The sequence below is a fragment of the Lepus europaeus genome, chromosome Y (assembly GCF_033115175.1).
Source record: "Lepus europaeus isolate LE1 chromosome Y, mLepTim1.pri, whole genome shotgun sequence".
Lineage (NCBI taxonomy): Eukaryota > Metazoa > Chordata > Mammalia > Lagomorpha > Leporidae > Lepus > Lepus europaeus.
This window is the reverse complement of record NC_084851.1, coordinates 8,595,922-8,740,100: the sequence shown is the minus strand read 5'-3', so window position 1 is coordinate 8,740,100 and position 144,179 is coordinate 8,595,922.

The following is a 144,179-nucleotide window of genomic DNA, read 5'->3' as shown; positions in this document are numbered from 1 at the left end:
TGTATAATCACTGAAGAAGCAGATACTCTACTATGACACAGATGTGTATTTCAATGACAGATGCCACCAGAGCGGGGAAAAAAGTGCTCCCACAAATGCCTAAAAATAAACATAGAAATACAAAATATGTCTGCAGATAAAGCAATATGACCCTAAGATTCATTGTTAGAATGTGAAGATGAAGGAAATGATGAAATACATGAAAAGAAATAAAAAAGAATGATTATAAGATTATTCAAAATCATAGAAAAGCAAATATATGACTTAAAGACATCCATGCATGACATGGTGAAAATTTTTCTGGGAGACAAAGATATTAAAGAGAAATCAAATTGAAATTTCAGAAATGAATAATTCAATAGATGCAATAAAAATACATAGATATCATTAACAGCAGACTTGTTGAGACAGAACAAAGAATAAGGAATATCTGAGCTAGAAGACAAATATTTGAAAGTATCTCAGACCAAGAGAAAAAAGAAGAAAAAATAGAAATACTGAAAATAGAGTTCACAATTTAGGTGATACTATCAATTGACCTAACATATGTGCCTTAGGAGTTCCTGAAGATGTGGAAAGAGAATAGATTTCTAAGGTCTATTTAATTAATTAATAACAGAAATCTTTCTTAATTTGCACAAAGCTAGGGACACACAAATATGGAAAGCACATAGAAATCTGAATAGACAAAATCAGAAAAGATTTTAACCATGACACATCATAGTGAAATGTTTAAAAGTAAAATCTTAGGGCCAGCACTGGGGATCACTTGGTTAATCCTCTGCCTGCAGTGCCAGCATCCCATATGGGTGCTGGGTTCTAGTCCCAATTGCTCCTCTTCCAGTCCAGCTCTCTGCTGTGGCCCAGGATGGCAGTGGAGCATGGCCCAGGCCCAAGTGCTTGGGACTCTGCACCCACATGGGAGACCAGGTGGAAGCACCTGGCTCCTGGCTTTGGTTTGGCGCACCACTGGTCATGGCAGCCATTTGGGGGGTGAACCAACAGGAGGAAGACCTTTCTCTCTGTCTCTCTCTCTCTCAGAGTCTTACTCTATTTGTCAAACAAATTAAGAAAAAAGAAAAAGAAAAAGAAGTGAAACCTAAAGATTCTAAAATATGTGTGAGAAAAATGCCACATTACCTTCAATTTATCCAATTCCACTGAGGCTAATTTCTCATCAAAAACTCTACAACCTATGACTGAATGGAAAGACATAGCCTAAGTCCTAAAAGAAAAAAAAATAAAAACTTTCAGCCTAGCATAGTATACTCAGAAAACCTCTAATTTATAAATGAAGATGAAATAGATGTCCCAAAGCAAACTGAAATTGAAAGAATCTGCCACCACTCCTCCAGGATTACAAATGATATTTACAGGTGTGCTACACACAGAAACAGAGAAAGATAATCATCATTATGAAAGAACCTGAACTCAGAATTGTCCTAGAAAAAGTAAAAAGTAATCCCAAAGCAAACAATACGAAAATTTATGGAAAATGCCAGGTCCAGTCATTATGTATAAATGAAAGCCTAAATTCAAATGGTCAAAATATCCCAATTAAAAGATACAGACTTGATGAATGGACAAAAAAACAAAACTCATCTATTTTCTGCATAAAAATCAAACTTCATCAACAAAGATACAAACAAAATGAAAGAACAAGGATGGAAAGTATATTCCATTCTAATGGGAAGGAAAAACAAGCAAGAGTGATCATTCTAATATCAGACAAAATAGACATTCTATTCAAAGAGACAAATGAGAACATTATGTAATGGTACCAGCATTCCATATGCGTGCCAGTTCAAGTCCCTCCGGCTCCACTTCTGATCCAGCTCCCTGCTAATGTACCTGGGAAGGCAGCAGAAGATGGCCCAAGTGCTTGGGTCCTTGCACCCATATGGGAGACCCAGATGAAGCTCCTGGCTTCAGCCTGGCCCAGACCCAGTTGTAGTGGCCATCTAGGGGAGTGAATCAGAGAATGAAAACTCTCTCTCTCTCTCTCTGTCTCTGTCACTCTGTCTTTAAAATAGTGATTAAAAAAGGAATTTAATTAACACATGGCCCTCAATTTTTCCTTGGTCAGGGCCCTGCTGCTCACATTACCACAGTTGGGTCACTGGAGAACACAGACGAGTTTGGCTCAGGGCTCTGGGGTTGACAGAGTCAGGATCTAGAGGCTGCACAGGTGGGTGTCTTCATGCTGCCCTGCAGTGTCCTGGGGCAGGAGAGCCAGCAGGACAGAGCAAACCTCCAGGCTCAGAGCCTGATGCCTTGCTGTCAGCAGCATCAATCCTGCAGTGATGGCCGTCACAAGTCTCGCCTCTTCATTCTGCTGTCCTGGGGTTGGCGGCTCCTGTTGCAGGGGACAGTCCAGCCACAGCAGCCAGGCCTCCCTAAGATGCCCAGCTCCATGATGGCAGAGCTGGGGCTGTCACCTCCACTGACTCACTTCCAGGCAGGGGAAACACTCCAGGAATCATTATGGGTGGGTAGATGGATGAGGGGATGTGCTGGTGAGTGTGTGGTTGATGGATGGATGGATGGATGAGTGGAAGGTCAGGTGGATGGGTGGGTAGGTGGCTGGAATGGAAGGTAGGTGGGTGGATGGGGGGTAGATGAGGGGATGGGTTGGTGGGTGAATTCATTGATAGGTGGATAGATGAGTGAAAGGTTGGATGAATGGGTGGGTATATAAGTGGGTGGGTGGATGGGTGGATAGGTGGGTAGCTGGGTGGAATGGCAGGTAGGTGGGTGGATTAGGGATAGATGAGGGGATGGGTTGGTGTGTGGATGTATTGGTAGGTGGATGGGTGAGTGGGTGAGAGCATGGACAGATGGATGAGGGAGTGCGTGGGTGGATGTGTGAAATGTGCTGCTTGCCAATGTGCAGGCTATTCCTTGAACCACAGCTCTGCCTGCAGAGCCTGTCTCCTCTCTGCTGCACCCTGTAGGGTTTCCATCTTGACTTAGATAACACCCTCCGGATCCACAAATGAAAGCAGTCTGGCTCACTGGAGGCTGCCAGAGCCTGGGCCCTGGCCTGAGCACTCCTCATGACATCATTGGCACAGTTCTTGGGGCGGGCAGCGGGGTGGTCTCTGTGGTGTGAAGGAACTGAGTCATGGGAGAGAGGCATCAGGGCTCCATCTGCAGGAGCGGCTTCCCACCTGGCATCAGCCTAGGCCTGGGAGATCTGAGCAAGTGCCCAGCGAGCCTACACTGTGCTCAGAGCAGGCTACCCAGAGTGCTCACCAGAACCACAGGTTAGCCTCCTCGGATGGGGCAGAGGGAAATCTGTCCAGCTTGTCACAGCTGCTGGGTGACAACATCATGAAACACGGCCTGGGAATCCGTACCACTTGGGTGGCCCAAACACCTCCCAAGAAAAACTAAATCTTACGCAGTCCAGGTTTGTAATCACTCCTTGCAGACTGTGGAAGCAAACAGAAATTTGCTCCAGAAGAACTGGATTTTCACCCAGACTTTGGGATAGAGCAAAATACAACTCTAAGGGAAATGAACATCTTGGAGTTAAAAATCAGAGTGTACCAGAGACAGAGCACTGTGAAGGAGAGACAGAAAATGCAACCCCTAATAGAAACAGGCAGGATGTGAGATTCCAGAATTATCAAGTAAGTACTAGGAGGTACATGTTTACAGACATAAATGACCATGGTGAATGCATGATGAAACAGCCAACCAGCACTTCTAGAAAAGAAAAATGTAACATGGATTTTCCCCCAACTTTTCATTTTAAATAATCATAGACTCATAGGAAGGTGCAAAGGTGGTGGAGAGAGGGCCTGTGCACCTGCAATCTGGTTCCATCTAACAGTTAGAGGTACCTAACTAAAAACAATCACCCTCCTTGTAGCTGCTACTGCTGCAGCCATAGGAGAATGGGAGGAGAGCCCACAATTTGATTGGTAGAGAACCAGGCCACTGCCAGATGCAAAGCACTAATGTGGACATCGATGGATGGAGAAGCAACGGGGTTGCGGCGCAGATGAGAAAGACCCTGAGGTCCCCAGGTGCTCAGAAGCTGAGTCCACAGTTTGGTGCTGCTGACATCCCTGTGTGGTTCCCCTTTCTTCACTTGTTCACTGACAGCACCAACTTTTCCCTCCCCAAAGCCAGGCCTGCTCACTGCCCTTCACTGCCCCTCCTGCCCAGAGCCCAGTCTGAGCCAAGCCCTCTGGCCTCTGCATCCTCAGGTCCTGGGATCACTATGGAGGTCCCCTTTGAAGGAGCAGCATGGCCCCCATGTGCCCCTCAGACTCGCTGCCACTGAGCGTGTTTCCAAGGCAGAAGACAGTGATTTCCACCCCTGCCCCAATGCTTCTGTAAAGGAGCTCTGACAACACTTCTTTTGAGAGAGGGAGTTTGTGTTCTCTCCAGTTTCACAGAAATGCCCTAGGTGCCATGAGAGCACTGTGCCCAGCACTATGAGAACGGGGGGCTGCCGTGTGGTGAGGGTGCACAGAGGCGCCCTGAGAACACATGAGGCTGCACCGATGCCCCACTGAGCCTGTCACTCAGGCCTCCCAGGATTCACTCCCATCTGGTGAAACACCACGAGGCAGAACCATGCAGCTGAGCCTCTCCTGACCCACAGCAACTATAGCTGAGAAAATGGTGATCACTCATCCAAGCCACCAAACCTTGCAGGTGACTGACGATGCGCTAATGGACAACTGGGACTCCTGGAAGAGCTGTTGCCCACTCTGCACATGTCCTCAGTCTTACTGCCTGCCTGACATCCTCTTCCCTTTGGTTCATTTTCCCTCTTTAGGTAAGTATCTCTTCTTTACTGAACTCAGCCACTTGCCTCTGAAGCCCAGTTGAAGTTGCTCCTCCGCCATGCAGCCCCCTTGAAGTGCTAGCTGTTGACCTCATGCCCAACCTCATGTCTCACTGCACTCACCATCCCCCCCACCCTATGCATCTGGCACACAGCAGCGGAAGTCATTTTAATGATCATTGTGAAACTCCTCTTGGGGGCTGTGTCTTTTCTCACCATCCCCAGAGCCCAGTACTGAATGGGTTCAGTAATTCAGGGCTTCCACTGGTGCTGAGGAGGCTGGGGCACTGTGCACAACCCTGCACAAGGGTCCCCAGTGTCCTTGGCAGGGCCAGTGCCTGAGGAACATGGAGAAAGCAGGCAGGATGCAGAGAAGGCCCTCCAGGTGACTGGAGGGAAGAAACAAAGGTTGTATGTCCCCAGGAAGAAGGCTAGAAAATACTCAGATGCTCCAAGAGAGACAAGATCTAAAGAAAAACTGTGCTATAGCAACAGCTTACCTAAATTTGCCCACACATCAGAACAACAGAGAGCACCTGTTAAAATACACTTTCCCAGGTCTCACTGCAGGCCTGGGAGGGAGCACACAACTCTGGATTTTGAGGAAGTATCCCAGCTGATTTTTATGATAGGGAAAGTTTGGGAACAATTGCCTCATGTAAAAAAGAAAATATATGGAATGTGGAATGTGTGATGCCAAGCATGCATTCATCCATCTACCCACCTGCCATCCATCTGCCCATCCATCCAGCAATCCATCCACCTATCTACTCATCTATTCATGGATCTGTCCATCCATCCATCCATCAATCTACCCATCCATCCGTCAATCTACCCATCCATTCATCAAGCATTTAATGTGCAGCAACTACATGTCAGGCTCTGTGTTTAGTGGAGGAGAAGGAAGAGCAAGGAAAATGTTTAGCCTTTCAGAGTCTAAAGTCCAGCAGACAAGGCTGTAATGACTCAGTAACCGATCATTAATTAGTAAGTGCCAGAAAGCTGTCAAGGTCAAGGTTACCACAAGTGTATACTTGGCATACAGCACCTGGATCCCTCTCCTCCCTCACAAGACCTAAATGCAGCCAGCCAAGCACTTCCACTGGGGAGTTCTACATCTGGAGAAGTGACAAAGGAGCAGGGACTATGAAAGGTAAGCACTCACTGTCAGTCTAGCGACCAGGGCTCCCCGCAGTGGTCATCATGTGCATTCATTATCAGTTGCTACAGAGCAAATTGCTGCAGACCTTTGTGACTCTCCAGTGTCTGTGGGTCATGAATGCAGGCATGGATTTGCTGCATCCTCTGGCTCAGGATTTCTCACAAGGCTGCAGCCAGGAGGCAGTAAGGGCTGCAGTCCCAGCTGAAGGCTCCGATAGGGAGAGATCAGCTCCCAAGCTGACTCATGTGCTTCTCAGTAGGATCTGGTGCCCCCTGGGGTCTTGGCACAGGGTTTGTGTTTCTTGCTAGATCTTGGCTGGAGCCTCTTTCTGTTCTTTGCCATAGGAAGCTGACAACATGGCAGTTGCCTTCCATCAGAATAAATAAGCAAGAGGGTACAAGAGGTGAGGGAGATGGAAGCCAAAGACTCATTGTTAGGAAGCACCAGAATTATCATTATTCTGTGAAGTACTATAGTTGTTACAAGTGGGCCACCAGGCCAAGTACACACTCAGGAAGAGGAGACCCTACTAGGTGTGAGCACCAGGAGCTGGGAATCCATGGGAGCCACCTCATAATTGGTCGAATGAGTCCCTGACAGGTCCTGGCCATGGGTTTGGGCTGTTGCTAGCATCTCCCACCCTTGATCCCAGTGCACTCTCCGAGATCCTCTCTTTAGACTTCCAGGGGATTCCATGTGTGGCATAGTGTCTTTCCTTCTGAGTCCTCCCTTGGATTCCATCACTGGGGACCAAGAATGTTGGCTGAGCAGAGGCTCTTCAGGCACAGCTGGGGATTCAGGGTCCCATCAGGCAAAAGGAGTGCAGGAGGTTGCAGTCAATTCAACCCATCATGGGTGCCAAGAGCCATACCGACAGCAGGTGCTCAGTAGATATGCACCTAACTGACAGGTCAATGTTGCTGGCCTAGGGGGCAGAGCTGGCTTCAGCTTTAGGACAGGCATCCAGAATCCATCCATTTGATCAAGCAGTATTTGTTGAGCACCTACTAGGTGTTCTAGATGTTCTAGAATGGTTTTAGATGTTGGAGACGAAGCCCTCACTGTAGTTAATGGTGATAAAGATTTATAAAGAATAAAGAAATATATAATTTCATGATACATACTGAATATTGGAAAGAAAAATAAAGCAGAAAGGGGAGGGGGTGGGTCCCTGGATAGGCATGGGAGGGGTTCAGGCAGAGAAAGCCTCCCTGTGGGGCTGACTTAGCCTCCATCTTGGAGACCATCAAATGGAAGAAGATGAGTCCTGAGTCTCTGCGGCTGAGGGTTGTGCAACTGGAACTGTATTGAGGAGAGGGGGTGATAGGTAGAGCACAGTGTGGCCCAAGAACAAGGCTAAGCCCACCTCTCAGGAGAGCCCACAAGGTAAAGGTATGTGATGGTCAGTTGAGGAGCTGTCCTCTGGTGGTAACAGGAACAAGATGATGATGGTGTTGATGTTGAATATGATGGTAATGATTGTGGTGATGGTGATGATGATGGTAATGGCAATGATGGTGCTTGTAGTGATAATGGTGATGATAGTAGTGATAATGTCGATGGTGGTGGTGATGATGGTGGTGATGGTGTTGATGAGGATGATGATAGTGATGATAATGATGGTGATGGTGATGATGATTGTGATAATGATGGTAGTGGTGATGATGGTGATGAAGGTGTTTATGATGGTAGTGGTGGTGATGATGATGGTGATGATGGTGATCATGATGATGATGGTGATGATGATGGTAGTGGTGATGATGGTGGTGATGAAGCTGTTGATGATGATAGTGGTGGTGATGATGATGATGGTGGTGATGAAGATGATGATGGTAGTGGTGGTGATGATGATGGTGATTATGGTGGTGATCATGATGATGACAGTGATGATGATAGTGGTGGTGATGATAATGATGAACTCTATCAATTATTGCAATGTGTTACACATGTTGCAAAGCCTCATTCAATGCTCACAGTAACCTTGTGGTTTAGATGCTACATCTAGAAAGAGGAGCAACTTGCTCAGCATCTTCCAATAGGAGGCAGGGAGAGATCCTAACCTGGCCTTGTCAGCACTGAGTCTCAGCCCCAGAAACACAGGGGCAGGGTAGGGGAACAGATTCCTGGCCTGAGCACTGGGAGGCTTCTGCAGCGGAGGACTCCAGGCCAGCCCTGCTTGGCAGCACCAGCTTTTGGGCCTGTGAGGAGGAGCAGCTGGCCTCACAGCCATGGTAGATGAATATACAGCTTCACTGGGTATGAGAAAGGCAGGGATGTGACCATGGGCAACAAGAGATCAAGGCTAAAGCAAGCATCCCAGGAGCTCTGCCATCAACTGGCAGTGATTGATGTGGCATGGTCGTCTTGGTCCATCTGGCTTTGTCTGTAGCTCTAACAGCTCTTTCATATTGGTGGTAATGAAACAAGTTGAAAATTCAAAACAATGAGAAAGGAATATCACCAAGCAAACTGACAATTAATGACAACAAACAAGGCCTTTTGCTTCTAACCATAGCAGTAATGGAAACTCAATTTACACACACACCTGACCTTCTACAACTGAAAAAAACCAGGCAATAATCACAGGAAATCATGGCTTTACTGGGAAACAGGAGCACGGTGCAGTGATCTCTAAGAGGAAGGAGAGAAGTAAGGGGGCCTTGGGGTGCCAGCTTAGTTCCAGATGAGAGTTTTCAGGTCACAGGACAGAAGGGAGCTCAGGCAGAAAGCAGGGCTCCCCTCTAGCTGCAGGCAGAGCTGAGAACACACAGACATGGGGGAATCTAGCAGGAGCAGGACAGAGCAGCAGGGTGTCAGAGGCTGAAGGTCAGTCAGAGTGGGTGCTGCAGAGCTGTGCTCTCAGGCAGAGGCTGGGTGTGGATCAGCCCAGGCATGGGAGGGAGCTCCTCAAGCTTTAGGGAGGAGCTGCTGGGAAGGGTTCCCAACTTGTCAATGGGCTTAACCAAAGGTTGCTCTGTTCCCACCTGACAAAGCAGAAAAGCCTCAAAACTACCAAACCGTGGGGCTGGTGTTGTGGTGCAGTGGTTGAAGCTGCTGCCCACAACTCCAGCATCTCATAGGGGCTCCAGGTCCTGTCCCTTTTGCTCCACTTGCATTCCAGCTCACTGCTAATGGCCTGGGAAGGCTGGGAAAGATGGCCCAACTATTTGGGCCACTGCCACCCACATGGAAAACCTGGATGAAGCCACTGGTTCCTGGCTTTGGTCTGGCCCATCCTTGGCCATTGCAGGCATCTAGGGAGTGACTGATGGATGGAAGATTTCTGTCTCTAGCTCTTTCTGTGCAACTCTTTCAAATAAATAAATACAAATCTTTACTAAAAAAAATAAATCAAAATCTGCCCTGGGAGCATGACTGCAACTCACACAAAGTTCAACCTATGGAAAATGAAAGAAACCCATTACCCAACATGAGATGCACAATAATCTTTTTAATTATCAGCCATGCACAGAAACAAGAAAATGTGACCCAGAACGGATGGACTGGAACAGAACTGGACAGGATGCAGGTGCTGAAGTGAGTGGCAGGACACTAGTGCAGCCAGCGAGCAAGCCCTATGTGTGCTGGGGAAGGCATGGGAAGAACAGGCACTCGGGTGGAGCTCCTCTGTCAGGGATGACAGGGGCCAAATCAGACATCAAGACATGAAAAGTGCAATGCTTGGGATGTGGATGGGTCTAGCAGCCATTCAGGGGAGCAGAGCAGAATACAAACATTACAGAGCTCTCTGAACAGCAGAGAAGGTACAGAAACTCCAAAATGCAATCCAGTGGGGAGTGGGAAGGAGAGAAGGAGGAGGAAGAAAGACAGCTAAAATTTATTCAAGGAAGTATTGTTCAAACGTTTCTGAAAATGATAAAAACTAATAATGCACAGGCAAGAAACTTGATCAGTGCAAGCACAGAGAAGATTATAAAACTAGGCTATGACCTTCAAGTCTCATCCCTGTTCCTGGTTCCAACTTTCTGCTAATGTGCACGCAGGGAGGCAGCAAGTGATGGCTCAGAAAGCTGGATCACTGCCATGCATGAGAGAGACCTGGATGAAGGTCGTCGCTTCCAGCTTCTCCTTGTCTCAGTCCCAGCTACATGGGCATTTGAGCAGTGAACCAGTGGATGTGAGTCTCTGTCTCTCTGCTTTAAAAAAAAGTAGCCAGAGAGAAAGCAGAGGTTATGAAAATGAGAGGAATAACAGAAGACTTTTCACTGGAAACATTGAAAGCCAGAAGGAAGTGGAATCATATTTTTAAGGAACTGAAAGGAAAAAACTGTCAACCCAGAATTCTGCACAACAGGGAAATGACTTTCAAAGGTGAAAGTGAGTGAACAACAGGGGTTGGTGAAGACCAGGAGATGGCAGAGCCTCAAACACTGCTGGTGAGGCTGTACCACAGGGCAGCTGCTGTGCACAGGAGACTGGCAGTCTCTCAGAGCTTCTGCTGGACCCGGCAACCCCATGGCCAGGTGGAAGACAGCCCAAGGTAAATGAAGAAACATTTCCTTGAGAAACTTGCACATGAATTGTGTCCAGAACAGCTGAAGCATCGAAACCCTAATCCCCTGCAGCTGGGGAATGGACAGCACATCCAGTCATATGGTGGAATATGACTCAGCCCTCAGAAAGACCGAGTCACAGTCAGCTGCAACATGGCGGATGACAACAGCAAGGCAGTAGGGCCACACAGCATGTGAGTCCAATGACAGGAAGTGACAAGAATAGGCAGGACCATAGACAGAGGGCAGAACTGGGCTGCCCAGGCTTGGGGAGTGAGTCAAGGAGGCCTGAGTGGCTGAAGAGCAGGCATGGCTGTGAGGTTTTCTTGTGCAGGTCACAAAAGTGTTCTAAACTAGATAGTGGTGGTGGTTGAACTGTACACAACTTCAAAGGATGAATTTTATAATTTAAAGTTGTATCACAATGAGACTGTTACATTTAAAAACTAAGGTGAGATGAAGACTTTAAAAAAGATTTATTTGGAGGGGAGAGAGGGGACAAGGGAGCAGAAGAAAGAGAGAGAGAGAGAGAGAATATCTTCCATCTCCTGGTTTACTTCCCTAATATCCACAACAACCAGGGCTTGGCCAGGTTGAAACTGGGAGCCTGGAACAGCACCTAGGGCTCTCACATGGGTGGCAGGGGTCCAGGTACCTGGCCCATCTTCTGCTGCCTTCCCAGGCCATTAGCAGAAAGCTGGGTTGGAATGGAGCAGCAGGGACTTGAATCAGTGCTCTGATTTGGGATGATGACATCGCAAGGAGCAGCTCAACCCGCTGCACCACAACACAGGACACAAAATAAAGAATTTTACAGACAGCCACATGGAAGCTGGCAGTCTTCATCACAGACAGTAGCTCAGGAAACATGAAAGGAACTGATTTATCCAGGAGAAAAAATCACAGTCAATCGGAACATATGGATTCCTCCAATGGAACGAGAAACATATAGGTTAATACAATTTTCTTTAAAATCTCTTTAAGGCTATCTCTTTAAGGCTATCATCAGCTATTTATAGCAAAAATAATTGAATGTGAGGTTTATAATGTAAGTAGAAATATAGTGCGTGGCAGCCTACTGGATAAAAGAGCACAGAGTTCTTGTTTAGACTTCTTAAACCCCCAGAGTAGCTGTAGTGTCCCACATGGGACCCCAATGGCAGAGTGGTCACCTACAGGTGTAGGATGTAAACCCTAAAGCAAAAGCTAAAAATTGTGATATATAACAGGGCAGCAAAGGATAGGAAAGACAGTCATAGAAAACATTCAACTGGTCCAGAAAAAAAAAAAAAAACAGGAAGAAGAAGAGACAAAATGAACAAAGACCAGCACGGACAAGGAGAAAGCACCAGGAAGTTGCTGGATTTAAATCAAATTGTATTAGCAGTCATGTTGCATTTGCACAGTGTTAATTCCCCAGTAAAAAAGGCACGCAGGAGAGAAAAGCAAGACCCAGATATGTGCTGTGTGCAATAAATTCACTTTGTGGTTTTTGTTATTGTTGTCTTTAAAGATTTAATTTATTTATTTTAAAGGCAGGAGAGAGAGAGAGAGAGACAGACAGACAGACAGAGACAGACAGAGACAGACAGAGAGAATTGATCTTCCATTCACTGTTTCACTTCCCAAATGGCTGAAATGGGCCAGGCTGATGCCTTGAGCCAGGAACTCCATCAGGGTCTCCTACATTGATGCAGGGGTTCCAAGCACCTGGGCCATTCTCGACTGCTTTCCCAGGCACATTGGCAGGATGCTGGATCAGAGGTACAGCAGGGGCTGGTGTTGTGGCACAGTGGGTTAAAGCCCTGGCCTGAAGCGCTGGCATCCCATATGTGTGCCGGGTTCTAGTCCCGGCTGCTCTTCTTCCGATGCAGCTCTCTGCTATAGCCTGGGAAAGCAGTAGAAGATGGTCCAAGTCCTTGGGCCTCTGCACCCATGTGGGAGATCTGGAAGGAGCCACTGTGCCACAGTGCCAGCCCCTGCTGGGAGATCTGAAAGGAGCTCCTGGCTTTTGGCTTCGGACCGGTGCAGTTCCAGCCATTGCAGCCATCTGAGGCGTGGACCAGTGGATGGAAGACTTCTTTCTCTGTCTCTACCTCTCTCTGTAACTCTGACTTTCAAATCAATAAAATAACTTAAAAAAAAAAGAGGTATAGCAGCTGGAACTCAAACCTGGGCTCTGATATGGATGAAGGCATCAGAGGTGGCAGCTTAACAACTGTACCACAATGCTGACCCTTAACCTGCTTGGAATCTAGACACAAATTGGTTTCAAGGAAAGGGATGGGATTCTTCATCATGTGCTACCTGAACAAAGCTGGGGTGTCGCAACACCTCAGGGGGACAGGTCCTTGGAGCATTCACAGACTGCCCCCAGGACTGTTGGTCTGTGGGCCCCAGCACGAGGCTGAGGAGCTGGAAGGGGGTGGGTCCCAGGAGGGTTTGGGGTACAGCCAATACATGCCTGGGGGTGGTGCTGTGGGCTGGAGATGAGACTCTGGAGGAGGGCCACTGGGCATGGGTGGCCCCTGGGGGACTGGACAGCAAAGGGGAAATGTGAGCCAGAGGCCTTGCGAGAGACAGAGCCGTGCATGAAGCTGGGGGATGAGGAGGGGGTGAAGAGAGTCAGGCTGGGGAGGGGGCAGCACGCTGGTGCTAGGAACCTGCACTAGGCATCTGCTGGGTGACAGCCCTGAGCGGCTGACTCTGGGACAATTCAGAGAAGAGGGCTCACAGCACAGCCTCCAGGACGCTGGACCAGGTCTGTGCAGTCCCCACCTGCAGCGGGAGCCTCTGAAAAGCAGCGTTTCCCACACCCCATCCCCAATAGCCTTGTGAGGCTTGCATGGAGTATCTCCATCTCTGCACAACCCTCTCCATGGCTTCTGAGAAGCTGTGGGGATCCAGGGGAGAAACGACCCATGGGCAGGTATGGGGAGGAGACTCAGACAGGCAGAGCTGCAGCACCTGTGGGCCCGCCAGTGCTGGGGTCCCTGACTCAGCCTCTGCCCTGTGCGGCTGACACAGGGGCACCCCCTGACAGTTGCCAGAGCCCTGGGTACTCAGTGCCACAGGGAGAACATTAAAATCAGCAGGCGCCAGTGCTGTGGCGCAGTGGGTTAAATCCCTGGCCTGAAGTACTGGCATCCCATATAGGTGCTAGTTCTAGTCCCAGCTGCTCCTCTTCCAGTCCAGCTCTCTACTATGGTCTGGGAAAGCAGTGAAAGATCGCCCAAGTGCCTGGGCCCCTGCACCCATGCGGGAGACCCAGAGAAAGCTCCTGGCTCCTGGCTTCGGATCGGTGCAGCTCTGGCCATTGAAGCCAGCTGAGGAGTGAACCAGCGGATGGAAGACCTCTCTCTCTCTCTCTCTCTCTCTCTCTCTCTCTCTCTCTCTCTCTCTCTTCCTCTCTCTCTCTCAAATAAATAAAATAAATCTTAAAAAAAAAATACACGGCAGGAAAAGGATCTCCAGGAGAGCCTGCCTAGGAAAGGCCTCCTTCTTCCCCAGTGAGGCAGTAGGGCTATCGTGCCCATTGCACAGATGAGGAAAACGGAGGCTGTTAGTGGTTGGTGGGATCTGAACCCCCACCCAGCCTGTGCCTTCAGAACATCTGGTGCCAGGAGGCACTCCAAGCATCACTGGAACAGTCAACGTGACCGGTCAAACTTCAAACTTCAGCATGTGGAGTTTCAACATCAATTCTCACAGCACTGGGTCATAACCAACAGAAGCAAACTGGAACCCGGGAGTCCGTGGAAGGAACGGATGCAGGGAAAGGGAGGGTCTCCTTGCAGGGTGGGGGGTGGTATCTGCCCGTTGGCGACTTTCAAAGGGCAGGTGGGACTAGAACAGCATGGCTTGGCACAGACAGCCCCTGGTTTCTGCTGCTTCCTGCCTGGATATTTCCTAAAACGATGATGCGACAGCACACCCATGTAACCACCCTGCAGGAGCCAGCCCACAGGTCGTCCTGAAGCAGGCGCTGTGTTGCGGGCGACCCCTCGGCCTGACTGCAGGCACAGGACCCACGGTGGGCGGGGCCGAACCCTGAGCAGGCAGCCGGGGGCGGGGCCAAGCCAGGAGAGGGAGGGTTGGTGGGCGGGGCCGGGCCTCGGCTCCCCAGTGCCCGGCGCCCTGGAGGCACCTGCAACTTGCCGGTGCTCTGAGCTCACAGTGGGTTCGCTGGGACGGACGCCCGTCAAGGAGAGCCTGCACTTCATTCAGGCAAACGTCATCAAAACTCAAACTTCATGGGTGGGAGTCTGGCATGGAAAGACGGGCCGGTAATCCCAGAGACCTCGCCCACGAGGGTGACCCAGGGGGGAAGCCACCGCCCCAAGTGAGCAAAGTGAACCCGAGCAGGGACCAGACAACCAGCAATCGTGTGCATCCGTTCCATGGTGTCCCCACCCCAAGCGGCCATCCTGGAACCCCGAATGCAGGGACCGTGTGGAGGGATCGGGCGGCCTGCGACCGCAGTGCTGGGGGCGCACAGCTCTGCGGAAGACACAGCGGCTGTTGCAGAACACAGAGGGGCTCTGTAGCCGGTACGGGAGCCCAGGCTCTCAGGGGTGATGCTGCGGGTGCTGGGTGGAGCTCGCGTGTGCTCTGAGGACCAGGGAGCTACAAGGCACTGGCACGAACTGCAATGTGGGTGCCTGTCGCAGTGTGGCCTGTTCTTGTTCCTGGAAACACGCCGAGACCTGGCTCCCCTTCCTCAGGCAGGTGGGGATGCAGCCCTGGCGCAGCTCCCCCATTCCCGAGGCATCCCCAAGGTCAGTAGCCTTAGATACCTCGGGGAAGGCCTGGAAGGGCTCCACAGACCGCGGCTGGAGCCTCTTCTGCTAGACCACCAGCAAGACCGAGCTCACCACCCGTGTTGGGAGAGGATGCCACTGCTGTGACCCACACTTGGTTCCAAGGCAGGACTGACCTGTGCCCTGGCCCCAGGTTCTCAGGCCTCTGAGTCCTTGTCTCTTCAGTCCAGACCTTGCGGTGACGGCGCCCCCTTGTGTCCAGATAGAGAAGTGCAGCTCATCACCCCACCCTCTCTCCAGAATTCCTCCTCATTCCACCACCCCGTTTATTTCATCTTCGTTTTATTCTTGCATTCGCTCACTCGTTCTTTCAGGCACTCGCTGCATATGGGGTACTGACATGACCCTTGGAAGCCTAAGGTCTGGTTGCTCCCAAGCTTTAGCTGCCAGGACCGCTCAGTCCAGTGGAGGAACAACGTAGGTCCTGTGCTTCCTGGAGGGAAGGCATCACAGATTATGAAGGAAGGCTTCCAGGAGGAGGAGACCGTTTTGGGCTCCTTTCAGCTTTCTGATGCTGCCAGCCTGCAGTTCTCCAAAGCTCTGCCTGTCTGACCTGTGGCTGGGGCACCACCATCCTCTTCCTCATAACCGAGACATGACCGTGGTGATGGCATCGGCCCATTGTTGGGAGCGGAGTCCTGATGGCCCAGTTACCTCTGAGGGTCCACCCCAAGCACCATCACGACAAACTAGTCTTGGAGGGACGTTCTATCTCCCCTCTGTGGGATGCTGCAGCTCTCAGGGGCTGGGATGTCCCCTAACTGTGAAGTCCCACTGCTCAGCCCTTGGGGATGCTCGGTGGACATGTGCTGCCTGCAGGAGACAGCCTCCCATGTCAGCTCCTCTGTGGGTCCAAAAGGCACCGCGACTCTCATTCCCCACACTCATCGACCTTTGGCTGGAATCTGCCTGTGCCACTCCCAGGGACACACTGGGGGCAGTGGTGGACCTCTTCCCGGAGCCATGATGGGCCAGACATGGCTCCTCCCACGGCTCCTCAGGGAGGTCCACCCAGTGGCCAGTGCGGCCTCAGAGGGCTGAGACCCTGCAGTGCCCCAGGTGCCCCAGACCCAATGCCCAGGCCCTGGCCTCCCTCCTGCTCCCCCCACAACCCCAAGCACACCCCTCCTCCTTTCTGTTCTTCCCCTGGAACCTCCAGCTGGTTCTGCTCCATCAGGAATCCTCAGCTGACCACCACCTCCTGGGCCCCCTTGCCCTGCCCCATCCCCCTATCTAGGGTTTTGAACAGGCCCTCCCTGTCCCCCTCCCTAGGGTTCTGAGCAGGCCCCGCCCCATACCCCTCCCTAGGGTTCTGAGCAGGCCCTGCCTTATACCCCTCCCTAGGGTTCTGAGCAGGCCCTGCACCCCATCCCCCTCCTTAGGGTTCTGAGCAGGCCCTGCACCCTGGCCCATTGCTGTGCTTGCTGCTGCACAGACTAGATGTCCTGCAGACACACGCGGCCCCCACATCCAGACACCACCTGGTCCACGCCAGTGTCCCATGAGTCCTGGGGCCTGAACACCCCGAGCACAGGAGCTCAGCAAACACTCGACCTTCCCTACCCATCCCTCACCCTTCTCCCTGCTGCCACTCTCACAGCCAGGGACTCTGCCAGGGCTGGGGTCCTGCGATGCAGTCATCTTTCCACCCACACTTCTGTTCAGGCCTCATCTCCTCAGCAGTATGGGCACCACCGTTACCATGATGACCACTGTGTGATGGCCATGATGAGCCTATCCATCAGCACTGCAAGGATATGAGTCCCCCAGCATCCAGAGGTCTTGCTCATGTCCAGGTTAGAGGTGGGGGACAGAAGCAGGGCCAGAGCAGTGCCTTGTCCAGGCTCCCTCAGCTCCAAAACCCAGCCTCGGAGTGCAAAGGCAGCATCAACAGGCATGATGAGCACACATCTGGGACTCGGTGGGTCTGGTTGGGATCTGGGAATCTGCATTTCTGACATGTTTCTGGGTGAGGCAGCTGCTGCTAGCCCTGTACCACAAGCAACAAGAATTGTGCCACACACCTGTGGGCAGCCCAGACATCTGTCTGCAGTTCCTGGTGGCCCCTGCTCTGCCACAGCCTCGGAGTTGGCAGTCCAGAGCCTCATGGGGAGAGCCACCTGGCCCAGCAGTGTTGTGGGTCAGGTTGGGCTGGGTGGTCAACTCAGCAAGCTCCCTCGAAGCCAGCTCCCATTGCCCTGTGTGAATCTGACTCCACCCTTGCCAAGTTGATTATCTGACCTTGAAGACTCCACGTGAGGTCTCAGCTCACGAAGCCAATGCAAGTGATAAATATAGGGCCCGGGGCCCATTTGCCCATGGTCTCCTGTTGCTGTTTTAATAACCATGGACAAGTCTTGGGAGCCAATTATGAAACTAGGACAGTCTTTTTTAAATTTTTTTTCTGAAACAACTTAGTTTCCAACTCTGAAAACTTGGGGGCCGGTCTGGGAGGGTTCTGCCATAGCTCCACCAGCATGAGCCCTGCTTGGAACCTGCAGCTCTTCTCCTAAATATGGGCCCAGTCACTTCCTGCTCCCACCCCTGCCATCCCTCACCCTCCACCGGTGTCCTCACTGCACCTGTCATCCTCGGACTCGAACCAGGCTGTGGCATCTGGAGTCCTCGGCCTTCACCCCTGCTCCCCATGTGTGCTCAGCCTCTGGGGAGTCCACTGGCTGGGCCTAGGGATCCTGGGGGAACCTGGGGGCTGCTGGGGCCAGAGTTCTGGAAGCTCATAGGCCAGGCAGCAGCAAGCCAGGCCTCACGGGGACACGCTTGGGGCCCAGGGCCTAGAGGTCAGTTGTCTGACTTCTCTGCCTTCCTGGCAATTTCTTGAGTTGGGGCTCAACCTGGCCGAGGCACAATGTGTCCGCTTAAAATCAGATGACATGGAGCTGTCACAGGCTCCAGCCCAGGCCAGTGGCAGGCACAGGGTGGGCAGAAGGGGCCTCAGAATGTGTACACTGATCATCTGCCCTCTCCCCTCCCATGCGGGGTGAAGCAGGACTTCCTCTGAGGCCAGCCTGGGCCAGCCCGGCCAGCTCTTCCCCTTGCTCCGTTGGCTCCCCACTGCATGTCCTGCAGGGTGGCCTTAGCACAGCACTGCCTGCCCCTGATTCAGATCCTCAGAGGTTGGCCTTCAACCCCCGCCTCCCAACACAAGTGCAAATCCTGGGTCTGGGCTGCCCGGCCTGTGACCCTGGCCCAGACACCTCCTGCCCAGGCCTCAGCTTCCTCACCTGCAGAGTGCAGGGTGCAGGTGTGACGGTGATGGTGGTGGGTTAAATGCAGTGTGGCCGTGCGACGTCTGCTGGTGGGCATGTGTCATTGGGGATGTCTTAGATATTCCCCTAGGGGTGGCACTTCCTGTGTGTCTATCAAATCCCTCTTACGCAAATGAAAAGGGCAGGAAATCTTGGCCAGGTCTGGCCATTGTCCACCACTGCGTCACCTATGAGGGTGTGACAGCTAGAGTGACTCACAGCAGCAAAGGGGCCATGTGGCCATGGCAGGGTCAGCCTGTGAACCAGGCATCCAGTGAAGATGCTGAGTGTGAAGACAGGTGGCCCAGGACACCACTTGGCATCACAGCTGAGTTACACATGGCCATAACTACAATGAGATCTTCAAGGTCTCTTCACATCTGCATTCCTTCCACTCTACAGGTGAGGAAGCCGACACCCGAGGAGGGGAGGACACTGGTCGGGAGTGATGGGTGGGGCAGCCTGAGGCAGAGGCTGGATCTGCACCCAAGTCCCCTACTCCCTGCACCCACTCCCCATGCCAGCCAATCAGCACAGACCCAGGAGCACCAGGCCTTCCCGGAGGACCACGCACTTTCGGCTGGTCCTACCAAGGCAACCGCACGTGGGACTTTAGATTCAACAAGTCTGCAGCAGGATGATTTTCAAGTGCAGCCTGCTAACAGCATTAGGAGTGGCCCACGTGGCCCTCGGCAGGGCAAGCTCCCCACCACATGCTCTCAGATTTTAAGAGAAGAAAAATGGGGGAGAGGGCAGAAAAACCCACCAGGAACAGAGCATGGCGACCTCTGCTCCCACCCCCACCACCTCCCTCTCCCTCTCTCTGAAGCAGTTTCACTGTCACCCCCCTTCTCTCCTTCCCAGGGTCCTCATCTCTGCCTTTCAACTGTTAAAACTCACTGGGCTGTGGCTCAGCAGGTCAAAGCCCACCCCTGCATCACAGATACAGTTCCAGTCCTGGCTGCTCCACTTCGACCCAGCTCCCCTGAAAAAGCAGTGGAAGTTGGTCCAGGTCTTGAGCCCCTGCACCCATGTCAGAGACCCAGATAAAGCTCTGGCTGTTGGCTTTGACCTGACCCAGGCCCAGATGTTGTGGCCATTTGGGTAATGAACCAACAGATGGAAAATCTCTCTCTCTCTCTCTCTCTCTCTCTCTCTCTCTCTCTCTCTCTCTCTCTCACTCTGACTTTCAAATAAATATAATAACTCTTAAACAAAAACATCCTAATCAATGGATCAAAAAATCATTATGGGTGATGAGGTTTGCTGGTGGGAGGATGGAAGAAGCCGCTGGACAGAGGCAGGGTCAGGTTCCCTAGGCTCCAGGTAAGGGACAGACAGGGCTGCTGCTTGAGCCCCACTGCTTATCCCCTGGAAAAGGTCTAATTTCCCCTGTGTGGAGGACCCTGCACCTCAGAGGGACCTGCTCCCAAGGCCTCCAGCTCAGAGCAGCAGAAGCATGGCCTGCACTCTGTCCCTGTGACTCCCTCTGCAGAGTTCATCGGGGGCTTTCTGACCTCTGGGGGAGACCAGCACGTGGGTGGCAGTGAGAGGGCAGGGAAGAGTGACCAGGCTCTGGGGGGCCACAGCTCGGGCCACACTGGACCATCCTATCCAGACTCCTAGCTCAGGCAGGGCCAGTCCTGGCTGGGGGACTGCTGCACCATCATGCTTCCCCCAGAAGGATCAGGAAAAGGGGGAACATGGGGTCTTCAGGGACACTGCCTCGAGCAACTGTGTGACCTCAAGTGACTCTGAGTGAAGTCCATCTCTCTGGACCTCCTTCCTCACCTGTAGAATGGGTCCATGCTTTGGCCCAGCTTATCCCAGGCATGCATGCAACCTGTGAGCCATGGAGGTGCTGTGTGCTGTGTGAGGGTTGCTCTCTGAATGGTTCCTGTAGGGCAAGCTGCTGGCCAAGGGCTCAGTCCCTGAAATGTGAGGCTTTGCAAGAAGAGATAAGAAGGGGGGAGGGGGCAGGTTTATTCTCCCAACAGGAGTCCCCAGTCCCTCACAACTAACATGGAGAATACACCAGTATGCTCCCCAGCGCGGGAAGCATCTGCCCCCATTTAACCAGGGGTGGGGAGGGGAAGTAAGGTCAGCTAGCCTAGCACTCCTTAGCTCCAGAGCCACAGAGCCTGGGTGCAGCAGGCCCCCAGCCTTCAGGGTCCAAGACAGGACTGGAAGCTCCAAGTAAACTCCATGCAGTGGCCCTGGGGCCCAGCTACTCAGGAGCAGAGGCCTCATTTGCAAAACCAAAGAGCTTCCTGAGGGGAGTGAACTGAAGAAAAGGAGAAGTCCCAGCTCAATTTGAGGACTATTTTGGGCTGAACTCAGATGAAAAGACAAAAAGGCAGGCACTGGGAACCTGGGAGAGACAAAACAGGGAGGGGGAGAGACAAAACGGGGAGGCAGATGTCCTGAGCACCCAGTGCCCCCCGAGAGACATGATTGTTCACGGAATAATTAGACGCTGTCCCACAGGTACCTGGGGCTAAAAATGAAGGAAGCAGAAAGTGAAAGCCGCCAAAGGTCTCAGGCTGCTCTCGATAACTTTTTCCTTTGCAGGTTTGAAGACCCAGGGAATTAATTTGCAAAAGAACAATGAAGCGGCTGGTGCAGCACAGCTACTCTGGGTTCTAGTCCTGATTGGGGTGCAGGATTCTGTCCTGGTTGCTCCTCTTCCAGTCCAGCTCTCTGCTGTGGCCCAGGAAGGCAGTGGAGGATGGCCCAAGAGCTTGGGCCCTGCACCCACATGGGAGACCAGGAGGAAGCACCTGACTGCTGGCTTCGGATCAGTGCACCGTGCCAGCCATTTGGGGGGTGAACCAACAGAAGGAAGACCTTTCTCTCTGTCTCTCTCACTGTCTAACTCTGCCTGTCAAAAAAAAAAAAAAAAAAAGAACAATGAAGCAACAGGAGAGGATCCACACAGCCTGAGAAGGAACACCCCAAATGAACACCAGCATAGCTCTCCTGATGGGGTCCTGAGCTCTTTGGGGGTGGGGCCAACTAGGAAATGTTCTCAGCTGTGAGGGCCCTAGGGTCCCTGGGGTCTTTCTCCTGCTACAGCCCTGTGTGTCAGCAGATGAGTATGGCCCTGTTCCAATAAAACTTTATTGACTCCAACAGGCACTGGGCTGGATTTGGCCTGAGAGCCACAGGTGATCACATCCACGTGGGTCATCACAGAAGTCCCCATCAGATCTGCCCATTTGCTCACAGCCCCACTGTTGGACAATGCTGTCCAAAGCTGACCGGACAGCAGCCACAATGCAAAGGTCGACAATCTTCATTGTTGACCTGTGGAGCAGGCGTGCATGTGGTTCCCACTCAGCTGTCTTTGCACCACCCCTGTGAGGGAGGGGCGGGTTTACAGCCAGAGAGCCCAGGTCCAGAGCCCCAACATCCTCGCTCCAATTACACTGCCTCAAGTGAGTGGCTTCAAGCTCCCTTGGGCTCTGCCACAGCCTCACAGGACCCAGTGCGCACTCCCCGGGCATCTCCCATCCCTCGGGCCTCACCTGGGATGGCCGAGAGCTGCTGCTGTCCCTCTGCCCTCCATTGCTGGTTCAGAACCACGCTCCCTTCCAGACTCGGCCCAAGGGTCATCCTCTCTGCACAGCCCTCCATGACCATCCGTCCCCCAACACCAGGTGGGCAAGCCTCTTCCCCTCCCTGGGCCTCTGTTACACAGGGTGCAGGGTGTTGGGTGCAGGGAGGTGGGCTGACAGGCTCCCAACCATAACACCTGAGTAGGGATCTGCCTATCAGATTAGCCTTGTTGCCCAGGAACAACCAGAAGGAGTGAGAGACACAGGAAACCAAGCTGGAGGCCAGTGTCTGGCACAGGGGGTGACTCATGCACACCTGCAATTCAGCCCTGGCTTGGCCTCTACTCCCTGCCTCCTGCTAGTGTACATCCGGGGGACCGCAGGGACCAGCTCAACCACTTGGTCCCAGCCATTCACTTGGGACAACCAGATTGAGTTTTGGCTCCTAGCTTTGGCCTGGCCCAAGCCTGGCTGATGCAGCCATCTGGGGAGTGGACCAGTGGATGGGAGATCTCTCTGTCTCTGGGGCCTGACAACCTCTGCCTCCAGCCCATTGGCCCCAGGACCGAGCCTGTCCTCGGTCCCTGAGTGAGGGGAACAACTGCTCACTTGAACCCAGATTCCTCAGCTCTTGCAGCAGTACCATTTGCCAGCACCACGGTGGGTGCAGTGCTGTAGCAGCCAGGCTGGGTGGAGTGACACCAACGGCCCTCCCCCTAAACCAGCTCCCCCTGACCTCACCCCTGACCCCAGAACCAGCTCCCCCTGACCTCACCCATGATCCCAGAAACAGCTCCCCTTGACCTCACCCCTGACCCCAGAACCAGCTCCCCCTGACCTCACCCCTGACCACAGAACCAGCTCCCCCTGACCTCACCCCTGACCCGCCCTGCACCTCTAGCCTACAAACCTGCCATTCATGGCTAAGGCTGGTCTGCTGCCCCAGGGGTACCCTTCAAACCTTCTGTTGCTCTTCCATCCTGTCCCTCACTGAAACCTAGACTTGGCTCAGCTCCCTTGGCACAGCAAGAAGCTCTGCTCCTTGTCCTGATGCAGGGGCTGGGTGGCAACCGCCCGTTTCCCACGTCCCCCATTTCACAGCCTCACACCCATCTCCTCCTTCAACCCAATACTTTTCTTTAAAACAACTCAGATTTTTCATTCACATAAAGCAGCTCTTTAAGGAAACCTTATGGAAGCATCAGGAATGGGAATCCACGGACCACACTCCCCCACCCCAGGTCAGAATGCGGCAGCATAAATAAAATAAAAATGTAATTAAAATGTAAGTAAAACAAAAAACAAGGCTGCCTGCTGGAGGCTCTGGGCCCCCACTGCCCCAGCCCCTGTCTCTCTGTGAAAAGCCAGCAGCAAGTGCCGGGGCCTCACTGAAGACCCCAGAGCTCCAAACCACCCAGGCTTTCTCAGCGGGGATCTTGGGTGCTGAAAGACCCCTGAGGTGGACGGCCTCTCAGGGGTGCCTGGTGTCTTGCCTGCATCCCCAGAGCTCAGACTCTGAGAGATGTGCGGGCTGCCATGGGAGATCCCGACTGAGAGAGGGAGCTGGACCTGAGGGTGTGGACCGGGTCCATGCAGCTCCTTTGTGCTATGGTGTCAGGAAGTCTTTTCTTCTCCAGAAAGTCAGTGTCCTCATTTTGATGAGTGGCGGGTGGCTTGTGCCATGTTGGAGACATGACACCCAGGTCCTGTGCTTGTCACCAGTGGTAAATCTAGTCTCCCACAAAATGGACCCCCCTGGCTTGTTTACAGCACTCCTGGCCCCTCTGCCCTGAGATCCTGAAGCTGTCTCCCAGCATGAATGGCCGCAGCTGGCTCCTGGCAGGAAGCATGTACACTTCCCAATCTCATGGGCCCAGGGCCGACCCTGAGGCTTTGCTGTGTTTCCCAGCTGCATGCACAGAGCTGGGGAGGATGCTCTGGGGATGGGCCATGGCCATCAGTGCCCACCTGGAATATCTGGAACCCTGTCAGACACAGGCCACAGTCTGGAGCACAGGGTGCAGGTGTGAACAGAAGAGGAAGAGCCGGGTTCCCCAGACACAGTGATAACCTCAAATCCTCTCCCCCTTGGCCCAAATCTGTGCCCTTTTCTGTCCCAGCTCTCAGATACCTGGAGCAGGCAAAGGAAAAAAAAATCCATTTTTTTCTTTAATTTATTTGAAAGACAGAATTACAGAGAGACAGAGACAGATACAGAGACAGAAACAGAGATTTTCCATCCACTGATGCACTCCCTAAAGGGCTGCAACAGCCAGTGCTGAACCAGGCTGAAACCAGGAGCCAGGAGCTTCTTCCAGGTCTCCCACATGGGTGCAGCAGCCCAAGGACTCAGGCCATCTTCCACTGCTTTCCCAGGCCAACAGCAGGGAGCTGGATGGGAAGTGGAACAGCCATGACTTGAACCAGCACCCATATAGGATCCTGGTGTTGTAGGCAGCAACTTAACCCATTACATCACAACGGCGGATCCAGTTCCATTTTCCTATGAACGTTTGCAGGTATACCCTTGAGTGTACAGGTTACAAGAGGCATAAAAATCATTTCCTGTGCTCAGGTGAGACAAGGTCAGATTTAGCCCTGGACGTCGAGGCAATCAGCACTTAAGACTGGAAGCTCCCACCATGGCCCCACCCCCACTGATCTTTCAACACCAACCCTCACTGTCTTCAATGCCCTGTGGGCAGCCACACCTCGGCTTAGGCTTAGCAGAATTCCCCAGAGATTTAAGAACCCCAGAGCAGGCCTGCCCCAAACACCAGTCTTGGGGTCTCTGGGGACCGGCCCAGGTCTCAGGGGCTTCCAGGGCTTCAACTGATGTCAGCACAGCAAAGGGTGGGAAACACAGCCCTCCTGGGACAGGAACTTGAAGTCCCCACAACTCTGCCATGATGACCATGAAGAGACAGCAGGAAGACTAGAGAAAGGAACAGGGTTGCAGGCGGCTCTTCCCAGTCAGGGTCCCCAGGGGCTGTGTGCCCGGCCCCGTCAGAGGACCAGGAACCTCTAGAGTCCACCTGGGAGGCATCAGGACCAGGTGGCTGGTGCCCTGCAGGTGCTGCAGGCACTGCTTCCTGTGTACCTGCCCCTTGGCAGGGGGCTCAGTGAGACAGGTGCTAGTCCTTGGTTTCAGTGCTGGCAAGGGGCAAACAGGTGCAAGCCAGAGGGACGGACCTCATGCCACAGTCACCAGGGCAAGTCCAGCTCCTCCCTCGGCAAAGCAGCCTGGGCCAGCTCCATCCCCCTGGTGAGGAGCCTCAAGATGCACCTGCTCAGGGAGCCAAACAGGCTTCTCTTCCTGACATGCAGGGTGGCCAGGGGCTCCAGGGATGCAGAGCCTCAGGTCTCAGCCCAGCCCCAGAAGGTGGGGCCAGGGATATCACCTGCCACTTGCCTTGGAGGCCCCGTGGATCCCACCATGCACAGCAGCCTCCACCTCCCACTCTGCAGGCTGCCACGGTGGGAAGAGGATGGTTCCCCAAGCTGAGGTCCAGTCCCAGGTCCCCATCAGTGTTGGCAGCCCAGGGTCCTTGAGCAGGGCCAGGGCGAGTCCACAGCCCCATCTCTTCTCTGTGACCAGCACTGCTGGGGGCCATGTGACCTCATGTTGCTGGCCCAGGAGACAAGGAAGATACTCCCTACATGGTCATTCACATGAAGCCTGCAAAGTGGATGTGAGCAGGGACTCACTTCCTGGAACACAGCTGCCAGCTATGGCAGACACCGCCTCTGAACCCTTTCTGTTCACACCACATATTGGGAACTTTCTTTACACTGGCCCACTCATCTGCTCCACCCCCAGAGCATGTGGTCTCATGCCCATTGCATGGAGGAAGAGCCTGAGGTCTCATCCAATGTCACTCCGATGGAGCCGGCAGCGCCAGGACTTGGACGACCCAGGCATCTGATTGCAAAGACGCTATCCTGACCCTACATGGTGCTGGTCTCTGAGAACTGAGCTGCACAAACAGGCAGGGGCTATGGGAATGGATGCAACACACATGGGTCCTCTCCCAGGCAGAGGCTGATGACTTCGTGTACACTCATGTGCATGGACACGCAGAGGCAGGGCTCAGAGCACCCAGTGACCATGTGCAGGGCCACACAGCTGGGTGGGGAGGGGGTTGAAGGAGTGGGTACCACCCCCGCACACAGGGCCTCTGTGCAGGCTGCAGGGCTTGGCTGGGAGGTGCTCAGGAACCTGGAGGCCTCCTGCACCCAGGGACACACACGTCCTCCGGCCCCTAATTTGCCGTGTGGCTCTGTCTCCAGGGCTTGGCTCCCTTGTCTGTGAAGGAGGCCCTGTGTCTGCCTGGCCCAGCCACTGCTGTCACCAAGTGACATGGCAGGGGGCAGGGGCAGCAGCAGAGGGCACCTGTCCATAGCCCCTCCTTCTCATATCAGGACAGCTGTGACCCCGGGCCCCCGTGAGGACACTGGTGAACATGTGTGTGCACAGGGACCTGAGGACCTCTGACACGGAGCAGACCAGCGCCTACAGCCCCATCTGAGCTGCAGGGGACCTCCAGGGCAGAGGCCCTTGCTACACCAGTGCAATATTCGTTCTGTCCACATGAGGGCAGCACACACTCACACAAAGTTCAGCTCTGACCACAGATTCCTGGGGGTGGGGCAGCTCCCTGAGCCTGCAAGTGAACCCATGCCCATCTGACCCACCTGCTGACCCGTTGCACCTGTGCACCTGACCCACCTGATCCCCCTCGCCCATTGATCCACTGCCCACCTGCCCACCTGTCACACCTTCCCACATGACCCACCTGCCTATTCATTGCATCTGTGCACCTGACCCACCTGCCCACCTGCCTACCTGTCAGCCTGATCCCCTGTGCCCATTGATCCAGTGTGCCCACATGTTCCACCTGACCCACCTGCCACACTACCAACCTGCCCACATGACCTACCTACCTAACCATTACACCTGTGTACCTGACCCACCTGCCCACCTGTCAGCCTGATCCCCTGTGCCCATTGATCCACTGTGCCCACCTGTCCCACCTGACCCACCTGCCACAATACCCACCTGCCCACCTATCCCACCTGTCTCCTGCCTCCTTGTGACACCTGACCCACCTGCCCACCTGCCTGTGCCCATGTTCCTCCTCCTACCCCCTACCCACAGCCCGTCAGAGGCTCTGTAACACTGATGCTGAGTCCAGGGTCAAAGCCACAGGCTGGGTGCCTCCCCTCACTCTGAATTCAGCAGGTGTTTGCTGCCCACCTGCCCCCCACCTCAGCGGTCACACAACAAGTGAAGGTTGCTGTACACACGGAGCTCACGGTCCAACATGCAACACACAATATACATCATGTCATGAAGCAACATGCCCAAGCCTGCAGAGGGGCTGAGGGAAGGCTCAGTGCACCCCCCAGAGGCCATGTCCATCTCAGGGCTGCCCCTTGTCCCTCTGCCCAGCCTTCCTCATGGTCCAGGCATCTCCAGGTATTTCCAAATAACTGCAAACCTCACTGCACCTCTGCTCTAAATCACTACTCAGACCAGTGTTCATTTGTGCTCCTGCATTTTCAAAATTAATTTATTCAAGAAGCAGTGAGATAAAGAGACACAGAGAGAGAGAGAGAGAGACAGACAGGGTTCCCATACTCTGGTTCATTCCCCAGATGCACCCAACAGCCAGGGCTGGGCCAGGATGAAGCTGGGCACCAGCTCTCCCACATTAGTGGCAGGGACCCAGCACCTGAGCTGTCACTGCTGCCTCCCGGGGTGCACAGGAGCAGGGAGCTGGGATTGGGAGCAGCTCCTGGGCCTGCATTCAGGCTCTCTGATGTGGGCTGTGGGCAGCCCAGGCATCACCGTAACTGTGGCTGGATGCCTGCCTCTCAGAGCCGGGTGCTAAGGAGACCAGTGGACAGCTTTGACAGATGCACCCAGCCCCAGTCATGACAGAAGCCACTCAGGTCACCTCCAGAGAGCTCCATGACCTTGCTGGGTGCTTTTCCTCAGAGATTTACACAGGATGGCTCCCAGTAGGCCCGGGGGCTCCACAGTCAGCCTGTATGCACCCCAGGTTGCCCCACTGCTTTCTGACTGCGAGTCTTTGGGCAAAGCCACATGACCTCACCCGAGCCCCCATCTGCTCCCCTGAAGTCGGCCATGTAGCTCACTTCTGAGCAATGCTCCCAACCCAGGCCAGCCAGAGCTGCCTTGGAACTCAGAAACATGACCCTTTCTCATGTGCCCATGACCTGCAGGACGGGAGTGCTCAGGGCCAGGAGAGCAGGGCTCAGGGCAGACCTGGTGCCATCTATTCTCAGCCTTCTCCTGGGCTCACTGGGAATCCCAAGCATTGCTGGGTGTGAGAGGAGGCGGGGCATGGCCAACTCTGCCCTCACATTTGGGAAGGCTGGGGTCAGAGAGAATCTTCCAGATTTCAGTTTGTCAGAATGAACCCCTTTAAAGAAGAGGAACTAAGGCAAAGGGCAGAATCAAACCCCTGTAAGCCCAGCTTGGCCCTGTGATGCCTCAGACCCAGCACCACCACCTCCCCATGCCTCCCTCCACACAGCCTCTCATCACCACACCCATGGCCATCTCTGCTTTCTGGTCTGAATTGGAGGAGCTCAGCCGTGATGTACATGTATTCCATTGTGCAGAAATAAAACCATGAAGTTTAGGGCCCATGGGCTTCCACCACTCACCCCTGTGCCCTGAGCAGACATTAGTAATGGATGGCTGAATGTTTTCCCCCTGACAAGGCTCACGGTTGCCCGATGCAACCCACAGAGAAGTCAGTCAAGCAGGTGCTACTCAACCATCAGTGCTGGCAGGAGAAACCGAACCCGCTTTGCCATTTTTCCCCAGACCGGAAATTTGAACAGACCCCACTGGGTGGCATGAGCTGCTTTGTTTCCCACCTATGGCATCATCTCTTTGGGGGCAGGGTCATGCTGCATGGTGGTCGGAGCATGGGCTGGGACTTCCATCATGCTCTGCCACCCAGGGCTGGGTGACCCTGGGTGAAGGCCCCACATCCCCTGAGCTCGTGTGTCCCACCTGTAATGTAGGGAGCCCCATGCCCCTGCCCCAGGAATGCTGCTGAGGCCACAAGCCCATGCAGGTGGTCCCTGCCCAGGGCCCAGCATGGAGCAGGTGCTCAGAACGCAGCAACTTGCACTGGCACTGTGAGCACCACTGCCCTGAAGGTGGAGGATGGGTGTGAGCTGAGGCCACGGAACCTGACACAGAATTAGAGGCCAGCAGCCAGCACCTGAGACAGGTGCAGGCCCAAGGGTGTGTCACCTCACACAGCAGCTATTCCAGGTGCTGACCACTGCAAAGGTGCTGCTTTCTCAGACAGGGCTAGATCAAGATATACCTGGGGAAGCTTTGAGCCTGGGAGAAGAGGATGAGGGTCTGGCCACACCAACCTGCTGGAGCAGGCCAGGTGTGTCTGGGAAGCCACACCTGTGTGCAGGCATTGGGGGACAGGGAGCCAGGCAGGTGGGCCTGGGTGTTGGGACAAGGGGCCCAGCCAGCAATTGGGGGAGCATAGCATCCTAGGAGCAAGCAATGGGCAGACCCTTGGCAAGCAGGTGACATGCAGTCAGCACCCCCCCACACACACAAACACAAACACACCTGGGCAGGTGCAGAGGAGGTGCTGGTCTGGGGCCAGGGACAGCAGAGAACAAAGGAAAACTGAGGGCACAGCACAGGTCTGGGTCTTCAGAATGGGGCTCATGTCAGTTTAGCAGCCAAGGGCAAACGCAAGGTCAGAGCCAGGGCACCCATGCACCAGAACTACAGTCAGCAGAGGATGGGGCAGGGGGGAGTGAGCCCACCCCAGGCGAGCCTCATGACACTGGAGCTGTGCTGCCCGCACGTCACTGGCCACCCCTCGTCAGTGGCTGTCACAGCGTGTTTGTGTCAGCAGCGTGCATCCGTGCCCAGGAAGTCGGCAAGGCTGGTTGTTGTGGGGGCAGCCGATCTAGTGATGCGCAGTGTCCTCGGCTGACACTGGGCCCTTGCTGCCTGGCCAAGAGAGTGGAAAGTGAGCCTGGAAGAAAAGAACGAGGAGGAGGAGGAGGAGGGCACAGGAAGGCAGGAATCTGTTCACCCTGACAGCTCTGGGACCCTGGCCCTGAGCATCTCTGTCACTCAGCTGCTCTGGACCTCAGCATGCTCACCTGTTGGTTACATCTGCCCTGATGTGTGGGTGCAAAACAAGGTTCCTTAGTGAGCAGGCTCTGTGCAGAGCCCAGGAAACAGGGCAAGGGTGACACACTGTGTTCCCTTGGACGTCAGCTCCACTCAGTAGCAAAATGCCTGCCCACTGTGTTGAGAAGGATTCTGAAGCAGAGGCTATGCTGAGCCAGAAAGAGTTCTGTGATGGCCTGCCACAGGTGCAAGGTGGAGGCCGCCACACCTATGTTGTGCATGTTTGACATTTCTGTCTGAAATGGCTCTTTGTTAAGATTCTTTTATTTGAAAGTCAGAGAGACAGAGCAGAGAAGGGAGAGACAGAAAGATCTTTGATATGCTGGTTCACTCCCCAAATGGCTGTAACACCCAGGCCTGGGCCAGGCCAAAGCCAGGAGCCAGGAGCTTCATGAGGCCCAAGCACCTAGGCCATGTTCTGCTGTTTTCCTAGGAGCATTAGCAGGGAGCTGGATCGGAAGTGGAGCAGTTGGGACTTGCACTGGTGCCCACATGGGAGGCTGGCACTGCAGACTGTTCCACAGCACTGGCCTCTGTATGGCTTCCAGACAGAATTACTGTCCTGTTTTCTTCTGAGCTGAAGCCAGAACCACTCTCAGAAGAGTGATGGCCAGAGGGCCAGGCTGTGGAGGAGGGGTAGGCCCTTCCCCTTGGTGAAAGTCTGGCCAACCTGGTACTGGGTCTGGGGTCAGAGATGGGGGTCCCAGGGCTCACACTCATGGCTTCCAGGGTGCCCCCTGCCATGTGGCTCTGAGTCTTGGCTTCTCCACCTGGTGACACCCATCTCCCACTAGTTCTGGGGTCCCTAAGTCACTTGCTTTCTGGGAGACCAAGGGCTAAACTGAGGGCACTGGACCCATGTTGTCTGGACCATCGGCCACTTCAGGCCTCTTGTGTGCCCACTCCCATCCCCGCCTGGAACCACACAGCTCTGCAGGGGCTGGGAAGGAGGAAACACACGGCACCTCCATCCCCACAATTTTTCCAGAACCTCAGAGCACCACACATGGGCGCACACGTCCCTCAGGGCAACCAGTTCCCGCCCAGCGTCTTGGAGCCCATCTGAAGGGCACCAATGTTTCTGGGCTGCAGACACTGCAGGGTGGGGGTTGTGAGGGAAGGTGGCTGGGGTACAGGCAGCAAACCCAGGCCCTGCAGGGCCTCAGTTTCCCCCTATGTGGGTCCTGGAAACTGTGGAACTAAGGTAGTGTAAAATGCATGAGTGTGTTCTGCAAACATCAGAGCATGAAACGTCCCCTTGCCCACATCCTCCCAGAATCACGATGCACAGCCAGATCAGGGGTGGGGAGCAGGTGGCCACCCCACCCCCATCCCGGCCTCAGTGCACCTGTGCTGCAGTGACCCGCCAATCGCACCGCATTCCTTCAGGCCCCAGGGTCTTTGCACAAGCAGCACCTTCTGCCTGGTAAACTCCCATAGGTGCATCAGGACCCTTCCTCCAGGAAGCCTGCCCGCCCAACTCTGTCACTGGGCTTCCATGGGCCTCTGTGTTAGAAAAACTCAACCAGAATGGGTGCAGTCATGAAAGCGACTTTGTGAGTGTGTCTGCCCACCCGGCGCACAGTAGGTGCTTTGCTGGCACTGAGCTTGGGCCTCTGCCTTCCCCTCTTTGCCCTGGCGCTGGTTGTGTCTCAGACATTCCCAGAGCAAGCCAGGCTGCCCCCGGCTGCCCCCATGATTCTGTGTCTCTGTGTGTCGGGGGTGTGGCCGCAGAGAGGCAGTGGTCACCAGGTGCCAACCAGGAGCCCTGAGGGCTGCCTGTCACCCTGGAGATAAGGCCCCTGGGCCAGCCAGGCCCAGCTGATCAGTGAATGAATAAACACTGCCCATTTTCCTGCCTTTGTTCTGAGCCTCCCTGCGGCTTCCCACAGCCCAAGCTGTGGGGAAGGTGGAATTTGTCTGATAGCATGGAGCCACTGCCTGGCAGCACTGAGCCTATGGCCAAACAAGCTGTACTTTGTTCCTGTGGGAAATCCCAGCCTCTTGGCGATAGCCCTCTCCCCTGCTGCCCAGCCTGCAGTTCATCCAGGCAGAAAAAGCCTCTGTCCACTGGTGACAACTCACAGTCCCCATGTCCACCCCCGAGTCTGCCAGGAGACCCCACAATTTGGTGGCCGGATCCTGGCCATCCCTTGGTCCTCTGCCCTGGAGGACCAGGTGGGTACCACCTGGCAGGAGGTCTCCCCCACCAAGGGAGCGGTGTGCACAGAGCCTAGCAGGTGAGCTCTGGAGGCCCATAAGCAGCCTCACCCACCCCTGCACAGTAGCCAAGGGCTCCCCAGACCCTGGCCCTGCCAGGCCCTGCTTGGCCTGGCACTGTCTTGGTAGGGTGGGCTCCTGATGGCATAAAGAACAAACAGGCAGCCTTGGCCTTCCATTGGCCTGCAGGCAAAGGCTGAGCCCAGCTGCCTCCTGCCTCCTGAGGAGCCTCAGTTTATCTAGCACTGCTTGTGAGCTGCTCCGTGTCACCACATCCTGAGGCCCCCCCTGCTGAAGGGGGTCCTCGCACCAAGTGTGCACACCAGGGGTCCTTGGTGGAATGTGTGACACAGATTCCAGATAAACTACTTTAAAACCACCTGAGGCCCAGGTAAAACCTACTCTGGGCCACATCTGACCACTTGCTTGTGACCATCCCCTGTGCTGTCAGAGGTAACAATACCACCATTCCTCAGAGGAAGATGCTGGATATTTGGGGTCAAGTCTTTAAAGATCATGGCTCATCCTACCAGCTGCCTGCAGCAGAGCCTGCGACCAGGATGTGAGGGCACAAGATCCCAGAGAAATCTGCAGGGGTGGGAGGGGACCAGGGATGGGGTGGCCGATGACAGGTGTGATGTCCAGTCAGTGGCCTCCTCAGCCAACTGGAGCTCCACTCCCCGGCCACGTACCCTGGAACAGCAGGGGTCAGAGAAAAGGTCATTCATCCCAGGGAGGCACAGCCGACAGGGCAGACCCGGGGAAGTGATGGGGAGGCAGAGAGTATCCCATAGGGGACGCTGGCCCTCACAAGTGATGGGCAACACGTGGTCCACTGGGTGAGGTGCCCGCGGAGCTGCAGCCCTGCATAGGTGTCTGACGAGTCCCCAGTGAGTTATGTGGACACACATGCTGTGCCCACCCCCACCCCAGGGTGCAGCTTGGCCACACAGAGCCCCTCCAGGTCCCCAGGGGTGTCTGGCATGGAGCTGCAATCAGAGATGCTGACCGGGAAGGCCCCGGCAGTGACCCTGCTGACCATGTCCTCCCTCAAGGCCGATGCTGATGCTGCAGGGTCAGAGGGGCCCCTAGCGAAGATGCCTGTTTACTTGAGTGCTTCCCAAACCCTCCTCACCAGGGCACCCCATCATCTGCAGGCCTCTGAACCTTGGGGAAAATGGCCTCCCGCGGGGCACCCAACAGGCCAGGTGCCTTCAGAACCTACAGGGGGAAGGGCTCCTGGGCAGTGGGAGTGGCCCTTCCCAGGTAGGATGGCCACAGAAGAGGACAGCACCAATTGAGATATTCACTTCCCATGCTGGCCTCTGGCTTGCCCACGTGACTTGCTCTGGCCAATGAGATGTGAGAGGAAATGGCCATGTGACTAGCTCTGGCCAATGACACGTGAGAGGAAAGAGCCTATGGCCCTCTGGGTAGAAGCTTCAAGAGCCACCGCGTGGCCACTAAGTCCTCTGCTTTCCTTTCATCATGAGGCAGCAGCGCCTCAGACAGGAGCTACTCCACTGAGCTGGGCCCAGAGCGAAGGGGGCGCGGACTCAGGAACTGCTGAAACCCAGTGGCCGAGGGATGTGAACGTGCAGGTTGTGGCCACCTGGGCCACTTGGGGCCATGACGCAGCCTCTGCCAAGGGACACAGCCTTGGACGCAGCAGGCCTGAGTGTGTTGGCCACTGGTGTCCTCTGCCCGTCACCTCCGGACCATGTGTCTCACTGAAACACACAAACACGTTCAAGGAGCCTTTGTTTCACCCTCATGGTGACCTTCAGAGATGGGGTTTACCTGCTCAGGCTGCCACAGCTTATCAGAAGCTCAGACGCACAACAGGATGCCTTTCCTGGAGGAGATGCCTAACCTTTAAAAGCTGCCTCTCAGAACTCGGCTGTGCAGAAGCAAATGCTTGGGGAATGAGAGGTGGAAGTCAGTGAGTGCTATTTTCAGTCCCTGACCACTCACACAAGGCCACACAGGGCATGGCTCAGTGGAAATGTCTGGGCAGTCACTTGCATGGGACCGTGTGAAGCCTGTTCTGGGCATGGAGGGGCAGCAGAAAGGAAGGTGTGTCCTGCCCCCAGAAGCCCTGTCTGTCCACTGACTTCCACCCCCTCAACCACCCTGTCCCCATGCCTGCACCTCCACCAGTAAAGCTGTGTCCCTGCACCTCTGGGCCTCCCCCAGGTGCAAGGGTGGGGCCTCACCAAGTGGCCATCATGGCTGGTGTCAAGTTGGAGGATTGAAAGGGTGGCGCTCAAGGGCTGGAAGTACACCAGATGTCCACTCCAGGCCCAGGCCAGAGAGCATCTGTGACAAGAATAAACCAAGCACTGCAGACCTGTTTAGGGCTCGGGAGGAACACAGCGGGAATTTCACTAGCAAAGACTGTAAGTCAAATACTGAAACTGCTTCCTCCTTCAGCAAAGAGCTTCTGTGGTTGAGGGTTGAAGATTTAACCAGGCAGCAGTGGGCAGTGAGCCTCCCCGTGCCACCTTCTGAGGCCCAGCTGCCATCCCACCCTCACAGGACTCCCCTCCACATGGTGGCCAAAGACATGGAGCCATCAGGTCAGCAGACACTTGAAAAGTGATTTTTCCAAGCCAGCTCTCTGCTGTGGCCTGGGCAAGCAGTGAAAGATGGTCCAAGCACTTGGGCCCCTGCACCTGCGTAGGAGACCTAGAGGAAGCTCTTGGCTCCTGGCTTGGGATTGGCCAAGCTCCAGCCATTGCAGCCATTTGGGGAGTGAACCAGCAGATGGAAGACCTCTGTCTCTCCCTCTCTCTATCTATAACTTTGCCTCTTAAATAAATAAATAAATAAATAAATCTTTAAAAAGGAAGGCAAGTGATTTATTTTCTTGCCAGCAGGGAGCAAGACCTATGGGGTCATGAGCAAATAAAAAAGAGGCAACAGGGGAAGTGGATTGGGGTGTGGGTAGCAAAGACAAAGCCCTCCAGCTTCTCTGTGCTCTGAGGAAGAAGAAGAGGCATCAAGGTGCTGCTGACAGACAGGCAGTGAAGGTGTCTCCACGGCCCACATTCAGTGGACTCCCAGAGGGGCACAGCTTCCAAAGGACTCAGGATGAGGCATCCAAGCCAGAGGGAGGAAGCCTTCAAACAAGCCCTGGATTGATGGAGTGTCCATCATATACAAAGAGCTCCCACAAATTAATAAGATACCAATAGATACCTGGGCAAGACTTGTTTTTTAAAGATTATTTATTTGAAAGTCAGAGTTACACAGAGAGAGGAGAGGCAGAGAGAGGGAGAGAGGTCTTCCAACCAATGGTTCATTCGCCAGATGGCTGCAATGGCTGGAGCTGTGCCAATCCAAAGCCAGGAGCCAGGAGCTTCCTCAGGGTCTCCCATGTGGGTGCAGGGGCCCAAGACCTTGGACCCCCTTCCACTGCTTTCCCAGGCCATAGCAGAGAGCCAGATCAAAAGAGGAGCAGCTGGGACTAGAACTGGTACCCATGTGGGATGCTGGCATTGCAGGCCAGGGCATTAACCTGCTGCACCACAGCACCAGTTCCTGGGCAAGACTTTTTGAACAGCCTCTTCACAAAGAGAGCTCCAAATGTGAAAAGGCTCAACCTCACGACTGGTCAGGCAAGGGCCATTTAATACAATGAACACCACACCAACAGACAGAGGCCAGGACTCAGACACCAGACACTGCCGTGTTTGTTCACAGCAAGCTAAAAAGCAGCTGGGTAGAACCAAGGTTCTGCTGATGCTCACCAGGGGAGTGGGGCTGGGACCTGAATGACAAGGGGGCTCTAGGATGTTGGTGCCAGAAGCTTCGTGACCTGTGTGCAGGCATCAGGGGTGGCAGATGATGGGACAGTGAGACCTGCTAAGCACCAGGGCTGTGCATTCCCTTTTCAGTGAATACCGGGGGAAATGCCCAAGAAGCTCCTTCTGCGTCCATACACTCCACTTTCACATGTCTGAGGGCAGACAATGCTCTGCAAGAAATCTCTTTCCCCAGAAACAAGTGCCTGACCACCTTCCCACCCCTTTCTTGCCACCTACAGACTTACACTCACACCCTGAGAGTCATACAGGGGGCAGAGTTGCAGGAAGGAGGGCTGGCCCCAGGCAGCACCTGTGCCTCCCCTTCAGGCTCAGTGCAAGGGCTGTCTGCTCTGGGTCCCACCTGCAGTCTTTCCCATCCACGTCCATGGCAATGGGGAGAGGATGCCCCCCGCCCCCTACACAGAGGAGGAAGTCCAGGCTCCAAGAACAGGCAGAATGTTCATGAAGCCCAAGGCAGGGATGGCCAGATGTGATACCTTGCTACCCTCTCTGAGCCCAGGTGGCTCTGTCAGGTCAGAGCCCAAGTCCCAGTCTCCGCAGCACATCACAGCCCTGAAACTAGGGAGAAATGACGACCAAAGCCCAGTGCCCTCTCTCATTGACTGCACGTTCTCGCCCTTCCATCTGTCACTGCTCTGCTCTCTCAAACCCACATCCTACCTCTGCCGAAGCTGTCTTCAGCCTGGCACAGGTGCCTGGGGGACTTCCAACCTCCTGACCATGGACCTGGAGCAGCACTTCAAACATGCATGGATCCAAGTCCTGGCACGCGACCGAGCAGGGACGCCAAGCACACATCACAGAGAGGCTGTGTGCACTGCGGATGCCCTTGGGAAGGATTCCTGGCTCTGAGTGTAGGGACAGAAACATGTGTCAGCTGGGGCATCCCTGAGGCTGGGGACAGTCATGTGGGGCTCCTCCTTGGCCCTTTCCCCTGCTCCAGGGGCCCAGGAGCCCCACTCCATTTCCTCTCTGCCTCTGGGAACAGCTTGCCACCCTAAGGCAGGATGGTGGCCAGGAATCCACCTCCCTCCCAGCCTCAGTCTTCACACAGAGATCACAGCCCATTTGGGACCCATGGATCTCATGGCTGCCTTCAGTGACCATGTTTGCGAGGCTCTCAAGCCTGGCAGAGTGAACCTCCCAGGCCCCACCCTGCAGACTGAGGATGGCGTTCAGGCTTGGGTCGCGGCTGGGGCTTCTGTGTGTCCCCACGCAATCCAGGTGCCGTCCCTCCTGGGTCAGTCATGGCACCTCGGGAGCTCAGGAGGGAAGGTAGCAGGTTTTTTCCATTTGAGGTTTTCCTAACCTGATACAGCGTGACATTTTGCTACATGAGGGTACTTCAAAATATTAGAGGACATGGAACTAACAGGTTTATTATGGTGTAAAAAATTACCTCTAGGCATACGAGGTGTCTTTCAAAACTTCATGCAAAAGTCATGCTATGAAAAAATTATGCATGGATGGAAGAATTCTCTCTCTGCCTCTCCTCTGTGTAACTCTGACTTTCAAATAAAATAAATAAATATGCACTTAAATAAACATCTTTCTTTATTATGTGTGACAGAAAGAGTTCATTCCCCAGATTCTCGAAAGGGCTGTGACTGGACCAGGCTGAAACTGGGAGCCAGGAACTCAACCCTGGTCTCCCACATGGGTGGTAGGAATGTGGTTTTATGAGTTAATCCCATGGCCTGCCAGGGAAGCAGGAAGTTGGAGTCAGGAGCTGAAGGTAGGAATCAAACCCTGGATGCTTGACATGGGATGCAGGCACATGGCCCAGTGCCCACCCTCAACCTCACTTTCCACTCCAGTTCTCCATGACCTTTTAGATGTGCACTACCAAAGCATACACTGCACAGCCATCAGCCAAGGGAACCCTTGTGTCCATCAGTCAAGGGAGCCCTCACTTCTGTCAGCCCACTCGTTCCTCACTTTCTCGTGGGTGTAGTTAGCAGCATTGCACTACGTGTTTCAGAGTCACTGGAAGAGAGGATTCTGGGTGGAAATCAGCATCCTACACTCCTTCTAGGGGAGTGGGATAGGGAGGGAAAAACCCCAGTCCCCCAAGTTCCCTGGCCAGGCCCCAAAGCCAGTTCCCAACTCTGCCTGAATTAGAAACACTGGTGTCACTGTGTCTGTGATGGGTGGGCGGACCCAAGGAGGCCTGACTTTGTGGCAGGGCTCCCAACCCCCAACCCCCAATTGGGGAGAGGGCTAGGCTCTGGAGGGAAGCATGCTCAGCCACAGTCTGCAAGTTACAGGCCAGGAAACGCCGGGCAGGGGCTGTGCCTGGGTCCAGACCCCACACACATGCTGCACTGCCCCCATCCCATGCAGCTCAGTGAAGGGGGCTCAGGGAAGATGGTGGACAACTGCCATCAAGCCCAGCTCAAGATCAGCTGGTCCAGGGGTCTCCCAGTTCCCTGCTGCACGGCCCATTTTCCTCTGCAGAGGAGCGGCTCTTGGCTCTGGGTTGGGGGGCACACAAAAGCCCTCCCACAGGGACAGTAATATATTACCTCCAGGCCAGCAATGGCCCTGGGGAGGCTGGGCTGCAGCCCAGGGCTGAGCAGTCCCAGGGGACACTGAGGAGGCCTCTGGGGCTGCTGGCTATAGGGAAGGCTGCCAAAGGGCCTTTCAGCTCCAGGAAACCTTGACACAGCGAGCTTCATCCCAGGCTCCCTGGTAGCAAGCGGTTCAGCCAGGGGCATCTGGGAGGCAGGGATCAGTCACCCACAGGTGCCCAGGCCAAAATAACAGCAAAATAACAGCAAAAGGTGGAAGGCTCAGGTGAGGTCGCACCCACAAGAGTGGGTACCCTGGTCTCATTCGCCTGTGCAGCCCTGGGGTGGGGCAGGGGCTGAACTCTGGAAGGTACAGGGCTGTGTCCAGTGGCTGAAACGGGGCCTGGAGACCTGTCAGAAGTATCTGTCAGAACACAGAGGGATTGGGTTGGGGGTCAGAGGCACCTGCCCACTGGGTCTTCTTGTGGGGCTCAACTTGCAGGGAGAGATTGGATGGTGGTGCCCAGGCTGCCTATATGTCCTGCAGGGGTCCAGAAATTGGTGTGAACCTGGGGCTTTATGGCCAATGCCATGAGACAGGAGGGGTTGGAAGGTGAGTGTATTCTACAGAGATGGGGATGAAGCACAGGAGGGGCCCTGCGTTGCCTCTGGAGCCTTGCCAGGGGCGGAGCCCATCTGTCCTCTCTCTTCACCCCTTTCTTGGTCCTTTCTAAGTTTGTGTCCAGACTGCCTCGTTCCAACCCAGCGAAGGAGAAGGCCAAGAGCTCACAGTGGGTCACTGTCAGGATGTGAGGCAGTGCAGCATGTGTGTGGGGCCTGGACCCAGGCACAGCCCCTGCCCAGCATTTCCTGACCTGTGATTTGCAGGCTGGGGCTGAGCATGCTTCCCTTCAGGGATGCGTGACCTCAGTGGTCGGGGGCCAGGGCACTTCCAACAGGGAATGGTATCTCCCTCGAGGCTGGTCTTGCCAGGGAGGGAAGGCCTTTCTCCCATTGTACATTTCCTGGAAGACCCAGCCAGGATGGACACTCCAACAAGTGTGGGCAAATGTCACTAAGTGTCCCCTTCACACAGGTGAAGCAAAAGTGGCTGAGGACTGCCTGGAACAGCAGCACCTTCCAGCTGCTTCTTGGGGTCCCACACTCATGGCCAGAGAGGGGGGCATGGAGGAGTGGGAAGGGTGCTGGGCAGGGCCAGTGGCCGATGGACCAGAGCAGCATAGAGATGCCACACAGTGGAGTGTGGGGGAGGGGGCGTGCTCTGGGGACAGAAAGTTCAGCTGACCCCAGCAGGGCAGTGGGAAAGCCCTCACCTGGCTGCAGAGGGCTGGGGGAGGATGATTGGCTCAGGGGACAGTGGGGAGAGCCTGTAGTACCAGAGCTGAAAAGATGCTGAGATTTGCACCAGGCATGACCATGTTCGAAGTCCTGGTTCATGCTTCGTAAGCTGTCTGACCTTGACCAGTGGATTTCACGTGGGCAGCCACGGTCTTCTTGCCTGTGAAATGGGGATGGTGCGGGTGGCACAGGCTGACTATCCCTACGTGAAAGGCTTGGGCTAGATGTGCTTCTGACTGCAGAGCTGTTTGGGTGTGGGGAGATATGTGTAGACTTTTCTGGCTGAGCCTTCCTAAACCAAGAAGCCCATGTCAGAAATGCTATGAAACCTGGAGATTTTGGAAACTCTTATTGGTACTCAGAATACATTTAGATTTGGAGCATACAGGATTTCAGAGTTTTGGATTAGGGAGGCTTCACCTGTGCCTACTCTGGAGGGTGGTCAGGAGGACTGCAAAGGAGAAGCTATCCTGCTGATACAGAGGCCAGTGCTGTGGCAGTGTGTAAAGCCTCCACCTGTGATAGTGGCATCAAGTCCCAGCTGCTCCACTTCTGATCCAGCTCCATGCTAATGCTCCTGGGAAGCAGCAACAGATGGCCCAGGTCCACTCAAGTGGGACACCAGGATGGAGCTCCAGGCTCTTGGCTTCAGCCTGGCCTAGCCCAAGCCATTGTGGCCATTTGGGGAGTGACATCTCTGTCACTTTGCAGTGCACAGAAAATAAATCAAAGTGAAAAAGACATCTCTATTGTTTTGAAGACTGCACAGTCACTGTCTAATACCATGGGAGAAAGACAGATGGTTGAGGTGTAACGAAGTCAGTGGTAGCTCAGGGAGCACCTGCTACCCACGGTGCATGAACACACGCATTTGCTCACCTGCTCAAGCAAGGATCTGGGATTAGCCATGAGACAACTGGACAGGCACACTCAGTGCCAGATAGGGGCCATGTGGAGGGTGGGAAGGCATCTGTCTGAGCCCCTTGGTGCCTGGTAGACAGGGCACTTGGCTTCATAGGAGCCAAACGTGGTTGCAGGACAGCACCCTGCAGCCTGTGTGTCTGGCCAACAAGGAACTCTGAGGCTCCCTCTCGACGACCGGCCAAATGTTAAGTCACTGCTCCTCTGCCTTTGTGTATACAGTTGAATCCGTGAGGACACAGACCTGATTTGGGGGTGCAGCCTTTGACCAAGGACAGCCCCATCTGCCAGCCGGGTTCCTGTACCCTCACTCCCCACACAACATACACACTTGTGGGAGCAAAGGAAAACACAGAGGCTAGAGCACACTCCCCTTCAGCCTTTGCTCTCCTGCAGCCACGCCAGCCAGCTCTGTGGCAGGGAGGACTCCAGAGACTGTACCCATGGCCAGGAGTGCAGACTTGAGCCTGGCCCAGATTGGAGGGTGCAGAGCCAAGAACAGCAAGAGCCCAGCTCCCGGAGCCTCCTATGGGCTCCAGCCTCCTCCAGGTGTGAACAGCTCACCTCCTGTTTTCCCTGATCCCATCACCCATTCAGCCAGGCTGCGTGCCACCTCCTCCAGTCCACTTACATGTGCTTTGGTTTTGGGTGTGTCTTGACTGACAGTGGTGTATACTGATGCCTTCTCCCAGGTGGACCAGTGGATAGGACCAAGGGCATGCACAGACCGTGACACAGGCTGAAAGCATGGTGCAGGACAAATGCTACAGTCACGGCTGAGACTTCCACATGGGGAGTCTTTTCACTTGATGCTTAGTAAAGGCTGCATTTTTGAGCCTCTGGCTTTTGCTTGGTTCCCCAAGGAGGCTCCTTACCCTTACACTTGACCTTCAGATGCCCAGAAAGACCTGTGTCTCTTCCCACCACCTGACAGCATAGCCAGGAGCCGGTGAGCAAACTAGGCTGCGGTGAGAGGCAGCAGAGCCAGCCAGGGCAAGGGTAGGAGCCTGCAGGTTGAAGCTGGGACACAGAGGGAAGCTGGAGGCCAGGGCCAAGGGATGCAGGGGGCAGCACCGGTCAGTCAGGTACTAGCGCAAAACACAGCTGGGTACCAAGAACCAAGAAAACTACATCACCTTGGGCTGATTTCTGAAAGCAAGACCACAGAGCCAGAGGCTTCGCCATGAATCTCTCCATGCAGCCCAGGTTCACCAGGTGCTTCTGAAAGCAAAACCCACTCCCCCCAACAAGGAGCTGTGCACCTTGCCTCCCTCGGCACTTTTCTACACATGCACATCTCAACCTGTGATGTTGGCTGTGATGCTGGGGGTGGGGGTACAAGGTCCCTGTCCTCCTGGCAGTGCCCTGTGGGCTGGGCACAAAGCTGCATGACATAAGCAAGAGGACAGGGTAGGTTGGCCAGGGTTCAGAACCAGCCCAGTGCTTAGGGCTGTGGCTCGGGACAAGCAAGCAAACCCCTCTGGGACCCACGTAGCTGCAGGCTCGGCACCTGGCACCTGCTCGGGTTCCTCTCCCTGGGTGTCCTGTCCCTTCTTCCAGATCCCTGCTGGCCACAGCCCTGCTCCCTGATCCTGCAGCATGATGACTGGGGCTCTGGGCCCAGTCCCAACCCCAGGGCTGTCACTGAGCGTGGTGGTCTCAGCCACATTATCAAAACCTACTTAAGTCAGACTGCAGTGAACTTGCTCCTGCACCAGCAGAAGAAAGAACCTGGGATCAGGCACTCCTGGACCATCAAAGATAGTCTTAGAGACACTTCTCGGGGAAAAGGGGTGGTGGGAAGCCCAAGACACAGCCCTGGGTGGGCTGGAATGAGGCTACAGCACTGAGTGGGAGCCATGGACCTCAAGCTGTTACTGCTGCTCCAGGTGGACGGCACTTATGGGGCCCTCTCCCAGGCACTCTGCCATGCTCAGCGGACCATGCTCCTCTGCTCACTCCTCTCATCCACTTCCTTAGCCCCACACTCACCTAGAGCCCAGTGATACCTGGATACGTTTCTTGCACTGACCTTTCCCACACACTCATGCCCACAGAGCCAGGAGCCTCCTAGACACAGCCCCTGGCAACCCCACAGGTGACACACGTGATGTGTTCAGTGCCAAAGCCACCATTCCCTCTCCTCACCCTCAGCCCTGGGGCTGAGTGCAGGAAGGGAGCACCCTCCCCCACTAGGACCCAACCTCCAACCAGGCCATTGCTCTGCATTTGTGGTGTGTGGCCACACGGGCAGCAACATGCACCTGCTGCCCAGACAACAGCAACAGCCCCTTCCTCATTACCTTGTCCCTCCACTGAAATCTTGCACTTCCCTTCCACCAAAGGTGGTGTTTCCAGAACAGAGCGCCGCTTGCCACGAACCCAGATGTGCCCCTGAGAGCTGGTGTCTCATTAGCCCCTTGGACAAGGTGTGGTCTCAGGAGGAGATGGGTGCTCCACACTCGAGGCTGCATCATGAGACCTCTCATGAAGGGGTGGGCAGAGCTGAAAGCAGGCAGCGGTGTGGCAAGGCAGCATAGAGCACTTGGGAGCCAGCGGCATCCCTGGCCCACAGGGTCAGCAGAGGGTGACCTCCTGTACCCAGAGACAGCAGACTGCTGTGGCCTGGGGAGGGGAGATTCAGGCACTGCTGGGTAATCAACACCCAACTCTCTGCCTTCACTCTCAGGTCTCTGCCACCTCTCTCTAACCAGCAGCAGCAGAGGCACAGACACCTGCTGGTGCAGCCATCTGCACAGTCAGCTTCCCAGGGCAAAAAGCAGCATGGACCAGGGTCCCAGTGGACCTGAAGGCTTGTGGGAGATGCCAGAACACCATCACGTCCCTGGCACCAGGGCCCAGCCAGGCGGATGCTGGAAAGAGAGCAATGGATCCACAGCAGTTTCCCAATGTCATGCAGAGGATGGAGGCCAGTTGCCTTGGCCTGGCATTGAAGACCCTCATGAACATAACACCACCCCTCTTCCACCTGCCCTTGCTCAACTTCCTCCTGAGACACTTACTAAATGCAACACTCAGATGTCACTACCCCTGAGAAGCCTCCCCTGGCCACCGGCTGCCAGAGACCTAACCCACACCTTGCCTTTACTTGTTTGTTTTTAAAAACTGTAGGTAGGTATATGTGTGCATATTTGTAGGGCAGAGAAACAGACACAGGCAGACCTACCATCTCCTGTCTCCCTCCCTAGATGCTTGTAATAGCCAGGGCTGGACCAGGCTGATGCCAAGAGCTGGGGACTAAGGCTGGGTCTCCCACGTAGATGGCAGGGACCCAGTGACTTGAGCCATCACCTACTGCCTACAGGGTGCACAGTAGCAGGAAGCTGGGATCAGAAGGGGAGTCAGGACTTGAGCCCAGACACTGGTATGGGATGTAGGCATCCTTACTGGCATCTTAACCAGCACGCTGGGCACCAAGCTCCTTGCCTTTATCATCCATGCACTGCTTCCCACGCAGCTCCCTTTACCTGCATCACCCTCTGCACCTCCAAGAGCATCACCACATTTCATCTCTACGCCCCAGCATCTGGTACATGTGAGGCCCTCAGTAAGGCATCAGATAGCAAATTAACTTAAATAGAACCAACCCTGAGAAGGGAGCACTCCAGACACTTACACCAGAGGCAGTGATGGCAAGGGCTTCTTTACCTTCTGCCTATTTTAAAACATTTATTTATTTATTTTAAAGGCAGAGTTACAGAGAGAGAGGGAGAAAGGAAGAGGGAGGGGGAGGAGGGGGAGAGAGAGAAATCCTACATCCACTGCTTCACTTTGCAAATGGTGTCAATGGCCACGGTCTCCCAAATGAGTGGCAGGGTCCCAAGCACTTGGAGCATCCTCTGTGGCCTTCCCAGGCACATCAGTGAGAAGCTGGATCAGAAGTGGAGCAGCCAGGACAGCAACCAGTGCCCATATGCACTGCCAGCGTTATAGGCAGCAGCTCAACCTGCTATGCCCCAAGGCCAACCCCACTTTCTGATTTTTAAAGAATGAACATGGTATCTTACGGACTTGAGACCCAAGTGTACCTATCTTTGCTATTATATGAGAGCAGTGCTGAAGTAAAAGACTGGAAGTAGCTTCAGCTGAGACTTAAGAAAAACCAAAGACAGAGAAGCTGGTCTTGAGGAGAGAAGCTGCCGCCAGCAGGGGAGTGTGTGGCTCGCTGCTCCTGCCTGCATCCTCAGGCACCCCAAGTGGCTGGCACTGAAAACCGCTGAGGGGAGGGAAGGTTTGCAGCCCGCTTGCCCATGAGGAGGCACCATGCAGACATGGGATATAAACTTGCTTTCCTTCTGATGTTTCTCAATCTAATTTCCATGCAATTAGCAGAGCCTAAGTGTGAGCTCTGGGATTTCTATGAGCACCAGGCAGCCTGGATAATATTTGGGGATTGGACAACATCCAGGGACACTTAAGGAACTCGAGGAGTACAGAGGAAGGCAAACATGTTGTGCTGAGAGCACTGAGTGGCCCTGGCAAACAAACAAGCCAGCTTGTGGCTGAGCGTTGTGCCTGTCCTGAGGCCTCCAAGAGGCTCTGCTCCACAGGATGCATGATCATGGAAGGGCCTTCACTGGGATGTCACACACATGCTTCTAAAGTGGGGCCTTAAACAGTCAGGGAGAGGGGCCCTGCTCTCTGCACCCTCGGGGGTGAATGACATGGCAAGGACAAAGGCAGCACTGAGCTGCCCAGGATCTGGCCAGCCTCACCAGTGCCAGGTGTGGGGAGAGCAGCCTTATAGCATCAGCTCGAGGAACCTCTGTTGGAGCATGGTGCTCGACAACCAGCTTTGCCCGTGGGTGGGAAGAAGGGTGGGGGGAAATGGGGCAGCAGCACCATTGGCACAGGAAGCTCTTGTACTGCTGAGATTGTCTCATTTGAAAGGGGCAATTACCTCCTGTCTGGTGATGGCACATGAACAGCTCAAGGTATGCAAATAACCAGTGTACGGTCCCCAGGCAGAGCAGCAAGCCTCTGAGCTTGGGACCCTGGAGGCATGCAGAGGCCCCGAGGAGCAGGGCAGCTGGCACAGTGCACACACACGAGAGGGCACAACTCGGTTGTGAGCTGTCCCCATGGTGTTCCACGTCTCACACCCAGGTCCTGTACATCAGAGTCGCTGCAGGCTCACTGCTGTGATTTTGATGGTTAGACCTTCCCCTAAGGGAAAAACTTATAAACAAACCTGTACAGGTGCCCTGCTAAAAGGACATGGAAACTGGAGTTAAAATAGAAGTCTATTTTGATGCAAAAAAGTTTGAAATCCACCATGCATGTTTTCATGAACTTTTTGAAGATTCCCTCCTGTGCATGAATTTCCATATAGTTTTGCACCAAAACAGACTCCTACCTTAACTCCATTTTCCTTGAACATTTTGCAGGATCCTCAGACATGGGTAGCTCACAAACGCTGCCTCCCCTAGTGGCCATCTCTGTAACTGCAGGCCTGGGCTCCTTGGCAAAGGCACTTGGGCAATGACTATGGATACTTTGATTCTACAAGGATTCCTGGTTCCATTTTTCCCGGGGCCATGAATGGTGGGCACTACAGGTGCTTCCATCCCCAATGCACTGCAAGAGCCAGCTGCAGCGGAAGGATCCATGGCTTGCCACCTACTGATGGGAGACTTTGTTGGGTTCTCGTTCATGGCCCGAGAAGCCAGGCTTGCTTGTCTATGGCTGTCATGGTCCTGGATCCTGGGACCCAACACCAAGGCTCTGCTCTCTGAACAGGAAGGCAGAGAGAGGGGAAAGCATGGCAGAGGTGAGAGAGGGTGAGCTGGACAGAGGGCAGGGAGACAAGGGGCAGGCTGGTAGGAGTGATGACAACCCCTGCAGAGAGGAAGCACTCGGGCTGGGATGGACACAGGGCGGTCTTCTCCAAGTCACCACATGTGCTGATGCCACAGTACTGGCCAGCAGGTGGTGCAATGAATCCCTGACCTCTGCTCTGCTTCAGCCCATGGGGGCTCAGCTGGTGGCTGTGGGAGCCAGCCGAGGGGTGTAGGGGTCTACCACTAGGAAGTGAGCTTAGCTTGGGGCTCATGGCCTGGCCCTGGCCCATGTCTGTCCCTGACCCAGCTAGCCCCATACATCCACACAGAGTGCAGGGACAGTGGTCCTGGTCTCGACTCACACATGAGCTTCTCTGGCACTAGCTTCCAGAGAACTCAGCCAGGTGTCTGATTGGAGGAACTGAAGTCCAGAGGGGCGTCTTTGCCAACCAGAGGAGCTCCCCTGCTCCAGCTGCTCTGGACCCTGTGGGAAGGAGACTCCTAGAAGGCCACATTTCCCACTCATCTCAGAAGGTGGCCGAGCAGGAGAACCCCTCAGGTGCTCTAAGCATAGTGAGGCACACACTTAGCAGCTGGGGAGGCACCATTAGACCCCCGAAGGTGCTGGGACAGCTGTGCTACACCTGTCGGGTGGTCACTTGTGCTGGTGCAGCTAAAGCAAACCCTCTGGAGGGGAGCTGACGCCAATATTCCATGGAGAATGTCTAGTCCATCATGCCCTGGAAAACACAACTTGGGAAAAACAGAAGGAAGGAGAGAAGGGAGGGAGGAAAGAAGGCAGAGGGGACCCAATGGTCCTTCATTCTTATTCCCTTTGAGATGCGCACAACTCTTCCTGCACATTAAAAACACTGTATGACCCATTACCAGTTCTGGGTGCTTGCCCAGAGGAGCTGAAATCCTCCCATCAAAGGGACAGCTGTGCTCACACGACTCCTGCAGCGCCATCCGCAACAGGAAGACAAGGTGCCTGGGCACTGCTGGATGGACAGAGAGGCCACAAGATCTGCTTCACACCGAGCAATGCTTCCCCTGCAACCTCCAGAGAGAAGGACACCCATCACTCACAGCCAACGCGTGAACCTGGGCAGGCCAGCACCGCACACTCCTGGGGAGTCAGCAGGACAATGGGGACCCAGGCCAGGTGGGAGAAGGCATGACAGCTCATGTGGATGGGAGATCCAAGGCAAAGCAGTGTGAGTACGGTGCATGGTCTATCTCAAGGTCACCGACAACAGCAGATTTCAGATGTCTCACCACAAAAAATGACAGGAACATGGGGTGACAGATGTAGTTTTTGGGAAAGTTTTTTTTTAACTTATTTGAAAGGCAGAATGACAAAGAGAAACACACACACACACACACACACAGAGACCTTCCCTTCACTGGTTCACTCCTCCAATGGCCGCAACAGCCAGGGCTGGTCCAAGTCAAAGCCAGGAGCCTGGGACTCCTTCCCAGTCTCTGTGTGAATGGCCGGATCCCATGTAGTTAGTTGGTCATCACCTGCTGATTTCTCAGGAACATTAGCAGGGAGCTTGCTGGGAAGCAGAGCAGCTGGGATTCAGACAAGTGCTTGAGTTTAGGGTGCTGGCACTGCAGGTGGCACCCAGCGACAGACGTCCATGTCAGTTTGACTTAATCACTCTATGTGATAAACTTTGAAACATCACATCATGCTCCATGCCCAGATACCATTATGATCTGTCAGTTAGAAATATCATTTAAAAAATACCACCCTACATCACCTGTCCAGAAATAAAGAGGGAATATTTCCTGCTTTGTATGTTGAGGCCAACAGAACTCAGAGACTGAAAACTAGCAAGCATATAATGAGCAAAGAACAATAAGAACAAATTCTCAGCAGATTGTGCACAGTGGTATGCATACATCACAGCTGAGCAGGGCTTCAATTTACAAATGCAAAGCTCATTTAACATTCGAATGTCAATGAACATGTTTCACCTTCTGAACAGCAAAAAATCGTGTCTCAGTGGTGTTTTTGAAAAGCTGTTAATAAAATCAACCCCTACTCATAATAAAGATTTCTAAGCACTAGGGACAGAAGAGAACTTCTTCAAGGAGATAGTGAGAGCATGCCAGACAGCACAGCTGACATCAGTGATGAAGCACTGCCCTCCCTCTACCATGGCTGAGGGCAGAACAGGGCTGTTGGTATACCTGCTTCCAACCTGAGGGCACAGCAAGCAGTCATGGCAAATGCGTGATGCTGTCAAGGTCATGGGGGACAGGGCGAGCACCCCAGAAATCAACCAAATACATCATAAAAATTATGTTCTTAAATCCCAATACAATTACATTAGCACTCATCTACAGGCACCTGGGGAAACCCCAAACACCAGGCACCCAAACAACTGGCTTCTGATTAACCCATGGGCCCAGGAAGAGCTGATGGGGAGGTCAGAAAACAGTCTGCACAGGATGTTCTTAGCACACAGCACAGCAGATTCCATGCGGTGCAGCTAAGAAGTCCTTAAGGGGAACTCAGTGCCAACAGAAACCTGGTATTCAGACAGAAGAAAGGTTCCTCAATCTAGAGCTCCACCTTAAGAACCAAGACAGCAACAGAAACAGGAAAAAAAGGTAAAATTTTCTGAAAAAATAAAAGTCAATGAAATAGAAAATGGAAAAAGAAGATTTCAAATAACCTAAACTAGTTCTTTAAGAACATCAGTACAATGGGTAATTTCTAAAGTCAGATAAATAAATTATAGTGCAAGAATGAGTGTGGGGCATTGCCATAGACAACATGGACAGAAAGGTTTAATAAGGGATTTGCACACACAACTTTCCACCAACAGATTCAGCAATTTAGGTTGAAATAGATTACTTACCAGACACAAACCACCAAGGCTTACCCTGGAATAAACACCCTACATAGCCACGTGTCAGGCACTCACTAGCATTCATGGTTAAAATTCTCCCTGAAAAGAAGACCTCAGCCCTAGAGGGCTTTTCTGATGACTTCTGTGAAACATTTAAGAAAGGTGATTCCAATTCTACACTGACTCCTGTGGAAAAATGAGGGAAGAATCACTTCCCAACCACTGCTGGGACAACAGCACTGACCTGACAGGCAATTACAAGGACACAAAAACCCACAGGCTAATGTCCTTCATGAACATAGATGTGAAAATGTCACATTTTCCTAATGATTTCAATATATAAAAATATCACATCAAGTGGAATTATTCCCAGGAATATAAAGGTGATTTTACAATTGAAAAATCAATTAGTTCACTGAATTTATAGACAAAAAAAGAACAGAACCATCTAATAGATTAAAAAAAAAAAAACCTGAAGAAACACTCAATAGAATCCAATGAACATTTATGATAGAAACTGTGCAAACTGAATAGGAGGGAATTTTCTCAACTTAATGAAGATGCTCTATAGAAACCCACAGCTAATTTCATCATAATCAGTGGAGAAAGGCTCTATACTTTCTCCCTGAGAGCAGAGAAAGGCAAGCTGTCCTCCCTCACCGTCTCCACCCATATCATTAAACTGAAGAATCCACCACAGTGAGGAGAGAAACATAAAGAATAGACAGTGTGGCAATGAAGCATACAGTCTGGACACAATTGTATTTACTTAGAGGTAATGTTGATGTCTTTGTAGAAAATCCTTGGGCATTGACAAAAGAAAAATACTGGAATTAATAAGTGAGTTTAGAAAAATTATAGGATATGGTTAGCATATTATAATTACTTATATATTTATATTCCAGTAAGAAACAATCACATATTGCAATTTTTAAGATGCCTATAATGACAGCATAAAAATTAAAAAACCCTTAGTGATAGCTATTTTTAAGAATTATTTATTTATTTGAAAGGCTGAGGCAGAGATTGAGAGAGAGAGAGAGGTGTTCTATCCACTGGTTCATTCCCCATATAGCCACAATGGCCAGAGCTGTGCTGGTCTGAAGCCAGGAGCCAGGAGCTTCCTCTGCTTCAAGCATTTGGGCTGTCTTCTATTGCTTTCCCAGGCCATAGCAGAGAGCTGGGTGTGAAGTGGAGCAGCTGGGACTCAAACCAGTGCCCATATGGGATGCCGGCACTGCAGCCAGTAGCTTTACCTGCTATGCTACTGTGCTGGCCCCTTTAGTGATAGATTTTTTAAAAAGATTTATCTATTTGAAAGTCAGAGTTACACACACACACACACACACAGAGACAGAGAGAGAAAGGGCTTCCATCTGCTGGTTCACTCCCCAGATAGCCACAATAGCTGGAGCTGAGCCAATCCAAAGCCAGGAGCCAGGAGCTTCCTCTGGTTCTCCTACATGGGTGCAGAGGCCCAAGGCTTGGGTCATCTTTTACTGCTTTCCTAGGCCACAGCAGAAAGCTGGATCAGAAGTGGAGCAGCCACGACTCGAATCTGTGCCCATAGGGGATGCCAGCACTGTAGGCAGTGGTTTCACCTGCTACAACACAGTGCTGGTCCCAGTGATAGATTTTTTAAAAAGAGGTAGACAAGATTCATACATCGTAAACATCAAAAACACTGCTGACAGAAACAGAAGAAACCCTAAACGTATGAAGAAACACACTATGCATAAATTGGCAAGCTGAGCATTAAGATGCCAATTCTCCCCAAACAAGTCATACTGTCCATCAATCCCAATCATATCCCCATAAGGCTTTTCAGTAGATACTGACAAAGTGATTCTAAAATGCATATAAAATGCAAAGACCTAGAAAACTAGAAAATTTTGAAAAAGGACAGAGTTGGAGGACTGAGACAACCTGGTTTCAAGACCTCTTAGAGACTGACTCTGGTATCAGCAAAACAATGCAGCATTGGTGGAACACAACAGAAAGTCTAGAAAGAGACTGGCAGACACACAGCCTCAGCTGGCTTCGAGGGAAGGCGCCAAAAGGTTTCAGTGGGGGAAAGGATGTCTTTCAGACAGATGTTCCTGGAGGAACTGAATGTTCAAAAGCAAAAACGAACCCAGCTTCTTACCAATCACTCTCTGTGTAAAGACCACACACCCAGAGGTAAAAGTGAAACTATAAAACTGCATAATAAGCCATGAGAGGAATCCTTCTGGACCATAAGCTTGGCCAAGGTTTCTTTAAAAAGGACACATAAGGCCCAAATTGCAAAGGAAAGCAACAGATGACCTGGACTCCACCGAAGCTGAAACCTGTTGCTCTCCAATATCTGGTATAAGAATAAAAAGGCAGGGCCCAGGCCAGGGGGAAAAGTGTGGAACACCAACACACAGCCAGGGACCTGTGACTGCAGCTGAATAGGGAAAATGGGGGAAAGCTGCTAATGAAACACTCATGGCAAACAGATGCACAGAAAAACGCTCGACACTGTCAGTCATGGGAAACGCAGTAAGTTGGAGATACCTACTGACTGCTATGACTAATATTAAGTCAGATCATGCCAAGCACTAATGAGAATATGGAGCACCCATAAATTTCATTCTCTGCTGCTGGGATCTACAACACTTTGGAAAACACACTGCAGCTTCTTAAAGCATTAACCACACCCCCAGCCTGGGAACCAGTACTCTCACTTCTGGTCACTTACCCAAGCAAGAAACTGAGAGCCCAGACAAGCCTATGCATACATGTTCACAGTTGTTTGATTTGTAAGAGTCCAGGACTGGAGGTTGGTCACCTACCCAGCAGCAGTTGAATGGGTGAGGGTGCTGCTGCCTCTGTGCCATGGGTACTCAGCAACAGAAAAGGAGCACTTTGGAAACCTGGGGCAACCCATGGGTAGGGAGGCAGGGAACATGAACAGCAAGTGGTAATGCCTGGGGTTGGAGGCTTCTTCCTTGCATTCACTGCAGAGACGGGTCCATGTAACCACTTATATTCAACAGCACCATTACATGCTAAGCCACAAGCAATGGGAAATAATGATTTTCAACTATCGAGATGAAAGCATGAAAAGATTTCACAAACTGAGAATAAACCTAACAAAAGATAGGCAATCTCCCTACATTGAAAATTATGACTCATGATTGAGAGAAATCAAAGGGGACCTACATACATGGAGGAAAGTTCCACATGACAGGAAGACACAATATTTTCTTTTTTTTTTTTTTAATTTTTGACAGAGTGGACAGTAGAGGGAGACAGAGAGAAAGGTCTTCCTTTTTGCCATTGGTTCACCCTCCAATGGCCGCCGCGGTAGGTGCGCTGCGGCCAGCACACCGTGCTGATCCGATGGGAGGAGCCAGGTGCTTCTCCTGGTTTCCCATGGGGTGCTGGGCCCAAGCACTTGGGCCATCCTCCACTGCACTCCCTGGTCACAGCAGAGAGCTGGCCTGGAAGAGGGGCAACCAGGACAGGATCGGTGCCCCGACCGGGACTAAATCCCGGTGTGCCGGCGCCGCAAGGCGGAGGATTAGCCTACTGAGCCACGGCGCCGGCCAGAGACACAATATTTTCAAACTGTCGCTTCTGTGAGTGATGGTCGCGATCACATCCCCAAGGCGGTGAGCTTGTGTTCAGCTGTGAAGATGCCAGTCGGGAAGCCAGCATCCCACAGCAGAGTGCCTGGGCTGGAGCACCAGCCCTGCCCCCCTCCAGTTTCCTGCGGATGTGCACCACAGGGGGCAGCAGTGAGGGCTCAAGTACTTGGGTCCCTGCCACCATGTGGAACACTGGGGTGGAGCTCCTGACTCCTGACTTTGACCTGGCCCAGTCTTAGCCCTTGTGGACTTTGGGGGAGAGAACCACTGGATCTCTCTTTCTCTATCTGCCTCTCAAATAAATGAAAAAAATAAATGATTTAAAAAAAAAAAAACACAAACAAAACCCCAGTGGCTTTTTAGTGGAAATTGAGAAAGAACTGTTAACATTTCTATGGAAATGCAAAAGATGTAGGGTAGCCAGAACAATCTTAAAGAATAAGACAAACTTGGTGGAATGATGTCACCAGGCTTCAAGACTTAGTAGAAAAAACTACAGCGGGCAAGATGGCATGGAGCTGGTACCAGGATAAACAAAGACACCCACAGAGCAAAGCAGAGGAGCCAGAGGAAGAATACACACATGTACCTGAACAGCAGTGCCATAGCGGTGCAACTGAGAAAGGGCACTTTGCTCCAGAAAGTGCTGCCACAGCAACCACATGTCCACATTTTGAAAAGGAGGAAGATGATCGCCCTCTAGCCCAGAAGTGTATGAGAGAGTAAATTCTAGATGGCTAGCAGAACTAAACGTGAAAGGGAAAACGGTGTAACTTTTATAAGAAGGCAAAGGAGAAACTGTGTCTTTGAATAAGCAAAGATTTCTTATTTATTTATTTATTTGAAAGGCAGAGTTACAGAGAGAGAGAGAGAGAGAGGTCGAGAGAGAGAGAGAGAGAGAGAGAGAGAGAGGTCTTCCATCTGCTGGTTCACTCCCCAAATGGCCACAATGACCGGGGCTGGGCCAAGCTAAAGGCAAGAGCCAGGAGCTTTTTGCAGGTCTCCCATGTGGGTGCAGGAGGTCAAGCACTTGGGCCATCTGTTGCTGCTTTTCCAGATACATCAGCAGAGATCTGGATTAGAAACGGAACAGGCAGGACTCCAGCAGGCACTGATATGAGATTCTGGGGTTGCAGGAAGCAGCTTTATCTGCTGTGCCACAACACCAGCTCCACAAGGTTTCTTTAACTGAAAACAAAGACACAAAACTTAATAAAATTAACACAGTCAATTGCATTAAATTAATTAAAACACTGAAAAAGAAAGCCATATGGCAGGAAAAGATACTTACAAAACTCTTTTATCTTACAAGAGTCACATCCAGAATTCAATAAGCATTCCTACAGTAACTGGATTGAAAAACAAACCATGTGATGAGGAAATGGGGCAATAACCTGACACAGTAGTTCACAAAGCGGGACCTCTGACCATCAGAAAACACACGGAACGAGTCGGACATCGCTGCTTATGGAGAAACGCAAAATGCACACACACATACACAAAAAAAAAACAACATAGCTCCAAGACAGAGCCTGCAGAAGGACTGAGGCACACAACACCAAGAGCTGGGAATGATATAGGGCAAAGGGAACTCCCATGCACAATGGGCAGAGCCACGGGGTGCAGAGTCACTGGGAAGCTCTAGTAGGATCCATGGCATGAGCAGACCCATGTTGCAGGTCCGATATGGCTGCGTCTCAGCTTGCCCAATGGGACTGCATACAAAGGTGCAGAACGGCCATAGCAGCACCATTCCTGAGGGCCACAGTGAGTCTGTCACCTGCCAACTGCAGCATCTGCACACTGCGGAAGCGAGCTAGAAACATGCATGATGCTAGGCCCAGACAACATGGAGTCAGAGTGCTGGATGCATTCCTAGCCTAGGACACTGACCACACAAACCTCACACACAGGGAAGAGTGAGGCGCAGCCTCAGGACTCGAAGTAGCAGCTACAGACAGGTCAGGAGGGGCTGGCAGGAGCTCTTCCTGCTCCATTCCAGGGTCTGGGTGCTGGTGATGGCAGATCATTCACCCCCTGAAAATTTCCTCATGATGGAAGTCTTACATCCAAAGCCACGGTCGACTTATGGCAGAAGATGCTGTGATAAAAACTGTCAGGGTGCTGGAGAGAGAATTTGGTTAGGGTGAATGGTCAGGGAGGGCTCCTTAGAGGAAGTGGTCTGCAGCTGAGAGCTGAAGAGAGAAGAGCTTCCCAGGCAGAAGGAACAGCACGGACAAGGCTGTGGGTCTGGATGTGCCTGGAGCAGTGATGTGAGAGGAGTTGATGCCGAGTATCCTGCTCCTGTGTCCAGCAAGTTGGAATGTGCAATTGGTATGGAAAATCAGCAAATAATCTAAAACCAGAATCCCCAACTCTCCAGAAATAATACCCCTGGCTGGCGGGCCATGGTTGTGCCCAGCAAACCTGTCTTGCTTGGTCTTTAGCCATCTTTAGGATTCACCCCTGCACACCCTGGGCTCTGGCTCTCAGCCTCCTCCCCTGTCCCACTAGCAAAGCCGAAAGCTGTACCTGCTGCTTTTTAGCATCAACTATTTCAGTACACAGCAGGGGCTGGCACACCAGGGCCCACAGGCTATTTGGCCTATTTTTATCCACAAAGTTTTATTTGTTTACAGATCACTCCTCACTATTCTGCTACAATGATGGGGGTTGAGCTGTTGCCAAGGAAACCATTAGGGCTGCAGCACCTAAAATCAAGGGATCTGGCCCTTTAAGGAAAAGGTTTGCACACTGGGTCACCCCAACACACTTTATCTCCATGACCACTGTTTTCTGCATCCACATCAAATCCTGATACACCACACCTGTGATGCCTTCCCTCCCACATGCACACAAAACACAGGATCCAGAGAAGTCCCACACACGCACAGCTACACAAAGCTATCACTCAGCTGAGCAAATCCTGCACTGCAGAACACTGTACTCCGGGTCTGTCTATGTCCAATCAGCCACCATGGATGGGGACCTTACTTCCAGCCAAGCAGTGTGTGACCAGCTGCAAGCCCCAACTTATCACTCAGGAGGCTGAGTCCCCCAGGTGGTAGACACTGACGTGGACTTGGGCCATCTTCCACTGCTTTCCCAGGACACAGCAGAGAGCTGGATCCTAAGTGGAGCAGCCAGTCTCGAACCGGCGCCCATATGGGATGCTGGTGCCTCAGGTGGAGGATTAACCTACTGCACCACAGGGCTGGCCCCCAAGGCTTATTTATCTTTATGAAAGGCAGACTTACAGAGAAGGAAGAGGGGAGAGGGGAGAGGGAGAAAGAGAGAGAGAGAGAGAGAATCTTCCATCCCCTAGTTCACTCCACAAAGGGTGGCAACAGCTGGGGCTGGGGCAGGCAAAAGCCAGGAGCCAGGAACTTCTTCTGAGTCTCCTGCCAGAAGGGTACTCAAGGTCTTGGGCCATCATCTGTTGCCTCCAAGGTGTGTTAGGAGTGACCTGGGTCAGAAGTGGGGCACCTGGGAGTTGAACCAGTGCTCATATGGGATGCCAGCCGCTGGCTTTAAATTCTGTGTTCTTCTCACTACGTCTTATGAAGCTATTAGCATGTGTTATGACACTGCATCAGTCAAAGGCAAACCACGGGCCATCAGCTCTGCTGATCTGCATGAGCAGGCCAGGGTCACCCTCACAGATATGGGGACACATGCTGCTGGGTGCTCACTGGGTTTCAGACACTGTCCCAAGCATCCAGCATGGATAATATGCAAGGCACCCTGAAGAAGGTGCTACTACCATCCCTATTTCAGAGGTTTGAAGGCAGACTCCCACATGGATCTGTGTTACCACTGCATATGACTCCCTCCCACCCGGGGAGGAGAGAGTTGGACTCCAAGCAAGCAATTACTGTGTCTGTCTGTCTGTCTTCCCGGCAGCAGGGACCTGCATGATGCAGTCCAAGGAGCCCCGCCACTGCCTCCCCAGGCCCACATGGATCAGGGCACACAGATGCCTTTACCCAAGGTAAGGACAGGCCTGGCAAGCAGGCTCTTCAGCTGGGTCCCAGTGTGAGGAGGGGTGAGGGGACCATCACTAAGCCACTGTGGGACCCTTTTGTTTGCCCACTGGCTCTCTGTGGATTCCTCCCATGGTGCCAGAGGGCTCAAGGGGCCTGAAGAATTTGGCCCCCCAACAATCTGCAAAAGTAGAGCCCCCTCCTTCCCTGCTGGCCTGTCTCCCGGCCTGTGTGGAACTCACTACTCATCTAAAAAGAGCCCTTGGGGGAGGGACAACCTCTTCAAGCAGAGGTCTTGGACAAACAGAACACCCAAAGGCAAAAGCTGAGGTCAGGACCTCATCAGACGCCATCCACAAAAACTAACTCAAAGTGCATCGCAGACCAAACCCACGAGTTGGTACAGAAAGGTCTTAGGTAGAAAACATGACAGAAAACTCCAGTCCTGCTAATAGTTCCCCAGATCTGATACCCAAAGCACCAGCAGCCAAGCAAAAGCAGAGTGAGACGCCATCAAATGCAAGTTCATGCACTGCAAAGCAACAATCAATAAAATGAAAAGGTAACCTGTGGAGTGGGCAGACCCATTTGCAATCCCTTTGCTGAGGGGTTACTGCCCAATAAATACAGGAAACTCCTATGGCAGTATAGCAAACAAATGCACTCCATCCTAGGATGAGCAAAGGAGCTGAATGGGCAGGTGTCTGGAGGAGACCAACGCACAGCCAACAGGTGCAGGCAGATGTGCTCAGCATCACCAACCCTCAGGTAGAAGCCCACCAGAACCACACAGAGACTTTGCCTCATGCCAATTAAGACAGCCATCATCACAAGATGCATGAAACACACATGTGGTGCACGGCCATCATAGAAGCCAATAGGGAGGGCCCTCCAAAAATTAAATCTAGAGCCACCATTTGTTCCAGCAACCCCACTCTGGGGTATATTCTGCAAAGGAATTGAAAACAGGATCTCAAAAAAGATACCTGCACTCCTGTATTTGTAGCAGCATTGCCCAAATGTCCCCCGACCTCAGCTGCCCGCATACTGGAGTACTATGCAGTCTGAAAAAGGAAGGGAACCCTGGCATTGGTGACTACATGGACAACTCCCAGGGATGCTGTGCTAATGGGAACAGCCAGGTGCACCTGCTGCATGAAGAGACCGCACAGATGAGGACTCCAACCATGCTCAGGGAAGCATACAGGAAGAGCAGTGCTAGGGCAAGCAGGGGTGGGAGCCCACAGGCATGTTTCAGTCACGCAAAGTGTGTAAGTCCTGGAGCTCCACACCTGTGGTTACGACCTGGGTTGCACGCCAGGAATTCACTAGGAGGGGAGAGCTCTGGTTAGGTTTTCATGTTGACAATAAAGAAGGTGGGAGGAAACTAGCAGATCACGGCAGCTATAGGCTCAGACTGCAGCTGCTGTGCCTGGGGACTTGTACTTGGGATTAGGGCAGTCTAAAGCCCTCATCCACAGTGCTGGCCTGGGCACAGGCATCATTAGGATTTAACCAGGTTTGGATTTCACCAGCCTTGCCCTGAGTTCCAAGACCCAGTCCAGAGCCCACATCCCTGCCCAATCCCCAGTGGCTGCACTCTTCCTCTTGCTGTCAGCTCATGAGGGGGGTAGGGCTGGTGAAGGCAGACCCTCATGCCCCAGGCTGACACTACAGCAGGTGGCACCTGGGTGTCACAGTCACCAGCCCTGAGGGTATGGGGGTGCACACCAGGTTCACAGGAGGCTGGCGCACCATGACACAGAGCTCTACTGGACACTGGGCTACATCTAGAAGCTGTACCTGTGAGTATGGCCTGGGGGTAGCACCTCAGGGCTTTACCTGGAGCTGGGTCTCACCCTCTCTACATCAGCCCCCACTCAGGCCCCACCCAGACCCTGCCCAGGGTCTGCCCACACCCTAACCAGGCTCTGCCCAGGCCCTGCCCGGGCTCTCTTAACAACTGCTTCTTTTGAGACCATCTTTTCAGCTTCTCCAGGTAAGTGAGGATGTGTGGTATTTGTCTTCCTATGCCAAAGAAGTAGGTCTTAAGGCTGAGTCAAATTCTCTTTTTTAATTAAAAAAATATTTGAAAGGCAGAGCCAGAGAGAGAGAAACAGAGAGAAAGATCTTCCACCTACAGGGTCACTCCTCAAATGCCCACAACAGCCAAGAATGAAACCAGGAGCTGGGAACTCCATCTGGGTCTCCCATGGGAGCAGCACCCAAGTGCTTGAGCTATCACCTGCTGTCTTCCAAAGTGTGCATGTGCAGGAAGCTGGAAACAGAAGTGGAATCAGGACCTGAGCCCAGATATTTCAACAGGGGGATGTGGGAGCCCACGTGGCATCTTAACTGCTGCCCCACTTTCCCCTCTGTGCTATTCGAGCTCTGAGCCAGAACTCAGCTAAGCTGCTCCTTCACCCCTGACCCACAGACACCAGAAGCTAATGCATATTTGTTGGTTTAGCTATTAAGTTTTGGGGTGATTTGGCACACGGCAGGCTAGTTCCTGCCAATGCAGTGTGACTGGAGTCTGAGCCACTTCCAGGGCCCCGAGGCTAAGCTCCAGTCTCTCCCCCTTCCCAGGATATGGAAGAGGTACTTGCACACTCATGGTCACAGCAGCATTATTTACAGGAGCAGGAAGCTGGGTGCCACCCAACAGTCCATCCATGGACAAGTGGAGAAACACAGCGTGGTCCATCCACATGAGGGATGGAGATTACAGAGGGCAGAGATGCTGACAGCCTGGGGGACCTGGAGAAAGAACAGTGTGCAGGGGGAGATGAGATGGTCACAGAGCAACCAATGCCAGATGGCTCCACTTGTATGAGGTGCAAAGAGCAGACAGATGTGTGGACAGCCAGAACTGTGGCTGCCAGGGCCCACAGGGGCAGGGAGGACAGAGGGTTGGTGTTTCACTGGAGTGCAGCTTCCACTCAGGAGGACAGGTAAGCACTGGAGGAGGATGGCGGTGCTGGGTTCACAACCATGTGAACTTAATGCCTCCAAATCGTATACCTGGGTGAGGTTAAAGCTATGTCGTGTGTATTTTAGCACACACACATACACACACACAAAGCTCACTCCTCTCCACCCAGCCAAGCTGCTGCTGAGAGCTGAGTCAAATCAGTTGCCTCTTAGTGAGGCAGAGCCTTGCTGTGAACCAAAGGAGCAAAACACCTGTTTGGCATCAAGGCCAAGCAGTAAGGGACCGGAGCCCAAAGCAATGGGTCAGTCAGTTCGTTTCTCTCGCATGTCATCTGCTGTCCCAGTGACTCTGGTCCGCACAGTCATCCAGGGACCCAGGCTCCTCTCATGCACTCTGCCATCCTCAGGGTGTTTTCCATGCCCTTGTGCCCCAAGATGCCTTGGAACCACATCCAGGCTCAGTGGCAGGGCAGAGAGATGAGGGAAGAAGAGGGAAGCAGAGGCATGCTTTCTCCCTCTAGGACTTCATGTTGGGTCTCTGTCCTGGAAGTGCCTGGTGGGCATATTATCAGTCCCCTGCAACCTCAGCAGGACTCCAGCTGTCTTCTGTTATTCCAAGCAGCCCCAGGGATTCCCAACTAAGCTCTTGGCAGCCCCACGTGTGACAGACCGCAGCAAAGGGAGCCCCTGGGTTCCTTCCCATCTGTCAAACATGTGCACAAAGTTTGGCACAGGTGAGAATAAGCCTCAGCTGAGCCTGCAGGTACTGTCTGTTACAGCTGCCAGCAGTATCTTAACACAGTCTTATGCCTGGAACTTGGGAGGCCAGGTGACATGAGAAGGGTGAGTGACCGGGCATGGGAAAGGTGGCTATGGTGCCAACAGACTCCAGTTCAAAGTCTCTAAACCCATCCACAACCACATGGACTCTTCCAGCTCTCAAAGTCTTGGTTTCCTTAAATAGAAACTGGAGGTCACGGGATTACAAGGCACTCTGTTTGCAGGGTGGAGTCAGCAAGGGAGTCCACAAGAGAAAGATCTGCTTGGGACAGTGACAGACCTGTACATTTGCCATTCTCCAAGGAGGAGGACAGATGGGCAGTTAGAAGTCGGCACAGCATATCAGAACATACAGCTTGAGGGGAAGCAAATGGCCCACACCAGAGGTGTCCAGTCTCTGAGTCACAGCTAAATGTCGAGTCCATCAGATCTGGACTTGGCGCTGTCACAGATGAATGCCCAGTTTTCATCAGAGTTGAACTTGGTGCTGTCACGGATGAATGCCCAGTGGCCAGGAGACCTGGACTCTGCAGTGTCATGGCCGAATGCCCACAGTCCATCAGACCTGGACTTGGCACTGTCTTCCATCTCACACCTGATCCAGCCAGAGCCTTAGTTGATTAGCATCTGGGATCTCAAGTGTTTGCACCATGAACTTGCCTTGCTTCCAATTCAGCTCTCCACTGACGCATCTGGGAGGGTAGTAGATAATGGTCTGAGTGCTTGGGCCCTGCCACCCATGTGGGAGACCTAGATGGAGTTCTGGGCTCCTAGCTTGAACTGACCCAGACTTGGCTGCTGCAGTCATTTGGGGAGTGAACCAGCAGATGGAAGCCCTCTCTCTGTGCCTCTCCCTCTCTGTCACTCTGTTTTTCAAATAAATAAAGAAATATTAAAAAAGAAATAAAGAGGAAGAAGAAGAGACCCACTCTGCATGTGCACAAGAAAAGACCAAGACACAGCAAGAAGATGGCCTTGTGGAAGGCAAGGAGAGGCCTGGGCAGAAACCAGCGCTGCCAGTGCCCTGATCCTGGATGTGCAGTCTCTGGAAATGTGAGAAAATAAATCAGCAGCTTGAGGCCACCCGTGGCAGATTCAGTGCATCCTCCTGTGATTCAGGTGACATTTTTCATCAGTGGACACAGACCTGGCACCACTGCAGGACAGGGTAGTGCATTGAGATCTGAGCCGGTTGCTCAGGAGTGAGGTGACACACACATGCCTGTCGTTTGCTGCACAACTCACAGAAGTGCTGCTGCTGCTCCACACACTGTCCTCTTCTCTGCCTGGCCTCTTGGGCATGAGCACCTTTGACCCTGCTGTGGGCACCAAAGTCATCACCAGACCCTCCTGCATGGTCATCCCCACACTTCTCTATACCTACAATGGCAGTCAGGATTCAATGAGGGGGCTGGTGCTGTGGCGCAGGCAGTTAAAGCCCCAGCATCCGATATGGGCACTGGTTTGAGTCCCGGCTGCTTCTCTTCTGATTCAGCTCTCTGCTATGGCCTGAGAAAGCAGTAGAAGATGTCCCAAGTACTTGGGCCCCTGCACCCACATGGAAGAATCAGAAGAAGCTTGGCCACTGGCTTTGGATTGGCATAGCTCTGGCAGTAGCAGTCATTTGGGGAGTGAGTCAGCAGATGGAAAACCTCTCTTTCTCTGGCTCTACCTCACTCTGTAACTCTGTCTTTCAAATAAATAAAATAAATCTTTTTTTAAAAAAAGATTCAATGAGAGCAGGCCAGTGTTGTGGTACAGCTGGTAAAGCCACCGCCTGTGATGCCAGCATCCCATATGAGCACCGTTCAAGTCCTTACTGCTCCACTTCCTATCCAGCTCCCTGCTAGTGCCTCGGAAAGTAGCAGAGGATGGTCCAGATGCTTGGGCCCCTGCACCCACGTGGGAGACCCAGATGAAGTTCCAGGCTCCTGACCCATTTCAGCAACTTGGGGATTGAATCAGCAATGGAAGATAAATGAATTTCAAATAAACTGACCTTAAAAAAGATGCAAAGAGACAAAGGCTGGATGCTTACTCAAGTAGCTGGGACTCAAACCTGCACTCCAGTAAAGGAAGCCTGCAGCAGCTTAACCCACTTTGCCACAATGCCGGGCCAAGACATTAGCCATGCAGGATTCTGGCCTCACCCACCTGACCTCACTGAACTTCATGACTGCTTTCAAGGTCCTATCTTCATATATTAATGTGGGGGGTGAAAACTTTAATACAGAAATTAAAGAAAAAAAGATTCATTTATTTAATTGAAAGGCAGAGTTAAAGAATGAGAGAGAGGAAGAGACGGGAAGATCATCCATCCACTGGCTCACTTTCCAGAGGGCTGCAGTGGCCAGAGATGGCCCAGGCTGCAGCCAGGAGCCAGGAGCTCCCTCTGGGTCTCCTACATGGGTGCAGGGGCCCAAGCACTTGGGCCATCTTCCACTGCTTTCCCAGGCCATGGCAGAGATCTGGATCAGAACTGGAGCAGCCAGGACTGGAACCGGTGCCCATATGGGATGCTGGTGGTGCAGGCGGTGGGTTTACCTAATATGCCACAGCACCAGCCCCCTCTCATTGTGTCTTAACCAACTGTGCCACAGCACTGGCCCTTCAGCTCAGGAATTTTAAGGAGACACAATTGTGACAGTAATTTAAAGTGTTCTAGGAGCCACATTAAAAAAAAAGAAAGAAAAAGATTAATTTTACCAAATTTTACATGACCTAATACAGCCAAAAGGTTATCATTTGGAACATGTACTTGCAATTACAAATACTGATGAGATTTTTTTTAACTATGAAGTCCTCAGAATCCAGGATGTGCCTTAGGCATCTCAGTCATGCTCTGCCACACTGAGGAAATGCATGGAGCTTGGGCTGCCCAGTCAGGTAGCAGACCTAGGCAGGGGGCTCCCCCAAGCCCACCAGGCACTGCCACCCCTTCCCTTCCCCACCTGAATGTCTGCTGAGACATCAGGAGCTTTACACAGACATCAACTCCTCCCTGAAGTCTCTGGATGACCCCAGGAGGGCTCTCCATTCCCCTGTGTTTCCCAGGGCCTTGTACCAACCTCTCCTTGGGCACCTGCCACCCTGACAAGCCAAGGCAACTTTTGAGCCCCCAGCAGCACCCAAGGAACACTGCACAGCCCAGGGTTGAGCTCACTGACAGCTGCTGGGTTTTTGGGCAATTGTGTGGCTGTGTCCAGTATGAGGATGTCAGATCACCAGGAAAATGTCCCCATTCAACATTGTGTGTGTGTGCACATGCGTGCATGTGGAAATGTGTATGTGCTGGGGGGGGGGGGTCAGGGGAAAACTCATGGCTCAAGTGTCACTGTCATCAGAGTATTTGAACCCAACAGCCATGATGTGGGGCCATGGGTGTCATCGTCATTCAGGTTCTGGTTCAGGGTCCTCTCTAGGAAATGCTTCCGGCAGCCACCCTGGTACACAGGGACCCTCACTCCACTTACACTTTCCCTGATTTCCATCACCCTCAGGGTCAAATGTGATTAAAAATTATGGGGAATTTCAAACTTAAATAATTCATAAGCTTTAAATAGACTTTATTACAGGATATCACCATCTTTTTTCTACTGTTGGTCACTGCTGTCAATTTCCTACTGCACCTAATTTATATATTTGATTTTATTGTAGGTAATGGATGACAGGAAAGAGAGGGCTTAGCACCTGTGGTTTCATTTGCCTGCTGGGGGTCTCAGTGCAGAGCCCTCCTGGATAAGGAGGACTATGCACAGCTCCAGGACACTGCACACCAGGGCCACAGGATGACACAGTCACCACGAAACTCACGACTTCCCTGGGGTGGAGGAGTGTGAGGACTCCATGCACACAAGCCCAGGGACCCCTGGAGTCCAGCATCACAGGTTGTCTGGTAGAGCCAGTGTTCTTGCAAGCCTTTCCCACAGGCCAGCACACATATCTGTGACATGCCACTGGCTCTGGGCATTAGGTCAGGACACAGGGAAGACCAGATTTAACACGGGGAGACACAGAATGTAAGGCACCGTGTGGTCCCACACACCGGCATTGCCCATTTAGAGAGGATGGCAGCTTGGAGGCCCATGTCCAGGAGTCAGAGGAAGCAGCGGCAGGCCCCAGGTGAGGCCTCTGCTTCCAGGTGGGCAGCCTGGACAGCGGCATCAAGTTCTGCACACGTGTCCCTCAGACAGGAAGAAGACATCAACTTCCTCCTCTGTCCACTCCTTTTCCACCCAGAGCAAGTAGGCAAAGACAAGGCCTTCTGGGTAAATCTATGGGAAGGCACTGAAGCCAGAGCCTGTATCAGGGATGCAGAGCCTAAGTCAGGAACCCGGGCTGAATTCTGGCTCTGCTGCGTGATACTGGACAGGCTGCTCAGCCTCTCTGAGTTTATAGACAGCAGTTCCCCCCACACACACACCCCATGGTGTGCACAGTGCTCTGACCACAGCCTGCCGTCTGTGCATCAGTCAGCCCTGGCTGTGTAACAACCATGAGTACATGGCTCGCTTCCAAAACTGTGGCTTGGCCAGTGCAGCCCTGCTCCGGGCCATGGGCCTGAGGCTCTGCCATCGTAGCTCTGCTCCACACTGGGAGTCTGAGGTTTGGCTGGGGCTGCCCTTTCTTCTCTCTTTCAGGGGCCCAGGCTGGGAGGGTAGCAGTGTGATGAGATGACATCAGCAGACAAGATGACAAGTTCTATGCAAGCATGCTTCAAACCTCTGCTCGGCCATAGTGAGTCACACTGGAAAGCCTGGAGTCCATGGCTGGACAGGTCCACTCTGCCTGCTGCAGGGCCACAGCAAGCATGAGACTGCAGAACAGGATTATGAAGGACCACAGAGTCAGCACCAGGAATTCAGACTCCTTTCATGCACAAGAATCACTAACCATTGTGCTCATTCATGCAAACATCTCAATGGAAAAACAGGGAATTCTTGCAGTATTCTCTCTCTCTCTTTCTCTCTCTCTCTCTTCCCTCCCTCTCTCTCACTTTCTCTTTGAAAAGAAATGACTGAGCAGACTGGCATCGTGGCACAGTGGATAAAGCTGCCACCTGTGCTGCTGGTATCCCCTGTGGGTGCTGGTTTCAGCCCTGGCTGCTCCTCTTCCAACCCAGATCCCTGCTCAGAGCCTGGGAAAGCAGCCGAAGATGGCCCAAATGCTTGAGCCCTGCAACTCACGTGGGAGACCCGGATGGAGTGTGTGGCTCCTGGTTTTGGCCTGGGTAGCCATTTAGGAGAGAACCAGTGGGTGGAAGACATCTCTCTTAAACTCTGCCTTTCAAATAAATAAACAAATCTTTTTTTTTTTGACAGGCAGAGTGGACAGTGAGAGAGAGAGAGAGAGAGAGAGAGAGAGAGAGAGAGAGAGAGAAAGGTCTTCCTTTTGCCGTTTGTTCACCCTCCAATGGCTGCTGCAGCTGATGTGCTGCACTGATCCGAAGGCAGGAGACAGGTGCTTCTCCCGGTCTCCCATGCGGGTACAGGGCCAAGGACTTGGGCCATCCTCCACTGCCCTCCTGGGCCATAGCAGAGAGTGGCCTTGAAGAGGGGCAACCGGGACAGAATCCAGCACCCCGACCGGGACTAGAACCCGGTGTACCAGAGCCGCAAGGTGGAGGATTAGCCTGTTGAGCCAAGGTGCCAGCTTAAATAAACAAATCTTGTCTTCTCTGACTAACAGAGGAAGAACAACTATGAGAGAGAGAGAGAGAGAGAGAGAGAGAGAGAGAGAGAGGGAAGGGAAATGCCTGAGGCGGAAGCCAGCAGCTGGAGGGCTTGGGAGCCCAACTCCAGAACAGGCCGCCCCCCCTTCCACCACCACCTGGCCCTCCTGGTAAGGTTGGAGTCCAGCACCAGCAGCAAGGGCACTAAGGGAAGTGGTGCTTCTACAGATGATGGGCCAGGCAGTTCTGAATCTACCACATGCAGATCGCAAGGTGAGTCCTTCCTCCTGTACCCATTGGTGAGCAGCCTGGGAGTTGAGAGGGTGGGAAATTGCTGCAGAGTTCGGCAAGATCCTGGACATCCAACAAGGCTTCAGTGATGAAGCCATGGCTGAGAAGCAAAGGGGAGCCTTCGAGGAGGGAAGGTGAACAGCACAAGATACGCTGGCAACACCCAGAACAGACTTTGTGATGCTAGGTCCGGGGGTGGGAATGTCAGCTCCCAGGCTGTACATGCTCTGCCAAGGCAGTAAGTTAACACAGGGTATATTTTTTTGTTTTGTTTTTGGTGGTGGTAGGCAGAGTTTCTTTTTCAGATTTATTTATTTATTTGAAAGGCAGAGTTACAGAGAGAGAAGGAGAGACAGAGATTTTCCATCTGCTAGTTCACTCTCCAGGTGGCCTCAATAGCCAGGGCTGGGCCAGGCTGAAGCAGGAGCCAAGAGCTTCTTCTGGGCCTCCCATGTGGGTGTAGGGGCTGAAGCAGCTGGATCACCTCCCATTGCTTTTCCCAGGCACATTAGCAGGGACCTGGATCAGAAGTGGAGCTAAGGGGACACGAACTGGTGCTCAAGTGGGATGCTGTCATCACAAGCAGTGGCTTTACCTGCTATGCCACAATGCTGGTCCCCAGGCTAATTTTTAAATTGATAATTCTGTATGGCTTGTGAATTATGTTCTAAATATCCGAATGGCCCTTGAAACAAAAAAAGGTTCCCACCCCTGCTCTAGATTTAAGTCATAAGGCTGAGGCTCGGTGGAGGTGGGCAGGGCTTGCTCATCCACATGCAGGTTAGGGGGCCTTTGCTTCTGTCTGGGTTGGCCCATGGGAGCCTCAGCAGGGCCACGTCTGCTCTGTGCATATCTCGTTCTCCTCCTGGCCCAGCAGACTGACCGGGGAGCATCCTTCTCAGGCCAAGGGTTGCACCGAGCACCCATCTGGCCTGCTTCATTGGAGTGGCCAGAACAAGTCACCTGGCTGAACCTGGTTGTGGGGAGGTCCCTGCTGAGTCACCTGGGAAGGGCAAAGACTTGGGACTGGGGCCACTGTTGTGACACAGCTGGCATCCCATAGCAGGCCTATTCGAATCCTGGGTGTTTCCCTTCCAATGTAGCTGCCTGCTGATGTGCCTTGGAAAGTTCCAGATGACAGCCCAAATATTTGGGCCCCTGAACCCACTTGGGTGGCCCCTCACCCACACACCAGCTCCTAGGTCAAGGGAGACATGACTCGTCAGTGTCACTCAAGTGTCACTTAGCCCCTTCCTCCTCTGCCTCCCACATCTAAGTCACCAACATGTCTTGCCAGGACCCTGGCTGCCGTCTCTTCACCACTCTCCACCCCCACCCCTACCTGTAACCCTGTTCCTGCTCATGTCACCTTCTGCTAAAATCCCCTCCCCGTCAGGCACCCAGCTCCCACGCTGTGCTTTCCACACCCAATCCCAGGGTCACCTGCGACCTCCAGCACCATCCCATGCACTCGCTGCTGCACTCCCTGCAGGCTGCCCCCATCAGCCCCTTGCTCAGGCAGCCCCTCCCACCCTGACCTCCCCAGTGAGGTCAGAATCCTCCTTGAGAAGCTCACCCAGCACGGGGGCTTTGCCAGGCTGCATCTCCCACAATCTCTATCTCATCATCACACAACTGCTTGCTTCATGCCTACCTCCTGCACTGTCCTGCAGTGGTGGCCTGCACACCAGCTGGGGAGTATGGCATTCACCAGTGCCGTTGGCAGATCCCCGGGCTGTAAATGCAACTTCCAGAGCAGATTTCATGGTACCAGCACACGTGGCTCACAGAAGTCACTGAAGAGGTAATAATTCCCTCTCGGGAGCTAGTGTGAGCTGGTTCTGGCACTGACCCAGGCAAGCTGGGCACCAGGAACTGCTCCCTAGTGACCAATATCTATGCTGGAAAATAATTCAAGAGCCAGAAGTATCTGATGAGTGAAGGAGCAAAGCTGATGTTTAAATGGGCAACTGCTCTTTCCAGAAGGTGAAAGACCCCAAGAAAGGAAGGCGGGACTCAAGACATGGCTGCTCGCTGGACACTGCATCTGTAGTGTAGACCAACACATCTGTATCATGCACAGATCCAGCGCTTTACAAATGCTAATCCACTTAACTCTCCTAAGAAGTAGAAGGCAGATGTGATCAGAGTCAGCAGATACTTAGACCTAAGTGACTGGGAAGGGGCCACCCCCCCACCCAGCAGTGAGTCGGTGAAGCCGAGGCCCCTGCTGTCTGCCAGGACCCACCCAGGACCACCTGCTCTGCAGTTTAGTGGATAAAATGGGAGCTCAGCAGCTGAGAAGTCTAGTTTCCAGTCACATGTGCCAAGAGCGTGAAGGCATGCAACTCCTAGGTATCAATCACAAAAGTCAGTCATGAGCATCACGGCTCCTCATCTCTTAGGACTAAGAGCCCTGCACCAGGAAGATAGGGAGCCTTGTGCTTTACTCTCCCTGTCTTTATCTCTCCAAGCCATAAATCACTACTTTATCAGTGCAAAGGAACCACGGCAGGCCTGGCAGGTGCTGGTGACATTGGCATGCCCATTTTTCAGATAAGGAAACTGAGACTCAGAGATATGAGGTGATTTGTGAAGCTGGCTGAGCCTGCCAGTGTGACTGTATGTGACCTGGAGTGAGCCACATGTGCCACCTGTGTCCCAGCCCCAGCACAAGCACCCACAGACACTGGCATGGGCTCTTGATGCTACCACACCTCCCACAAAGAAAGGATAACATGGGAAGGCCCAGAGACAAGGCACAGCCTTAGTGGAGGGGATACAGGCTCTTCTGGGTCAGGACAGAGCAAGAAGATGCAGGCTTTTCAACAGCCCTGAAATTAGCCAGAGGAGAGGCCCTAACTACAGATTTACTGAATTCAGATCAGAGCAGGGTGACCTGTCTGACTTCATACAGAAGAGGAAGAGACCATGGCATCAGTCTCCCTATGGTGCTCTCCCTGGCATGGAGTCTTATGCCACCTCCATGATGACCCAGAGATGCTCACTTGAAGGCAGTGAGGAACCCCCAGCTCAGAGAAGCCTGAGCTGCACCCAAGGCCACAGCGCCACCTAGTGGCAGAACAAAGCCTGCTCCCATGCCATCTGGGGCCGGCCAGGAGCCCTCACACTGCCTCAGTCGCCTTTCCCTTGCAGTCTCATAGAATTCCTGCTGCTCAGCGCAGTCAGTGCCTGGAGGTCAGCACGCTGAGCCCCAGTGCGAAGTGAAGCTGTGATCAGATCGCATGCAGCCGTACATGGGGTCGGGCATGATGGCCACTACAGCAACAGCAAAGTTCAGAAACCTGACTCTAACTTTGGATGGGGCTGGTCACCGAATGGCTGGCTTCTAGCTGCTGCAGACCTACTGTGTGCCTACCGCAGGCCTACTGCATGCAGGGACTGCCAAGAATGAAGGTGAATTCTCTTTACCACCACTCTCTATGCAGCATTGAGGATCACTGGGAAGATGAAAATACCAGTGTTTTAGCATAGGAGAAAAACATCAACTTAGAGGGAATGGCTGGGAGATTGTTGGTGGGGGAGGGTTACTGTTGAGGTCAGCAGTTTGGTTCTCCCCTTCACAGAAAGGTGAACAAAGGAATGCTTTGATGCCACGCTATGACGTCCCACCCCCTTCCCTGTGAGTGTCACAACAAAGTGACAGGTGTTCATGGAGCACCTGCTGAGGCTTGGAAGACAGGAACCCAGTGCACAGGTGAGTGGCTTGAGGCCATGGAGGTGATGCCATGTCTGAATGAATTCTAATTACCCCCACCCTCCACAAGCTGCAGGATCAGCCTGGGCAGCATGTAGGGACAGAGGCTTAGGGGCCACTGCTTTTAGCTGGCTTCTTCAAGGCACGAGGATGGCCAAGCTTACATGCTAAAAGGAGAGGCAGAGGAGCAGGGGGCAGACAGCTGCTTAGGCTCTAGGCCAGGGGAGTTCCAAGTAGGAAAAAGAGGAACTAGGGATGCAGAGTCACCCGGAGGTCGGACAGGGTGGGGGTGGAAAGGGGACAGCAGGGTTTGCTGAATTAAGAGGGTTCCCAGCCCTCACTGACAGCATTTCCAGAGGAGTGGAGGGGGTGGGCGCAAGATTGCCGTGTGCTGAGGATTGAGAGGGAGGTGGAGACAGGGCCAGCAGTCAATTTACTCTTTTAAGAAACATGCCGGGGTGGGGGTGGGGGACTTGAACACTTGTGAGCTAGCATGCAAGGGGGCCTGAAGGCAGGCAGGGGTCTCTCTCTGAAGGCGCCCAGTGAGGGCCCTGGGGACAGAGGGAGGACTCCCCCAGCTCCTGTGCTGGGTGTGGGGGGGGCTGTGTCACAACAGAGGCAGCTGGCGGCAGCTCTGACAGTGCTCCCTCTTTCCTCGCTGCTGCCCTCTCCACGTGCAGATTTACCGGGCACGTCCTAAGTGCTGCGGCTGAAGCATGAGTACAGCATCCTTACAACTGAGCGACAGGAGAAACATAACACAGATCACACACTGCACGGTGACACCCATGCAGTACTGGACAGGCACTTGAGTAACGTTTCCCGTCCTCAAGCCCCTCCTGCAAAGACCAAAACGCATGGGAAAGACACCATCAGTGTTCCCTTTGGCAGACCGGGAAACCGGGGCTCAGAGAGGTCAGACACGCCTGTGAGACTGCAGGTAGGTGCACCTGTCCCCAGACGCTGTTCCGACTCGCTGTTTAGGAACCGAGCTGCCCCAGCCTGCAGTGTCTCAGGGTCAGAGCTATAGCATCACCTGGGAACCCCCCCGCCCCCATCTACCAGCCCCGCAGGTGTTTGCCTTCTGGGATCTGGCCTATGCCCTACCCCTGAACCGGTGCTTTCAATCTCGCCCTAAGAGGCCGGTGGGTAGGAGCGCGGGAAGAGTGGGCGTGTGCTGCTCTCCAGGCCGAGCAGGGCTGAGGCCGCGTGGACGCCCCAAGGGCCGGTCCGCCGCGCCGCGTCCCCAGTCCTGTCTCCGCACTGGCCCAGCCCGGTCCGGTCCCCAGCTCCGCCCCCTGCCTCCTCCTCCCGCCCGCTCGGGCCTCCTGAAAAGCCAGCCCGCCTGGGGCGGCGGCGCAGAGCGGGACCGCGGAGATCATCAGGCAACGTGGCGCTTCCCTTACCTGTGCTACAAGAACGGAGGCTGTGAGGCGACACGTGACGCGCGGCGGGTGGGGCCACTGAGGGCGGGAAGCCAGGGGACAAGCGTGGGACGGTGGCCCAGGAGCTCGAACTCGGCCCACCTGTGCCTGGGCGCGCCCCTGGGCCTGGCCCACCTGTTTCAGCACGCGTGCGCACTGGCCTCTTGGAGTCCAAGCTTGCCACCCGCCGGGCGAACGACGCATTCTGTGTGGAGCGCGAGGTGCGGAGGGCGACGGGGATGAGGAGAACTAGTGCTTTTGGGTCGGCCCTCAGGGGACGACCCCTGGGCAAGGGACGCTGTCCACTGCGTGTTGGTGCAAACTTCGCATGCTTCCCGAGTGCTGGGTGTTGCGTGGAGCAGCTAGCTGGCAGGGCCTGCTCGCGGCCAGCCTTGTGCGCAGCAGCCGGTCCCTTCGGTGGGTGAGGGAAACGAGGGTCGGAGAAGTCGAAGGGGACACTGAGGCCCAGGGCGCCTTCTTGCCCTCCCCAGGGTTGGCCCTGCCGCGAAGACCCTTCCCAGGCCTTGGCGCTTGAGGTCTCCCCTGTGGAGGAATTGGCGCCTAGCAGTTTCTTATCCTGGCCCCCCATCTGATGTGGACGCGATGCGTGGAGGTTGCCGGACTGGGGGGTGGGTGGGGGCGGCATGACGGCGAGGGGAGCCGCGTGGTGGCTGCACCGCGGTTGGCACCAGACGCTTCCGGGAATATGTATGTCCCCGGCTCACCGCACGGGGCTTGTGACCCAAGGACCCCCCTCCAGGAGCCGTGCGCATGGTCAGCAGGGCAGCCTGGCGGGTCCGAGGGCCAGACATCTGGTGCTAACCTTGGAATATTCAGAAATAAGAGAAACTGAAACCCAAAGAGAAAGGGCAGATTTCTCCTGGCCTAATGTCCAGGGATCCAGATTTTGCTTTGACTTGTCCATCACTCATTTCCCTCAAGTATTCATGCATTGGAAATCTGATCCCCAGTATGCTTGTGTTCAGAACTGGTGAAACAGAAAGTGGTAGGGTCTAGTACAAGATTGTCTGGGGCCCCTGACCTTGGAAGGGATTAGTGGGACCCTCATTAGTTCCCTCTGCAGTGAGTTACTCTAGACAAGCGAGCTGCCCCTCCCTGCTCCATGGCTTCCTGTCTTGCCATGTCACCCCCTGGGATGCACTCTCCCTTCACCAGAGGCTGAACAGATGGGGCCACCTTACCTTGTGCTTTTGACCCCCAAAATTGTGAGCTAAATAAACCCTTTCTTTATAAGCCCCTGCTTCAAGTATTTTGCCATAGTGGTGGAGATAGGCTAGTACATTATGCCAGCCACATCCACACAACCCATTCCAGCAAAGGCCCCACCAGCCTGCCTGTGTCTCCTCAGAACTCCCCAGGCTCTTCCATGTGGTTTCAGCTCTCCTGAAAAGTGTTTGCTGTAATCACGTGTGCTGCCACCAGAGGGCACCTGACTCACTGGTGGCAGGAGGGCTGCAAACAACCAGATTCACCTTCCCCACTCTCAGGGCAAAATATGCCTTCGTCCCATGTCTCCCTCTCCTTACAGTTCACCAAATGAAAGCTTCCCATCTGAGGTGAGAAATCCTCTTAGGAGGCTAATAGCAAGTAGATAGAGCAACAAGCATAATGATTTAATTCTTCATGGGTGGCCAAACAGGCTGCTGTTTATCCATGTCTTGACAGACAATTAAGAAGAGCTGCCAGATTGCTGTTGCCCCATAAGTGGTCATGCCGCCATCCACTTTGATAAGTAAATGGGTTGCTCTCATGGAGAAATTCCACACAAGTCACATTTTGGGAAAAATATGAGGCAAGAATTTGCACATCTCACTTCTTGCTCCTCCCTTTTCTGAAGTCTGTTTCTGCCATCACAAGGATGATCTCCTAGCTCATAACCTGTCTCCTGGAGGTTCTGTCTTCACAATCAGCTAAACCCAGGCTCAAGGAACCTACTGGCCTTCTTTATTTCCAGTTAGCAGGTATGGGTCATCAGGACACTGACCCTGAGGGTTGGTTCTGGGTCAGGCTTTCAGGGAGCAATTCAGGGGCACTCCTGTGGTTTGAGCTTTCCCTTAGAAGTCTGGGAAGAAGGAGTGTAGCCTGAGTTTGTCAAGGCAGCCCTTGGAGGGCACAGGACCCCTGGTCAGAGAGGTGGTCCCAGAGCCCAAGTAAAAAAAATGAGCATGATGTGTAAGCAGTGCAGTCTGTAAACCTCTTAGGGCCTCTCCCACCCTCACTTTGAAACATCTCAAACTCAGTGCATTCCCACTCCAATAGTCTCTACTTCCCCAAAGACACCTTTCCCTAGAGAAGTCTGACTACAAAGGAACAGTCAAGAAATTATTCTAGAAATTATACTAGAATTTTCACAGAGAGGTGAAAGAGATTACTCTGCTTGTCTCTGCAAAACTTCTGTAGGAGACTCTATTTTTAAAGATTTATTTTATTTATTTGTAACAGAGTTACACAGACACACACAGAGTGTGAGAGAGTTCTTCCATCCCCTGGTTCACTCCCCAAATGGCCACAATGGCCAGGGCTGGGCCAGGCTGAAGCCAGGAGCCAGGAGCCAGGAGCTACTTCCAGGTCTCCCACTAGGTGCAATGCCCCAAGAACCAAGAGCATCACCAGAAATATGGATTGGAAGTAGAGCATCCAGACCTTGAACCATCACTCATATGGGGTGCCAGTTTAACAGGCAGTGGCTTAACTCACTACACCACAATGCCAGTACCTGTAAAATACTTTTTAAGGTGTGGACATTGTGGGGCTATAGGATAAGCTGTCACTTGGCAGGGAAGATTCCAGTTCTGGCACCAACACTTCCCATCCACCTTATGCTAATATGCTCTGGAAGGCAATGGATAATGAACCAAGTACTTTGGCTCCTACCACTCATGTGGGAGACAACCCAGATTGAGTTCTTGCCTCCTGGCTTTGACCTGACCCAGCCTAGGCTATTTTAAGGTATGAACCAATAAATGGATGATCTCCCTCTCTCCCTCTCATTGTCCCCTGCTTTTAATTTGCCTTTCAAATAAATAGATCTTTTAAAAATATCTTTTAGACACTGCGGAAAGATGGCGGAATAGGAAGGGAGCACATTGATAGTTCAGCAAGACACACAGGTTAATAAAAGTGGAGAAACTGCAGGGTCAAGGAAGAGTAGGGGAAGAAACAGCAGTGGAAACTCTTCCGGAACTAGTGATTCACAGTGGACCTGCGTGGAGAGTGTGGGAGCCCAAGTTCGGGACACCAGTGGCAGACTCAACGCACCAGCGCTGGAACGCGAGGTGAGCCGAACCTCCATAGCCCAAGACACCAGCGGGCAAGCAGAAAGAGGAGACTAGAGGGAACGAGGCTTGAAACTCCGTGGGGAAAAGTTCACCAGGCTGACTAGAAGAGAGAGAGGAAAAAAAAAAAAAGTGACCGATACGGACACGAGTTTCTCTCTCTCTGCTCACCCCTCAAAGGCGAGCAAGACAAAGAGCAGGTGCCATTTTGGACATACGTCATAAGCAGGGCGACCTCAGGTCTGCACTGGCCCTCAGCCTAGCAGAAAAACCTGACTCTGGGGAGAGGGGTGAAATAACAGGAGATTAGCATCTAACTTAGCAACCCAGTGGGAGACTGCAGGAGAATTGGAGCCCACACTGAGGGCAGCACAGATTCCCTGTGTGGTCCTTGGGAAAGAGCTTCTGATCTCTGGCTCCTGTGGGTATATCATTTGCCTGCTAACTACCTCCAATTACGTTCAGCTGTGTGGAATTACTTCCCTTTTGAATCAAAAATGAGAGATTTACCACACCTAACCTGGGAGTGTCATCTTTGACACACCCTCAACCCTGAGGAACCAACACAGCTCTCAGTCCACACTTATCTCAAGCCTCTAAGGCTCCACCAAAAGCAGACAGTCCACTTAATATAGAGCCATAGTGTAACAAGAAAAAACACCACAGTGAAGAAACCAAATATCTCCAACATGCCAAACAACAAACGCAAAAACCAAGCTAACAAGAACAAGGAAGACATATGACGCAACCAAATGAAAAAGACACCCCAATCCAAGATTATGAAGATGAAGAGATAGAAGAAATGCAAGAAGCAGATCTCAAAAAATTGATAAGAACATTAAGAAGTTCTCAAAAACAAATTCTTGAACTACAGAAATCCTTAATGGACAAGATAGAAAATCTCGTGGAAATGAAATATTAAGGAGGAATCAAAATGAAATGAAACAACTAGTAGAACATGAAACTATGATAGTGACAAAAAACCACAATGAAATGAAGAACTCAATAGATCAAATAACAAACATATTAGAGAGCCTTAAAAACAGAATGGGCGAAGCAGAAGAGAGAATATCAGACTTAGAAGACAGAGAACAGGAAAGGAAACAGGCAAACCAAAGAAAAGAAGAAGAAATTAGAAATCTAAAAAATATTGTCGGGAATCTACAGGATACTATTAAAAAACCCAACATTCGGGTTCCAGGAGTTCCTGAAGGCATGGAGAGGAAGAAAGGATTAGAAGGCATTTTCAGTGAGATACTAGCAGAAAATTTCCCAGGTTTGGAGAAGGACAGAGGCATCTTAGTACAGGAAGCTTATAGAACCCCTAATAAACATGACCAAAAGAGATCCTCACCATGACATGTTGTAATCAAACTCACCACAGTGAAACAGAAAGAAAAGATCCTAAAATGTGCAAGAGAGAAACGTCAGATTACTCTTAGAGGATCTCCAATTAGACTCACAGCAGACTTCTCATCAGAAACCCTACAAGCTAGAAGGGAATGGCGAGACATAGCCCAGGTACTAAGAGAGAAAAACTGCCAGCCCAGAATACTATATCCTGCAAAGCTCTCATTTGTGAATGAAGGTGAAATTAAGACTTTTCATAGCAAACAGAAACTGAAAGAATTTGTTGCCACTCATCCTGCCCTGCAAAAGATGCTTAAAGATGTGTTACACACAGAAACACAGAAACATGGTCACCAATATGAAAGAAGGTAAAGGAAGGAAACCTCACAGCAAAAGATCACAGGAAGCTCAATTTCTCTTTGACATAGAATTAAACTCTGATGCTCTGTTAAAGCAATGTGTTAAAGTAATCTAAAAACAAAAAGCAATTCAAATCAATTGGCAATCTACAAAAAGAGTTAAAGATTTTAAAAGCTATTATTAAAATTGCTATATTGGTCTATTATGCTATGTTATATGTGTGTACATATTGTATGTCCACATAGTAAATTTTATTAAGAGTTTTATTTTAAATGGCTTATAGATAAGATTGTCCATAAATTTAAGCTGCTAAAATAAATTAAAGATACATTTTAATTTGTGTTACCTGAATCTGTGTATCATGTTTTAAACTTGTTGGTGGAAAGAAACTAAAAACATTTTATATGGTTGTGCTTAAGTTTACTGGTTAAACAAACTACACCATGTTAGATATTTAAGAGGTGTTTTCAAATGCATGATTTCAAATACATGAAATTTATAGAAGGCATTGGACCTTCTGGTAAATGTTTTCTTAAGTTGTTATCTAATGGTTGAAACGGTTTGCTAAGTATTCATGTGATATTGTTATTGTCAGCAAGCGATCTAGGACTTGCTCCCTCATTTCTCTATTCTAAGCCCAACTTGTTCTTTCATTTCTCTATTCTCTTCAAGGTAGGAAACTAATTCTATTATGAAGGAATCTGTAGGACGTACAATTTAATCTTTAGACCTTATAAAAGAGATGGCTAACATTTTTCTGTAATAGCATAGCCAAAATAAGAACTTAAATAATAATCTCATAGCTAGATTCACTTTGCCATCAGCGAAGTATACAGTAAGTAGAAAAAACCTCCCTTTCAGACCAAAGGGAAAGAAAGTTTTAAAGTGAGAATATAATTTTCCTCATGGGCATTGTCTACCTTAGAAAAACTACTACAGAACATGCCTGTGACTATAGACTTGTAGTTCAGGCCACCAAAGATTAGAGATGGGACACGGGCACTCCCTTGACTTGCATCCTCTGGTCTGCTTTAACACAAACCATGAGGAAAGAAAGCTAGGCATCAGAAGCAATGGGTGGCAGGCCTATTAATGGCTGATCTGTACAGTGATCTGCCCTCAAGGAGACCCAACAGGCCAGTCCACTGCAGTGGCTTTCCATGTGGTAAGCCTGGGCTTCAGCAGAAGTCAGCTTGTGAAGAGCCCTGGCAGCTCTGCCAAGAGTTGGATCACTGGAAATGGACCTGCCCTGGAGTCGAAGGATGCCCAGGTCAGAACCACAGATCTTATTGGCTCCAAGCTGAAAAGCCCTTCACTCAGCCCAGCTTCCAAAGTGACCACTGCAGCTGAGGGGATGGTCAAGTAGGGTCAGCAACATTGCAGGCAGAACTGTAAATTTCTTGTTAGAGATGCCACCTGCCTTTACCTGGCCAGCTCTCCTCCCAGCCCAGCCAAGTAATGAAAGTCAACAGAGTGCCTTCCCCTAGGAGGTTCACACCTCCCTTAGGATATACCCCATGTGAAGAGATAGGTAGGTCTGGGCCTCTTAACTTACAAGGCCTAAAGTCCACCAGATTATTATCAAGCCCCTTCTATCAGGTTCTATTTGCCTCTCAATCAGAAAACTTAATTGTAGCTTAGACAGCACCTTTCTTAGCTCCTCTAATAATGACTCTGTCCTTTGTTCTACATCCTGTCTAGTGCACTTGGGCCTCATTCCTTTGTAATCATAACCTCTACTCTACCACCAATGGCTCTACTCCCAACCTATGTGTACTGATGGTCCTCTTCCCCACTTAATGCTGTATAATTGTTCAAACCTGGTAAATGCCACTCTTAGGATCATTGGTTACTATCCTCACCCTGTCTTTTATGACCTTGTCTAAATATGATCAGAGTCGGCAAACTTGGAAGGCTTCCATAGCCTTGGCAACTCATGATGACAGCCTAGGGTGGTTACTGGCGCCATAAACTAGAGTGTCAATTTGTTGGGTCAACAACCGGAGCCACTGTGTACTTGCTCCTCATGTGGGATCTCTGTCCTTAATTTGCTGTACATTTTGATTTAATGCTATAACTAGTACTCAAACAGTATGTTTCACTTTGTGTTTCTATGTGGGTGCAAACTGTTGAAATCTTTATACTAAATTGATCTTCTGTATATAAAGAGAATTTAAAATGAATCTTGATGTGAATGGAAGGGGAGAAGGAGTGGGAGAGGGGAGGGTTGTGGGTGGGAGGGAAGTTATGGGAGGGGGAAGCCATTGTAATCCATAAGCTGTACACTGGAAATTTATATTCATTAAATAAAAGTTAAAAAAAATAATAAAGTAAACCTATTTAAAAATATCTTTTAATATCTCTACTTATTCTCACAATTCCTTTCCTCTTCCTGGAGATTTCTTTGTTTCCTCCTTGTCCTGTGCAGCCCCATTGGCTCCCTCTGGCTCAGAGGCCTCACATGCCTCCTCATGGGCTGGAGGGATCCATCTGATTCTGAAAGCAGCTCATGTTCACCACCATAGCTTGTGCTATCCCTGTCCCAGAAATGGGTCACACGTACAGATGGAGATATTCTTCATGGTCATGGATTGGAGATGTCCCTGCCCTGGGATAGAGTCCTCCCTGAGGGAAAAAATATTTTTATGATTATGCAGTGCATACCATTACTCTTTACCCACATGCAATGAAACACCTTAAAGTGGTCTACCTCCTGTAAAGGCAAGCTATTTCCTTTGCCCAATGCCACCATACTGTGGCAGTAAATTACTTGGAAAATTTCACTTACACTGAGACATAAATGGACTCTTGACCTTAGAACTCACTAACTCCCTTGGAGAACCCAGAACACAAGCTCCTGTTTTCCTCTTCCTTGTTTCAAACTCCAAATGTCTCTATATGTCCTTCACCAACTTTGCTTCCCTCTGGGCTGAAAGTGGGAACTATTGGTTTTTCCTCAGTGTCCAGGTGTCCAGGTACTCTCCATGCCACTTTCTCCTGAGCAGACATAATTTTGATCTGCCTTTATTTATTGTGATGCCAGTTTGCCTGTTGAAGTCCAACATCATCCCACCAGACTTAGGGCAGCAATATTGCTGCTAATCACCCCAAGAACCCCTTGTACCCAGACTTTCTTCTGAAGGCTCCATTCTACCATGAGCATGAAAGAACAGGTTCTCCAAGGATCATTCAATTGGCAGTGACTGATGTTCATTCAATAAAGCTCACAAATGTGAATTTAGTCAGAGGTATAGGAACTGTATTGAGGAATTGAAGAACTGTAGTCAGGAAGTGCAGGTATAGGCCAAGGGACCAGAGATGTTTGGGTGAGTTCTTGACCTTCTCCATCCCCATGACCCTCAGGACTGTGTAGTTTCCCCCTCTGCACCTCTGGCCTTCACATTCTTTAGTTTCCCCCCCTCCTCCCCATTGACTTCAAATGTTCAAACATGGATACCCCAGCCTCAGTGCCATAAGTCAGCTGACCCATGGCTAAGGTCCCAAATTCTCCTTCCAGAAGAGACCAGTGGAAAGAAGATGCAGTGCACAGATCAAGGAATTTAAACCCATGAGTGTCAAGGAAGAAGGGGGTAACATGAAGCCCACACAGGAGGGAAGATGGTGGCCAGGGTCTCTGAACCCAGAATACCTTGAAGGCACTTCCAAGAAATTCCTTCCTCCCATAAGGACTTGGTTTTCCCAGTGACAGAATAAGATGCTTGGGCAACACCTCCACAGGCCACCCTGGCTCCAAAAATTCTTACTCTGACCATGACTCCAGAATACCAGGCCTGGGAGCCAGAGACTAATACTTCATGGATATGGTGTCCATTAGTCTTCAATATCCTCAGGAAGCCCTGCACACAGGAGCCTTGTTGGAGACTGACATAGCTTCTCTACAGACCCTGAGAAAGTCTCCAGTACCTGTATGTGAGTTTCCCTAACATATGAAACCACAATAACACTTTTATACAAGGATACTCATTATTTCCAAACACATGTTAAGAATTGATTATTGTGCCTGCCCAACTTGGTTGATCTTTATCAGAGGTCCTCTGAGGACATTGTTTTCTGGGTATGCAGTTGGAAAAATCATCTGAAGTAACAAAGGTCCAGGCACAGGAAAACAAATGTTTCCAGGGGTTGTTCTCAGAATAGTGCAATGTGGAACAAGGAGGGAAACATCTGAAACCCTGAGAGGCCCCTTGTTTCCACTTGTGTTTTGTCTGCACATAGTCTGAGGTGGAAGAATAGGCGTCTCTAGCTGGGCAGGCATTAGCAACAAGTCACTTATTCTCCTGGCCTGTTTGTCCAATGATGAAATCAGGAAGACCCCAGAACCACCCAAGCTCTGCAGAGTGTTCCATAAGCCACAACCTCAGGTGGCCAAAGATTGACATGTAGGGTGATGTATTTAAAGTCTTGAAAGAAAAATCTTCCGACCAAGAATGATTTGTACAGAAAAGCTTTCTTTTCAAAGTGAGGGAACAATATAGTATTTCCAGACAAGCAAAATCTGAGAGAACTCCTCACCACCAATCCAACTGTACAGGTTATACTGTAATCCTGAAGGGAGTCCTACATTAGAAGTAACAATATTGAAAGCACACAGTGGTACAAACTTCACTAACAGAGGTGATCGAATCTGTAACCAATGAAGAAAATGACAGGAGTTAGTTTTTATCTATCAACATTAATCTTGAATGTAAGTAAAATGATTTCAGTAGTCAAAAGATACAGGTTGACTGTAAAAAAGACACAACTATATGCTGCCTACGAGAAACTCCCTTCACAGATTAAAGATACACATAAACTGAAAGTGAATGGCTGGGAAAACATATACTATACAAATGGAAGCCAAAAACAAGCTGTAGTAAAATAGATTTTGAGTCAAAAGCTTGTACAAGATACAAAGAAAATACATATTTTGAGAAAGAACAATGTACAAGAAATGCAAGAAAATATAACAATCAAATATGTAGGTACTCAACATAAGATAATCCAAATATATACCACATATATTAATAGAAAGATAGACTCCAATACAACGATAGTAGACTTGGGTACTTCAACATCTGACAATCATTGGTAGACAGCTCATTCAGACACAAAATCAACAAATGTACATCAGATTTCAACCACACAATTTAACAAAACACATTTGGCATACCAAAATATTATTAAGAGGAATGTTTACAGCATTAAGTGTAAAAAAATTTTTAAAAAAGAAATATTTCAAAAAAAACTCTCTCCAAGACTTACAGAAGCAATAAAAAAACTAACCAAAATCATTAGGACAGTAGAAACAATGAAGATCAGAGAAGGAAAAAATAAAATTGAAACTAAGAAAACAATACAAAAGATCAACAAAAGGAAAAGATGATTTTGAAAAGTTGGTTAAAAGAAGCAAGCATGTCAGAGAAACAATGAAAAAACTGAAATTAACAAAATTTGATATGAAAAAGGAGACATTATAACTGATACAGTGCCATGGATCATAAGAAGCTATATGCTAACTAATTAGAAAACCTTAAGAAGTGGATATATGACTGAATACAAGCAACCTAATAACATTAATTCAAGAAGATATAGAAAATCTGCACAAACCCATAACAAGCAATGAGATCAAAGCAGTAACAAATTTTTTTCCTAACAAAGTCCAGGACTTGATGGTTTTATAGCTGAATTCAACAAAACATTTAAAGAGGAAATAAATCTGGGAGCATTGTTGCAGTGTAGTGGGTAAAACCACTGTCTGTGATGCCAGCATCCCCTACGCTGTTGGTCCTGTGTTCCACTTCCAATCCATCTCCTTGGTAATGACCTGAGAAAAGCAGGGGAAGATGCCCCAAGTACTTGGGCTTCTACCCTCCACCTGGGAGACCCAGATGAAACTGCCAGCTCCTGGTTTCAGCATGGCCTATCCTCAGCCACTGTGGACATCTGGGGAGTGAACCAGTGGAATGAAGTTTCTCTCTTACTTGCAATAAATCTTTTTTTAAAAAAAAGAGGAAATAACTCCAATACTCTTCAAACAATTCCAAAATATTGAAAAAGATAGAACTCTGACAAACTCTTTTTATAACATCAGTATTGCTACGCTACCAAAAACAAAAGAAGGATAGAACACAAAAAGAAAACTACAGACTGATATCCCTGATGAACATAGGTGCAAAAATTCTCAGAAAATATTAGCAAACTAAAACCAACAGTACATCAAAAGATAATACAACATGTAAGGAGGAGATTCATTCCAGGGATGCAAGGATAACTCAACATTCACAAATCAACAAATATAATAGATCACATCAACAGAATAAGGAAAAAAAGCCATGTGATTATCTCAATAGATATATAGAGCAAAAACCTTCATGGTAAAAGCTTTCAATAAATTTGATATAGAACAAAATAGACTTTATTAAACAATGATGGTCCATTTCATTTATCTTATTCAAATACTATTGGAAATGTTAGCAAGAGCACTTATAGAAGAGACAGAAAAAAGTTCATCAAAAATGGAAAATAGAAGCTCAAAACACACATGTTTTCAGATTATATGACTTTTACATGCAAAAGCTAAGCACTCCACCCAAAAAGCTCCTACAATTGCACCCTCAAAATGAAATCTTGTTATTTGCAGCAAATGAATAGAACTGAAGGACATTGTGTTAGGTGAAATAAGTCAGACACAGACAGACAAATACTGCATAATCTCCCTCATATATGGGACCTAAAAACAAAGCCAAACAAAAGTCTATCTGAATGGTTATTATTAGAGGATGAGAGGAGACAGAGGGAGTTTACATAATGGGCAGTCAGATCAAAGAATTAGTTCCTAATGTTACCCAGAATATATACAAGACTACAGGTCACAATAACCTAGTAGTCATATGCTTGGGGTAACTTGGAGAAAAGATGCTCCTTTCCTGGAATGGACTGGCCCATTCCAGGTTGCATGGCTTGCCCAGTCATGCATGTTACTGGAGTTCAGCCCTGCATGTGCCCTATCTTTACCTACCTCAGAGAGTCCTCACAAAGAGCGGCCTCCCACCTGAATGTGAGAGGAAAATGGGCAAAAACTGAGCTTCTTGGAGCTATAAACTCACAAAATCCCATACAACCCACTGTTTCCCATTCCTGGTCCCAGGCAGCAATAAGAAATACAAGCACAACAGAGTTGGACATGCTGTGACTAAACCTAAACTGAAGGGCCAGGGAAGAACAGAGCTAGAGGTTGTGAGGGTCCTCCTAAGTGCTGCTCCTGGACATTCAGCCTCCAACCTAAACCTGGCCCTAGATGACCATCCTGTCTTCCCACATCACCCATGACATGCCAGCTTAGGCCTTCTACACATCTCTATATGCAGGGCTCTTTGACTCTATGTCTGACTTCAGAGTCTTCTCACCTTTTGCTCTTCCATCCAGAGGATGCCTCTGCCTCCAATGGATGGACTGATCATTGGATAGAGCACAGCCCTCATTTCATGAGGCTTTAATCTGTACACAGCACATCTTGGGCTTCTAACCTTGTGTTCCCAGGCTCATCCTCATTGGCCCTGATTTGCCAATGAAAAACCTGAGGACCAGGAAAGACAATGATGTTCTCAAAGTCACACAATCAGGAAGAATGCAGCAGGGTGTGTACTCGAATATCAGGTGGGTCCCCTTTGCTGCTTCATTTGTTTAGCAGTGTGAAGAGGTAAAGTAGACATACAGCTGGGTTAGATGCATTAGATAACCACATGGGGCCCCTGCCTGCAAAACCAGCATCGTATATGAGCACTAGTTTGAGTCTCAGTTGCTCCAATTCCCATCCATGTGCCTGCTAATGTGCTTGATAAAGCAGCAGATGTCCCAAGTGGTTGGGCCCCTGGACCAACATAAGAGACACAAAAGAAGCTGCTGGCTCCTGGCTTTGTTCTGGCCCAGCCCTGAACATTGCAGCCACTTGGGGAGTGAAACAGTAGATATAAATCAATTTCAGGCCCCCCACTCCCAGATCTGTCCTCCTCACCCAGCTCGCACTTCCCTGACATCATGCAGAGAAAATATTTATTTATTTATTTATTTATTTATTTATTTATTTATTTTATTTTTATTTTTTGACAGGCAGAGTGGACAGTGAGAGAGAGATAGAGAGAAAGGTCTTCCTTTTTGCCATTGGTTCACCCTCCAATGGTCACTACAGTAGGTGTGCTGCTGCCTGTGCACCCCGCTGAACCAATGGGAGGAGACAGGTGCTTCTCCTGGTCTCCCATGGGGTGCAGGTCCCAAGCACTTGGGCCATCCTCCACTGCACTCCCTGGCCACAGCAGAGAGCTGGCCTGGAAGGGGGGCAACCAGGACAGGATCGGCGCCCTGACTGGGACTAGAACCCGGTGTGCCGGCGCCGCAAGGTGGAGGATTAGCCTAGTGAGCCATGGCGCCGGCCGAGAAAATATTTATGAATTTCCAAAAAGATGACACTGGATTAATAGTGGCATCTTTGGCACTCTTAATGGCAAAATGGCAAAAACCAATAGCAAAAACCAGTGGTGAAATGGCAAAAAACAATCTAAACAAAATGTACTTAACTTCCACATAAAATTCCATCCCCTTCCCACTAGTGGATTTGATCATTTTTCATTGAAGCCCTAGTGCAAAAATATGAACTGTTTAAGACAAATGAAACATCATTTTAAGAGATTCATACATATTATATCATACTTCAAAATGAACCATGGATTAATAAAGTTTCATTTGGAGAAAATTACAAAAAAAATAAAGAAAATATTAAGACCAACTGGGCCAAATGAGAATAGGTGGCTTGCAAGAACAAATTTTATTGTCTCTTGGGCAATGTTCTCTGATTTCTCCTCCCAAGAATGCCATCAATGATACACAGGGCAACAGTTACTAAAAATCATGAAAACACAATGTTTTTGTAAATTCCCATGGAAAATGGCTAGACTCCTTCCCATGCCATCCCATGGGTAGATGTGGAACTGAGGGCTAAGGTAATTTAGAGAGACTTGTGGCAAGTTTACTCCAGACAAAGCCTTCAGCCTTTTAAAGTTTCAGATAGGAATCTTTCTTTCACAAAACAGTTTCCAGCAGTCAGCCAGAAACTACCCACATTTGAAAACGAAACAATGCAACAGAGGCTGAGGGCCCTGCAAATCAGCGCTGATCATTCTTGGGGACTGGGATTCCATGCGCATGCGCAGCGCCTGGCTCCCAGAGGCTGGGATCCGACATGGCATTTACCGGCGTTGCTTGGCAACAGTCATTGTGAGCCAAGATTGAGGAAGCGCTGAGCTTTTCTGTTGGGACGTGGAGGCGAGACAGGTGGCTCATGTACAGGGCTAACCTTAGGTTTCTCTGGCTGGGAAGATCGCCAGTAGTCTAGGATGTGAAAGTCTTACTTTCCCATGTAAGTAGGGTGTGTCTATGGATGGTGATGTCCTCCATCAGCTGTTGAGAACGGCAAATGAGATTAAATCAGATTCTTGGTACTGCATCCCACTCACGGATCTTGGGAAGCTGCGCAAAGCTGCCAACGAGGGTGAAGATGCTTGAGAGCAGCCGCTCCTGATGCTCAGAAGTGGCGGGAACTATAGAGACCAGAACCCCTTACAAACCTTGGTGGATGGGGAGAAAGTGTGAGCTCAGCACCAACTGTGGCCAGCTCCTTCCATAACCCCGAACCCTGGGCTCCCAACCCCGCAGGCTTCTCAGCACCTGAGATGGAGAACAGCGCCTAGGCTGCCTCTCTGAGCAGCTGAAACAAAAACAAAACCTCAGCTGGTTTCTGAGCTACCTGTGATCCCCTTATAGAACACCTTCCTGATGAGGGTAAGTGATTTAACTAACACAATTACATCTGTGGAGTGGCTTATTTTAATGTACACATTCTACTGCATATCCTGTACACACTATAGAAAAATGCATCCAGAGATAAATAATTTCCATCATATATCAACTTCTCAGCCAATAATTCTTTTGGTAAAATCCAGTATCCATTTCATATCAGTGAACATTTACATATACACATTCTTTAATGAGAGGCCTTAGATGGGAGCGTGGACAGGGAAGGTGGTTCTGTGTCAATAAGAAATTATTTTTTCTCACAATGAGAGCTCTTTATAGGGTTATTCATTTTACATAAGCAAAATAATGATAGCAGGGCTTTAAAATTTCTGAGTTACCATGCTTTCATTTACTGTTACAACAAAACTTGACGGGGATGTTTTAAAGACTTGCTATTGAATATATGAAAGTGTGCTACTAATTTTCACAAAATAATCATTACTGACAATTGAAAAGACAAGTGAATGGAACTTGATAGTAAATCCAGAAACACCAAAGAATATGTAAGAATTTAGAGCTGATAATGGTTATACTTCACAATATAAACTTGATGAATGATTACAAAATAATTATAATGAGGGTAATTAGTTTTAGTTTGTTTTCCATTATAGTCCCCAGTATTTTCCCATTTCAGCTATGTCAATTCATTGTCAAGGAACATGCTATTTCCCTGGTGCTCTAAGAAGAGTGTGGTTTAGTAGTCAGTTTCCCTCCCAAGGATCCTTTAAACTGGTACCTCACACTGCAAGCAGCAGAAAGAGGCTAACGATGCACATTGGCAGCAGCAGCATCATTGCACACCTAAGAGTAAACTTTACTGCCCTGCTCCGTGCTGTCTTGTAGTTATGGCAGATGAAGCAGATCATCATTTCCAATATGAAGATATACAAGACCCAGAGAATCATGGTGTAGGTGCTTGGCAGTGCACACCTCAGCGCCCACCCATGCAGTCATGTAGTGCAGCACCAGAGGGAAGCCCAAGTCACCCACCAGCAGGAGCAGCACTCTCCAATCTTGAAGATCCCTGGTTCTGCTCTACTAAGTGCACCTCCACAATGGCCATGCTGCCGGTGACCACCAGTGATGTCAGACGTCCAGTGTGCCCGTCAGAGATCAGCAGCACTGTAATTGGCACCAGGATCCTGGCCTGGAAACACATGGCCCCCACACTAGGAGGGAGAAGGCTCTGGGTGGGAGGGAGAGCAATGGCATGTGGAGTACTAAGCCCACAGGGATGGCATGGGGAGGATAGGTGCTGAGCATGTCTAGTTGCCTGGAGGGTACCATTCTGGGTTGGTGAGTTTGGAACTTAGGGAAGACCAGAAGAGAGTCAGCCTGTGGCTTGGGCAGCCCAACTCCAATTCCCAGGTTTCTCCTGCATGTTTCCATGTCCGGTGCCTGAGGATCATCACACACTTGAACCAGTACAAGAGCAGAGCAAGTTCCACTGGAGAAAAATCCTCAGGGGGTGACATAAGTCCACCTGAGGCACCTAGACCTCCTTACCACCACCAGCTGGAAGGAAATGTAAAGGAGGTGGTTTCACTAAGCTGCAGGAACCCCCTAAGCCTGAATTTGACCCTGCTGCATTCTCACCAATACTCCTCTGCAAGTGAAGGTCGAATCCACTGGTCCGAGGGTGCCATCTTTCTGTGGGGAGACAGGTCTGCCCAATCTACTGAGGTTGGAAGCCCAGGAGACCCTGTCTGCCATCCCAGACTGGAATCAGGCTCTAGGATCGAGTCCTCCTTTGCTTCCCCAACTCTGTCTTGCAGGCCCTGCTACCCCAACATTATGTCCAAATGGCAAAGGCCTTTCCAAGTCCTGTTTCTTACATGCAATGCTCCCATCTCCATTCCTGCACAAGCCCTCCTTGTCCTAACCCTCACTCACACCCCTCCTTGTCCTAACCCTCACTCACCTGTTTCCAGGGCCTGCTCACACTTCCCAGTCAAGTCCCTTCCCACCCCTGCAAGGAGCCCCAGCCCTGGGGGCTTAGTTGACTGACCTGTCTAGACAAAGTCATAACTCTTAATGTTAGCCATAACAGTCGAGTGCTCAATAGTGACACCTCCACTCAGCTCTGTCTCCCAGGGCACCCATGGCCAAATAGAGGGTTCCCTACCATTCATAGCCCCCAGAGTATGGAGTCCCTTAGTGGTCCCTGGGCTCCTGCTGGCAGCAACAAGCCATTTTAGTGCCCACTGGACCTACAGTCTGGTGTGGAAACCCTCAAGGGCCCCTTCTTGCCCATCTGGGCCTCCTTTGGCTTCAATCACAGCTGGAATTTCATCTTTCCGTCTGCTGTCTACACCACCACTGCATCCCCCCCTTTTCCCTGATTCACTCAGAAAATCCAGGGCTGAGGTGCCCTGCTGATGGGAAAGATCCCATCCTCAGAATTAAAGAGACTGGTGACACCCTCATCCTCGGTCCAAACTTCTTACTAGGCTTCTTCTGGGCCTGGATCTTGGCTAATAGGAACTCACTCGAGGATCCTGGCTTCTGGTGGCTGTCCCTCCCCATACCTCCAGTGGCTGCCATAGAAACCTTCCAGTGAGCACAAATATTTGGACAACTTGGTGTTCAGCTGGTGGGTAGGGGTCCTGGTGTCCCCAGAGGTGCTGGGTGGCACTGGGACAGCACTGAGCAAAGGAAAGCAGATGGTGCATGTTGCCGTTGAATTCTCTACAATGTAGCAGTGGGTTCATTTCTGAGAGGAGCAGCGTGGTGGGGGCAAGAGGCGCAGAGTCAACACACAGACCCCGGGAGTCGGGTGAAAGCAGGCTTGAGGTGAACAGCCCGCAGACTCATTTATTACAGTTGGTACAACAGCTTATATAGCCAAGACCAGCCAATCTGGTCAAGGGGCGGTCTATGCCCCAACCAATCACAGCCTGTCACCAGGCAGTTTCAAATCCATCCAATCACAGCCTGTTGCCAGGCAGTTTCAAATCCATCCAATCACAGCCTGTTGCCAGTTTCCAGAGCCATCCAATCATAGCCTGTTGCTAGGCAGTTTCCAAAACCAGGTGGGTTTCAAAGCCATTCCTGACTAACTGACGCTCGCTTGCCAGTGGCCACCATGGCATGGCCTTCTCATTCCACTACATTTCCCTCTTTTTGTTTATTTTTTGAGCAACAGGAGGCATGATTCTTGGCCATACCATTGTTGACCCCGTTTCCATGTGGTCTCCATACGCAGCTGTGCCTGTCTTAGGTTGTCCCCCAGGGGATCTTACCCATCATTGACTAACCAGCGCTCAAATCGAGAGACCACAGGATTGCTTGCTCAGATAGGGGTAGGAATGAGGAATAATGGTTATCAGGAATGGCATGACCGCACACAGGCTGTGGGCCATTGGAGTGGCTGACCAGAGCTAGTGGGGTACACAACAGTAACAGATATGGCTTTGGGCAGTTTCTCAGGGTAGGATGATAGGGCAGGTGCGTCTCCTAACAAGGCAGAGTCTTGGTCTTGTTCAGCTGGTTCTGGTTGGCTGTCAGTTGCAGGCTTGATGTTTCTGGCTGGTACCCAAATGGGCTGTTCTGCATTCTCTGGAAAGACACAAGCATATCCTTGACCCTTGGTTAATAGAAGCCTTTTACAGGTGTTGGAATCCAGGGCCTGAATTTTGTGTACACTTCGACGTTAACAGCAAACATGCTGATGTCATGGGATCTAGCGGCTGCCCTGAGATATTGGAGTGCCTGGGGACTTCCACAAATGTGGGGATCCTCACTGGGTGTGGATGGGATGACATTGCATGAGTTATTGTGTAGAGGTCCTCTTAGTTCATCCCACGGGTATGTGGGGGGTGGCTGACTAGGCATTGCTACCTTGTTTGCTATGTTGTTTTTTTCACTGTCGGAGCTCTCTCTCCCTAAGTCATCAACCATTGTCTGTGAGACAGGGACCTGGAGTGTCAGGTTCCTATCACTCACAGATTCACTATGTTTGATAATCTGCGCAGGATTCTGAGAGGAGGGTATCTTTCCTATGTCTGAGTGCTTAAGAGTGGCACAGTATGCCAACTCTAGCCAGAGGAAAGACACGCACAGCACTGCTACTGTAACAAAGCAAATTCCTAGCACCTCAACTGTGGATGGCATTTTGCAGGAGGTTTCCCTATGCTAGACAAACAGATAGTGGTGTATCAGATCGTACGTATGTCCTGTGCTTAGTGGGGGACTTCCTTGACTCATTAGGTCAAGGCCGTATACCCACATGTTGTCTCCGGAGCGTCACCTCTCTCGAGTGAGGGAAGATGACTTGGTTCCGAATTCTGGGATGATCAGTCCCTTATGTGAATTCGCCGGGCGAACCAAAAGTAAAAGGAGGAGCCGAGAAGCGACGTACGCTTCAGGGCGATGTGTGCTAACCTGGGGTCACTTAGACGGAGGACAAGGACAAGGAAAGGGGCATAGGAGGGGGTTCTGTGCTCACCCTCACAGAACCGAACAGCACACAAAACACCGAGGGGCCTAATTGCTGAAATCCAGGGGGGACCTCGCCGAGTCCGACACGCTGTTTCTTTCTCAGTCACGTTGGTGCACCAGATGTTGTATTTGATTTCTTTACAATGTTGCAGTGGGTTCATTTGTGAGAGGAGCAGCGTGGTGGGGGCAAGAGGCGTGGAGTCAACACACAGACCCCGGGGGTCAGGTGAAAGCAGGCTTGAGGTGAACAGCCCACAGACTCATTTATTACAGTTGGTACAACAGCTTATATAGCCAAGACCAGCCAATCTGGTCAAGGGGCGGTCTATGCCCCAACCAATCACAGCCTGTTGCCAGGCAGTTTCCAGAGCCATCCAATCACAGCCTGTCGCCAGGCAGTTTCAAATCCATCCAATCACAGCCTGTTGCCAGGCAGTTTCAAATCCATCCAATCACAGCCTGTTGCCAGGCAGTTTCAAATCCATCCAATCACAGCCTGTTGCCAGGCAGTTTCCAAAGCCAGGTGGGTTTCAAAGCCATTCCTGACTAACTGACGCTCGCTTGCCAGTGGCCACCTTCTCATGGCCTTCTCATTTCCACTACAGGTGCAGAGACTGAACACAGCAGGGGATCACTTGCAGCTCTGATATTGTGCAGCAAACCTCTGGGATCTGGCATTGAACCCACTAGGGAATCCTGCTTAACTGCACAGGCAGCTTGCTGGGCCTGGTATCTGCCTGTCAGGCTACAAGGTACAGGGCTAGCTCTTCTGCTTGATGCTGTTGGTCCCATGGATATGTACAAGGCAGGTGTCCTGAGTCACAGTCTAAACTGGAACAAGGGTCCTCTGATCCCATAGGAAGCAGTTCAGCATTCCTAGATTTCCTGGAAGGCACGGCAACAAGAAGATGAATGGCTTTTCATAGGAGTCATGGGTTGAGGTTTCAGGTGCCACTCTCCACCCTGTCCTCAGTGAGTTCCCACCTCCTGCAGTCCCATTCATTCCTAGGGCAAGGGTTGTCCTTTGTGAGCCAGAAGAGGAGACTGAGGATCAGAGAAGTGACATGCATGATTTCAATGGTGTGATGCATTGAGCCAGCACCCTCCTATGCCTACCTACACAGAGGTCCTTCACAGGACACTGGGTCACTGCAGATGGTAGAGTCTGTACAAGTTGCCCCAGCTGCATCCCTGCTACATTTCTGATGGCCAGGCAAGCATGGCCATGAAGGACAAGGTGAGCTGGCCACCGTGGTGTTGCCTCATACACTGAAAGGCCAGATGTACTTGCCATCCCTGAGGAAGAGCTCACAGGATCCCAAAGCTGCCTTTGCCCAGGAAGAATGCCATATCCCAGCTCATCTCTTGTGGGGTGGGAGTGTAGGAGAAAGACCACCACTCCCTCTAGTCTCAGAGTTCACAGGCAGACCCCTCTACCCTCAGTCAAGTATGTCCTCAATACTCACACAGCAGTCATGACCCACAGCCTATGATCTGATTGCCTCATGTGGGGCAGAGTCCTGTGATGTGGTGTTTCCTGGGATAACTTTAAGACCATCAGTCAGGAATGGGAAGACATAGGAGCAGACAACACACGTGCGCACGCACACACACACACACACGGATCTTCTATTTGCTGTTTCATTCCTGTATTGGCCCCAATGCCCTGAGCCAAATGCAGAATCCAAGAACTGCATTTGGTCTCCCACATGGATGGCAGAGGCACTTGGACCATCTTCTTCTCCTTTCCTAGATGGATTAGCAGAGAGCTGGATCAAAAGAGGAGCAGCCAGGAGAACCAGAGCTCATAGTGAATGTCAGCATCTCAATCAGTAGCTTAATCTGCTGCAACTGCAATTTTAGGGAATTGAATTTTTATTTTGAGAAATGAAACTTCAGAATACTTTCTTTAGAGGTCTTTGTTGACATAAAAATGTCATTTATGACTTGGTTTTCTTTTGAGACTTTTGGGTTTTTTATATTTAAAATTAAGAATTTTTATTCCATCACAAGCTTACTTTTGTTTTTTCTTTATTTTTAACAATATTTCATTATGTTTTTGGGGTAACATTGTAATTTATATTGTTGTCAAAGGTTTAATGATGTTAACAACTAAAGAGATCAACACATAAAATGTTAAAAGTCTCAGTCCAGTAGGAAAGGGGTATAAACAATAATCAAATCAAAAGATGTTTAACTTCTTTCAAATAATCCAAATTTTAAAATAGTCCATGATTCTTTATATTTCAGTGATATATGTTGTTACATTTCCTTTTCCATCTACAATTTTCCTGATATTAGTCTTCTTATTTTTTTGGTTAGTCAGGCCAATGGCATACCAATTTTCTTTACTATTTCAAAAAACAGGTCTTCATTTCACTGATACTTTGTATTGCTTTTTGTTTCAATTTTGTTTATTTATTCTCTAATTTTAATTATTTCTTTTCTCCTATTAATGTGCTCTTTGGTTTGCTCTTGCTTTTATAAGCCCTTGAGATACATTGATAATTCATTTATTTGCTGACTTTCCAATTTTGTGATGTAGGCACATATCACTATAAAATTCCCTCTTAATACTGCTTTTGCTGTATTCCATAAATTTTGATATGATATATTGTCATCTTCATTCATTTCTAGAAATCATTTGATTTCTCTTTTGATGTCCTATATGGTCTACTGTTCATTCAGGAACATGTGGAACATGTTCAGTCTCTTTGTGCTTGCAAATGTTTCAGAGATTCCTTAGTTGTTGATTTCCAATTTCAATCCATTGAGTTCAAAGAAGATGTATGGCATGATTTTGATCTTTTTTTAATTTACTGAGGCTTGATTTATGGCTAAATATATAGTTTATGCTTGAGAAAGTGTTGTGCACTGATGAGAAGCATGTGTATTCTGCAGCTGTGGGGTGAAAGTTCTGTAGATATCATTCAGGTCCATGTGGTCTACAGTTTTGATTAGCTCTTTCATTTCATTGTTGATTTTCTGTTTGATTGATCTATTCAGTGGTAAAAGTGTGGTGTTGAAGTCCCCTTTAATATTGTATTATATTCTATGTCTACAATTAGATCAGTTAACATTTCTTTTGTATATCAGGAGCCCTGTAATTGGTTGCATATATATCTATTATAGTCAAATCTTCTTGTTGAATTGTGCCCTTCTTGGTCTCTTTTAATAGTTTTTATGTTAACTTCCATTTTATCTGATATTAGGATGGAAACACTGGCTCTTTTTTTTTTTTTTTTGGTCTCTGTTACCATGGAATAACTATTTCAATCCTTTGAATTTCAGTCTGCATGTATCTGTTGGTGAGATGTGTTTTTTGTAGACAGTACTAACATGGGTCTTGTTTTTTATCCATTCAGCCAGTCTTATAAATGGAGAGTTGAGGCCATTTATATTCACAGTGACTATTGATAAGTAATGACCCTGGCATTTTTCCATAAATATTCATGTTGCTTACTTTGGAATTATTTTTTTTAATTCTACTTGGGGGATTATCTGCCTTCTCATTCTTTCATAGCTATGGCTATTTTTCTGTGATTTTGTGTTCCACCTCCACAAGCATCTTTTGTTAATACTTGATGAGTGGCAAAAAATTCTTTCAAAATCTGTTTTTTATGGAAAGTCTTTATTTCACCTTCATTCATAAATGAGAGCTTTTCAGGTTACAATATTCTAAGTTGACAGCTTTTTCTCTTAGGATGTGGGCTAAATCTCACCATTCACCTCTAGCATGTAGGGTTTCTGATGAGAATTTATCTGTGACTAGTTGGAGATCCACTGAAAGTAATCTGGTATTTCTCTCATGCACATTTTGGATATTTCCTTTATGCTTTATTGTAGAGAGTTTGACTATAATGTATTGTAGTGATCTTTCTGGTCCTGTCTGCTAGGAGTTTTGTATGCTTCCTGTACTTCAATATGCCTTTCTGCAAATTTGGGATGTTTTCTGTATTTTACTAAATAGGCCTTCTAGTAAATTCTCTCTTTACACATGTTCAAGAACTCCTAATTCATATATATTGGATTGTTTGATAGTATCCCATACATCTCCAACAGTGTTTCTAAGATTTTTAATTTCATTTATTTGGTATGACTGAATTATTTCCAAAGATTTGTCTTCTAGCTTTGATATTATTTCTTTTGCTTCTCCAAGTCTGTTGTTAAGTCTTTCTACCACATTTTTCATTTGATCTACTGAATTATTCTTTTCTAATATTTCATTTTGATTTCTTTTTAAAATCTTGATTTCATAGTTAAAAATCTTATTAATGTCATGTATAGTTTTCTTTAGTTCATGGATTTGCTTCTGATTGCTTTTAAGTAATCTTATGACTGGATTTTTGAATTCTGTTTCCCTCATTACATCCATCTCTTCATCTTCACATTCTAATATTGAAAAATTTTTGTGTTCTTTTAGAGAGCCATGGTTTCTTATTCTTGTTTCTTGAATTTCTGCATTTATTTTCAGGCTTTTGTGGAGTTAATTGTTTTTCTTTCTTCTGATGGCTTGTATCTTTGAGCTATGCCTATGTGGCTTAGTGGATTGTCTGTACTTTCCTTGAATACCAAGAGGTGTGTGATGGGTGTGGCCAGGGAGTCCTGGTCAGTACTCCTGGGTGGGGTGAGTATCCAGAGTAACAATCAAGTTGGACCTGGTAGCTCTCTTCTTAACAGAAATGCAGGGAGGGTGGTCACATCATTGGGTATGATCACCCTCTCACCTCTCCAAGCTGAGCAATGCCCAGGTGTTTGTCCACAGTGTCTTTAACAGTCATCTGTTCTGCCATATGTACCACACAAATGATCTTTATAGTCCTTTCTGTGAGCATGTTTCCTGCAAAAGTGAGCTGCCCTGGAAAACAAAGAGATCTGAGGGTGTGGCTCTGTATCCAGAACTTGCCCAGACCCAGTCTACAACTTGTCCCTTCTCATGAAGATACAGTGTTTTCACAGTCTCAGCATCCAGGGCTCCTACTGTGTCCTGATAGCCTGTCCTGCCCACAGAATGACAGGAGTTCCTAGAGCCATTGTGCATGTGTTCAGTGCTGGCAGATGGAGCTTCTCAGCCAGAATGAAATTCAGTGAGGGACATGAATTTTTCCCTATGGTAAAATCCCTGGATTACATGCATGCACAATACCTGCCAGTCACAGCCCTACTCCTTTCATGGTTGTGCTGGGTGTGTATAAGTGCTCCCACAGGTAGCATTTCCCTTTGATTGCAATGGATTATCCACTCCACCTATTGCAGGTTGGGCATGGAGGAGCTTGTGTTTACCCGATGACAAGGTGGAGACAGTCACCACGAATTTACACAAATTGCAATGGTTGCCCCTGCTAACAGTTCTAGTTAGGTGTACACGTAAGAGCTGGAGCAGCTGCTACCTGCTTATATCCAAAATGGTACCAGCCTTCCCACAATTAGCCATAGGGCACTGGTATTGAGGGGAAAGAAGAGGAGACAGATGCATCACTTTTTTATTCCTCCCCTCAAGGTGAACAGTTGCCCACTCCCATGAAGGTTCCCACTCTGACACAAAGACACTGCAATCCACTAGTCTCTCCTTCCATCTGTATTAACAATTGTGCAGGCACATGCAGTCTGACCTCACATTTCTCAACAGAGCAGGCTCTGGGTACTTTGTTCTGTTCATGCTTGCTGCTGTGTCTTCCACTCAGGTCCAGGCCATTTCCACTGCTTTTGTAGGACCTCCCACTGCAGTTTGCCCTGCAAATTTCCCCTTGAGAGTGTATTTTCTCCACTTTTTTTTCTTCTGTCTGCCTAGATAGGGCAGACCTCCCTGTCACTATTCTTCCATCTTGCAATGAAGTTAATAACCCTTAAAAAACAAATGTTTTAGGACAACTTCTGAACAAGATTCCATTCAGTAACCTAATTGGCTTTTAAGTACCTAGAAAGATTCATAAGATTCTCATTGCTATGTACTTCTGACCTCAGGAATACCTTTCTCAGCATTAATAAGACCATGTAGCGGAAAGGGGTAGTCAAAGAGTGTGGGGATATAAAGTGCAGACCTGTGAGATTGTACTACAATAAAGCAAAGCCATTGCTTCAAATACTCATGGCTACAATGGTTTAAGATGAAAGGAAAAGGGAAACCAAAGAAGATCTGAAATATTTCAAAACCAGGTGTGTCATACAAACCAATCCCAAGACTAATATTTAAAAAATAAGTAGACTTTCAGAAAAATCTACCAAAGATTTAATGTAACCCCAAAAATAAATGAAGTGGCATTTTTGCTAGAATACACATTATTACTGTTACATTCCTATTTACATGTTTCTTTTATAAAATTATAGGCAGGACAGATACTGTGGTGCAGCACTTGGGACTCGGACATCCCCTATAAGAGTGCCAGTTCAAGTACTATCTACTGTGCTTCTGAGACAGCTCTCTGCTAATGTATCTGGGAAGCAGTGGATTTAGGGACACTTTAGAATTCCAAAGTGACAACAGTTCAAGTTTCCAAAATCTTAAAGACATATTCATGGCTGACTTCTTCATACAAAAGCATGTGCTGCATGTGGGCAACATTATTTTATTTGTTCAAATTGAGGAAAAACAAAATAACACTTCATATTAAAAGAAATTGCATAGTAAAATGAATGTTATTTTGCTGCTTATTTAATAAATTTTATGTTTTCTCATAAAAAGATACTCAAGGAACATTTTCTGATTTCAGTTACGCAAAAAATTAAGCCAATTTTCCCAAATCAATTTCTAGAAAGGGATGTTTTTTAATGAAGAAAAACATTTTGGAAGGATCTGAGTTCTGACTTAATTTTAATGTGAAACAAGCACTCATTGTTTTATTTCTCAAATTTATAAAACACCTTTCACATAAGAGTGGGAATAAGAGAGGGAGGAGATGTACAGTTTGGGACAAGCTCAATCAGGCTTGCCCCAAACAGTAGAGTTAGAAACGTGCCAGGGGATTCCAATACAATCCCATCAAGGTGGTATGTACCAATGCCATCTTGCTAGTCAAAGTGATCAGTTTCGGTTCACAATTCATCATACTGATAGGTCTAAGAGTCAAAGGGATCACATAAACAAGACTAGTATCTGCTAATACTAACTGATAGAATAAAAAAGGGAGAGAATGATCCAACATGGGAAGCAGGATACACAGCAGGACTCATAGAATGGTGGATGTCCTAAAGAGCACTCTAGCCTCAGAACCAGCCCTTAAGCCTGGTTTGGATCTGGCTGAAGAGCCCATGAGAGTATTTTAGGCACGGAAAGCTAAGATGCTCTGGTAAAAAAAAAAAAAAAAAAAAAAAAAAAACTAAATGAAAGATCTCTGCAATTGAGATCTCAGTGGAATGAATGGGCCATCAAAGAAAGAGGTACCTTTCTCTGAAGGGAGGAGAGAACTTTGATTTTGACTATGAACTTGTCTAAATAAGATCAGAGTTGGTGAACTCAAAATGCTTCCATAGCCTTGGCAACTCATGACAAGAGCCTAGGGTGATTACCGACACAATAAATAAGAGTATCAATTGTTAAGTCAACAATGGAAGTCACTGTGCAGGATCTCTGTCCTTAATGTATTGTACAATGTGAATTAATGCTATAACTAGTACTCAAACAGTAATTTACACTTTGTGTTTCTGTGTGGGTGCAAAATGTTGAAATCTTTACTAAATATATACTAAATTGATCTGAATATAAAGATAATTGAAAATGAATCTTGATGTGAATGGAATGGGAGAGGGAGTGGGAGATGGGAGGGTTGCAGGTGGGAGGGAAGTTATGGGGGGGAAAGCCACTGTAATCCAAAAGCTGTACTTTAGAAATTTATATTTATTAAATAAAAGTTTAAAAAACCACTTTTCACATCCAGGTACTATTGTTCTCACATACCAAGCCACACCAGCAGTATCCATCAGTAGGAATTTTTTTTACAGACAGGAAAGATGGTTAACATTTACAAAGTATCTTATACTCTTCTTTTAAGGAGAAAAGATGGCCCAGGGCTAGAGCAGAAAATCAGATGGCATTTCTAATCTTCTGGTGCCCCCCTCCAACATTGAAGGCTACTGTTCACTTCATTTATGCAAAATGAGCAGTGCAGCCACCTGCAGAGAAGGAACAGTAGAAGAGGGCTAGCCCAAGAGGGCTAGCCTGAGCTTATATGAGCCTGTGGTGGTCTTGGTGTTGGGTGTGAGACAGGCAGGGTTAGGTGCAGTGTCTGGAAGCCTCTGATAAATATGTAGTGACAAGCCAGGGTGATCAGGAGGTGGAGAGTTTCTGGGCTCTGTGAAGGATTGGAAATTCTCTGCAAGAGCAATGGAATGTCACTTAAAGGTTTGAATGTCAATGCCAAATGTGAGAGCACAGTACACCATGTGCAGGCATCACCCTGCCATTGACTGTCAACCTGGTAGCCCCCACCATGCCTCCTGGGAGCAGAAAGTGTCTGTTGTAACCCTAAACTGGACAGTGCTGAATAATCTTGAAATGGTCCTCAGCATCCTTCTTCTCAGGGTTCATACTCAGGAATTCATGGCTATCTGCTGGGTGCCCAGGCTCCTATGAAGGCAGAGATCAAGTAGAGCCAAGGAGTCCCAAGGCCCAATTAGACAAGCCAACAACATGATCAGACTTAATTTCTCCACCTGTGAAATGGGCCAGACTAGCTGATGGAGTCCCTGTGGAGTCACAGACTGCTTGCAATCCACTTGCCTCCCCATCCTCCTTCTCCATGCCTTTCCATGTGAGCACTGACCCCTCAGGCCCACAATTTGCATTGAAGTTTGCCGCGGACCGGTTCTCGCGGAGTCACCAGACCCGAGGGAGAACGAGGGGAGAAAGCACAGGAGGAACAGAAATCGGCGAGGGGAATGACAGACAGACACACACACTTTTGAGTATGCTGTTGCTGCAGTTGTCTGCCTGCAGTTGTCTGCCTGCAGTTTATTGGCGGGAAAACCAGAGTTTATATAGGGAAGCTTACATTGTTGAAGACAAAAGAAATTCCAAGATTACAAAATCTTGTTAAGGCTAATGGGGTTACATGATTAACTTTACAAGGGACACAGGGTTACATTGTAGTGATGATTCGCAGTCCTACTTTTAAGAAAAAGGTAAAGGTCAGGTTACTAGTTAACCTCTCATTAGGAGAAAACCTGGGACAGGGGAGTTATCAGATGGTGGTGCTTGTTAGCCCAAGTCCCATATATCACCTATGTAAGATTGAATGTAGCTTTCTCATCCCCATGCTGCCTAAACTTGATAACCCAGAACCTAAATCACACCTCAGCTCTCTAAAGCTAACACCTCAGCTCCTTTTGTTTTATCTTGTCTAGGGTGTGCTGTTTCTTGTCAGTGTTTAATGCCTCCTCGTAAATTGCCCTAATGACTGGTGGGCCAAAGTCTAAAGTGTTTTTTGTTGATTTTTGTGAAATGCTTATTGGCACTACTTGACTCCTTTGTCTCTAATCATGGTGCACTTGTCCTAACGCACTACGTAGCATAACTACTAAATACAAAATCACTATTAATGTTGAGACACATTGCTTTATTAACCAGCAGTAATTAGGTCTTTCACTTCTCATTACGTGCACCGAAAGTTTTTTACAACCTTGGGCTGCACAGGAACAGCTTTGAGGCCACGCTCCGTAAAAAAGCTCTCACCTCGTCCCTGCAGCGTGGACTTCCAATGTAACATTTTGTTACATGGGTGTCACAACAGCTGCTGGGCCCAGCAGAAGTTCACTAATTACTCAAGACCCATTGGTGTCCAGCCATTCTCAAAGTTAGAAATTATTGAATCCAAGGCCATTTTTTAAAAATAAACACCAGCTGAAAACATGAAGCATAAGTGATATGTGTATATTTTCACCCCTCCCCTCATGTCTTGAAAAGTCTTCATTACTGTTGCTAAAAATAAATTACCTCAGCTCAGTTAAGGTTCATGGGGCATTGGGCACCTGGTGTCTAGGACTTCCTTCCTCTGATGAGTCCAGCCATCAGCCTGGGCTCGTACAGCTGGGGGGAGACACAAACACTGAGCCCTCTCCAACCATCTGTTTGTGGGCCCCTCACACCAGTCAGGAAGCAGAGTTTGTGTCACATTGCAACTCAGGCAGTACCCACATCACATTGATCCACAGCAGCATGACTGGGAAGGGTCCTCACAACACACTCATTTGTGCCATCATTTTGGATCTTGTACCAATTTCCCTTGTGCACCCATCTTTCTTTCCCCTTTCCAAGCCCATGAGGCTCCACAGAAATCCAGACTTCCTATGACCTCTCTGCTGGTGCCAGTTAAGAGCTGGGGATGCATCTGTATTCTTCTGAATGTAGCATTGTCAGAGGCAGGCCTCAGAAGCAGCCCCATATTTATACAAACTAATGCCCATAACTTCATAGGTGGGGTTCCATTCTTAGTTATGAGAAAATACCCCAGGAAAATCTATGTTTGGCAACTACAGGCTGCCCTGATAACATTAAGTAAACCTTGGTAGGACATTCTACTATTTCACACTCAGGAAACATTTTGTCCATGACAAGGGGAGGGGAGAAAAGGTAAGATAAATTGGACCTCATACCCATATAAGCCCTAATCTGCAAACTGATCTTAGATCTTTGCTAAGATGCCCGCCTGAACTGTCAAGTGTATTCTCTTCATTAAATTTTCTTATCTTGCTTAGCCAACTCTGAATGACTGGGCACTCCCTCTCAGATTCATCTGAAGAGATGTCCATCCATTTTGATGGAGCACTGCCTCATTGCACCTCATTACCTTGGTTATCATGACTCTAAGTCTCACATTGCAAAATGAAAGATCTCTGCTAGTGAGATCCCAGTGGAAAGAATGGGGCCATCAAAGATGGAGGTACCTTTCTCTGAAGGGAGGAGAGAACTTCCACTTTGACTATGACCCTATAGGGATAAGATCAAAGCTGGTGAACTCTAAAGGCTTCCCTAGCCTTGGCAACTCATGACTAGAATCTAGGGAGATTACTGACGCCATAAACAAGAGTGTCAAATTGTTAAATCAACAACAGGAGTCACTGTGTACTTATTTCTCATGTGGGATCTGTCCTTAATGTGTTGTCCAGTGTGAAGTAATGCTATAACTGGTACTGCAACAGTATTTTTACACTTTGTGTTTCTGTGTGGGTGCAAACTGATGAAATCCTTACTTAGTATATACTGAATCGACCTTCTGTATATAAAGATAATTAAAAATGAAAAAAAAAAACCTTGGTTTTAAATTGGAAATTGCATAGAAAATTAATCAATTTTTAAAAAATATGATGTAGGAGGCCAGCGTCGCAGCTCACTAGGCTAATCCTCCACCTTGCAGTGCTGACACACCGGGTTCTAGTCCCAGTCAGGGCACCGATCCTGTCCCAGTTGCCCCTCTTCCAGGCCAGCTCTCTGCTGTGGCCAGGGAGTACAGTGGAGGATGGCCCAAGTCCTTGGGCCCTGCACCCCATGGGAGACCAGGAGAAGCACCTGGATCCTGCCATTGGATCAGCATGGTGTGCCGGCCGCAGAGCGCTACCGCAGCGGCCATTGGAGGGTGAACCAACGGCAAAAAGGAAGACCTTTCTCTCTGTCTCTCTCTCACTGTCCACTTTGCCTGTCAAAAATTTAAAAAATTTAAAAAAATAAATAAAAATAAAAATAAAAAATATGATGTAGGATCTCTGTACTTAATGTGCTGTACATTGTGATTTAATGCTATAACTCATACTCAAACAGTATTTTACACCTTATGTTTCTGTGTGGGTGCAAACTGTTGAAATCTTTACTTAATATATACTAAACTGATCTTCTGTATATAAAGAGAATTGGGGGCAGAGCCAAGATGGCGGAAGAGTGAGGGCACATGCAACAGTTTGGGAAAAGAAATTTAAACAAGGGTGGAGTTACTGTACCCTGAAGAAGAGTCTCAGAGGAAAAAACTGCAGAGGAAACTCTTCTGGATCTAGTGGAAGCGACACAGAGGACCTACTGGGAGAGTAAAGTGTCCCACTGCCACGCTGCACTGAGCCCTGCCAAGCCGCACGGAGCCATGCTGAGCCGCACCTAGCAGCGCCCAGCCGTACCACACCCCACGGACCTGACCTGACCCGACCCACAGGGAGGCGCACCATGGACCCGGCCCACCCACAGAATTTGAGCCCTGGCACTGGAAGCAAAGGTATCCAGAGACATTGACCACGAAGGTTAGACCTTGGTCACAGCTCACGCGGTGGGGAGGGGAACTACACCAGGCTGACTGGAAGAAAAAAAAGAGGGGGGAACCAGCTGGGACACTAGCCTCTCTCTGCACTCTCCTTACAAACCCCAGAAAGACAAAGAGCAGGGACCACTTACTTTACATAAGTAAAACAAACTCCTTAGCCTAGGCAACACTGAAGAATCAGAGCTCTTTGGCAACACCTCCAAGATGCCAAACAAATATAGAAACCAAGGCAACAAGAGCAAGGAAGACACTATAATGCCCCCAAATGAAAAAGACACCCCAATTCAAGATTATGAAGATGATGAGATAGAAGAAATGCAAGAAGCAGATCTCAAAAACTTGATAAGATCATTAAGAAGCTCTCAAAAACAAATTCTTGAGGTACAGAAATCCTTAATGGACAAGATAGAAAATCTCTAGTGCAAAAATGAAATATTTAGGAGGAATCAAAATGAAATGAAACAACTAGTAGAACAAGAAACAGCGATAGTGATGAGAAATCATAATGAAATGAAGAATTCAACAGATCAAATAACAAACACATCAGAGAGCCTTAAAAACAGAATGGGCGAAGCAGAAGAGAGAATATCGGAACTAGAAGACAGAGAACAGGAAAGGAAACAGGCAAACCAAAGAAAAGAAGAGGAAGTTAGAATCTAAAAAATATTGTCGGGAACCTACAGGATACTATTAAAAAACCTAATATTCAGGTTCTAGGAGTTCCTGAAGGCCTGGAGAGTAAAAAAGGATTAGAAGGCATTTTCAGTGAGATACTAGCAGAAAATTTCCCAGGTTTGGAGAAGGACAGAGGCATCTTAGTACAGGAAGCTCATAGAACCCCTAATAAACATGACCAAAAGAGATCCTCACCACGACACATTGTAATTAAACTCACCACAGTGAAACATAAAGAAAAGATCTTAAAATGTGCAAGAGAGAAACATCAGTCCACTCTCAGAGGATCCCCAATTAGACTCACAGCTGACTTCTCATCAGAAACCTTACAAGCAAGGAGGGAATGGAGAGATATAGCCCAGGTACTGCCAGCCCAGAATATTATATCCTGCAAAGCTCTCATTTGTGAATAGAGGTGAAAGAAAGACCTTTCACAGCAAACAGAAATTGAAAGAATTTGTCGCCACTCATCCAGCCCTGCAAAAGATGCTTAAAGATGTGATACATGCAGAAACACAGAAACACAGTCACCAAGATGAAAGAAGGTAAAGAAAACCTCACAGCAAAAGATCACAGGAAACCCAAAATGATAGGGCAAAGTTACTACTTATCGATAGTCACATTAAATGTTAAAGGCCTGAAAAATCCAGTTAAAAGACACCGATTGGTTGATTGGGTTAAAGAACAAAACCCATCTATCTGCTGCTTACAAGAAACACATTTTTCTAACAAAGATTCACACAGATTGAAAGTGAAAGGCTGGAAAAAAATATACCATGCCAACAGAAATGAAAAAAGAGCGGGAGTAGCCATCTTGATATCAGATAACATAAATTTTACCACAAAAACTATTAGGAGAGACAAAGAGGGGCACTATATAATGATTAAGGGATCCATTCAACAGGAAGATATAACAATTATCAATGTATTTGCACCTAATTACAGGGCACCGGTTTATTTAAAAGACTTGTTAAGGGAATTAAAGGGAGTCTTAGAACCCCTTTATACAATAGTACTGGGGGACTTCAATACTCCACTCTCAGAGATAGACAGATCATCAGGACAGAAGACCAACAAGGAGAAAGTATATTTAAATGATACTATAGTTCAAATGGACCTAAGAGATATCTATAGAACTTTTTATCCTACACAGAAAGACTTTACATTCTTCTCAGCAGTACATGGAACCTTCTCTAGGATTGACCACATGCTAGGCCATAAAGCAAGTCTCAGCAAATTCAAAAGAATTAGAATCATACCATGTAGCTTCTCAGACCACAAAGGAATGAAGTTGGAAATTAGCAACTCAGGAATCCCCAGAGCACGTACAAACACATGGAGATTGAACAACGTGCTCCTGAATGAACAATGGGTCATAGAAGAAATCAAAAGAGAAATAAAAAATTTTCTGGAAGTAAATGAGGATAACAGCACATCATACCAAAACATGTGGGATACAACAAAAGCAGTGTTACGAGGAAAATTTATATCAATAGGTGCCTACATCAAGGAATTGGAAAGGCACCAAATAGATGAACTTTCAACTCATATCACGCATCTGGAAAATTAGCAGTAAACCAGACCCAAAGCTAGTAGGAGAAGAGAAATAATTAAAATCAGAGAAGGAATTAACAGGATTGAATCCAAAAAAAAAAAAATACAAAAAAATCAGCCAAACGAGGAGCTGGTTTTTTGAAAAAATAAACAAAATTGACACCCCATTGGCCCAACTAACTAAAAAAAGAAAAGACCCAAATCAATACAATTAGAAATGAAAAATGAAATGTAACAACAGACACCACAGAAATAAAAAGAATCATCAGAAATTACTACAAGGACTTGTATGCCAGCAAACAGGGAAATCTATCAGAAATGGACAGATTCCTGGACACATACAACCTACACAAATTGAACCAGGAAGACATAGAAAACCTAAACAGACCCATAACTGAGACAGAAATTGAAACAGTAATAAAGGCCCTCCCAATAAAGAAAAGCCCAGGACCAGATCAATTCACAGCTGAATTCTACCAGACATTTAAAGAAGAACTAACCCCATTCTCCTCAAACTATTCAGGGCAATCGAAAAAGAGGGAATCCTCCCAAACTCTTTCTATGAAGCCAGCATCACCTTAATTCCTAAGCTGGAAAAAGATGCAGCATTGAAAGACAATTACAGACCAATATCCCTGATGAATATAGATGCAAAAATACTCAATAAAATTCTGGCCAATAGAATGCAACATCACATTAGAAAGATCATCAACCCAGACCAAGTGGGATTTACCCCTGGAATGCAGGGATGGTTCAATGTTCACAAACAACCAACGTGATACACCACATTAACAGACTGCAGAAGAAAAACCATATGATTCTCTCAATAGACGCAGAGAAAGCATTTGATAAAATACAACACCCTTTCATGATGAAAACTCTAAGCAAACTGGGTATAAAAGGATCATTCCTCAATACAATCAAAGCATTTTTTTAAATTTTTATTTAATGAATATAAATTTCCAGTGTACAGCTTATGGATTACAATGGCTTCCCCCTCCCATAACTTCCCTCCCACCCACAACCCTCCCCTCTCCCGCTCCCTCTCCCATTCACATCAAGATTCATTTTCAATTCTCTTTATGTACAGAAGATCAATTTAGTATAAAGATTTCAACAGTTTGCACCCACATAGAAACACAAAGTGAAACATACTGTTTGAGTACTAGTTATAGCATTAAATCAAAATGTACAGCACATTAAGGACAGAGATCCCACATGAGGAGCAACTGCACAGTGGCTCCTGTTGTTGACCCAACAAATTGACACTCTAGTTTATGGCGCCAGTAACCACCCTAGGCTGTCGTCATGAGTTGCCAAGGCTATGGAAGCCTTCCAAGTTTGCCGACTCTGATCATATTTAGACAAGATGATAAAAGACAGAGTGAGGATAGTAACCAATGATCCTAAGAGTGGCATTTACCAGGTTTGAACAATTATACAGCATTAAGTGGGGAAGAGGACCATCAGTACACACAGGTTGGGAGTAGAGCCATTGGGTGGTAGAGTAGAGGTTATGATTACGAAGGAATGAGGCCCAAGTGCACTAGACAGGATGTAGAACAAAGGACAGAGTCATTATTAGAGGAGCTAAGAAAGGTGCTGTCTAAGCTACAATTAAGTTTTCTGATTGAGAGGCAAATAGAACCTGATAGAAGGGGCTTGATAATAATCTGTTGGGCTTTAGGCCTTGTAAGTTAAGAGGCCCAGACCTATCTATCTCTTCACATGGGGTATATCCTAAGGGAGGTGTGAACCTCCTAGGGGAAGGCACTCTGTTGACTTTCATTACTTGGCTGGCCTGGGAGGAGAGCTGGCCAGGTAAAGGCAGGTGGCATCTCTAACAAGAAATTCACAGTTCTGCCTGCAATGTTGCTGACCCTACTTGGCTGTCCCCTCAGCTGCAGTGGTCACTTTGGAAACTGGGCAGAGTGAAGGGCATCTCAGCTTAGAGCCAGTAAGATCTGTGGCTCTGACCTAAGCAACCTTCAACTCCAGGGCAGGTCCATTTCCAGTGATCCAACTCTTGGCAGAGCTGCCAGGGCTCTTCACAAGCTGACTTCTGCTGAAGCCCAGGCTTACCACTTTGAAAGCCACTGCAGTGGACTGGCCTGTTGGGTCTCCTTGAGGGCAGATCACTGTACAGATCAGCCATTAATAGGCCTGCCACCCATTGCTTCTGATGCCGAGCTTTCTTTTCCTCCTGGGTTTTGTTAAAGCAGACCAGAGGATGCAAGTCAAGGGAGTGCCCAAGTCCCATCTCTAATCTTCGGTGGCCTGAACTACAAGTCTATAGTGACAGGCATGTTCTGTAGTAGTTTTTCTAAGGTAGACAATGTCCATGAGGAAAATTATATTCTCAATTTAAAACTTTCTTTCCCTTTGGTCTGAAAGGGAGGTTTTTTCTACTTACTATATACTTCACTAATGGCGAAGTAAATCTAGCTATGATATTATTATTTAAGCTCTTATTTTGGCTATACTATTACAGAAAAATGCTAGCCATCTTTTTTATAAGGTCTAAAGATTAAATTGTGTGTCCTACAGATTCCTTCATAATAGAATTAGTTTCCTACCTTGAAGAGAATAGAGAAATAAAAGAACAAGTTGGGCTTAGAATAGAGACATGAGGGAGCAAGTCCTAGATCGCTTGCTGACAATAGCAATATTATATGAATACTTAGCAAACCATTTCAACCATTAGATAACAACTTAAGAAAACATTTACCAGAAGGTCCAATGCCTTCTATAAATTTTAAGAATCATGTATTTGAAAACACCTCTTAAAGATCTAACATGGTGTAGTTTGTTTAACCAGTAAACTTAAGCACAACCATATAAAATGTTTTTAGATTCTTTCTACCAACAAGTTTAAAATTGATACACAGATTCAGGTCCCACAAATTAAAATGTACCTTTGATTGATTTTAGCAGCTTAAAATATGGACAATCTTATCTATAAGCCATTTAAAATAAAACTCTTAATAAAATTTACTATGTTGACATAAAATATGTACACACATATAACAGCATAATAGACCTATATATCAATTTTAATAATAGCTTTTAAAATCTTTAACTCTTTTTGTAGATTGCCAATTGATTTGAATTGCTTTTTGTTTTTAGATTACTTTAACACATTGCTTTAACAGAGCATCAGAGTTTAATTCTATGTCAAAGAGAAATTGAGCTTCCTGTGATCTTTTGCTGTGAGGTTTCCTTCCTTTACCTTCTTTCATATTGGTGACCATGTTTCTGTGTTTCTGTGTGTAACACATCTTTAAGCATCTTTTGCAGGGCAGGATGAGTGGCAACAAATTCTTTCAGTTTCTGTTTGCTATGAAAAGTCTTAATTTCACCTTCATTCACAAATGAGAGCTTTGCAGGATATAGTATTCTGGGCTGGCAGTTTTTCTCTCTTAGTACCTGGGCTATGTCTCGCCATTCCCTTCTAGCTTGTAGGGTTTCTGGTGAGAAATCTGCTGTGAGTCTAATTGGAGATCCTCTGAGAGTAATCTGACGTTTCTCTCTTGCACCTTTTAGAATCTTTTCTTTCTGTTTCACTGTGGTGAGTTTGACTACAATGTGTCGTGGTGAGGATCTCTTTTGGTCATGTTTATTAGGGGTTCTATAAGCTTCCTGTACTAAGATGCCTCTGTCCTTCTCCAAACCTGGGAAATTTTCTGCTAGTATCTCACTGAAAATGCCTTCTAATCCTTTCTTCCTCTCCATGACTTCAGGAACTCCTAGAACCCGAATATTAGGTTTTTAAATAGTATCTTGTAGATTCCTGACAATATTTTTTAGATTTCTAATTTCTTCTTCTTTTCTTTGGTTTGCCTGTTTCCTTTCCTGTTCTCTGTCTTCTAAGTCTGATATTCTCTCTTCTGCTTCGCCCATTCTGTTTTTAAGGCTCTCTAATGTGTTTGTTATTTGATCTATTGAGTTCTTCATTTCATTGTGGTTTTTTGTCACTACCATTTTTCATGTTCTACTAGTTGTTTCATTTCATTTTGATTCCTCCTTAATATTTCATTTTCACGAGAGAGATTTTCTATCTTGTCCATTAATGATTTCTGTAGCTCAAGAATTTGTTTTTGAGAACTTCTTAATGTTCTTATCAATTTTTTGAGACATGCTTCTTGCATTTCTTCTATCTCATCATCTTCATAATCTTGAATTGGGGTGTCTTTTTCATTTGTGGGCATTATAGTGTCTTCCTTGTTCTTGTTACCTCGGTTTTTGCGTTTGTTGTTTGGCATGTTGGAGATATTTGGTTTCTTCACTGTGGTGTTTTTTCTTGTTACACTATGGCTCTATATTAAGTGGACTGTCTGCTTTTGGTGGAGCCTTAGAGGTTGAGATAAGTGTGGACTGAGAGCTGTGTTTGGTTCCTCAGTGTTGAGGGTGTGTCAAAGATGACACTCCCAGGTTAGGTGTGGTAAATCTCTATCTTTTTTTTTTTTTGATTCAAAAGGGAAGTAATTCCACACAGCTGAACGTAATTGGAGGTAGTTAGCAGGCAAATGATATACCCACAGGAGCCAGAGATCGGAAGCTCTTTCCCAAGGACCACACAGGGAATCTTTGCTGCCCTCTGTGTGGGCTCCAATTGTCCTGCAGTGTCCCACTGGATTGCAAGTTAGATCCTAATCTCCTGTTATTTCACCCCTCCCCCCAGAGTAAGGTTTTTCTGCTAGGCTCAGGGCCGGTGCAGACCTGAGGTCGCCCTGCTTATGACGTATGTCCAAAATGGCACCTGCTCTTTGTCTTGCTCTCCTTTGAGGGGTGAGCTGAGAGAGAGAAACTCATGTCTGTATCGGTCACTTTTTTTTTTCCTCTCTCTCTTCTAGTTAGCCTGGTGAATATTTCCCCATGGAGTTTCAAGCCTCGTTCCCTCTAGTCTCCTCTTTCCGCTTGCCCGCTGGTGTCTCAGGCTATGGAGGTTTGGCTAACCTCGCGTTCCAGCGCTGGTGTGTTGAGTCTGCCACTGGTGTCCCGAACTTGGGCTCCCACGCTCTCCACACAGGTCCACTGTGAATCACTAGTTCCGGAAGAGTTTCCACTGCTGTTTCTTCCCCTACTCTTCCTTGACCCTGCAGTATCTCCACTTTTATTAACCTGTGCGTCTTGCTGAACTATCACTGTGCTCCCCTTCTATTCCACCATCCTGCCACTCCTCCACAATCAAAGCAATTTATGAAAAACCTACGGCCAACATCCTATTGAACCGGGAAAAGTTGGAAGCATTTCCACTGAGATCGGGTACCAGACAGGGATGCTCACTCTCACCACTGCTCTTCAATATAATTGTGGAAGACTTTGCCAGAGCTATTAGGCAAGAAAAAGAAATTAAAGGGATACAAATTGGGAAGGAAGAACTCAAACTATCCCTCTTTGCAGACGATATGATTCTTTATTTAGGGGACCCAAAGAACTCAACTAAGAGACTGCTGGAACTCATCGAAGAGTTTGGCAAAGTAGCAGGATGTAAAATCAATGCACAAAAATCAACAGCTTTTGTATACACAGAAAATGCCACGGCTGAGGAAGAACTTCTAAATTCAATCCCATTCTCAATAGCTACAAAAACAATCAAAACCTTGGAATAAACTTAACCACGGTCATTAAAGATCTCTACGATGAAAATTACAAAACCTTAAAGAAGAAATAGAAGAGGATACCAAAAAATGGAGGAATCTTCCATGCTCATGGATTGGAAGAATCAACATCATCAAAATGTCCATTCTCCCAAAAGCAATTTATGCATTCAATGCAATACCAATCAAAATACCAAAGACATTCTTCTCAGATCTTGAAAAAATGATGCTGAAATTCATATGGAGACACAGAAGACCTCGAATAGCCAAAGCAATCTTATACAACAAAAACAAAGCCAGAGGCATCACAATACCAGATTTCAGGACATACTACAGGGCAGTTGTTATCAAAACAGCATGGTACTGGTACAGAAACAGATGGATAGACGAATGGAACAGAATAGAAACACCAGAAATCAATCCAAACATCTACAGCCAACCCATATTTGATCAAGGATCCAAAACCAATCCCTGGAGTAAGGACAGTCTATTCAATAAATGGTTCTGGGAAAATTGGATTTCCACTTGCAGAATCATGAAGCAAGATCCCTACCTTTCACCTTACACAAAAATGCACTCAACTTGGATCAAAAACTTAAATCTACAACCAGACACCATCAAATTATTAGAGAGCATTGGAGAAACCCTGCAAGATATAGGCACAGGTAAAAACTTCTTGAAAAATACCCCAGGAGCACAGGCAGTCAAAGCCCAAATTAACTATTGGGATTGCATCAAACTGAGAAGTTTCTGTACCGCAAAAGAAACAGTCAGGAAAGTGAATAGGAAACCGAGATAATGGGAAAAAATATTTGCAAACTATGCAACAGATAAAGGTTGATAACCAGAATCTACAAAGAAATCAAGAAACTCCACAACATCAAAACAAACAATCCAATTAAGAGATGAGCCAAAGACCTCAACGGACATTTTTCAAAACAGGAAATCCAAATGGCCAACAGACACATGAAAAAATATTCAGGATCACTAGCCATCAGGGAAATGCAAATCAAAACGACAATGAGGTTTCACCTCACCCTGGATAGCATGGCCCACATTCAGAAATCAACCAACAATAAATGCTGGAGAGGATGTGGGGAAAAAGGGACACTAACCCACTGTTGGTGGGAATGTAAACTTTTTAAGCCACTATGGAAGTCAGCCTGGAGATTCCTCAGAAACCTGAACATAACCCTACCATTCAACCCAGCTATCCCACTCCTTGGAATTTACCTAAAATAAATTAAATTGGCAAATAAAAAAGCCGTCTGCACATTAATGTTTATTGCAGCTCAATTCACAATAGCTAAGACCTGGAACCAACCCAAATACCCATCAACAGTAGACTGGATAAAGAAACTATGGGATATGTACTCCATAGAATACTATACAGCAGTCAAAAACAATGAAACCCAGTCATTTGCAACAAAATGGAGCAATCTGGAAAGCATCATGCTAAATGAATTAAGCCAGTCCCAAAGAGACAAATATCATTTGTTTTCCCTGATCAGTGACAATTAATTGAGCACCAAAGGGTAACCTGTGGAAGTGTAATGGAGACTATGAGAAATAGTGACTTGATCAGCTATGGTGCTGACTGTTGATGTACAATGTAATACTTTATCCATTTTAGTATTTTTTTTGGTAAACTTTGTAATTAGCACACAATAATTCTGAGGTGTCTAAATTGTAACTGAAAAGTGATCCCTGTTAAATATAAGATTGAGAAAAGGAGAGGGAGGAGATGTATAATAGAGGGCATACTCAATTGGATTTGCCGCAAATGATGAAGTTAGAAAAGTTCCAGGGGATTTCGATACAATCCCATCAAGGTGGCATGTACCAATGCCATCTCACCAGCCCAGGTGATCAATTTCAGTTCACAACTGATCACACTGATAGGCCTAAGAGTCAAAGGAATCACACAAACAAGATTAATGTCTGCTAATACTAACTGATAAAAAAAAAAGGGAGAGAAGGATCCAACATGGGAAGCAGGATACACAGCAGACTCATAGAATGACAGATGTCCTAAATAGCACTCTGGCCTCAGAATCAGCCCTTAAGGTAATTGGATCTGGCTGAAGAGCCTATGAGAGTATTTTAGGCATGGAAAGCCAAGACACGCTGCGGGAAAAAAAAAAGATGAAGAAGAAGAAGAAGACCTAAATGAAGGATCTCAGCGAGTGTGATCCCAGTGGAAAGAACGGGGCCATCAAAGTAGGAGGTAACTTTCTCTGAAGGGAGGAAAGAACTTCCACTTTGACTATGGCCTTGTTGGAATAAGATCAAAGTCGGCGAACCCTAAAGGCTTCCATAGCCTCAGCAACTCATGGCTAGAGCCTAGGGAGATTACTGATGCCATAAACAAGAGTGTTAAATTGTTAACTCAACATCAGGAGTCACTGTGTACTTGCATCCCATGTGGGACCTGTCCTTAATAGGTTGTCAAAGGTGAGGTAATGATATAGCTAGTACTGAAACAGTATTTTTACACTTTGTGGTTATGTGTGGGTGCAAACTGAAGAAATCTTTGCTTAGTATATACTGAAGCGATCTTCTGTATATAAAGGTAATTGAAAATGAAAAAATATATATACCTTGGTTTTAAATTGGAAATTACATAGAAAAATAATCCATCTTTTTTTTAAAAAAATATCTTGCAGAATCCCGGTCGTTAATGTGATGTACACTGTTATTTAATGCTATAACTAGTACTCCAATAGTATTTTTTCACTTTGTGTTGCTATGGGAGGACAAACTGTTGAAATCTATATATATACTAAACTGATTTTCTATATATAAAGAGAATTGGAAATGAATCTTGATGGGAATGGAAGGGGAGAGCGAGTGGGAGGGGGGAAGGTTGCGAGTTGGGGGGAAGTTGGAGGGGGGGGAAGCCTTTGTAATCCATGAGCTGTACTTTGGAAATTTATAGTCACTAAATAAAAAAAAAAGAGAATTGAAAATGAATCTTGATGTGAATGGAAGGGGAGAGGGAGCAGGAAAGGGGATGGTTGTGGGTGGGAGTGAAGTTTGGGTGGGGGAAGGCATTGTAATCCATAAGCTGGACTTTGGAAATTTATATTCATTAAATAAAAGTCTAAAAAAAAAAGAAACAGTATTTTACACTTTGTGATTCTGTGTGGGTGTAAACTGATGAAATCTTTACTTAATATAGAATAAAGCAATCTTCTGTATATAAAGATAATTGAAAATGAATCTTGATGTGAATGGAATGGGAGAGGGAGCGGGTGATGGAGGGGGTGCGAGTGGGGGTGAAGTTATGGGGGAGGGGAAGCCATTGTAACCCATAATCTGTACTTTGGAAATTTGTATTTACTAAATAAAAAAAAAGAAAATTCTTTTCTTATGCAAATATAATACAGTAGCCATTGGAGGGTGAACCAATGGAAAAAGGAAGACCTTTCTCTCTGTCTCTCTCCTGCTGTCCACTCTGCCTGTCAAAGAAAAAAAAAACAACTTGAAATATTTTAATTAATCACTTTCTGTGATATTATTTTTTTTATTTGACAGGTAGATTTTTAAACAGTGAGAGGGAGAGACAGAGAGAAAGGTCTTCCTTCCATTGGTTCACTCCCCAAATGGCTGCTATGGCTGGAACTCCACTGATCCAAAGCCAGGAGCCAGGTGCTTCCTCCCAGTCTCCCATGTGGCTGCAGGGGCTCAAGCACTTGGGCCATGCTCCACTGCCTTCCGAGGCCACAGCAGAGAGCTGGAATGGAAGAGGAGCAGCCAGTACTAGAACCGGTGCCCATATGGGATGCTGGTGCCACAGGTGGAGGATTAACCAAGTGAACCACACCACTGGCACCCATGATATTATTTTTGAAACATTTTATGTTGTGGTGAATTAAAAAGCAAATATATAAATATAATGTTATAATTTTCTTCTAAGGGCACAACAGTATTGAATTCCCTAAATGTGAAGTTGAAGCAATTAGTCCCTATTTAATTGTATAATACCTCAGTGTAACCTCAGAATATCACTTCAGTTCTTTAAGTGCCACAATTTTTTCAGTCCCACCTTAAATCATTAATATATATATATAATATATATATTATATATATTAAATCATTATATATATAATACATATATATAATGTAAATAAGGTATCTTTTGTTATTTATTGGCTTTTAATTTTAGGTCTTTCTGGCAATGACTCTTTCACCAAATTCATTTCAAGAGGGAGAGAAACAAGAAGAATTCATAGAGGAATATGTGGTGGTAAATGTCATGAGACACATATGTCTAAAGGCATTTAATTTTAAATTTTTATTTATAATATTTATAGGGAAGATCATAATAGACTATTGCAATAATTTTAGCTCTATTAAGCCTTTTTAAAGCATATCAGACAGAAACTTGTTATAGAGAGGTAGACGTATCTATAGCAAACCAGTGTATTTTATGTTATTTGACTTTTTATATATATACAAGAATATATATATTCTATATATATTCTATATATATTCTATGTATATATATATATATACAAGAGAAGGATGGCAATATCATGATAATTTTAAAACAAATTTCCTGGAGAAGTTTTATAGATTTAGAATTATTTTAAATACAAAGTGGTGAAAAGAAGGTTTAGCATTTTGGTGTCATGGGTAAAGCTTCTGCCTGTGGTGCTAGCATTCCATATGGGCACCAGTTCTTGAAACAGCTGATCAACTTCCAATCTAGCTCCAGGTTAATGTCCTGGGAAGATCAGAAGAAGGTGGCTGAAGTGCTTTGCCCCTGCTCTCCATGTGGCAGAGCTGGAGGAAGTTCCTGGCTCCTAGCTTAAGCTCCTGGCTCCTGGCCCATGGCTGGCAATGACCATCTGGGGAGTGAACCAAAGGGCCAAAGATGGCTTTCAATGCCTTGATCTCTCTCTCACTTTCTCTCTCTCTCTCTCTCTCTCTCTCTCTCTCTCTCTCTGTCTCTCGCTCTCACTTTCTCTCTTTCTCTCTCTCTCTGTAATCCCTTCAATTAAATATGTACTTTTATATAAATAAACACTAAAATGAAATACCCACCAGAAAAATAAGGTCAAGGAATATAAGAATGGCTTGGTTTCCTGAACCAGAATTCAGCTATTTCTATGCAACTTCCAACTAACCACAAAAATGAAAAACACAATAAAAATACAGAAAAAATCTAATCCATCTTGATGACTCTTTAAATGATGCTTGAAGTGTTTTACATGTATTCTCTTAAAATATGCTAAAACTCAGTGACAATTATTTATGACAACTATTACTATGACAGTGATTTACTATGACATCTACAAAAATTTAGTATAGATGGAAACTATTAATAAGTATCAATTATTCATCATTATTATTCATCCCCAAGTGCTTTACACTTATCCTTTTATCTGGATAGTGAGCATTCAGCAGATAATTATTAAAAAATTGAATGGAAAATGGTTAATATTTCTAACTCTTCTAGAAGCTCAGCTTTCTTAAGGAATTTCTCTTGTCCAAGCAGTCACATATCAAAGATATCAAAATCTTGCTTTGCATGTTATAGGCTTTATTCACTATTTGCTAAGTTAAGATGCAGGAAACAAAAAATAAAAATGTTATGGGGGCTGGCCCTGTGGCATAGTATGGGTGCCATATGGGTGTTGGTTCCAGTTCTGGCTGCTCCACTTTCAATCTAGCTCTCTGCTATGGCTTGCAAACGCAGTAGAAGATGGCCCAAGTTCTTGATCCTCTGTGCCTGCATGGGAGACCGAGAAGAAGCTCCTGACTCCTGGCTTCAGATTAGCTTAACTCTGGACATTGCAGTCAATTGGGAGTGAATCAGTGGATGGAAGACCTGTTTCTCTTTGCCTTTCCTTCTCTCTCTGTGTAACTCTGATTTTCAAGTAAATAAATAAATCTTTTAAAAAATTATATAATCCAAATGAATAATTTCTTTACAAGTTTTTGCAGAGAAATAACTTCTTCAGTGTATTGGGGTATGAGAGTACAGGGGAATCACTTAGCCATATAATTTCAAATAATAATTTAACATTAGTTTTATCATTTTAGAGGCAAATTCTTATGTCATTGTGTGTTCTGTACACAATAATGAAATGAACCACATATGTTCCTCAACAAATTCTGGCTGCTAGGTTATTATGGAATTCTCTGGTGATATGTTTACACATGTGGTACCACTGTGAAGAAGGTGATAGTGATTGGCTTTCAGGCTGGCAAATGTACTCTGACCTTTTATATTTTGACAGAGGGAACTTGAGTTGGTTGTCTACATTTAGTATCTAAAGCACATACATGCAATGAAATGAATGTTCTTTATTTTGGGAAGTTTTCTGTAAGTATTATGTGGATAAATACCAACATATCTGAGATCCTGAAAAATCCCACTTCACCTCTATTTCTATTTCTCTAGACTTATTCTCTAGGGGAAAGTAAACAAGGAATAGTAAAGTGAAGAGAGATGAAAACTTCAATGTCTGAGACTTGGAAAATAAACTACATATGAATGTTTTCTTTAGAAAATTCACTTGTAATGCTTCAAAAAGTATTTTAAAATTAGGTTCTCTTTCTGATAATAATTCCTTCTTGAAATCACTTTGTAGACCTTTCATTAAATTATCCAGAAGAAAAAATACTTATAAATTATCCTATTATTTTATAATGCACCATATTATGAACACCAAAATTCATACACAGAAACATGCATATAAATACACATATATACTATGACATTTTGTATAAGCACAGGACACCAAATTAAGTAACAATTTTTTAAACTTTTATTTAATGAATACAAATTTCCAATGTACAGCTTATGGATTACAATGGCTTCCCCTCCCATAACTTCCCTCCCACCCACAACCCTCCCCTCTCTCGCTCCCTCTCCCATTCACATCAAGATTCATTTTAAATTCTCTTTATATACAGATCAATTTAGTATACATTAAGTAAAGATTTCAACATTTTGCACCCACATAGAAACACAAAGTGAAACATACTGTTTGAGTACTAGTTATAGCATTAAATCAAAATGTACAGCACATTAAGGACAGAGATCCCACATGAGGAGCAACTGCACAGTGGCTCCTGTTGTTGACCCAACAAATTGACACTCTAGTTTATGGCGCCAGTAACCACCCTAGGCTGTCGTCATGAGTTGCCAAGGCTATGGAAGCCTTCCAAGTTTGCTGACTCTGATCATATTTAGACAAGATGATAAAAGACAGAGTGAGGATAGTAACCAATGATCCTAAGAGTGGCATTTACCAGGTTTGAACAATTATACAGCATTAAGTGGGGAAGAGGACCATCAGTACACACAGGTTGGGAGTAGAGCCATTGGGTGGTAGAGTAGAGGTTATGATTACGAAGGAATGAGGCCCAAGTGCACTAGACAGGATGTAGAACAAAGGACAGAGTCATTATTAGAGGAGCTAAGAAAGGTGCTGTCTAAGCTACAATTAAGTTTTCTGATTGAGAGGCAAATAGAACCTGATAGAAGGGGCTTGATAATAATCTGGTGGACTTTAGGCCTTGTAAGTTAAGAGGCCCAGACCTATCTATCTCTTCACATGGGGTATATCCTAAGGGAGGTGTGAACCTCCTAGGGGAAGTCACTCTGTTGACTTTCATTACTTGGCTGGCCTGGGAGGAGAGCTGGCCAGGTAAAGGCAGGTGGCATCTCTAACAAGAAATTCACAGTTCTGCCTGCAATGTTGCTGACCCTACTTGGCTGTCCCCTCAGCTTCAGTGGTCACTTTGGAAACTGGGCAGAGTGAAGGGCATCTCAGCTTAGAGCCAGTAAGATCTATGGCTCTGACCTAAGCAACCTTCAACTCCAGGGCAGGTCCATTTCCAGTGATCCAACTCTTGGCAGAGCTGCCAGGGCTCTTCACAAGCTGACTTCTGCTGAAGCCCAGGCTTACCACTTTGAAAGCCACTGCAGTGGACTGGCCTGTTGGGTCTCCTGGAGGGCAGATCACTGTACAGATCAGCCATTAATAGGCCTGCCACCCATTGCTTCTGATGTCGAGCTTTCTTTTCCTCCTGGGTTTTGTTAAAGCAGACCAGAGGATGCAAGTCAAGGGAGTGCCCAAGTCCCATCTCTAATCTTCGGTGGCCTGAACTACAAGTCTATAGTGACAGGCATGTTCTGTAGTAGTTTTTCTAAGGTAGACAATGTCCATGAGGAAAATTATATTCTCAATTTAAAACTTTCTTTCCCTTTGGTCTGAAAGGGAGGTTTTTTCTACTTACTGTATACTTCACTAATGGTGAAGTAAATCTAGCTATGATATTATTATTTAAGCTCTTATTTTGGCTATACTATTACAGAAAAATGCTAGCCATCTTTTTTATAAGGTCTAAAGATTAAATTGTGTGTCCTACAGATTCCTTCATAATAGAATTAGTTTCCTACCTTGAAGAGAATAGAGAAATGAAAGAACAAGTTGGGCTTAGAATAGAGAAATGAGGGAGCAAGTCCTAGATCGCTTGCTGACAATAGCAATATCACATGAATACTTAGCAAATAGTTTCAACCATTAGATAACAACTTAAGAAAACATTTACCAGAAGGTCCAATGCCTTCTATAAATTTTAAGAATCATGTATTTGGAAACATCTCTTAAATACCTAACAGGGTGTAGTTTTTTTAACCAGTAAACTTAAGCACAACCATATAAAATGTTTTTAGTTTCTTTCTACCAACAAGTATGAAACATATGATTCAGAGATTCTGGTCACACAGTGACCACACAGTGGTGACACGCAGTGCACCGGCCACGGCGGCCATTGGAGGGTGAACCAACAGCAAAAGGAAGACCTTTCTCTCTGTCTCTTTCTCTCACTGTTCACTCTGCCTGTCAAAAAAAAAAGAAAGAAAAGAAAAGCACAGGCAGAGAAGTAGAGCCAGAGAGAGAGAGAGAGAGAGAGAGAGAGAGAGAGAGAGTCTTCCATCCATTGGTTCACTCCCCAAATGACCACAATGGCCAGAGCTGAGCTGATCCAAAGCACTGAGCCAGGAGCTTCTTCAGATCCCCCACATGGGTGCAAGGGCCCAAGGGCTTGGGCCATCTTCTGCTGCTTTTCCAGGCCATAGCAGAGAGCTGAATCAGAAGTGGAGCAGCTGGGACTAGAACAGTTGCCCATATGGGACGCCAGCGCTTCAGGTTAGGGCTTTAACCCACCACACCACAGCATTGGTCTGCTTTAACCCACCACACCACAGCACTGGCCTGAGAACAAGTTTTATGGGTACTTAAATCTATTTGGAAAATAATTTTTATGTGTTTCTTTGCATAAGATCCTAGCAGTCTATGGTTTTGTCTTCTTTCAGAACTTACTATGCAAGCACTAAATGTGATGTGTTAAAATAATTTTAATCCACACAACAAAATTAGGTGAAGTAACATATTATGCATCTTATAAAGTAGGGCTGATTACTTGCCTAAACCAAAAATGTTAAAAAGGTAAAATGCTACATTGTGGGAATGTAAATCAAGGGTAAGTTTCACACAGTGGTATAAGACACCACTTAAAATGCACACATTGGTACTGGAGTGCTGATTGCAGTCCTGGCACCTCCACCCCCAACCCAGCTCCCTGTTAAACAATACAGAAAATCAGAAGATGATGCCTCAATAGTTTATGCTACTTCCACCCTCGGGGAGACATATCTGAGCCCTGGATCTTGGATCCTTGCTCCTGGCCATGGCTTTTTCCAACCCTGACAGTTGTGATCATTGGGGAATGAACCAGCAGATGGAAGTTCTCTGTTCCTTTCTTTTTGTTCTGTTTTTGCTCTTTCAATTAGATAAAATAAATAAATAGCTGTTTTTAAAAAATACAGATAAAAATAAATCATGAAAGGTACAGTGAAAAATAATCTTGTCATCAGAGATAATAGTTTTGAAAATTTCAAAAAGTATCATTTTATAATAAATCAGTTCTTTAAAGAAACTCATATGACTTTGCTTATATAAAATAATTATCATTTAAGTATATGGCATAAGTATTTTTAAAGGACAACAAAATGATTGATACAAATGGCTATGCTAACCAAATGTCATCTGAAACACCCAGACTATTATGAATGGTCTTACTTTAAATTTCTATGTTGATACCTAGACCACTTGAAATGCTTTGTGAAGGTAAGAACATTCAATGAATATAAGGCCACTTTTTGTATATGCAAGAGTTATAAAATATCTACGCACATTTCTTAACACTGCACCTGGAACACAGATACATTAGAATGCTGGCCATTTCAGAGAGTCACTTTATATTAAAGTTGAAAGAGTATTGTGTATACAAGGAATTAAGATACTTCCCAGTGTATTCTGTATTCTTCTGAGTCATTTTTGTTGATTCTGCTCCTCCTGTGCCTTTATCCAAGGTAAAGTGCATACCATATATCACCAGGAATACTGAGGTAACCTTTGGAATGTGTTCTTTGCCACCCTGCCTCCCAAATCCTTACTCACACCTGTAGCTGTTCATTGCCCCATTGCTTAAAAACCAACTGTCAGGACCAGCATTGTAATACAACAGAGTGAACCACTGCTTACAATCCTAACATTCCACATCATAGTGTCAGTTCAAATCTGGGTTGCTGTTCTTCCAATCCACCTCCCTGCTAATGCACCTGGAAGAGAAGTGGATGATGGCTCAAGTACTTTGGCCCCTGTCAGCCATCTGGGAGAACTGGATTGAATTACAGGCTTCTGTTTTTGGCACTGCTCAACCATCAGCCACCAGAGTTATTTGGAAAGTAAAACAGCAGATGCAACATCTCTTTCTCTTCCTCACTCTTTAACTCAACCTTTGAAGTGAATTGTTTAAAATCTTTAAAAATCATACTATTGCTTGTGAATAAAATACAGTTAAGCATTTTAATTTATATCATCATTTTGTAGTATATTTTTATGTCTAAGCCACTACCTTAGATATTTGTGCAATAGACTTTTTGTTTTCAATTAAGAATGTCTTTGCATTTTTGTGTCTTTCATTGATATTTTATAATTTCATTGTAGAGATCTTTCACTTTTTCAGTAAAATTTATTACAAAATATCTGACTTTTTGTAGTTGTTATGAATGGTGATTATTCATTTTTTTATTTATTTTTTTTTATTAAACTTTTATTTAATGAATATAAATTTCCAAAGTATAGCTTGTGGGTTACAATGGCTTCCCCCCTCCCATAACTTCCCTCCCGCCCGCAACCCTCCCCCCTCCCGCTCCCTTTCCCCTTCCATTCATGTAAAGATTCATTTTCAATTCTCTTTGTATACAGAAGATCAATTTAGTATATATTAGGTAAAGGTTTCAACATTTTGCCCATATAGCAACATCGAGTGAAAAAACTACCATTGGATTACTAATTATAGCATTAAATAGCAATGTACAGCACATTAAAGACAGAGATCCTACATAATTTTTTTTTCAAAATAATTAATTTTCTATGCCATTTCCATTTTAACACCAGGTTGTTTTTTTTTTTTTTCATTTCCAATTCTCTTTATATACAGAAGATCACTTCAGTATATAATTAGCAAAGACCTCATCAGTCTGCGCCCACACAGAAACGCAAAGTATAAAAATACTGTTTCAGTACCAGTCATAGCATCACTTGGCTTTAGACGACACATTAGGGACAGATCCCGCATGGGGTGTAAGTACACAGTGACTCCTGTTGCTGACTTAACAATTTGACACTCCTGTTCATGGCGTCAGTAATCTCCCTAGGCTCTAGTCATGAGTTGCCAGGGCTATGGAAGCCTTTAGAGTTCGCTGACTTTGGTCTTATTCAGATAGGGTCATAGTCAAAGTGGAGGTTCTCTCCTCCCTTCGGAGAAGGGTATCTCCTTCTTTGATGGCCCCGTTCTTTCCACTGGGATCTCACTCACAGAGATCATTCATTTAGGTCTTTTTTTTTTTCCCATGATATCTTGGCTTTCCATGCCTGCTATACTCTCATGGGCTCTTCAGCCAGATCTGAATGCCTTGAGGGCTGATTCTGAGGCCGGAGTGTTGTTTAGGACATCTGCCATCCTATGAGTCTGCTGTGTATCCCACTTCCCATGTTGGATCTTTCTCTCCCTTTTTGATTCTATCAGTTAGTATTAGCAGATACTTGTCTTGTTTGTGTGATCTCTTTGACTCTTAGACCTATCAGAGCTATCAATTGTGAGCTGAAATTGATCACTTGGACTAGTGCGATGGCATTGGTACATGCCATCTTGATGGAATTGTGTTGGAATCCCCTGCACATTTCTAACTCCACCATTTGCGGCCAGTCCGATTGAGCATGTTCCAAATTGTTCATCTCCTCCCTCTCTTTTTCCACTCTTAGATTTAACAGGGATCACTTTTCAGTTAAAATTTAAACACCTGAGAATAATTGTGTGTTAATTACTGAGTTCAACCAATAGTACTAGAACAACAACAACAACAACAAATACTAAAAAGGATAAAGTATTACATTGTACATCTAAAGTCAGGACAGGAGCTTATCAGTTCATTGTTGCTTATAGTGTCCATTTCACTTAACAGGTTTCCTCTTTGGCGCTCAGTTGTCATCGATCAGGGAAAACAAATGATATTTGTCTCTTTGGGACTGGCTTAATTCACTCAGCATGATGTTTTCCAGATTGTTCCATCTTGTTGCAAATGACTGGGTTTCGTTGTTTCTTACTGCTGTATAGTATTCTATGGAGTACATGTCCCATAATTTCTTTATCCAGTCTACTGTTGATGGGCATTTGGGTTGGTTCCAGGTCTTAGCTATTGTGAATTGAGCTGCAATAAACATTAATGTGCAGATGGCTTTTTTATTTGTCAAATTAAATTCCTTTGGGTAAATTCCAAGGAGTGGGATGGCTGGGTTGTATGGTAGGGTTATGTTCAGGTTTCTGAGGAATCTCCTGACAGACTTCCATAGTGGCTTAACCAGTTTGCATTCCCACCAACAGTGGGTTAGTGTCCCTTTTTCCCCACATCCTCTCCAGCATCTGTTGTTGGTAGATTTCTGAATGTGAGCTATTCTCACCGGGGTGAGATGGAACCTCATTGTGGTTTTGATTTGCATTTCTCTGATTGCTAGTGATCTTGAACATTTTTTCATGTGTCTGTTGGCCATTTGGGTTTCCTCTTTCGAAAAATGTCTATTGAGGTCCTTGGCCCATTTCTTAAGTGGGTTGTTTGTTTTGTTGTTGTGGATTTTCTTGATTTCTTTGTAGATTCTGGTTATCAATCCTTTATCTGTAGTATAGTTTGCGAATATTTTTTCCCATTCTGTTGGTTGCCTCTTCACTTTCCTGACTGTTTCTTTTGAAGTACAGAAACTTCTCAATTTGATGCAATCCCAAATGTTAATTTTGGTTTTGACTGCCTTTGCTGTTGGAGTATTTTCCAGGAAGTCTTTGCCTGTGCCTATATCTTGCAGGGTTTCTCCAATGCTCTCTAATAATTTGATGGTTTCGGGTCGTAGATTTAAGTCTTTAATCCATGTTGAGTGAATTTTTGTGTAAGGTGATAGGTATGGGTCTTGCTTCAAGCTTCTGCATGTGGAAATCCAATTTTCCCAGCACCATTTATTGAATAGACTGTCCTTATTCCAGGGATTAGATTTGGATCTTTGGTCAAATATAAGTTGGCTGTAGGTGTTTGGATTGATTTCTGGTGTTTCTATTCTGTTCCATTGGTCTATCCATCTGTTTCTGTACCAGTACCATGCTGTTTTGATAACAACTGCCCTGTAGTATGTCCTAAAATCAGGTATTGTGATTCCTCCGGCTTTGTTTTTGTTGTACAGGATTGCTTTGGCTATTCGAGGTCTTCTGTGTCTCCATATGAATTTCAGCATCATTTTTTCTATATCTGAGAAGAAGGTCTTCGGGATCTTGATGGGTATTGCATTGAATGTATAAATTGCTTTTGGGAGGATAGACATTTTGATGATATTGATTCTTCCAATCCATGAGCATGGAAGATTTCTCCATTTTTTGGTATCCTCTTCTATTTCTTTCTTTAAGGTTTTGTAGTTTTCATCGTAGAGATCTTTAACGTCTTTGGTTAAGTTTATTCCAAGGTATTTGATTGTTTTTGTAGCTATTGTGAATGGGATTGATTTTAGAAGTTCTTCCTCAGCCGTGGCATTGCCTGTGTATACAAAGGCTGTTGATTTTTGTGGATTGATTTTATATCCTGCTACTTTGCCAAACTCTTCGATGAGTTCCAGCAGTCTCTTAGTAGAGTTCTTTGGGTCCCCTAAATAAAGAATCATATCATCTGCAAAGAGGGATAGTTTGAGTTCTTCCTTCCCGATTTGTATCCCTTTAATTTCTTTTTCTTGCCTAATAGCTCTGGCCAAAACTTCCAGAACTATATTGAATAGCAGTGGTGAGAGAGGGCATCCCTGTCTGGTACCAGATTTCAGTGGAAATGCTTCCAACTTTTCCCCATTCAATAGGATGTTGGCCGTGGGTTTTTCATATATTGCTTTGATTGTATTAAGGAATGTTCCTTCCATACCCAGTTTGCTTAGCGTTTTCATCATGAAAGGGTGTTGTATTTTATCAAATGCTTTCTCTGCGTCTATTGAGAGAATCATATGGTTTTTCTTCTGCAGCCTGTTAATGTAGTGTATTACGTTGATTGTTTTGCGAATGTTGAACCATCCCTGCATACCGGGGATGAATCCCACTTGGTCTGGGTGGATGATCTTTCTGATGTGTTGTTGCATTCTATTGGCCAGAATTTTATTGAGTATTTTTGCATCTATGTTCATCAGGGATATTGGTCTGTAATTCTCTTTCAATGTTGCATCTCTTTCTGGCTTAGGAATTAAGGTGATGGTGGCTTCATAGAAGGAATTTGGGAGGATTCCCTCTTTTTCGATTGCTCTGAATAGTTTGAGAAGAATTGGAGTTAGTTCTTCTCTAAATGTCTGGTAGAACTCAGCAGTGAATCCATCTGGCCCTGGGCTTTTCTTTGTTGGGAGGGCCTTTATTACTGTTTCAATTTCTGTGTCAGTTATGGGTCTGTTTAGGTTTTCTATGTCTTCCTGGATCAATTTAGGGAGGTTGTATGTGTCCAAGAATCTGTCCATTTCTGATAGATTTCCCTGTTTGCTGGCATACAAGTCCTTGTAGTAATTTCTGATGATTCTTTTTATTTCTGTGGCGTCTGTTGTTACGTTTCCCATTTCATCTCTGATCCTATTGATTTGGGTCTTTTCTCTTCTTTTTATAGTTAGTTGGGCCAATGGGGTGTCAATTTTGTTAATTTTTTCAAAAAACCAGCTCCTCGTTTGGCTGATTTTTTGTAATGTTTTTTTGGATTCAATCCTGTTGATTTCTTCTCTGATTTTAATTATTTCTCTTCTCCTACTTGTTTGGGTTTGGTTTGCTGCAGATTTTCTAGATCCTTGAGATGACTTGAGAGCTCATCTATTTGGTGCCTTTCCAATTTCTTGATGTAGGCACCTATTGATATAAACTTTCCTCTTAACACTGCTTTTGTTGTATCCCATAGGTTTTGGTATGTTGTGCTGTTATCCTCATTTACTTCCAGAAAATTTTTGATTTCTCTTTTAATTTCTTCTATGACCCGTTGTTCATTCAGGAGCATATTGTTCAATCTCCATGTGTTTACACGTGCTCTAGGGATTCCTGAGTTGCCAATTTCCAATTTCATTCCTTTGTGGTCTGAGAAGCTGCATGGTATGATTCTAATTCTTTTGAATTTGCTGAGACTTGCTTTATGGCCTAGTATGTGGTCAATCCTAGAGAGGGTTCCATGTATTGCTGAGAAGAATGTAAAGTCCTTAGATGTAGGATGAAATGTTCTGTAGATGTCTGTTAGATCCATTTGGGCTATAGTGTCATTTAAATCTACTGTCTCCTTGTTGATCTTCTGTCCTGTTGATCTGTCTATCTCTGAGAGTGGAGTATTGAAGTCCCCCAGTACTATTGTATTGGGGTCTAAGTCTCCCTTTAAGTCCCTTAACAAGTCTTTTAAATAAGCTGGTGCCCTGTAATTAGGTGCATATACGTTGATAATCGTTATATCTTCTCGTTGAATGGATCCCTTAATCATTATATAGTGCCCCTCTTTGTCTCTCCTAACAGTTTTTGTAGTAAAGTTTATGTTGTCCGATATTAAGATGGCTACGCCCGCTCTCTTTTCATTTCTGTTGGCGTGGTATATCTTTTTCCAGCCTTTCACTCTCAGCTTGTATGGATCATTGTTGGATAGATGGGTTTCTTGTAAGCAGCAAAAGGATGGGTTTTGTTCCTTAATCCAATCAGCCAATCAGTGTCTTTTAACTGGACAATTCAAGCCATTAACATTCAATGTGACTATTGAGAAGGAGTAACTTTGCCCTGCCATTTGCCAAAGATATTTTCTAATATCTGGTTTGAGATTCCTGTGATCTTTTGCTCTGAGGTTTCCTTCCTTTACCTTCTTTCATATTGGTGACCGTGTTTCTGTGTTTCTGTATGTAACACGTCTTTAAGCATCTTTTGCAGGGCTGGACGAGTGGCGACAAATTCTTTCAATTTCTGTTTGCTGTGAAAGGTCTTAATTTCACCTTCATTCACAAATGAGAGCTTTGCAGGATATAATATTCTGGGCTGGCAGTTTTTCTCTCTTAGTACCTGGGCTATATCTCGCCATTCTCTCCTGGCTTGTAGGGTTTCTGATGAGAAATCAGCTGTAAGTCTAATTGGAGATCCTCTGAGAGTAATCTGTCGTTTCTCTCTTGCACATTTTAGGATCTTTTCTTTGTGTTTCACTGTGGTGAGTTTGATTACGACGTGTCGTGGTGAGGATCTCTTTTGATCATGTTTATTAGGGGTTCTCTGAGCTTCCTGTACTAGGATGTCTCTGTCCTTCTCCAAACTTGGGAAATTTTCTGCTAGTATCTCACTAAAAAGGCCTTCTAATCCTTTCTCCCTTTCCATGCCTTCAGGAACTCCTAGAACCCGAATGTTGGGTTTTTTAATAGTATCCTGTAGATTCCTGACAGTATTTTTTAGATTTCTGATTTCTTCTTCCTTTCTTTGATTTGACTGTTTCCTTTCCTGTTCTCTGTCTTCTAATTCCGATATTCTCTCCTCTGCTTCATCCATTCTGTTTTTAAGGCTCTCTAATGTGTTTGCCATTTGATCTATTGAGTTCTTCATTTCATTGAGGTTTTTTTTCACTATCGCAATTTCCTGTTCCACTAGTTGTTTCATTTCATTTTGATTCCTCCTTAATATTTCATTTTCACGGGAGAGATTTTCTATCTTGTCCATTAAGGATTTCTGTAGTTCAAGAATTTGTTTTTGAGAACTTCTTAATGTTCTTGTGAATTTTTTGAAATCTGCTTCTTGCATTTGCTCTATCTCTTCATCTTCATAATCTTGCATTGTCATGTCTTGTTCACTTGGGGGCGTCATAGTGCCTTCCTTGTTTTTGGTAGCTCCGCTTCTATGTTTCTTGCTTGGCATGTTAGAGATAATTTGTGGTGTTTTTGTTTTTGTTTTTTTTTCTCTTGTTATACTATGCCTCTAAGTGAGCTGTCTGTTTTGTTGGAGCCTTAGAGGCTGTGATGGGTGTGGTCAGAGGGCTATGCTTGTTTCTTGAGGTTTAAGGCTGTGTAAAGAGCGACTCTCCCAGATTATTTGCTCCTTGCTGGGACGCTCTCTCTCTCTCTCTCTTTTTTTTTTTTTGTTTTGACTTAGTTGGGAGTGGGGTTGAGGGTAGTTGAAATCTAGCCTCTGTGAGTATTCGTTTGATCTACCCCTGGGACCATACACAGCGTTTATGCAGTCCTCAATGTGTTCTCCAGTTTCGCTAAAGATACTGAGTTTGGCTGAGCTTTACATATGTAAAATCGCGGTGCTCTTTGTTTTGCTTGGTGAGTGAAGGGAGAGGCCTCTGTTCCTCCTCCCCCCAATGTCTCGGACTTCTCAGGTCTTTTGTCTTTCTTACCCTCCTCCGTTCCTGCTTGGCAAGTTAGAGATAATTTGTGGTGTTTTTGTTTTTGTTTTTGTTTTTTTTTTTCTCTCGTTATACTATGCCTCTAAGTGAGCTGTCTGTTTTGTTGGAGCCTTAGGGGCTGTGATGGGTATGGCCAGAGAGCTATGCTTGTTTCTTGAGGTTTAAGGCTGTGTAAAGAGCGACTCTCCCAGATTATTTGCTCCTTGCTGGGATGCTCTCTCTCTCTCTCTCTCTCTCTCTCTCTCTCTCTCTCTCTTTTTTTTTTTTTGACTCAGTTGGGAGTGGAGTTGAGGGTAGTTGAAATCTAGCCTCTGTGAGTATTCGTTTGATTTACCCCTGGGACCACACAAAGAGTTTATGCAGCCCTCAATGTGTTCTCCAGTTTCGCTAAAGATACTGAGTTTGGCTGAGCTTTACATATGTAAAATCGCGGTGCTCTTTGTTTTGCTTGGTGAGTGAAGGGAGAGGCCTCTGTTCCCCCTCCCCCCAATGTCTCGGACTTCTCAGGTCTTTTGTCTTTCTTACCCTCCTCCGTTCCCGCGCTGGCGAGATTCTGTGGCTCTGCCTCCTCTCCCGCCGCTGCTGCTCGGCTTGTCTCGGTTGGTTTTCCACGCGGTGGGTTCCCTGTAAGTCCTCTGTGTTTCCTCCACAAGATCCGGAAGCGATTCCTCTGCAGTTTTTTTCTTGAGTTTTTTCCTGATGCTACAGTAATTCCGCTTTTATGAAAGTTTATTTTCCCAAACTAAGGCACAGGTCCTCACTATCCGCCATCTTGGCTCCGCCCCTCGAATGGTGATTATTCATGATTTTGCTTTCACTGAGTTCACTACTCAGTGAAAACTGAGTACTGTCTTTTTCATGTTGATTTTGTTTTTTATTTTATTTATTTTTTCTTTATTTATTTGACAGAGTTATATATATAGAGAGAGAGACAGAGAGAAAGGTCTTCCTTCCATTGGTTCACTCCCCAAATGGCTGCTATGGCTGGCACTGTGCCAATCCAAAGCCAGGATCCAGGTTCTTCCTCCTGGTCTCCCATGCAGCTGCAGGGGCTCAGTACCTGGGCCATCCTCCACTGCCTTCCTGGGCCACAGTAGACAGCTGGACTGGAAGAGGAGCAACTGGGACTAGAACTTGGTGCCCATATGGGATGCCAGCGCTCCAGGCAGAGGATTAAGCAAGTGAGCCATGGTGCTGGCCTCTCACGTTGATTTTGTAAAATGCACCTTTACTGAACTGGATTATCAGTTCCAAGAACATTTTTGTGCAGGGTTTAGATTTCTCCATATACAATAACACCATCTGCTAATAAAAATATTTTGAGTTTCTCCATTCCAATTTTGGTGTCCTTTCTTTCTCCTCCCTATTTGATCCTCTTATTTCCAATACTATACATAATAACATTGAAACTACATAATGTTTTGTTCCAGACTTGAGGAAATGATTTCAGCTTTTCCCCATTTGATGTGATTTTGACTAGATGCCAAAAGGTAGCCTTTATAATTTTAAGGTCAGCTGTTATATTGAATTTGTGATGGGCCATTAGCATGAGGCATTCTTGAATTTTGCCAAGTGCTTTTCCTCATTTATTTAGATGCATACATTTCTTGTTCATTTTTTTGGCATGATTTATGGTGATTTTTATTTGTGAAGGTTGAATCACCTCTGCATCTCTTAGATAAATCACACCTGATCTGATAAATTATCTTTTAGATGTGTTGGAGTTGGGTTGCTAGTGTTTGGTTGATAATATCTGCATCTATTTTCACCAGGGACATTGATTTGTAACTTTGCTTTTATATTGTGTCTTGTTCTATTTTGGTATCAGAGAGATCTGTAAGAGGTTTGGCAGATTCACATCCTATTCATATTTTTGTATAGGATTTAAAGGTGTTTGAGTTAGTTATTCTTAAGTATTTTGTAGAATTCAGTAGTAAAGGGTATCTGGATATTAAAATATTAATACTAATGAATCTAAAGGGAGACAATGAATCTAATAAAATAGTAAGGGAGGACTTTAACAACACCCCACTTTCTTCAATAGACATATCAACTAGATAGAAAATCAATAAAGAAACAAGAGCTAATCAAAATTCCGGACCACATTGACCTAACTGATATCTACAGAACTTATTTTTAAACTTGTTTTATTTGAAAGACAAGAGTTAAAAGAGAGTTAAGAGAGAGAGAGAGAGAGAGATAGAGAGAGGTCTTCTATCCACCAGTTCACTCCCCAGATTGCTGCAACAGCTGGATGTGTGCCAATCTGAAGCCAGGAGCCAGGAACTAACTTCTGGGTCTCCCATGTGGGTACAGGGGCCCAAGGACTTGGGCCATCTTCCGCTGCTTTCCCAGGCCATAGCAGAGAGCTGGATCAGAAGAGGAGTAGCTGAGGCTAGAACCAGCCCCCATAAGGGATGCCAATGCTTCAGGCCAGGGTTTTAACCCACTGCAATATAGTGCCAGCCCCTACAGAACTTTTTACTCCACAGTAGCAGAATACATATTCTTCTTATCAGTACATGGAACTTTATCTAGGATATACCATATGCTAGGCCATAAAGCAAATCTCAGCAAATAAAAAAAAATGAAATCATACCATATACCTTCTCTAACCAGAATGGAATGAAGCTGAAAAACCCCAACTCAAGAATCTCTAGATTATATGGAAACACATGGAGCAACATGCTCCTGAATCAACAGTACATCATAGAAGAAATCAGGAGAGAAATCAAAAATTTTCTGGAAATGAATGAAGATGATAATTATCCTATCAAAACTATGGGATACTGCAAAAGAAATGTGATGAGGGAAGTTTACAGAAATTGTTGTCTACATGAAAAAAAATGGAAAAGTACCAAATAAATGCTCTATCAATGAATCTAAAGGATCTAGAACAACAAAGAAATAATTAAAATTGGAGAAGAAAAATTGAAACAAAAATTCCAAAACATCAGTGAAATGAACAGCTAATTTTTGGGAAAACAAACAAAATCGATATACCATTTGCGAAACTAGAAAATAAAGAGGGAGAAGACCCATATCAATAAAATCAGAGGTGTAATAGGAAAAGCAACAACAGCTATTATGGAAATAATAATAGTCATCAGAAATTACTACAAAAATCTGTATGACAGCAAATCAGAAACCTGGGAGAAATGGAAAGATTGTTGAGCACATACAACCTACCAAAATTGAGTTATGAAGACATAGAAAACCTAAACAAAGCAACATCCTAGACAGCACTTGAATCAGTAATAAAGACCCTTCCAAAAAAGTAAAGCCCTGGACCACAGATTTTCACAGTGGAATTCCTTCAGATATTTAAATAAAAGCTAATTCCAATTCTTCAAAATAATTGAAAGGGCAGGAATCATCCCAAACTCCTTCTATGAAGCCTATATTACCTTAATTCCTAAAGCAGAAAAAAATACACTAGAGAAAGGGAATTATAGATCAATATTCCACATGCACATAGATGCAAAAATCCCCATCCAAATATTAGGCCATCTAATCCAACAACACATCAGAAAGATCATTCACCCAGATGAATTGGGGCTTATCCCTGGTATGCAAGAATGGATCAACATTCTCAAATAAATAAATGTGACACATCACATTAACAAACTGAAGAACAAAATAAACAAAGATTATCAGTAGATGCAGATGAAGCATTTTATAAAATACAACATAATTTTATGAAGAAAACCTTATGCAAATTGTTTATAGAAAGAACATTCCTCTATCTGAGAAGAATGTTGTTGGTGTTTTGATTGGGATCACATTGAACTCTAGAATTATTTTGGCAGTATGGAATTTTGATAATATTGAATCCTCTAATCTTGAACATGAAAGATATTCCCATTTTTATATATTCTTCTTTCTTTAATGTTTTGTAATTTTCTTTGTAGAGATTTTTGGCATCCTTAGTTAAATTCAGTCCAAGAATTTAATTTTTTGGCTATTATGCATGAGATTAATTTTATGAGTAGTTTCTCATCCATGGTATTGTGTTTATATTTTTAAGAAATTCTATCTTGTTGACCACAAACATTTGATCTTTTTTAAAGATTTATTTATTTTGCTTGAAAGTCACAGTTACAGAGAGAGAGAGAGAGAGAGAGAGAGAGAGAGGTCTTCCATCCACTGATTCACTCTCCAGATGGCCTCAATGGCCAGAGTTGCATTGATCCAAAGGCAGGGGCCAGAGCTTCTTCCAGGTCTCCCACATGGGTACAAGGGCCCAAGGACTTGGGCCATCTTATACTGCCTTTTCAGGCCATGGCCAAGAGCTGGATCGGAAGTGGGACAGCAGTGTCTCAAACCGGTGCCCATATGGGATGTTGGCACTGCAGGCAGTGGCTTTACCACTATGCCACAGCACCAGCCCTGGTATTGTGTTTGAATACAAAGGTTATTGAATTTTATGTGTTGATTTTATATCCTGCCACTCTACCAAACTCTCATGAGTTTTGCCACTTTACCAAACTCTCAATGGAGTTTTTTATATCCCCTATATATAAATCATGTCATCAAATAGGGGGAGTTTGGATTCCTCTTTTCTAATTTGTATCAACTTGGTTTATTGCCAAGTGGCTCTGGCTAAAACTAGCAGGACTATGTTAAATAGCAATGGTAAAAGAGGGGATCCCTTGTATGGAGGAGAAAAAAGAAATATCATTCTCTTCAGATCAGCTAATTTGGATCCTTCCAAACAAGAACTAAAAGGTCAAGAACATGCAGGTCTTCTGGATTTAAATCATTCAGATTTAAATTTAGTTTATTCAGATGATCAGACAAAGACCCAAGGAACCGCATTGCTTGGAAATATCATGAACATTAGCTATCACTTTGATGGAGCAAAACCAGCACATTTTGCTGAAGCCATATGGTTGTGGTTCAGTATGTTTTTTGAAAGATCCAGTTATCTTATTATTTTTTAACTTTTATTTAATAAATATAAATTTCCAAAGTACAGCCAGTTATCTTATTATTAAGGGTCAAACTGATAGTTTTGAGACACAAACACAAAAGACCTTGTAATGAAAAGTGTGACAGTAGGGCCAGTGCTGAAGCTAAATAGGCTAATCCTCTGCCTGTGGCACCAGCACTCCGGGTTCTAGTCCTGGTCGGGGCACCAGATTCTGTCCCGGTTGCTCCTCTTCCAGTCCAGATTCTGTCCCAGTTGCTCATCTTCCAGTCCAGCTCTCTGCTGTGGCTCAGGAGGGCAGTGGAGGATGGCCCAAGTGCTTGGGCCCTGCACCCACATGGGAGACCAGGAGAAGCACCTGGCTCCTGGCTTTGGATCAGCATGATGCACCATCCACAGCACATTGGCTGTGGTGGCCACTGGGGGGTGAATCAATGGAAAACAGGAAGACCTTTCTCTCTGTCTCTCTCTCTCACTGTCCACTCTGCCTGTCAAAAAATGCAAAAAAAAAAAAAAGATTATGTTAATATTATATCTTCTAATTTAATTGTGACACCAACATTTAGAAATTCCAATTGCATAAAAAAAATTGGTTTGCTACAAATTCATTTACTCTTTTACCACATTGGGGCACACAATAAAAGAAGGAAAGATTGTTTCCTTAATTTTTTTTTTCTGAATTTTCTTCTTATGCCTTAACCTAATTGATTTGAGTTTGAACAAGTTGACTTATGCTTATATCCTTGTTTTATTCCCAAGTTATTTATTGAAAACCAAGTGGTACTTAAATTTGTAAGAATGCCATCAAATCAATAACTGGAATTGATCTGTTAAGCCTTACTTAGTTAAGCCATACTTCCACATCTAATTTTTATCTCTGCTAATTTTGACCACTCAGATATAATTTAACAGATTTTTTTTTCAATATTTTGCTGAAAATATATGTACCTGAAATTTTCTGGGAAAAATGTGTAGAAAGCCATTTCTATTCTTATTAATGACTCACAATGTCTTATCTGATTCCAGTAAACTTCACGCTTCCATGGGGCTCTTATTTATCCAGATCTGAAGAATCATTAAGCCCCATTTTTTTATAATCCTCTAAGATTCTGTGGTATACTGAATAAGATTTGGAGAGCAAGACCTTCAAAAACCTTACAATTCATTTGAGAAATGACTTTAACTTGCAATGATTTCAGTGTTCATCTATGGCTGTTGAAGTCAGATGCTTTTTTATAAGACATTGGAATTATAACTGACTTTATAAAATGATATGTATAGGATACTATGACATGAAAGGTGCTTCAAGAGTCTACCATATTAAGGTAGTGTGAAAACCACTGCCTGCAATACCATTATCCCATATGTGCACTTGTCTGTGTCCTGACTGCTCTATTTATGAACCTACTCCCTGCTAATGGTCTTGAAAAAGCAGTAGTAGGTGGCCAATTGTGTGGGTCCCTACTACAAATGTGGGAGACTTGGAAAATTTTCTTGGATCCTGGCTTTGATCTGGCCCTGACTTAATTGTTCCAGCTATCTGGAGAGTAAATCAGTGGGTAGAAGAACCCTCTATGCCTCTCTCTCTCTCTCTTTGTATAGCTCCAACTTTCAAATAAACAATTTTTATTCTTAATATTATTTGTTGAACTCTTTACTCAACATAGAGTTAATCAATTGTATATAAAGTCAATTGAAAATAGATATCAGTGAAAAATAAGAGTGGGGATAAGAGAGGGAGGAGAAATTTTGTAGCTGTAAAACTTTATATTTCTGCATACATTCCTACAGACTTACTTTTAAGGGTAAAGTTTAGAAACTTGTTATGGGGCCCCATATCCCATTAAAATTGGTGTTAAAAATGCCATCTTGGCCAGCATCACAGCTCACTAGGCTAATCCTCTGCTTGTGGCTCTGACACCCTGGGTTCTAGTCCCGATAGGGGCACCAGATTCTTTCCCAGTTGCTCCTCTTCCAGTCCAGCTCTCTGTTGTGGCCCAGGAGTGCAGTGGAGAATGGCCCAAGTGCTTGGGTCCTGCCCCTGCATGGGAGACCAGGAGGATGCACCTGGCTCCTGGCTTCGGATCAGAGCAGCATGCCGGCTGTAGCAGCCATTGGGGGGGTGAAGCAATGGGAAAAGAAAGAACTTTCTTTCTGTCTTTCTCTCTCTCGCTGTCTAACTCTGCCTGTCCAAAAAAGAAATGCCATCTTAACTGTTACATTGATCATGTTAAGTGAACATATAAATAGGATTAAATTTTAAAGAGATCATATAAATAGCATCAAGTGCCTGATAATAATAATAGAATTAAAAAGGAGAGAATATCCAACATGGGAAGTGGTCCACAACAGCAGATTCAGAATGACAGTCATTTCAAGTAACATTCTGACTTCAGAATCAGCCCTTAAGGCATTTGCATGTGGCTGAAAAGCCCATGAAAGCATATCAGGCATGGTAAGCCAAGACAGTGTGGCAGAAAATGTTTTAAGTGAAGGATATCTGTGAGACCCATGTGGAAATAAGGGGCCATCAAAGAAGGATGTACTTTTCTCTGAAGGGAGGAAAGATATTCAAGTTTGCTTATGGCCTTGTCTAAATACTGATGAAGTTTGCAGTCACAAAAGTCTTCCATATCCTTGGCAGCTCATTGCAAGAGCCTTGATTGGTCACTGACATCATAAATAAAGGTGCTAATTGTTAAATTAACAACAGAAGTCATTGTGAACTTGCTCACCATGTAAAGATCTCTGCCTTTAATGAGTTATACAATGAGAATTAACTGAAAAACTTGTTCTCCAACAGTATTTTATATGTTGTGTGAGTATGTGGGTACAAACTGTTGAAATCTTTACTTAGTATAGAGTTGTCCTTCTGTATATAAAGTTAATTAAAACTGAATCTTAATGAAAAATGGGATGGGAGGAGGAAAAGAAAGTGGGACAAGAGTGGAGGTGGGAGGTTGGTTATGGGGGGAAGATCCACTGTATTCCTAAAGTTGTACCTGTGAAATTTGCATTCATTAAATAAAATCTTTTTGTTTGTTTGTTTTTCTTTTTTTTAAACTTTTATTTAATGAATATAAATTTCCAAAGTACAGCTTATGGGTTATAATGGCTTCCCCCCTCCCATAACTTCCCTCCCACCAGCAACCCTCCCCTTTCCCGCTCCCTTTCCCCTTCCAATCACATCAAGATTCATTTAAAATTCTCTTTATATACAGCAGATCAGTTTAGTATATATTAGGTAAAGATTTCAACAGTTTTCCCCCATATAGCAACACAAAGTGAAAAAAATACTATTGGAGTACTAGTTATAGCATTAAATAAGAGTGTACAGCACATTAATGACAGAGATCCTACATAATATTTTTTAAAAAAAAATTAATTTTCTATGCCATTTCCAATTTAATACCAGGATTTTGTTTTTTCATTTCCAATTATCTTTATATACAGAAGATCAATTCAGTATATAATTAGTAAAGATCTCATCAGTTTGTACCCACACAGAAACACAAAGTGTAAAAAAACTGTTTCAGTACTAGTTATAGCATCACTGCACATTAGACAACACATTAAGGACAGATCCCACATGGGATGTAAGTACACAGTGACTCCTGTTGCTGACTTAACAATTTGACACTCCTGTTCATGGCGTCAGTAATCTCCCTAGGCTCTAGTCATGAGTTGCCAGGGCTATGGAAGCCTTTAGAGTTTGCTGACTTTGATCTTATTCCGATATGGTCATAGTCAAGGTGGAAGTTCTGTCCTTCCATCAGAGAAATGTACCTCCTTCTTTGATGGCCCTGTTCTTTCCACTGGGATCTCACTTGCAGAGGTATATTATTTAGGTTTTTTTTTTCTTTTTTGCCAGAGTGTCTTGGCTTTCCATGCCTAAAATACTCTCATGGGCTCTTGAGCCAGATCCGAATGCCTTAAGGGCTGATTCTGAGGCCAGAGTGCTATTTAGGACATATGCTATTGAATACATTTTCTCTGTATTTGATTAAAGTCATGGATTAAGAACACATACAGATTTAGGTATATATATCCAAGCATCACACATATTTTATTAATAAATAAATTGTTTTTCCTCTATAAGATCTGATAATGTTGATTCTTCCAATATATGAACATGGCTGATTTTTCCATTTTTATGTCTTCTTCTTTCCTAAATGTAATATTCTTCATAGAGAACTATGAGATCCTTCTATAATTTAGTCCAAAGTGTTTAACATAATTAAAAGAATTATCTAAATGAAGTTAAGGATTTAAGCAACATGATGAAAACTATCATGTCTAACTCTGATAATTCATACCAAATAGTAACTGTGTCTATGTCTTAAAAGCTTCAAATAAGAGTGGAGATACTGCAGGTTTAAGGAAGATTAGGGGAAGAAACAGCAGTGGAAACTCTTCTGGAACTAGTGATTCATGGTGGACCTGCATGGAGGGCGTGGGAGTAACATGGCTTGGGAAACCAGCAGCAGAATCAATGCACCAGCACTGGAACATGACGTGAGCCAAACCACAATAGCCTGAGACACTGGCAGGAAAGCAGAAAGAGGAGACTAGAGGGAACGAGGCTTGAAACCCCATGCAGAAAAGTTCACCAGGCTAACTAGAAGAGAGAGGGGAAAAAAAAGTGACGGGTACGGACACAAGTTTCTCTCTCTGTGCTCACCTCTCAAATGCAAGCAAGACAAGGAGTAGGTGCCATTTTGAGCAGATGTCATAAGCAGGGGACCTCATGGCTGAACCTGCCCTCAGGCTAGCAGAAAAACTTGACTCAGGAGGGTGAAATAACAGGAGATTAGGACCTAGTGAATGTGTGGTGCTAATGAACTGAGACTGTGAAAAAAGAGACGGTGGGTGAGAGAACTCACAAATTCACGTGAATACTCTCCAGAGATGCTACAATTAGGTAACCTTGGCAACCCAGTGGGAGACTGCAGTAGAATTTGAGGCCACACTGAGGGCAGCAGAGATTCCCTATGTGGTCCTTAGAAAGAGCTTCCAATCTCTGGCTCCTGTGGGTATATCATTCACCTGCTAACTACCTTCAATTCTGCTCAGATGTGCAAAATTACTTCCCTTTTGCATCAAAAAAAAAAGAAAGAAAGAAAGAGAGATTTACCATGACTAACCTGGGAGTGTCACCTGTGGCACACCCTTAACCCTGAGGAACCAAACAGAGCTCTCAGGCCACACCCATCTCAAGCCTCTAAGGCTACATCAAAAGCAGACAGTCTATTTAATACAGTCATAGTATAACAAGAAAAAAACACCACAGCAAGGGAAGAAGAATCCAAAGAATATCTCCACAATGCCAAGCAACAAATGCAGAAACCAAGGAAACAAGAACAAGGAAGACATTATGACACCCCCAAATGAACAACACACCCCAAGCCAAGATTATGAAGATGATGAGATGGAAGAAATGTAAGATACGGATTTCAAAAAATTTATGATAAGAACATTTAGAAGTTTTCAAAAACAAATGCTTGAGCTATGGAAGTCCTTACTGGACAGGATAGAAAATCTCCTTCGAGAAAATGAGATCTTAAGGAGGAATCAACATGAAACACAGAAACTAGTAGAACAGGAAAGTGTGATAGTAAAGAGAAATCAAAATGAAATGAAGAACTCAATAGATTAAATGACAAACACATTAGAGAGCCTTAAAAATAGAGTCAGTGAAACAGAAGAGAGAATATCTGACTTAGAAGACAGAGTACAGGAAAGTAACCAAAGAAAAGAAGAGGAAGTTAAAAATCTAAAAAATATTGTTGGGAATCTAGAGGATACTATTAAAAAACCCAACATTTGGGTTCTAGGAGTTCTGGAAGGCATGGAGAGAGAGAAAGGGTTAGAAGGCCTTTTTATTTTTTCAAAAGAAAAAAATAGTGTTTTATTAACTATCACACTGTTATAATACACTTTAAACATACAATAAGGTAGCCTTTAAATTTGAGGTGGTCTTAAGAATAACAAATGAACAGAATTTCAAATTGTTGAAATAGGTGAACTGCTGCAGTTATAGGTGTACATTTAAGAAAATTGTATAGCTCTTACAAGACAAGCAATGTAACTATTTTGTACATTTTTAATTGAAAATATAAACAATAATTTTAAAAAAACAAAATACAGCATAATAAAAAACATACATTTCTCAATTAAATGTACTGGATACATAAAAATTTTAAGGGAAGAAGCAAAAAAGGAAAACGGTTGATATTTAAGTGCAGACTGACTACCTAGACAAAAAAAAAGACTTAAAAAATCATAAAACCTCTAGTTCTCTATGACTAATATCCATATAATTGGAGTATTGTCACTATGAAAGTAATTTTGTTATGTTTGCATATGTTATACTTTACTGGTAATTTACATGATGGCTTTTAAGGCCCTGGCAGACATATGGTTTTTGGAAACAAGAATGGATAAAAATCACTGCTAAGATGCAATACACCTTATTATTATTATTTTTTTCGGTCCTCCAATATTCAGAAAAAAGATAATTCACTATAACATTGTCTTACCACCCAAATGCCTCAACCTATACATTTTAAACTTTTTAAACATTGGTTATATTGTCCAACTTTGTAATTGAAAGAATATTATTAGCAAGACATTATTTTGGCAAATTAAATCTTAAACATGGCTTTTCAACAGGATTTAAAAGGTAACTATCCCTAGAGTTCCATGTTAAAATGTAGTTTTCAAAACCTTACAAGAGTAATGCTTAAAATATTGTACATAGTTACCCTAATTAAAATAATTAGCCTCAAAATAACAAATTGATAAGCTAAGTAAAGCCTATGCTATGTAACATTTGCTTGGAAACTTGATTTGTCAGTTATGCATAATAAAAATTCCAGTCATCATAAAATTACAAACATTTTTTATCATAGCATGATTTCTTTCACCCACCAACTTTTTTGTTATCTTATAATAGATAAATACCAACATGTTCTCATTTTTACACTAAACCACACAAGATTGATGCATTTAGCTAGACTACCATTCACACTGTTAAATTCAATTTTCTCTTTATATAACTTGGTAAAATTTCATTTTTTCTAGATTCCAAAAGTACCTACAGAACCCAGGCAATTTTACCATTTTTAATATACTATGGAATATCATACAAAGTAAGGCATTTCAGTGTCATGTATAACCAAGTTACTGTCAATCCAAAAATTTTTGCACATCAATAAAAAGATATCTAAGAACTTAGGAACAATATTCTTCTCACTACAGTATAAAAATAACCACAATGAATAAGTATTTGTGTAATATTTACTCCATTGTCTCATTTCCAGAAACTGTAACAAGCTGCAAAGGTATTTCAGTGTTGGTAAGGATATCTTGATTACTGGTGGCAGAAGTATTAACAGTTCCTATCCCTGAAACAGAACCTTGTTGAATATTTGCAAGAATAAGTGTTGTTCCTCCTGCAGGAGGAACTTCCACAGATGCCAGCACTATACTGCTAGAGTGAATAACCTTTTTGTTTTGCTGTGTTTTAATATGTTTGGCAAGGTGATCACTTCTTATAAAGCATTTTGAACATTCTGGACAAATTTCTTCTCACCTGTATGTGTTCTTCTGTGCCTCTGTAATTCATCACTCTGAGTAAATCTTTTACCACAGAACATCCAGTTACACACAAAAGGGCGCTCTCCAGAATGCCAATGCAGGTGAGCTCTCAGGTGTGAGGTCTTCCCATAGACTTTACCACATAATGGTATGTGACAAATGTGCTGCTTCTTTTTCCCAAGATTGGTATGTCTCCCACCACCTTCTTAACAGTTGGGGAAGGTGCAAGCCACCATCTGAAGTCTTTTTCCAGAAGGCCTTTTTAATGAGATACTCGCAGAGAAATTCCCAGGTTTGGAGAAGGACAGAGACATCCTTGTCCATGAAGTTCATAGAACTCCTAGTAAACATGAACAAAAGAGATCCTCACCACAACACGTTGTAACTAAACTCACCACAGTGAAACATAAAGAAAAGATCCTAAAATGTGTAAGAGAGAAATGTAGATTACTCTCAGAGGATCTGCAATTAGACTCACAGCAGATTTCTCATCAGAAACTCTACAGGCTAGAAGGGAATGGCAAGACATAGCCCAGGTACCAAGAGAGAAAAACTGCCAGCCCAGAATATTATATACTGCAAAGCTCTCATTTGTGAATGAAGGTGAAATAAAGACCTTTCATACCAAACAGAATTGAACGAATTTGTCACCACTGGTCCAGCCCTGCAAAAGATGGTTAAAGTTGTGTTACACACAGAAACACAGAAACACGGTAATCAATATGAAAGAAGGTAAAGGAAGGAAACCTCACAGCAAAAGATCACATATATTAGAAAATATCATATATTAGAAAATATCTTTGGGAAATGGCAGGGCAAAGTTACTACTATCAATAGTCACATTGAATGTTAATGGCCTGAACTGTCCAGTTAAAAAACACTGATTGGCTGAATGCATTAAGGAAAAAAACCCATCTATTTGTTGCTTACAAGAAACACATCATTCCAACAAAGATGCATACCAACTGAAAGTGAAAGGCTGGAAAAAGATATACCATGCCAACAGAAATGAAAAAAGAGCAGGTGTAGCCATCTTAATATCAGACAAAATAAACTTTAACACAAAAACTGTTAAGAGAGACAAAGAGGGACACTATATAATGATTAAGGGATCAGTTCAACAGGAAGATATAACGATTATCAATGTATATGCACCTAAATACAGGGCACCAGTTTATTTAAAAGACTTGTTAAGGGAATTAAATGGAGACTTAGACACCAATACAATAGTACTGGTGGTCTTCAATACCCCACTCTCAGAGATAGACATATCAACAGGACAGAGATCAATAAGGAGATAGTAGATTTAAATGACACTATAGCCCAAATGGATCTAACAGATATCTACAGAACTTTTCATCCTACACATAAAGAATTTACATTCTTCTCAGCAGTACATGGAACCCAATCTAGGATTGACCACACACTAGGCCATAAAGCAAGTCTGAGCAAATTCAAAAGAATTAGAATCATACCATGCAGCTTCTCAGACCATAGGGAATGAAAGAGGAAATTAGCAACTCTGGAATCCCTAGAGCATATGCAAAAACATGGAGATTGAACAACATGCTCCTGAATGAACAATGAGTCATAGAAGAAATTAAAAGAGAAATCAAAAATTTCTGGAAGTAAATGAGGATAAGAGCAAACATAGCAAAACTTATGGGATACAGCAAAAGCAGTGTTAAGAGGAATGTTTATATCAATTGATGCCTACATCAAGAAATTGGAAGGCACCAAATAGATGAGCTTTCAATTCATCTCAAGGATTTAGAAAATCTGCAGCAAAGCAGACCAAAATCTAGTAGAAGAGAAATAATTAAAATCAGAGAATAAATCAACATGATTGAATCCAAAAAAAAACATTACAAAAAATCAAGCAAATGAGGAGCTGTTTTCCGGAAAAAAAAAAATTGGCACCCCATTGGCCCAACTAACTAAAAAAAGAAGAGAAAAGACCCAAATCAATAGGATCAGAGATGAAAATGGAAAAGTAACAACAGACACCACAGAAATAAAAAGAATCATCAGAAA